We start from the raw sequence: 131,284 nt of genomic DNA on the forward strand, positions 1-131,284 counted from the left end.
AAAGCAGAAACATGGTAACTAAGCAAATATAATGAAGTGCTAAAAGTAAAAAGTACTGTATCAGAAATAAAGATTTCATGAGATGGGTTTAACAGAAAAGCATCAGGGAACTTGATGACAGCTAAAAACAAAAAGGGAAAAGAATGAGGGGAAACCACCTGAGATCTGCAAGATAAAAATCAAATAACCTAATATACATGTAACTGGACTCCCAGAAGGAGAGGATAGGTTGAGGGAGTATGGAACAAAAGAAATAACTGAAGAGCTAATAGCCACAAGAAATACCCATTATTAATGGAAGACATCAATACAGATTCAACAAGTTCAGTAAACCCCACATAAAGAAAAACATACCTAGACATATAACCAACCTGCTGAAAACCAAAGACAAAGAGCAGATAAAACCATCAAAGGGAAAAAACACAGTATACTCAGGCAAACACATAAAAATGATGGACAACTTCTCACCAGAAACAAATGAGAACTGAGGACAAATTTAAAGAACTGAAAATAGAAATAAAAGGTCAACATAGAATTCTGTATTCAACTAAAATAACCTTCAAAAATAAATGTAAAATATAATCTCTGACAGATAAAAGCCAAGAGAATTCATCTCTAGAAAAACTGCAATGGAACAAATGCTAAAACGAAGTTTTTCAGATTAAAGGGAATTTATACCTACTCAATGGACATGAGTTTGAGCAAACTCAAGGTGATAGTAAAGGACAGGGAAACCTGGCACACTGGAGGCCAGGGGGTCGCAGAGAGTCAGACGTGACTTAGTGACAGGACAACAGCAGCAATACCAGATGGAACGTTAGACTTGCTGGAAAATATGAAAAGCAGTATTAATGAAGTATTGTGAGGAATAAAGTATTCTGTGGGGAACAGAACAGAGAGTTGAGAAATAACTAACACACAGATGGTAAACTGATTTTCAACCAAGATGCTAAGTCAATCTAATGGGTGAAGGAAAATCTTTCTTAACAAATGTTGTTGGAACAACTGGATATCTATGTTGAGATAAACATGTTCTGTACAAATAATTGAGACACATCATATATACCTAAATGTAAAACTCCATACCATAAATGTAAAACCTGAAATCAGTGAGGTGGATTACAGGTAGATGTAACCCAAACCATAAAACTTCTAGAAGAAAATACATTCTCTGTGAGCTTGGGGGGTCATAAAATCACAAAAGAAAAACTTGATAAGGTAGACTTTATGAAAATAAAAACTTCTGCTCATCAAAAGATGCCAGTAAGAAAGTGAACAAACCATAATCTACAAAAAATAAAAAAATCACAGCACATATACCCATCAAAGAACGTGTATCCAGATTTCACAGAATAACCACAATAAAAAGACAATTCAATTCTAAAATGGGAAACACATGAAAGGTATTTCCTTAAAGAATGGAAGATATACAAATGTAAGTTAAGCATATGAAAAGTGCTCAATGTCACTAATTATCAGGGAAATGCAATGTAAATTAAAATCAGAGTTCTTTCACACCAAGATAATTAATATAAAAAAAAAAAAACAGACAACAGTAAATGCTGACAAACATGGGAAGCAACTGGAACTCATACATTACTGATGAGAGCCCCAAACGATAAACCACTCTGGAAAACAGGAAGGCACCTTCTTAAAAACTTCTCATATGACTCAGCAATTTTCTATGGTTAGGTATTTATCCAAGAGAATAAAAATGTATCCACAAAAAAATATAACTTAAGAATATACATAGCAGCCTTATTCATAATTGCCCCAAATGAAACAGCCTAAAAGCAGAATGGATAAACAAACTGGTACATTTTAGAATGAAATGCTACCCAGCAATAAAGAATAATTTAACAATACATACAATATGGAGAAGTCTTTAAAGCATTTTAAGTGAAAGAGCCAGATGCAAGAGTATATATGATTCACTTACATAAAGTTCAAAAGTGGCAAAATAAATCTATAGTTAGAAAAATCAGCAAATGATCACTGGAGTAAAGAGGAACAGGGATAATTTTAAAGATGCACAAGAGAACTTTCTGGGTTAATTCGAACATTCTGTATCTTCTTTGAGGAGGGTTATCTCACAGACATATACAACTGTTGAAACATTAATGTGAACACTTAACAGTACACATTTTATAATAAAGTCATTTCTACAGATCAACTTAAACTAAAGGTGGGTTAAAGATACCTACTCCAAGAGCATCTGTTCCCAACCCTTCCTTTACCAACCTATCTGATTTGTTCTCCTCAGTGCAACCTTTGGGCTCTAATCTGTTCAGGGCTAGGCCCTTGATTATAGCATTTATCTTAAAGGGCACACAATTCAGTGCACCTAAGAAGTAGCATTTGTAATCTGTGAAGCAATTTTGTGGAACCAACAATGTATTGCCATTGGTTAGTGAACAACCATTTGACTATTTTAAGGCACTGATGTGTAGTAAGGTGATTTTAACATGAATAGGTGCTGTAACACGTAACTTACCCTATTGCAAGGTAGTTAAAACGGAATAAAAATCTTTCAAAGGCATATAGAACACTATTACTCTTCATTAAACCCACTCTCTGATATTTGCTGTCATGACCTTTACAATACTCTAAATCAGTCACATAATTTGGGGATTCAAATTTATTTCCTATTCAAAGCAGGGGAAGATGCAGATGATGCTTCCTCCTTTGTTAGAGAACACTTTAGTATTTGCCCTAGTTATGGAGAAACAAACCACAAGTCAGGATCATACGGTAGGAATTTATTAACAAGCAAACAACTCTGTTCATATCAGGAAGACCAGTTGGTTAGGTTATAAATGACTCGAGAGCAGGTGCAAGAACTTACAATTTTCAAGCATTCTATTAGAATGTTAACTGCCAAGTAGATCCACAAGAGATGTTCCTAAATTCTGGTAATCATTTTATGTGGCACTCCCTGAGAAAAGGCCGTGACCTACACAGGTGGGAGTACACATACAAGTCTCCCTACAAGAGGAAGTTGGGGAACTCAGGAAGTAGTGATGTCTTCGGATAGGGTTCCTTAGAAAACTTGAGACTGTGTGTTCTCTTCCTCATTCCTTAGGAACCCCATTTGGCCAATTGATTACAGAGAATCAGATCCTGATTCACAATTCCAAGAAATTGTCATTGGACATGCACTGACGTAGTTTCTCGGGCACTGCTTTGGTGTTAAGCATACAGAAAACAATTTTAACCATCAGAAAGAAATCTAAACTCTATAGAAGCAAGTTTTCAGCCTAGATAGCTTTCCAGACAATTAACGATCTACCATAGAGAATTCTCTATAATCACCTTCCAAATTCCCACTCTGAAAGAAACTTGAATATTCCATGGCCAAAAGCAGGCAGCTTGAAAAGCAAATACCAAACTTTTAGATAGGTGGAACCCTGAGGAGGGATATACTGGAGCTAAATAAGACATCAAATCAGGAAATGGTACTTTGTGCATAAGAAGCCACATCATCAGCTCAAAATAGGTAAGACATGTGCTTTCTGGAGAAGGTTGGGAAATAAGAGGTTTGCTTTTAAACTCTCATTAAAATGTCAGGGTGGCTCTGAAACGAGAGAAAACGGCATACTTTGAGTCCTTCTTAGAGTATCTGAGGTTAACAACAAAAAGATATGTTTTGAATAGAGAGAAGTCAGAAAGAATTGGTCATTGAGTCTCCTGAGGATGGAAGTCCCTTAACTAGTCTGTATAAATTTAGCAATTACTTTTGGCAAAGTTGTTTGGGAAGCAGCTAGTGATGAAGTGAATTTGGTAGTCAAAATGTGCCTGCAGACCTGCCATTAACTGGCTAGGTGACTTTGAGCAACCCATGGAATCTCTACATAGAATCAGGATTAAGTGCTTCAGACAGACTGCTTTGTTTACTGTGGTAAAACAGTTCCCAACACTGCGGGTGCTGACTGAAGGAACTTAGGTTTCAATCTTCATTCGGCCACTTACAAACAGATGGCCTGAGAGAGAAAACCCACCTTCTTTGAGCTTCTATCTTCTTATTTATAAAATGGAGATGGTAACTATCTCATATGATTTGGAGTTTCAAAAACACGGACATAAAGCATTTAGTAAACACGAAATAAGTTAGACATGAGTATCTATCATATACAAACTCTTTACATTTATTTAAAAAGAAAACTTTCAGGGCATTTTGGTGTTGTTGAGGACACTTGTGATGGACAGCCAGCAAAACATTATCTCTAAGATCTGCTTCTTCATCCACAGGGGTAAGCCCCCGCAAAGTCACATTTGTACCAATCATAATGTCCCAAGGGTCTGTTGGGTTTTCTATACATGTGTCTGGGACAGTTAACATGTAAAACCTAGAGCTATGGTGGTAGTGGAGAGGAAAAGCAGAAGCCTTTAGGATGATGTAGACTATACAGACAATGCCAGTCTTAGGAGTCCAAAATGGCTTTCTAGTTCCTGGATCCAATCTCATCCTGCTTTGGGAGTCTATGAGACAATGTTGCATCCTTATTTTTTGCCTCAATTAGTACTAGTATGCTCATTAGTTGTAACTAGGCTTTGTTTTCCCATTGATTTTCTTTGATCCTCACAACATTCCTATAAAAAAATTACGAGGGAATGAACACATGGAATCAGACAAGCACGACACCACCATAAATGCTTAAAGTTTGAATTACTAATCTCGACACCTTTCTTCTCATAAAATAGGACAGCAGTGCCTACTTTGTTTTAGGGCTGCCTATAAAATACATCTGGCAAGAAGCACTCAAATTATAGCTCCTATTGAAAGCGAACGTGTTAGTTGCTCATGTCTGACTCTGCAACCCCATGGACTGTAGCCTGCCAGGCGCCTCTGTCCATGGGATTCTCCAGGCAAGATAGTGGAATGGGTTGCCATTCCCTTCTCCAGGAGATCTTCCCCACCCAGGGATCAAACTCAGGTCTCCTACATTGCAGGCAGATTCTTTACTGTCTGAGCCACCAGTATCCCCATCTTACAAAGGTAAAACTGTGGCTGAGAAATACAGATATTCTTTCTACTGCACCAACCACACTCAGAATAACAATAAGAGAAAATACACTGTCTTAAAACATACAAGTTGATCAAAAGAATGAAAAAGTAATGGCCAAGAAGAAGCCTGTGACTTTCAAGTGCTCTGAATTTAACTGATTAAATGAAATTGTGCACTGACTTGAAACAGATAGCTTAACCAACATCCTTTGCTCACTCTACTTCCAGACAGGGTTCTTTTTCTTACTAAGAAAACGTAGTGCCAGTTGATGTGAATATTCTATTCAGGTTGTCAGTTCTACAGTACTTTTGGTTTTGTGAATTTATTTTCTCCAAGGTGTACCACTTATCAAAAAACCAGTAACAACAAAAATAACAAATCAGGCACTTCACACTGGACACTTAGGAGGCAGCATTCCACAAAAGCCACTCAGCTAGGGCATACAGCATGGCCCTTTTCTGAGCCTGTGAATTTGCCACAAGCCCTATTGTCCCATCTAACTATAGAGTGCTCAGCTGTACTCCTCTTGGTATCTATGTAAGTATCTACATCAATGGACTCAACCTTGCCTATGAGTCTTAGACGGCACTGCACAAGCGTCAGAGTTGGGTGTGGCTTTAAAAATTAATACTGCTCAGGACACAACCCAAAGCAATTAAATCATAATTTCTATGGGGTGGGACTCAAGCGTAGTTTTTTTTTTTGGCTTGTCCTTTTGAAGCATCTCTGATTTCAATGTGTAAAATGAACAATGACTTCCAGTTGCAACACAAGTTGGAAAACGATAGGCCCATGTGCAGCTCTTCTCTGACCCACATTTAAGAATATTTTAATAACCAACATTTCAAAATTGAGAGGCTCCTCACAGAGCCCTCTTAGCCCAGGGCAGTCTATTAAAATATTTACCTGGTTCTTGTAGACATCTGAGTTTGACTCTTGTGTTGGTATCACTTGAGACCCATGGATTACTGTGGTAATAAGTTGTGCTTTTGGCATTGTTAGAGCTGCTACGTTATCAATGTGTGACTGATTCTTATTCTAATTGGCTTCCACTCTGAAAATGGCCCTAAACAAACATTATCTATAGTTTAATCATAGTCTAAAAATTGTTTTTCAAAAGAATCTCGTATTATTTTCACTACTCTAAAAGCTACTGCTAAAAGATCAACCACAGTTGCCTCTGCTCCTGCAGTAGGCATTATTTGATTATTTCTAGTTGAACATTTCCGAGTTAGCTATTTCATCTTGGGTAATTAAGTGGAGCAACAAATTCCTTAAAATGAACCAGAAACACACCAACTTTATCCCCAAAGAACTCTGAAAAAATATGAGGGGTTCACACTTTTTCCTGTTTCTAAATGAGTCAAGGTCTCCCCCCTAATTCTCACTACTTATTTTCTGAAAAGTTTCACAGGTTCCACAGGAGAAATGCTGAGAAACAAATGGAAATATGCTTTTCTGTGCATTTTCAGTTATAAAACAAATTCTCTAACAAGTTCCAATGGACAATGCAAAAAGTTTCACACTGGAAATTCATTTAACAAATAATTAGACCTACAACTGCAAATTACTTGGCCACTGTTTATCAAATCAAATGATGCTGAACTCTCTACTCTCAACTCTATGTGTGATAGTCTTCTCATGATGCCAGTCCCAGTCACCAAGATGGGAAGGGTTATTCTTCTATCCATGGCTGATTTTTGTGATGAGGCAAAACAGAGAGCCACATTAGTTGCAAATCCTGCAAGAGCAAATTAAAGATCAGATGTAGCATATAGCCTTCCTCTAACAGGAACAGTAACGGGTATTTATACAGTCTTTGATAGGTTCAGAACTACACTACAGATTAGATAAGAACCACCTTTCCGTATCAAATGCCATTCTGAAACCAGATTAACAAAATACGATACAAAGAGGTAGCATGATGCTGCTCAGAAAGAATAAAGCTTAAGTTTGAGATAGGAGAAACTGTGAAATCTTGGACAAGTTGCTTAATCTTGTTGAGTAATCTTATCTTTCTTTTAGACAATGATACAAGTTAAAGTGTTCTGAAGATATTAAGTGATAAATGAACTCTGGTAATTATAAGTCCAAATAAGACCAAATTAAACTGTCCTAAATATTAAACTGCCTTGAATATTAATGACAAAGATCTCAACTTGGGACCTTCTTTAAGACAACTCTCCCCTCATTTTGGCAGGAGATATCAGCTTCTAAAAGTGAACCAAGTGGAAGTAATGTGAAGGAGTTTCAAGTTTGAGAATGACTTTTAAATATTTTATCTCTATAAACTGACAAAGATCTACTGGGCATCTAATATCACTCTTATAAAACAAATAGCAACCTAAATTCAATGTTCAAGACACAGAACTTGGAAAGCTTCCAGAAAATGCTCTGAAGGCTTCATTAACCAAGTTTATTTTTGGGGAGAGTCTCATTCACAGTTCCCTGCAAAGAAACTGAACCAAATCTTGACATTTTATGTTAAGTAGGAACAGTGAATAAGGCACATAATATAGGTGACTCTTAGGCCACCAATGTCTTTTTCTTAATATAAAAATAAACATAAGTAACTAATGGAATAACAAAATAAAAGTTTATTTTATTAGAATTAGGAATGTTCTTTCCCTCTGGGCAACCTGAACAGTCCAGTTACAATGAAAATCTAAGAACAGTTATTTCCACAGCACAGTGTGCTCTACGCACAAAATTACAGGGTTAGGAGCATTTAATCAATTTACCGATCTGATTGTCTCACCAACCCGCCCCCTCCCATCCCCCAAGTGCTCTATACCGGGATTTTTGTACATCAAGTCCTTTTCTCTCTCATGCTAAATTTCAGTTCCTAATCATGGCTGATCCACATTTTACACTGCAGATTCAACCATTTCAAATCAAGTCAGTCAGTCTTGGATCTGCTATATTTGTGTGTATGTATACACATGTGTATTTAATGTATTTATTTAAACACACATAAAACACATACAATCTGGGTTGCAGTGGATTACATAGAATTTAAAGTCTGATGATATATGCTACTCAATTTTACCACTGTGGTTTGTAGTCCTGCGCTTTGGATCAACAATTTTATTGTAAATTATTTAAGTCCATCTACTGCTCAATGAATTGTTCAAATGATGCATGCAGTTTTCAGAAAACCTCAAAAAGACAAGGGAGACCCTGGTGCTGACCATGAATAGAGCCCTCTGACAGAAAGACTTAGACAGGTGAAACAGGGAAGCCATCATATCATTTGGCTTAAGACCTATCCCAGCTGAGTTCACTGAAGTTACTGACAATGAAAGTGATTAACTGATGGGAGTTCTGTCAGATATGGAGATAGTTGTTAAAAGCTTGAACTGGAAAAGGCCAATTCATCTTGATCCATACATATTAGGGAATGCACCCACAACTGCAGTACCCTCAGGTAATATGCCAACACTGAAACTAGAAAACGGCTCTAAAAAGCACTGTTCTTCCATGGGTGGGGGCTGTTATTATGAAGTGCACACACTGTTTCTGGATACCTCTTTTAAGGGGGAGCGTGTAAAAAGGATTTATGACACTCAAATCTAGATACTGTAGTTAACCATGTAAGATATTTCTTAAAACACCACATATACACAAAACATTTTAAGGGGGCCACATATATCTAGATAGCAACTCTGGCTGCTTTTCAAAGTTACCAAGGAAAGGAACTTATTCAAGCTTTCTTAAAAAAAAAAAATCCTTAGTTTTGATAAATGTCTTTTAAGATTGATGCAGTCATTTAAAATAAAATCAAATGTTTGACAGGGAAAAGGAAGGAGAAGAGAGAATAAGGAAGAAGCAGACACTGAGTTCAGATTTGCACCTGAGGTGGCAAGGGAGGGGAGAATCAAAGGTATAGATAAAGTTGATCCTAGACAAGTGGTTTAAGGAAGCAGCATAATATACTCAGCAAACATTCACTGATTTCTGATGGGAAAAGAACAGTTGCAAGTACATCTCATGTAACAACCTTTTCTAAAAGGAAAAGTAGGGTTGATTTAGCAAAGCCTAACTTAGGCAAAAGGCCAGAGGAAAGTGAAACTACTTCCCAATGGAGTAGTAAGATGTACGGTGCTAGAGCAGACAAAGCTGCCTCACAAAAGGTAAACACTCCCTAGGCACAAGACATTTAGAGGAAGACAAAGAGGTCCTTCAGCCAGAAGTGGTATTTAGTATTAAGACCTCATCTAGTTGCCTAGTTCACTCTGTACTCCTGTATAAAACTGACAGATTTAGGGATGAAAAATACCACAGCCAGAATGGCCTAAACAGATACATAGTTAATAAAACCACCACCATCCTTTACTTTTAACATAGCTCTTAGTAGAAATTTCATAAAAATGGACATCACAGCTAAAACGCCTTATTAATTCTCCTATCTGTTGACAAATAGAAAAGAAGCAAAGATTTCTATTTAAATGTACTAGATGGGAATATCAAGTTCTAGGATGTTTGCCTTCAAACTGAACCCACAGCAACACACACAAGCAATTTCAGTATCTGCCATTTTTAATTCACAATCTGAATCTAAGTGAATGGCTATTTATTTATATTTATATTTAAAGCAAAAACGTCCTATTTGACACCCTAACATAAAGAAGGGGTGAGAGAAGAGCCATAACTAAAATCTTAAAAGGCTCAAAGCAGCAATTAAAGGGACAAATTTTTGAAATGTGTCCTCTGGATGTGACAGGAAGCCTAGGAAGCCTTCAGCTGTGTGTATGACACGGGCCCACAAAGGCTTACGTAGATGTATGAGGCTGCGGAGAGGGATGAGGTTGGAGACTGGGTCATTCTTCAATGGCAGCAACAAAGTTCCCTGTTGCAGCCCTTATCAGGCCACGGCATTTAGTCAGAGCTTGACCTCTCTGTGCTCAACCAGGAGCTGGCAATTCTGGGCATGAGACCCAGGGCCAGCAACAAATACATCAAAACCAGAGAGGGCAAAGTAATTTCAGGAAAGGGAAATCAAAGAACTCTAGTTAGGTCTTCCAGAGGTGCTAAACCAACACACCTTTTATCCCAACCCTCAGCCCTGGAAAGATGAAGCAAACTGAAAGAAAATGCACAGCAAATAGACATAATCTTGAAGATTTTTAAAGAATAAATATTTTTTGTAATTAAACATTATGCAAACACGTGCCACGCTTGCTTTGTCCATGCATATGCACTATATACAATTTTGAAAAATACTGTGTTGTCCTCTTGTTTTAAAAGTCATATACAAAGTTTTTTTTGTTTTTTTTTTTTTAATTCCTCTTTCTGCCTACCCTCTTCCCCGCCCCAAGAATTTTCTTTACAAGGAACTAATCGTTATTCACTCATGACCTTGGTGTATGAGAGAGAGACAGTCTGTGTGTGTGGGTATATCTGTAGGTGTTGGGGAGAAACGGGAGAGGTCCTTTACCAAAGTACAACAAAATGGCTGGTTTGGACATGAAAAGCAGTGTCAAGGAGCAGTTTTAAATTTTAACTGTACTACACTCAGGAAAAAGAAAATGAAAAAAAGGAGTCAGCTTGGAGAATGAAGCTACGTTACAAGTTAAAGTTGGAGGGCTTTTAGTGTGTCTGTCACACTTTTGTTGGCGGCCTAGAATACTGTTGTACAATGGTTTATCTACCTTTTTTTTTATTACAATATAATTTACTTAAACTTTCCGTTAACAAAACAGAATTCTGGTACTACAGACCAGCGGTGTCAGAATAGGCTTAGTGCCTCCTTGTTTGTGTTTGTTTTGTTTGTTTTAATTGCATGAGCACTCTAGATGGTAAAGTTTTCAGAGTTCATTTTATGCAGGGCCATTCTCAGTCCTCAATGTACTCCCACAGATCTTTTTCATAGCCTTCATGCACATGCTGTAACAAAACCCTTCGTCGACTCTCACAGTATCTGTAATCAAAGAGAGAGAGAGAGAGAGAGAAAAAAAAAACACCTGTTGTCAGCCTCCAGTAAATTTTTTTTTTAAAAGAGGCATTTACTTGTTTTTTAGGGCTCCCTATAGTTTATCCAGACATAGAACTTGTTAAAAGGCATATTTTTAGGTCTAGATGTAAAGACATGACTATTTCTCATTTTCAAAAGGTATTTTTCGGAGTTTCTAGTTTGGGGAAATTAATTCCAGAGCAATAAACAGGCCTTAGAAATGATGTGATTCAATCTCATCATTCTACAGGTAAGTAAACCATTTTAGGAAGAAGTAATTTCAAGGGGTATTCACAACTGTAAAATCTTAAAGTACTAGCGGTAGCTATAATTGGCTAAGGGAAGTGAACATATTACTCAGGACTAAATTTTCAAGTCTTGCAAATTCCCAGAGATTTCCACTACTGTTAAAGAGAAAACAACTTTTGCCAGCAAACAACTTTTGAAGAAAGAGCTCTACGTGAGAAAGCAAACATTTTGCATCTTTTACTTAAGAGGTGACATCTCTTAAAGTATCATCTATCCCTAGGACAAAGTAAATCTCTCTTTGGAAAATCAAATCTTAGAAAAAAATCTTTAAAAAGTCTGGGTAGCTCACTTGCCAAGAGCCATGATCCACCAGGATCCCTAGGCCAGGGCCAGCATGTTATTCTCACCCCTCATCCTAATAGTCACTTGCCCTTTTTGGGCTCCTTCTTCCTGTCAGGGCAATAACTACATAGATAAAGCCACATGGAAGAAGCAGGATCAGCCAGCACTGGCTGACTTCCTCCCTATGCCCAAAGGACAGAAGCAATCTGTGAGAAACACAGCAGCAGTTCAGTTATTGAATATGCTAAACCCAAGTTTCACCATCATTTAACTTCACCACTACGGCATACCACACCATCAGTGGCAGACACTTTTGCTCAACAACTAAAAATAAACTTACCTGTACTTATCTTGTACTTTCTGCTTTATATCCTGCAGAGAGTCTTGGGAAATATCTCGTTCGAGGTAACCCGAGAGCACCTCTGTGGCATTCTCTAGATCTGCTTGGTTATTCTGCAATAGGAAGGAGAATATATAGTAAATTCTGCCTTCAAAAGAAAGCTAAGAGATAAACTATCTTAGCTACTTCCTTAATAGACTGTACTCAACACCAATTTTCACAGGTGGTCAATTGTACCTCTGAAGTCCTTCATTACTTCCACCTCTAACAACTTTTCTCTTTTTTTTCTCTTAGGAGAACTTTTTAACTATGAAAAGAACCAAAGATTTATCCATTACCTCTGGAAGAATACCAAGTATAATTTGAAAGTACTTAAGAAAATGTTTTTGGAAATCTAGCTCTGAAAACTATTATGTTAAAGCCTGAGGAACAGAAATGCATTATTCTTTATATCTAGCTAGATACCTAATCTTATCAGAAAACACTGTATGGAAGATTAAAATTTTGTTATCTGTTACTAGTATAGCTAGTTCTGTACATTTACCCATCTAAAATCCCATCTGCTAGTCACTGTTACTATCTAGCCATCTATCCACATCAATACTGCATGTATAAATTTTAAATGAGCATCTCTACTTGAAAAAACTTTACTGCTGAAAGCCCCCTTTTAGTCACTACTTCTCCACAAAAGACAAGCTCCATATTTACTTCTAATACCGTGTTATGAGTTTTACCTGAACAGACTTTTGAAAAGAACTTACGATGTTCCTGGTGTTACATAAGCATTATATATGGATTGTCTCACTTAAACATCTTAACATTTCTAGAAAAGTATTATCCCCATTCTAAAACAGAGATATAGAAGAGGTTAAATAACTTGCTTCAAGTCAACAGAGCTAAAAAGTGATGAAGTCAAGATTCAAATTCAGGACTAATTGCAGAGCCTGCACACTTAATCACTAGCTGGCTAAACCACATCAATTTGAATGTAGTTTACAGCAAGATATCTGAATTTTTTGTACCTTCCTAATAAACGATAAACTTTTGATCCACATTCAGGGGCAAAGAGTAACCTTTAAAACTCTTATCTATAAAAGATAAGTAGTCCTATGACACACAGGTGGTTTTTTTACCCACTCAGTAACTATTCCTACCTCAAAGATAATGGACTGGTTATTCTTTTTGAGGTAGAAAGCGAAGACATAAGTGTACATGAGTGTGGCACGACACTGGCAGAGGACATCAACTGCTTTCTTCAGGAACTGCACCTCAATCCAGGACATGTTGTGCTGTTGCATCTCTTCCATTTTCTGCTTCACCTGAGCATATAGTTTGTGCTCAAAGCGGAGACTCTGCATGTGGTTCATATAGCGATTACAGTAGAACAGGTACCTCTGCAGGGCTGCCCTAGATCTCTGTCCCATTAAGAAAAATTAAGGTCACATAATTATAACAAATTTATTATAGGCACACAAAACCTGATATCATATTTACTGATGAAACAGAATAGGAATTTAGGCTAAAATCAAGAACAAAGAGACATCTATTGCTACCTCTGTTACTTAATATTTTTTGACTGTCCTATAGCTGTACTTTTCAATATAGCAGCCAGCAGTCACATATGGCCATTAAAAGTAAAATTTCAGTTTCTTAGTATTGCAGTCAGTGTCTACCAAATCAGACGGTGGTATTAAGAACATTTCCATCATTATGAATATTCTACTGGATAGCTCTGTTCTGCAGTGTGCAATAAGGTGCATCAATATTATAAAGTAAAAAACAAAAGAGAGGCAACCAGACATGATATAACTCCTAATATAATGCAACAGAAACTACACAGTACATTTAACACCAGTTAAGTGTTCTGTGTTCTTTCCACATCCCTCACCAAATCGTCTGAATTTGAGTATCTAGAATTAGCCACCAGTTTCAGCAAGTTTAGGGATAGAAGAACCTAACCAGGGATTTGCAGTTGGGAAATTCAGAATAAGAAAAATGCTACAGCACAAAAATGATTTAAGTTTCCTCAACAAATAAATGGCAAAAGAAGAAGGAAAAAAAAAAGCCCCAAAACATGAAAGAACCTACAGATTATAACATCACATCCAACTTGTGGACCTATATGGATCCTCATTTGAACCAATTATAAAAGAAAGTTTATGAGATAAATGGGGACACTGGAACACATATTAACAAAATACTGCTTCAAAAATATATAATAAATATATAGCATAGTTATAAAATAACAAATATACAAATACTACTAAAGTTTTATGAAAAATCTTTTAAAGTACATGAAGTATTAAAAAATATGATGAAGTATTTAAAAATATGATACCAGGTCTAAATTTGTTTTATATTGTTTATCATACTGCAAAAATAATTCACATGGGTCTCTCAATATTATTATACTGTAGATGTTAAGGAGATACACTTTTAAAAAAGTAATCTTGGGATTTGTCCAGTGGTCAAGACTTTGAGCTCCCGCTGCAGGGGAGAATGGGTTTGATCCCTGGTCAGGGAACTAAGATTCCACAGTTCAGTTCAGTTCAGTCGCTCAGTCATGTCTGACTCTTTGCAACCCTTTGGACTGCAGCATGCCAGGCTTCACTGAAACTCCAATACTTTGGCCACCTGATGTGAAGAAGTGACTCATTGGAAAAGACCCTGATGCTGGGAAAGATCAAAGGCAGGAGGAGAAGGGGATGACAGAGCATGAGATGGTTGGATGGCATCACCAACTCAATGGACATGAGTTTGAGCAAGATTCCACAAGCAGCCAAAAATATCATTTTCTTCATATTAAATACTTGACATAACAAGATTAAAAAAAGCAATCTTGTCATAACTCTAGTACTTAATATCTAAAAAATGATTGTTGAATGTAACTACTATAGAAGGGTTTCTTACCACACACATGGATTTCTTTTCTTTAAACACCATTCTCCTCTTCCTCTCCTCATGCCTATGGCCTACAAACAGTACAGATACTAAGAGGCCTTCTGCTTGGTCTCTTGCTCAGAAACACTAACTCTGAACCACATAACTAGCCAATCACATGATCCTGTATCTTACAACATGGAAACACCTAAAAAAAGCTACACATGTCATATTATTTCAGCAGTCAGGTAGGTATTAAATCAATGCTTACACAGTGGAAAATTATGCCAATCTAAAAATACTATGAAAATTATATCTATTCATTATTAGATAAAAATAATAGTATTGCTATTAGATATGATTATACATAATAAAATTATGCCAATTGTTTCTAAAAATAGAATATGCAAAGAATAATCTACTTGGCATTTTACCTCCATACAAAGCACTAATATTTTCAAGAATTCCCAAGATGAAATGGAAAACCTAAATCATGAATTAAAATATATGTTATAGGACTTAATATGACTAAGAGTTCTCAAACAGCTTGCATCATTAAGATAATTTTAAAATTCAATATGAAAAAAACCAAAACACCCACACTACCACTGCAAATAATACCCATTTTTAAATCAAATCCCAGAATCTGGATTGAGAAATGCAATGTCCTGAAAACGCTTTGGAAAAACACACAATAACGTGACTGCTTAGAACACGGGTAGGCAATCCAGCTGCTGCCTATTTTTGTTTTCAAAGTTAACCTGAAATGCTGCCGCATCCACTCCTTTAAGTCTATGGCTGAGTCAGCAAGCGTCACAGGAGAAGGACGGAACTGAGCAACTCTAACAGGCTGGATAGTCTGCAAAGCTGAAAGCAGTTACCACCTGACCACTCACAGAAGTATACTGACTCTGGGTTAGTAGATAAGAAAATTTAGGGAATTCCCTGGCAATCCGGTGGTCAGGACTCTGCTCTGACAGCCAGGGACCCGGGTTCAATCCCTAGTTGGAAAACTAACTAACATTCCGCAAGCCGCACAGTGTGGTCACAGAAAAGAAAAAAGAAAAGAAAAAAGTACCATATATGTTCTTTCTGTACTGTGTGCCAACCTTACAGTACTTTTTTAAGAACTACAACTGCCTAAAAACAGAAAACAAACAAACGAACTACAACTGCTGAGAAGCAGGCAAGAGAGGGTGAGATGGTTGCGTAGTACCACCGACTCAACAGACATGAGTCTTAGCAAACACAGGGAATGGAATAGTGAAGGACAGGGAAGCCTTGCGCACTGCAGTCCATGGGGTCACAAAGAGTCGGACACAACTTAGCAACAACAATATAACATAAATAGAATCATGTGACAGAGATCACAGAATGCTATCTGTAGACACTGGCTTTTTCACTCAGCACGGTGCCTGTGACATCTAAATTGCTATGTGGATAAACAGTTCATTTTTTGTTATCACTCAATAATATTTCACAGTATGGATTACCATGGTTTGTTTAATCATTCACCAATTAAGTAAAGTTTTAGATGTTTTCAGTTTGGGACTATAACAAATAAAGCTGCTATGAACCACTGTTTAAAAAAAAAGAACTACAATTGACAGAAAACACTAGGCCAGAGTATGGAAGTAGAGGAAGTGAGGAAAGAATAAGCTAGGTGTGTGTGCCATGGTGTGCTCCATTCTGGGAGGTATGGCTCCTACTAAATAAACAAATACAGTCAACTCATACAAACCCCTTTCCCTGTACACTCACAGGATCAGAAGATTCTAGTTTAGTCCAATATATATATGACCTAGAAAAATAATGCAATCTAATGCCTACAATCTACACATTAAAAGGGCTAAGAAGCTATGTCCAATAATCCACCCTCCCTGCAGATCTCAGAAAGGAATGCTACCAGCACCCAAACACTTACCAGTTAAGGTCAAGGATAACCCATACACTTTCCATTGTCAGCAAATTCTGGTTAGATTTAGCTAGACTACTAAAGAACCTGCCTGCCAATGCAGAAGATGTAAGAGACCCAAATTCGATCTATGGGTCGGGAAGATCCCCTGGAGAAGGAATTGGCAACCCACTCCAGTATTCTTGCTTGGGGAACCCCATGAACAGAGGAGCCTGGCAGGCTACAGTCCATGGTTTAGCAAAGAGTTGGACACTACTGAAGCAACTTAGCACACAAAAACTAAAAGCCCACCATGGTAATTAGGAAAAATATAATGCTACATAAGAGAAAAACAGCATTTCTTTATGGATTGAAAAAAATATTATCATAATTAGAAGAAAACTTTAGGACAAAAGCAGAAAGCCAGAAAGGGAGGTGGGGGGAGCTAAGATTTAAAAACGAACCTGAAACAGAAGGAGATGCAATGACAAACTGAGCTGAATAAAAATGAAAGAGAGGAATCAATTCAAAATGGAGGGTGGGAAAGGCATCACTCTCATTGTAGAGTTTTTTATACAAAGGTTACATGGGGTGATGTTTCTCAAATTATAGTCTGAGGGAACTGGAGTAGGGGTGCCAAATGATCTCGTTTAAACAGATCATGGAAATTTTTAAATATTAAAAATCTGATAATAACCTGAAGAAAACACAAACACTCTGGACCACCTGAATAAACTTATGAGAATCAACGCTTTCAGGTCTTACATTTGTAAAATGGCTAAAAATGGCATCAAGCCATATTACTTTAACTGCACCAGAGTTGAGAATAAGTGACAGGAAATACATTAATAATAAATTCTGACCAAATCAAATTTTGATGCACTGTAGGGATGAAAAGGCAATAATTGATATATAGAAAACTGATGGGAGAACAAATTATCACGTGGTACTTATAGTAGTATAGTAATACTAAATTCAAAAATTCTGGGTCTTAGTCTGTCAACAGTAATTCAATTTCAACAAATAACTTATTTGTATAATTAGTTTTTTTGAGTTTCACTGGTTGTGGGTTTTTTCGTTTGGTTGTATATCTGCTTAAAATAGTCCAGCTGGTTTTACTTTCAACACAGTTAATATAGTAATATTATAATGAATATAATGTAAACCAACATTATAACCTGTGGGTTTTTTTCCCCCTTTAAAATGATAACAAATATTGTAAACATCTGAAATATGACAGCCTAGGTTATGTAAATATATTCTTTTGTGTTTACAGTAATTTAAATAAATTTTAAAGGAGCCTTTGAAAAGTGAAATAATAACAAACAGGTCGTGTTCTGGCTTGCATCTTGGCAAGACAAGTCATTTTAAAAGATTCTGGGAGGAGAAATGGGGAATTTCAATACAGAATGTATGAATGTAAGGGATGACTAAATTCTAGAATTCTACTATTAAGGCAGAATTACCAGCCTGAAAGGAACTCAAAGTGTTACTGAATCTAATCCACACCAAGGGTTTGAATCTCTTCTTCTATAAAAGTGGGTTATATCCTTATTCAGTAATAGGGAAATCCCTACCTCCTGAGACAGTTCATTCCAAGTTACCTAAAATCATTAGAGCTTCTTGAACAATGAAGTAATTAATTAAAGAGAAGTGAGGCTGAATATAAATAGCAGCAGTGCCATTTAACAAATACTGTCCTTTAGACTCTTTGCTGGGAAGGGAACACCTTGCTACGGAAGACTACTGAAACCTAGAGGTATGCTGTATGACTAGACTGTTTTTTTTTTTTTTTTTTTTAATGCAAACAAATCTATAAATAGGAATACTCCTAATATGTATTTTGCATAAGAGTCCCTTTCTACATGTACACAGATATACAGTATTTATTGGACTATCCTTTAACAAATCTTTCAGAATTGAACTCTTTTGCTAAATTATTCCCTAATCAACAGATAATGCACACTCCTGTTCAACCATTACCTGAAAATAAATGTACTCACCTCCTGTGCGTCTCTTGCTGCCTTTGCATCATCCTCATTATAGCGGTTACAGTTGTACCTGAAGTAAGTAAAGAGGATTCCATAAAGCCATAAATCAATGAAAAGGGAACAAATCACAGAATTTTAGCCTGGATTTAGCAATTATATAGAGCCAATATTCTCCTTTACAAAGATAAAATGAGGTGACGAAAAAAAAAAAAAAAGCCCCTAGGTGTTTGAATCCTTTCCAAGAGTGTGTCTGTTCTCTATTAGTAAAAAGCAGTTTCCCACCCCCCGAGGTAGTCCACTCATTAAGTTTACTGATAATCATTGGAAAACATTGTTATTTTTCCATTTACCAACTGTAGTTTGAACTTCTAATTCATTTTTTGAAGAAAGAGACTATCTCATCTCCTACACGGTCTGTTATTTAGCCAAATATATTCAATTTTTCCAGATTACTCACCTTGTTATCCTCACTTGTATACACCCAAGAGAACCAACTGCTGACAGACTGTTGTGTGACAAGTGCTGTGCTATATGCTTTATATGTTCTGAACAGTTTATGAGAATCCCTGAAAACTCAATATACAAAATGAGGAGCAAGGGGAAATCTGCCCAGAGAAGTCAGCTCAGAGTGGAGATGTGTACCATGATGGGCACTTGTCCTTCTTCTGATTACCTGTTTTATTTTATGGGAGCCTACATTTTGAGTACAACTGACATACACTATATTCCATCCACTTACTAAGGATTTTAACTGTACTATCACATTTAATCCCCTCAATTACCTTATGAAATATGTATCATTATCCTCACAGAGCATACGAAGAATCCAATTTTGAGAAGATAAGTAACATATTAAGATCACAAAAGAAGAGTTTCAGAGGTGGAAATTAATCTGATGCCCTTCTGCCAACTGAGACCCATGCTCTTAACTAGTGAATACATATCTTCAGAATCTTTTTAATGATGACCTTTTTAGAAGAATTTTGAATTTAATATAAATCTCGTTAAGCTGAATTTATTATTCCAGCCTGTCAAATCCTTTAAGATTAAAATGGTTTATATATTCAATATCTCCCTTTGATATAACCCCAAAATATTGTATACAAAATTTTTTATATTAATTCAAGAAAATCATCAATACAACTGAACAGAAAAGCAGTATATAGTTTATGTGAATAAAAAAGATGTGGACAAAGCCTTTCAGCAAACCTTAAAGCATTCCACTAGGAAGACACAAATCTATTACCTGTACTCCCAAACATCTCCATCTGTAGTTCACAGCCTAGGCTACAAACCTCTGTCCACAATGAAATACCTTGCTGAAATCTACCAAACATTCCATAATTCATCATCCTAACAATACCATTTGATTCTGGAATTTCACATAAGAGAAAAACTAAACAAACTAACAAACTATGGTTCATATGCAATTTGTGGAATGAGAAATTCTGAAAATTTGAATTTCACTGTCTGCTCCCAATCTTAGGTTCCTTTCTATTTTCCACAGTACTCAGAAACAACCAACAGTGGTCACTGATTTCATCTCAAAGTTTTTAAAGTAACCCAGACCACAATTCACCTGAGTCAAGAGACATTAACTGTCCCCCAGCTGGATTAATAATCCTCTCTTACCAATAATTATTCTACTCACAAATAAGCCTAAAGATGCCTCTTCTCGCTATCTACTGGTCAATGATTAACACATTTTCTCCCTAACTGATATATCCTCAAAAACTTTCCTTTTGATATTTGTTAGATATTTTTAAGCCTCAACTCACTCTGGGCTTTACTCTGTCAACATTAAGAATTTTAAGGCCAAGAAAGCAAGGAGGGCTCATCTATATTTCCAACTGAGATTACTGACAGTACTATCTGGAATGTTATTTTGAAGATTCTAAGATATTTTCAGATTTAAACAAGAAAGCACAGCAAGGATTCATCTGCAATATTAGCCACGGGAAAAGGCAAGATACAGGCAACATTTCTGATAACCCCCGGACTGGGCCATTCTTCATTCTTCTGGAGTCGTCATTTGTTTTGTATCCCTTTCATTTTTCAACCCAGTTCATTTAAAATTTGAGTTGTGATCAGAGACTTCCTTACATACACACAAAAGTCTCTTTAACACTTGTCCCCCATTCCCTCTCCTCTTCACTAAACTTGTATATATATACTCAAATGAATTTAGTTTCTGGGAACACTCTAATCCTCAGTTTGCATTCCTAAACCCCAAATATCTTTCCTTGGCTCTGACAGTAGTAAAATCACTTTTTTTTTTTCACCTAACCAATTAGTTTTTACCTAGTTTAGAATCAATTCCAGACAATCGCTCTTACTATTCCTCTAATTAATGAAATAAATGAAAATTCCAAAGAAACTAAAAGGGAAGGTTTGCCATTGTCTTAAGTTCAGATTCTCCTTGTCTTGTCTTGAGCTTGCAATTTTTCCCCTCCCACCCACTCTCTACAAAGTAGCCACAATGTCCAGATAAAGTATGGAAAACACCTAATACAGAGCATGTCATCTAAACTACAGACATAATGTTGTTACTCTCAGTACAAATACTTCTGATAACTGTCCAAACTACTTCAGGTCCCAGTCTACTTTCTCTTTTCCTATTCCCCACAATTTATGAGGGGCCACAAACTCAAACACCAACAGGAGACAAATGCAAATAACATAAACTAGTCAAAACGGCAATCTGCATTATTGTAACACCCAGAAATATTTTCACATTTACCAGGAGATGCGCTAGCTCCCATTTTTCTTGTTTTGAGAAAAATGCAACAAGACATCTTTAATCTAACTTGCATTTTCCCCGCATGCATGATAAGAAACATGCAGGCAACAAAGGTATGTATCACTACCAAATGTGCCATCGTAAGACATGCAAATGCCAATAAGCTTTGGTCTTAGGGAAAACATTAAACTGCAGTAAAGGCTCCATCTAAAAAGCAACCAACCAATTCTAGGTGATTTTTGCCAAAAAGAAATGCAGGCCTGTTCTTACGTTCTTCTGTTTCAATGAATGCTAAAACTCTGGATTGCATTGGGTAATTTTCCAGTTCTTAAAGTTTGGACAAATTTTTTTGTCTAATGGCATGCAGGATAACTAAAACACAACTGTGGACTGGGTTCTGCCAAGTGTCTTTATTGTCTAGAGAGACATATTAGACAACGCTGAGTAAGTCATGTACTATCACATTCTTCTACCTTTGTTCATGCTACTCCTTTCACCCTGAATGTTTTTCCTACCATTTTTTGAACAAATGGAACTCTTAGTCTTTCTTAAAGTTCAACTTAGTTGTTACCTGATCTGTGAAATAAACCTTATTAAAACTCTCTCTTTGGATATCTTGCATACACTTCTAATACTGATCACACCCTGTATTCATTTATCTAGTCCCAAGTTAGAGGGTGATTTTCATGAGGCAGAAACCTTATTCATAATATGCGGCAGATACATCACACAGTTATGTGAACATGTTCTTCCCTTCGTTTCCCCAACCTACCAGGCAGATCCATGTGGTTCCCAAGGGCCAAGACACACCCAGCAAAACTCTGCTTTACAGTTCTGGTTACGACAGACCATGTGATTACAACCGCCATCCTTCTCAATTGTGACATGGCATTTGGGACATTCCTATGAAGAGAAACTATAAAGTTGGTGTCAATGCTACACTGAGGAGAAGCCAGCTCTAGATTTGGTTTATTTTTAAATTGATTCTGTGATTTATTGTGATTGATACATGTAAAGCACTTAGAACAGTGTCAAACACTTAAGTACTATTGAAAATGAGTTATTATTACGGGTTTTTAAGATGCATGACAATTTAAGGATTTGTTTTAGTGGGGTTGGGGGACAAAAACATTTTAAGTACTTTTAACCATACACATAGTAATAATAATTTTATGAGAGGCTAAACATTTTGCTCCTGTAAACATACTGTTCCAGTGCTATCTGGAAATAATTATTGAATACTTCCTGTATCCCATACACTGTTCTCAGTGTTCTATATGCATTAACTCATAATCCTTATAGTGGTCTTACTCCTATTTCCATTCATCAGATGAATAAACTAAGAGAAAATTTTAAAGAAACGAATCCAAGGCTACACAAGTAGCAAACGATAGTTAGGATTCAAACCCAAGCAATTTGGCCTTAAGAGTCAGGCAAGCAAAACTGATCATTCTTTTTGTGGCTACTGAATTTCCCAACTTTCTTCTGCCAAATACCCTTGTTAAAATCTTTTCATTGTGGTTCCTTTACAACAGTGCTGCAGAGATTACATCCCCTTGCTCAAGTCTGTATCATTTTCTTGGTTGCTAATGAGCCAAAGTCATTACCCTTGTGGGCACATCTAATGTTCTTCCTCTTGAAAAATTTAGAGGATGAAACTTACTCATTATTTTTAATAAAACTATGAATAAGATGTAAAGGTTGGATTTTTGCTGTATGTTTTTGTGTTGATGTCTATTACTCCCATAATGGGAGGAAAGTATCACCCAACATAATATTTGTACAATTCAGCTAAAGTGAATAGATTTTACTGTCCACAAACTATAGTATTTCAAAAGAGGTCAATACCATCAGATTTTTGAAGTTACTCACATAAAAAATACTATCATCTTCCCAAAGAAGCAAATTTCAGGCCTAAAATATGTTTCATTTTTTATTTCTTGGCTATATTAACTAAACAGTATTGATTTCTTAATATAACAACAACCTGCAAATCTAAGGTGCTAGTAACAAAAATAAGCTTCTGAAATGTCTCCAGAGGGAAAAACCCTCAGTTTCATCTCAAAACTTCCAACTGATAAATCTATTATTACAAATTGTCATTCTTACTTAATAATCTACCCTCTAAACAAAGTCAAGCATATTCAAACCTATACTCCCTATTTTAAATATCTTGGGGATTTAGAGTATGTAGGGATTTTTCCAGATGCAGGAGAGGGGTAGTTTATAATCAACCTACTTAGGGAAAATACAACTGCTCTATTCTAAATACTAATCTGACAGCATATTTAAGAATCTAGGACGTTAATGAACATTTCTGGTGGAGAAATCTTTAATTTTTGAAGAAGAATGCTTAAATAACAGAAAAAAAATTTTTTTAATAAAAAAGCAACCACTTTCTGATATAACAGTAAGGTTTTCTTAAGTGCCGTAAGGTATGTTTATCATGCTGGTTTCAGAGACATAGAAATGCTAATTTCAAAACTACATTCCCCAAAGATGTGGTTATTTCTTTTATGCAACAGGACTGTTTTATTGCCAATGCTTTCTGGGAGACAGAAATGTACACGTTTTAATCTTTTAGGGTAGAGCCGGTATCAGTGTTATAGAATCACGTGCTGACTGTCATTTAAGCAATCCTTATTCTTATCATTATCCCATGACTGAGTGATGGAAGACTGCAAAGTTATAACTAACTCTGGTCAAACAACTCAATATTCTTCAAAGCATCATCATCATATGTGAAAGACAACAATAAAAATAAACAGCCCATGAATAACACTATTAGTCACCACTCAAAGCCACTTCCTATTCAGATAGGACATAAGATTGGATGTTTATACAATTTCCTACAAAAAATTGGCTGGGTACACAGTTTGGATTCAAATGCTTACCACTTAGGGACAGAAAAGAAGGGTGTTCAAGTTTATTTGCATTTGTAAGACATTCCTCTAGGGTTTAAGATGTGGTTTATGTCATAAAGATACTGAACTTTGAAACTAGTATCACGACCAATGAATTCAATAAATAAACCCCCCAAAACCAAGGATATTCATGTTATCCTTAAGCTTCCATTTCTCAGGAATCAAGTCTTTTAGTAAATCATATTTTGAAGTTTAACATGTTAAAAACGTTAAATTTGTTAAGCCCAGTTCAGTTACATAATAAAGTTACTCATTTACTCTGACTCAATACTGCCCTAAAGAATAACTCCTTAAAAGTTAAACCCTGGAGATTTTAAGGGGCAGAAATATAGCCTAGTTTAAAAAAAAAAAGGCTAGATGCAGTAAACTCTATATTGGTATACTAGAAGGCAGCCAAGAATTTACATGAAAAGGTATTATCAAACCCCAGGGTAGAAAACTGATTAAGCAACCACTACTTTTCTGATGGAAGAAAACTAAAGCAGAGTACTACACATACTACAGTCGAGTACTCAATAAAACAAACTCAAACAGTAAAACAAGGGAAAATTATTAATAGGCAATCATTCTGAAAACAAAAAGCAAACTAATCAAATGAAAGGGAAAACAAGGCCCTTTAGAAGGTAAACTTACTGCTTCTGAAGTTGATACACCTGTTCTTATCAGTTTCAATACCAAGGGTTTACTGAAGGAAGATACCAACCTTTGTGTTGGCTGCAATCCAATTAGAGGTTTCACTGTCATCATCACACTTTTTAATCCACTTCTTCAACCACTGTTTGAAAACAAGAACTGTTAGAGCACAACAGAAGACTTAAGGATAGCAAATTACATCAACATAATATAGTCAAGCTTAAATGTAAAAGCCAAAGGATAGGATTGTCACTGGATTTACTTTTAAACCAAGAAATCCTGTGATTCTCATTTACAGTCCAGGTACATTAAAAAAAAAGAAAAAATCAACCAAAGGAGGACTTTCTCTGGCTGCAGGGAAGTGAGGAACCTAGAATTCAACAAGCAGCCCAGCTGCAAGGTGTGTCCTTCCCCTGAGCTAATTATACAGCTTTCCAAGGGAAGGACCTTAACCCTCATTATCCTCATAATCAGGAGATAACTTTATTCCTAAGCAATGTTCCCTGAATATTTGCAAAAATCACCTGAAATAAAAAGGACAAAATACCATGTTCCAACTACTAATGAATAAATAACAAAATGTGGGCTGTGACTTAAAGTCATCAAGTCTTAGAAGTACTCTACTACCTTATTTAAAAATGAAAATGCCAGGCAAACTCACCTTACATTTAACAGGGTCATGCCAATTTTCTCCACAGTTAAAGCTGTTAAGTGACACAAGAGTTAAAAGAATTAAGTCCTACCTACTGTGAGTAAACAAACAAACAACTTCACGCTTTACAGTACCTCAGTACTTTCACCAGTTTCTAGTGACTGGCAAATACAAGGAAAGGAACCATGTCTATTTTACTCTGAAGTACTTTACTTAGCCTGTAGTACTAGGGCCAGCACATACTGAGTATTTGTGTGTGAAATGAAGAAATGACCTGAAGGATGAAGACATCTTATCATCAAAATTACAGAATAAATGACTATCTAAATAAGCTACCAAACTGTTGTGTGCTGTGTGCTTAGGCACTTAGTCGTGTCCGACTCTTTGTGACTCCATGGACTGTAGCCCACCAGGCTCCTCTGTCCATGGGGATTCTTCAGGCTAGAATACTGGAGTGGGTTGCCATGCCCTTCTCCAGACCAAACTGTTAAGACAGTACAATCAGTTTAGAGCTGTATTTTCTGATAGTTTTTAACATGTGTAATTCCTTGCTGCAACCACTGTCTAACTGAACTGAAATGAAATCATGTTCAAAATCTGAACTTACAATGCTTCATAGAAAGTGAAAGTGAAGTCGCTCAGTCGCGTCCGACTCTGCGACCTCATGGACTGTAGCCTACCAGGCTTCTCCGTCCAGGGAATTCTCCAGGCAAGAATACTGGAGTGGGTTACCATTTCCTTCTCCAGGGGATATTCCCGACCCAGGGATCAAACCCAGGTCTCCCGCATTGGAGGCAGATGCTTTAACCTCTGAGCCACCAGAGAAGCCCTTGCCTGGTGGGGTTTCCTATAAAGAATGCTTCATAGGCATATATTAAATATTTAACATTCCAAATGAAGAGTTAGTCTGACTTTGTATGGTAATTCTATACTTTAGTACTAATGCACAGTAAGCAATATGTGGGAAACAAGTCACATATTTTTGCAAGATAAAAACAAATGAACCTCAGCCTAGTAAAGTGTACCAAACAAGGTATAAAACAAAAGATGATGACTACATATTCTGCTACATTAACTGCTATAGTAACTGCTAATTCCTTTCTGCTTTCTAGGAGCATGGTTTAAAAAGTATAAATTAAGAATAAATACTCCCTCGTGGTTCAGATGGTAAAGAGTCTGCCTGCAATGCTGGAGACCCTGGTTCTATCCCTGAATCAGCAAGATCCTCTGGAGAAGGAAATGGCAACCCCCCCTCCAGTATTCTTGCCTTAAAATTCCATAGACAGAGGAGCATGGCAGGCTAAAGTACATGGGGTGGCAAAGAATCAGACACAACTGAGTGACTAACACTACTACTAAGAATAAAAACAAATGCTTGTGAAAAAAATAACCGTGGAATGGCTGATTAATTAATCAAGTACTTTGGGAATGCCAAAAATCCTTTGCAAATTAGAAGAATAAAGTGCTGTCAGTTTAAATGAAGCCAGGATAATGGTTACTTCAAGACGACGGGGAATGGAATAGAGAAAGGAACATCAAGAAGCTTCAAATATATCTTTCATGTTTTATTTCTTGACAAAAACAAACTGATTTTCATTAAGGTCGGTTGTAACTTTATAAGTGTTTAAGTACTGCTGTTATTCTCTATACTAAATCTGTATTTGAAATACTTCATACACAAAATATATTCGAAAGCAGGGAAGGAATCAGACTCCACACTATGTCTACAGAGTAAATTCTGAAATGATAATGTATAACCTTTACCAAAATAGCATGTACTTTACACAAACTTAATCTCTGTGAGTTTTACCTATTCTTTTGGGAAATATTTAGTATTAATGATGCTAAGACTAAATCTATTGCTGTTTGGAGGAAAAAAAGAATGATACAGAGCAATCTCCCTAGAGGGCCAGTGGTTAGGACTCCATCCTCTCACTGCCAAGGGCCTGGGTTCAAACCCTGGTCAGGGAACTACAATCCCACAAAATGCGTACCCATGACCAAAACAGAAACAAACAACAAAAAAAGAATGATATGGAAAACCAATAAATGTGTATTTGCTACCTATAGAGCCCCTTGGCTTGAACAGCTTCTCATTTCTAAAAGATCCATAAAGGAATGGTCTCTAATGTGTGGTAATGGAAATTCCCTGCTAAGTTGAACCTAGAATTCAAAGGCTATGCTACTTCAAGAATCCAGGTTACCAAGAAAGCTGGGGCCAGAAGCCCCAGAGAAAACTCTTAGTTAAAAAAGATTTAATCAACAACTAAAAGATTTAATCAACATCTAATCAACCAAGTTTTAGCTTTCCAAATTTATCTACATATTTTTAGGACCAAGATTAAACTCATCAGAACAAAGGAAATTAAAAACACCTAACTCTGTATTTCCTAAGAGATAATCTGAAAACAAATCATGAGCCATAAGGAAACAAAAAACAATGTGACAAAATAAGCTGTTAATCAGAAATGAGAACTAAGTTCTTGTCCCAGATCTTTAGGTTTGCTCCTATGTATGTGCCAATGGAGGATACAAGGAAAAGTGATTATAACTGCACTTTTTTTTCCCATAAGAAAATAAATCCAAAACTTACTGCAACATAGAAAGAGGAAAAATTATCTTAAGATTCGAGACTTTTTAAGCTAAGTTTTATTTTAAAGAAATATATGCTATTTAAAATCAGTTACCACCAACCTACCTGAGGTAAAGAAAATTTTCTATTTCACTACCAAAAATAAATAGAAAAGCTATGTGTACTACTCCGATTTAGGAAATCACCTGCTTACCAAAACTGGCGCCCACATTTGCAGCGAACAGGTTTAGCATCAGGATATTGAACTTTAACAACGTGGTGGCAGTCTGGGGCAGGACACCACTTTAACAGTCGATTGCACTGAAATACAAGTTAGAAAATTAAAAAATGACAGCAAATTAAATCATGATGCAAGATTTCCCAGCACACCATGCAATTATGTATACTACTTCCTCACTATCATAAAGTGTGGATGATGTCACAAGCATATAAAACCCTGCTATCAATAGTCTTTTACAGCAATGCTTCTGGATGTACTGTTTTTCTAAGATTATAGATCACTTGAATACCTGGAATTATAAACTATCTCCTGTTCTATCTTCAAAATCCCACTGAGAAACTTTAAAATAAATAATCACCATTATGTGATCATTAACACACATCAATTTGTGTATGGTTCTATTTCAGGGCAATTTTATAAGATGCAAAAAAATAAGATAATGCTTCTACTCAGGGAAGGAGTTCATATGCTATATGAAACAAGCTAAAGAATACACATGGAATTCCTCTCTTTGGCCATAAAAAGTTCTTCTAAAAACAAAAACCAGTTCCTAAGCCACAGCAATGGTTGCATTTTAGTTCTTCAAAAGAAATATAACTTTTGCTATATTTTTATTATGGGACAAAACATTGCTCAAGGAACATTCCATGAGAATTCAAGTTTATTGACCATTTTTAAAAATGTGTAATTCTTTAAAACTGCTATTTCTAGAAGACCTTCAGTTTAACTGCTAATAAAAATTAAAATTACTTTCTAGAAGTGAAATACCAAGTTACACTCATGCTCTTACACAGGGGCTGGCAAACTTCTTTCAAATGGAGCCCGATAGTAGATATATTTGGCTTCATGGGCCATTCTTTAGCAACTACTCAACTCTGCCACTGCAGCACAAAAGCAGTCACAGACTACATGGGCGTGTTCAAATAAACCTTTATTTACAAAAAGCAGGCTGGCCGTGGTTTGACAATTTCTTTTCTGTTAAGCCATACTTGATACAACAAACAAAAACCACTAAACAATTCATTTTTAACCAAGTTTACTCGTAATGCAAGGAAGGTAAAACAAGCAGAGATATAGCAGGGCCAATGTATCATACATGATGAAACATGACATCACTAAGAATCAGCTACAGTTCTCTGCTAAGGATAAAGACTATAAAAATAATTTTATCAAAGCTTAAGATCTATGAAAAGACATCTATTTATTGATTTGTCAGATTCTTTTGAGAATAAAGGTATTTTGGTATGCTTCATAAAAAGACAATAACTGAAGTTATCATAAAGGTGTTTCTTATGTAAGACAAACTGAGTACTTCTATTAATAAACAGAATCTCTTTTATTTAAAGAATGAAAACTTATGAGAATCACTTACCTCTACAAAGCTATTTGTTATTAAATGCTGATACTTTAATTTAACTTTTGAATCTGTGATCAGGCGCCTGAAAGTGAGAATAAAAATAGTTTATTAGGAGGTGTTCAGCTAAGGGTATTTTCCACATTCATAAAATAAAATTTCAATGCTCTGGTATGAAACTGCCTTAAACTGAAAGTACTAAAATATATATAAACTGTCAACATATATAACTCTAGGAATCAAAACAATAATCTCAAAGTTTCTATAATTTTATTTTGGTAGACGTTCCCCCCCTGGTTCTTATACTCTAAATATTCCATTTTTACCCAATTGGTATTTGTGTTGTAGTCTAATGACTTACCAACTATCACCAAATTTGGGCCCCTTTCAGAGTCTTCTGACTCTCATATCTTGCCTTATTCTTGCCCACCTTTCCTAAGATCTCCTCCCCTAAAATCAGTGTGTGAAATAAAACAATCTTGACAGGAATGTTCAGAGATCGATATAGATTTTGCCACATATAATTCTGATAGCCTCCTTCTTCTGAAATCTTCTGGTAATTTATTAGAAATGCTTACTAATTGCAATCTGGCTTTCCTTATTCACCTAGAATACTGTAATTCACAAGAATTTCTTAAACTCACAGGAACTCATGAAGTGAAGAAACTTCAAGTTTAATTTTCACTAGTTAAACACGCCGGTGGGTATTATAGGAAAACGGTATTAAAGCAGAGAAAGTAACCACCAAAGAAGCTATTAAGAACAGTACCAAAAAAATGTAAAGTCCAATATCATCTTGAGTTTCTTATACCTCTCACTTCTCTTATCACACTGCCCTTACAAAAGATCCCCACCCAGTCCTGTGCACTCCTCAGTGTACTCCTCTCGCATCCGTATTCTTTCAAAATAGTAAGCACCACCCTTCCTCAGGGCTTCCCTGGTGGCTGAGACAGTAAAGAAACTGCCTGCAATGCAGGAGACCTCAGTTTGATCCCTGGGTTGGGAAGATCCCATGGAGGAGGGCATGGCAACGCACTTCAGTATTCTTGACTGGAGAATCCCCATGGACAGAGGAGCCTGGCTGGCTACAGTCCAGGGGGTTGCAAAGAGACAGACACAGCAACTACTAAGCACAGCACACCGGAGGTCAGGGGAGGCAGCAGAGAAGAGCAACCCCATGTCCAAGGAGCGGCGGCTGCACTGGCATAGGAGGGCCGAGAGGAGCTACTCCATGTCCAAGGTCAGGAGGGGCAGCCGTGAGGAGGGACCCCTCGTCCAAGGTAAGGAGCAGTGGCTGCGCTTTGCTGGAGCAGCTGTGAAGAGATATCCCACGTCCAAGGTAAGATAAACCCCAGTAAAACAGCAGGTGTTACGAGAGGGGATCAGAGGGCAGACACACTGAAAGCATAATCACAGAAAACTAGCCAATCTGATCACACAGACCACAGCCTTGTCTAACTCAATGAAACTAAGCCATGCGGTGCAGGGCCACCAAAGACGGGAGGGTCATGGGGGAGAGGTCTGACAGAATATGGTCCACTGGAGAAGGGAATGGCAAGCCACTTCAGCATTCTTGCCTTGAGAACCCCATGAATAGTATGAAAAGGCAAAATGATAGGATACTGAAAGGGGAACTCCCCAGGTCGGCAGGTGCCCAATATGCTACTGGAGATCAGTGGAGAAATAACTCCAGAAAGAATGAAGGGATGGAGCCAAAGCAAAAACAATACCCAGTTGTGGACATGACTGGTGATAGAAGCAAGGTCCGATGCTGTAAAGAGCAATATTACATAGGAACCTGGAATGTCAAGTCCATGAATCAAGGCAAATTGGAAGTGGTCAAACAGGAGATGGCAAGAGTGAACGTCGACATTCTAGGAATCGGTGAACTAAAATGGACTGGAATGGGTGAATTAAACTCAGATGACCGTTATATCTATTACTGTGGGCAGGAATCCCTTAGAAGAAATGGAGTAGCCATCATGGTCAACAAAAGAGTCCGAAATGTAGTACTTGGATACAGTCTCAAAAACGAAAGATTGATCTCTCTTTGTATCCAAGGCAAACCATTCAATATCACGGTAATCCAAGCCTATGCCCCAACCAGTAATGCTGAAGAAGCTGAAATTGAAGGGTTCTATGAAGACCGACAAGACCTTTTAGAACTAACACGCTAAAAAGATGTCCTTTTCATTATAGGGGACTGGAATGCAAAAGTAGGAAGTCAAGAAACACCTGGAGTAACAGGCAAATTTGGCCTTGGAATACGGAATGAAGCAAGGCAAAGGCTAACAGAGTTTTGCGAAGAGAACACACTGGTCATAATAAACACCCTCTTCAAACAACACAAGAGAAGACTCTCTTCTTTGCAGCAAAAGATGGAGAAGCTCTATACAGTCAGCAAAAACAAGACTGGGAGCTCACTGTGGCTCAGATCATGAGCTCCTTATTGCCAAATTCAGACTTAAATTGAAGAAAGTGGAGAAAACCACTAGACCATTCAAACCACTAGACCGAAATCAAATCCCTTATGATTATATAGTGGAAGTGAGAAATATATCTAGTGGAAGGGACTAGATCTGATAGACAGAGTGCCTGATGAACTTTGGGCGGAGGTCCGTGACATTGTACAGGAGACAGGGATCAAGACCATCCCCATGGAAAAGAAATGCAAAAAAGCAAAATGGCTGTCTAGGGAGGCCTTACAAATAGCTGTGAAAAGAAGAGAAGCAAAAAGCAAAGGAGAAAGGGAAAGATATGAGCATCTGAATGCAGAGTTCCAAGAATAGCAAGGAGAGATAAGAAAGCCTTCAATGCAAAGAAGTAGAGGAAAACAACAGAATGGGAAAGACTAGGGATCTCTTCAAGAAAATCAGATACCAAAGGAACATTTCATGCAAAGATGGGCTCGATAAAGGACAGAAATGGTATGGACCTAACAGAAGCAGAAGATATTAAGAAGAGGTGGCAAGAATACACAGAAGAACTGTACAAAAAAGATCTTCACGACCAAGATAAGCATGATGGTGTGATCACTCACCTAGAGCCAGACATCCTGGAATGTGAAGTCAAGTGGGCCTTAGAAAGCATCACTACGAACAAAGCTAGTGGAGGTGATGGAATTCCAGTTGAGCTATTTCAAATCCTGAAAGATGATGCTGTGAAAGTGCTGCACTCATATGCCAGCAAATTTGGAAAACTCAGCAGTGGCCACAGGACTGGAAAAGGTCAGTTTTCATTCCAATCCCAAAGAAAGGCAATGCCAAAGAATGCGCAAACTACCGCACAATTGCGCTCATCTCACACGTTAGTCAAGTAATGCTCAAAATTCTCCAAGCCAGGCTTCAGCAATACGTGAACCGTGAAATTCCACATGTTCAAGCTGGTTTTAGAAACGGCAGAGGAACCAGAGATCAAATTGCCAACATCCGCCGGATCATGGAATAAGCAAGAGAGTTCCAGAAAAACATCTATTTCTGCTTTATTGACTATGCCAAAGCCTTTGACTGTGTGGATTACAATAAACTGTGGAAAATTCTGAAAGAGATGGGAATACCAGACCACCTGATCTGCCTCTTGAGAAACCTATATGCAGGTCAGGAAGCAACAGTTAGAACTGGACATGGAACAACAGACTGGTTCCAAATAGGAAAAGGAGTACGTCAAAGCTGTATACTGTCACCCTGCTTATTTAACTTATATGCAGAGTACATCATGAGAAATGCTGGGCTGGAAGAAGCACAAGCTGGAATCAAGATTGCCGGGAGAAATATTAATAACCTCGGATATGCACATGACACCACCCTTACGGCAGAAAGTGAAGAAGAACTAAAGAGCCTCTTGATGAAAGTGAAAGAGGAGAGTGAAAAAGTTGGCTCAAAACTCAAAATTCAGAAAACGAAGATCATGGCATCTGGTCCCAACACTTCACGGCAAATAGATGGGAAAACAGTAGAAACAGTGCCAGACTTTATTTTTTGGGGCTCCAAAATCACTGCAGATGGTGATTGCAGCCTTGTAATTAAAAGACGCTTACTCCTTGGAAGGAAAGTTATGACCAACCTAGACAGCATATTCAAAAGCAGAGACATTACTTTGCCAACAAAGGTCCATCTAAGTCAAGGCTATGGTTTTTCCAGTGGTCATGTATGGATGTAAGAGTTGGACTGTGAAGAAAGCTGAGTGCCAAAGAATTGATGCCTTTGAACTGTGGTGTTGGAGAAGACTCTTGAGAGTCCCCTTGGACTGCAAGGAGATCCAACCAGTCCATCCTAAAGGAGATCAGTCCTGGGTGTTCATTGGAAGGACTGATGCTGAAGCTGAAACTCCAGTACTTTGGCCACCTCATGCGAAGAGTTGACTCATTGGAAAAGACTCTGATGCTGGGAAGGATTGGGGGCAGGAGGAGAAGGGGACGACAGAGGATGAGATGGCTGGATGGCATCACCGACTCGATGGACATGAGTTTGAACTCCGAGAGTTGGTAATGGACAGGGAGGCCTGGCGTGCTGTGATTCATGGGGTCGCAAAGAGTCGGACACGACTGAGCAACTGAACTGAACTGAACTGAAGCACAGCACACCCTCCCTCAAAGGCTTCTGCTTGGGGCTACCTCCCTTGGAAAGCAAACAAAAGATTATCCTAGTGGGGCTCTGAAGTGGGACAGCCTAGGTTAGAATACTGGCTTCTCAACTTACGAAGTAAGGGTAAGTTCTTTGACTTCCACTCCATTTTAGTTGCTAAGTCATGTCCAACCCTTTGATACCCCATGGACTATAGCCTGCCAGGCTCCTCTGACCATGGGATTATCCAGGCAAGAATACTGGAGTGGGCTCCCATTTTCTTCTCCAGAGGATCTTCCCAACCCAGGGATCGAATCCGAATCTCCTGCTTGACAGGTGGACTTTTACCCCTGAGCTACCTGGGAAGCCCATTTTTCAGTTTACTAATCTATAAAATGGATAGCAGAAATAGAGCTGGGAGACTAGCATAGTGCCTGGCAAATAGTAAGCACTCAATAAATATTAGATGAAGCTGAATTCGTCACCATCATTATTATTTCACTCAGTTAAGATGTACTGTTACTCACTCAAGGAGGCCCTTCCTGACAATTCATACCAGTCTAGATGTAGATCACTCCCCTTCAGTTCTCATGGCAAATTATACACTTCTTTACAGAATGTGTCATAATTTTCATCAGCCAGCTATCAGATAATCATTCTTTAATATCTGCCTCCCTAATTCCCTATTCTCAACCAAACAATAAGCTCCATGAAAGGATCTCTTATGTCCAATACACTGCCTGGCCTGTGGAAAGTATTTAGTAAGTACTTTTCAAATGAGTAAACCTTCAGATTTTGCACATGTTGAAACTGAGGGATAAAAATAATTAGTGCACAAGGCTGTTTCTCAAAAAGCCAAACACAAAATTACCATATGACTCAACAATTAATTCCACTCCAAGGTATATACATTCAAGAGAATTAAAAACAGGTGTTCAATAAAAACCTTGCACACAAATATTCAAATAGTAACAAAGATTTCTACAAAAAGCAAAAATAACTCAAATGTCTAAGAACTCATGGAGAAATAAAATATGGAATATCCGTATAATCGAACATTAGTTAGCCATAAAAAGGAATGATGTCCTTATACAAGCTACAGCATGAATGAACTTTGAACACATTATGTTAAGTGAAGGAAGCCATTCACAAAAGGTCATATACTGTATGACTCCATTTAAATGAAATGTCCAGAGTAAGCAAATCCATGCAGACAGCAAAGGTGAGTGGTTGTCAGAGTCTAGGGAAAGGAGGGAGTCAAGAGTAACTGTTTAGTGGATATGGGATTTCTTTTGGGGGTGATGAAAATGTTCTGGAATTAGATAGTGGTGATGGTTACACAACATCACATAAGTATTCAAAAAGCCACAGAACTGCGTACTTCAGTTAAAAAGGTGAATGTTATGTTATGAGAAGTTTACATCATTTAAAAACCAATGGGACGTCCCCAGTGGTCCAGTGGCTAAGACTCCGTGTTTCCAATGGAGGTGACATAGGTTTGACTCCTGGTTAGGGAACTAGACCCCACGTGCTGCAACTAAGACCCAGCACAGCCAAATAACTAAATAAATATTTTTTAAAAAATGAAAAAATAATTAAGGGGCTTCCCTGGTGGTCCAGTGGTTAAGAATCAGCCTTCAACACAGGGGACGATCCCTGGTAAGGGAACTAAGATCTCACATGCCATGGAGCAACTAAGCCTGTGCCACACACAACTAGGGAGTCCAAGTGCCACAGCGAAAGATCCCGCATCACGCAACGAAGATCCCACGTGCCACAACTAAGGTGCAGCCAACTAAACAAACACAAAAAGATGTTTAATGTCAGAATATCTAACGTTGATTTACATTTATTTATTTAACCAGGCATGATAAACAATAATCTTCTAACCACATCTCACTGCCCAAATGCCTCCCCACTCTACACTATCCTCCTTTGCATTTGATGAGAAAATGCAAATCTCATCAGTCCTAATAACCTTTTATGACAAAACTCAAAACTGTCAAACTCTTTTCATCCTCATCTCTAGTACTCTGCTACTTTGTGCTTTAGCCATGACAGAATACATAAGAGAAGTTCATGGACTATTATTCTCCACACAAATTTTTAATCCTTGATATCTCTCCCTAAGATGCCCTAATTCTTTAGGTAATGTGTTTCCCTGTAACTGTACTTTATACATACATTTACACATAAAATGGGCTTCCCAGGTGGCAGTGGTGGTAAAGAACCTGCCTGCTAATGCAGGAGACACAACAGACAGGGGTTCAATTCCTGGGTTGGGAAGATCCCCTGGAGAAGGGGATGGCAACCTATTCCAGTATTCTTGCCTGGGGAAACCCTATGCACAGAGGAGCCTGGAGGGGTACAGTCCATAGGGTCATAAAAAGTCAGACACAACTGAAAGGATTTGGCAAACATGCATGCATCAAATGTAAACTACGTATTTATTATTAGGAACCTCTTGGGGAAAGGAAATGTATCTTAATTTGTTCTCCTGTGTTTATGTGCTAATAAAACAGGCTCCCAGTAAATGTTTGTGGAAGAAATGAAAAGATACAGTGACCTGTACTGATGAAAGAATACAAAGAATTAAAAGTATCAGAGGACAAGATAAAGACACCTGGAAGGCTGGTGGTATTTTAAGACCATACATGGTTAATGGAAATAAGATTTACTGAAAGACAAGCTGACAAGAGTAAAGGTATTTTAGTAAACCAAAGTAGGTTGGGATTAATAAAGTGGAATCAGTGGCTTTATAAACTGTGCTGGTTAAGTCAATTTATGGCTTCATTAGGTTAAGAATTTGCTCACTAAAACCCATGGCTGCTTTTACTCTTATTACTCTCAAATCCCAGTGCTTAAATGCAGACATACCTTTCTATACAGGCAATTATCCAGGACTAATTATAAAATCTGTCTGTGGATCATTCAGGCCTTCAATCTATTTATCTTCCTAGACTAAAATCAATTAGGCTGCCTGAGGTTATAAAAACAGCACTGACTCAGGAATTAAGCATCCAGATTTTATCCCATGTACAGGAGCTAATTATACCTCTTTCTTCAAGTTTCTTTCTCTCCTTCAAAAGGGAACCTTTCACAAGGCCAGTAGTTAGCCAACAGCCTCCAGTTGCAGTGCCTCTGAGATTCGTAGCAGTGTTCCAGATGAGGCCACACCCGCCCTGCTTAGCTCCCAGTGAAAGACTAAGCGTGACACTGGGGCCCGGGCCTGGCCATTTCCGCTGCCTGAAGCATCCTCTGTGGGAAACCTATGCACTGGGGTTCCCAATAGGGCTGACAGAGACTCTCACAGCTGCACACAGTTTTAGTCTCTTCCTACTGAATTCTTCTTCATTCTTTCTCAACAGGTGTCAGAATTGTATCATGCCCGTCTACTCCTCCTATTCCTATTTATCCTACATAGATGCTATCCGTAATAAAGCGCCTTCTAACTATGTCCTGGCTCTGCTTCTCAGAAGATCAACTGACACACTGCCATAACCTATTCTCCAACTGCAAAGTTCGCTGAAATCTAGCTATCACACATTGCCAACTTAACAAAATACTGACTGGGCATTTAACCAGGCTACAAACAGGCTTGTGCACTACAAAGGAATGTAGGTTAGAAAGTCTCTCCAGACTTTAAATGTTCACCTCCAGTGTGGTGTTGAGCAAAAATTAATTTGGCTTAATCAACTAATATATATTCAACATGCAGAATCTATCAAAAGTACTTACATAACTGTGTTGTCATCCACTAAGATATCACAACCATGAGCAGGACACGAAATAGTCTGGAAAAGATCGAAATTTAAACTATGTCTTCATTCAACAAATATTTACTAAATGTTTACCACTGCCAGGAATTTGCTAGGTTCTGAGGATACCTTAACATTTATAGGACCCTAATCATTTCCTTTCTTTTAAAAGAAACCTGTATGTGAGTATCTGTCACTATAAAGCAACTAAAATTGCTAACCCAAACAACTGGTTTTTCAATATTAAACTTAACTGGCAAAGGCAAGAGATACACAACAAAAATTCTCAACAAGTTTAGCCTGATAAATACAAATGTTAATGCCTGCTAAGAAAACATTACCTGCACTGGATTTTTAACTGGAATATCACATTGTAAATAGGAAAAAAAAAAAATCTCAATTATCTTTTAGTTGTTTTAACCTAGAAAAAAGAGCCAAATGTAATTCACAACCCAGAATGCTTTACCTGTTTATATTTGTGTAACAGTCTAAACACTTAAATTCAACAAAAACTCAAGAACAAATTGGCATCTTTACCTGTCCCATGCCTTCTTCCATTATTTTGGTAGTTAAATATTCACTCCAGCACTGCATACAAAACTTATGTCCACATTCAAGGCCAGTGAAATACTGCAACAAAAATAACATGGACTTTCAAAAGAAATTATCAGAAGAATCACTATAGTGACTCAATAAGAATCAATCAGATCATGTTTCTCATAGTGGCTAAAATGTCCAATTTGACAGGACTAAATGGGCTCCTAAAACGAATTTCTATGGGGCAAAATCTATACACACAAATTCACTGAACAGAAAACAACGAGAGATGATTCTACATTAGATATTTATAATTTTTAGGAAAGGCACACAAGTGTGTACCAATAAGCAAATGAAAAGATGCTCAATATCCTTAATCATCAGGGAAAGGTAAATCAAAGTCACAATGAAACACCACTTTACACCCACTAGGACAGTTATAATCAAAAAGACACAATAAAAGTGCTGACAAGGATATGGAGAAATCAGAACCCTCAAACACTGCTAGTGGGAATGTACAGGAATTTTGGAAAACATTGGCAGTTTCTCAAGAAATTAAAAGTTATTAACAAATGATTCAGCAACTCCACTGCTAGGTATATACCCACATAAAAACTTGTACACAAATGTTCACAGCAGCATTAGCCACAATAACTCCAAACTGGAAACAAATCCAATGTCCATCAACTGATAAATAAGCAAAATGTGGAATATCCATGTAACAGAAAATTACTCAGCCATCAAAGCAGTAAAGCACACACTATAATGTGGACAAACCTTGCAAACATGCTAGTAAAATAAACCAGTCACCAAACACCACATGTTGTTTGCTTTCACTTGTAGATTCGTGGTTGCCTAAGGCTAACAAGCTTGAGGGGAATGGGAAGTGACTACACAAGGTCCTTGGGGGATTATTAAAATGTTTGAAAATGAAATGTGGTGATGGCTACACAACTCTGTGACTATGCTTAAGACCATTGTAAATAAGCAAGTTGTATGGTATGTGAATCACATCTCAATAAAGCTGCTACTTTATTATTATTTTTTGGCCATACTGCTTGCTTGGTTTGCAGGATCTTAGTTCCCCGACCAGGAATTGAACGCAGCCCCACAGCAATGAAAGCACCAAGTCTTAACCACTGGACTACCAGGGGGCTCCCAATGGTGTTATTTCTAAAATGTCACACAGATACCACAGTTCTCGGAGCTGCACTGGAATATACCTAACCTAGAAAATAAAACCTTATGGAAACCAAAATACTTCTTCAGAATAGTAGTAATACTTTAATAATAAGAATAATAATAGTAACATTTTGGCCTAATGTTATACTACTTATATGATTTGAAATACTTTCAATTTGATGGCTGGTTAAATGAACCTTATTATATTCTATAATGGGATATTAAAAGCAGGTACTTTAAGTAATATTAAGAGTGTAGAAGACTACACTTCAAAAGACAAACATGGTTATCATATTTTACTTTAAAAATATTTTACTATACTTACTACCTAATTCTTTTTAAATTAATATAATATAGGCTATAGTTAAAGACAATTATTTAACAATATGAGTTTATGTTAAAAAAAAAAAAAAGTCTTATCTCCATCTTTCTCTACCTTGTCCTCTATTTCTCTACCCAGAAGTAATCACTATTTCCAATATATGGTAGAAGTACCACAAACTTTCTTCTGTATCTTGGTTTTCTTTTTATTATCTGTGCGATCAAATGAATGTATATCAGGAAAAATTTGTACAAGTGAAATTCTAACAGTATACATTTTGATTATTGCAAAGAGGTTGTTGCAATTTACACTACTGAAGAAAACCTTCTCACACCCATGCCCAAACACTTAAACTCCTTGATTTTTGCCAGTAACAGGTGAAACTGAACTAACTACCAAGAGTTTTGATTTTAATTTCTCCTTTTGAGTGAAGCTTAAAAATCTGAAACAAGATTTAAGGCTGTATATTTATTTTTCTGTGTATTTTCTTCACCTATTTTGCCAAATTTTCCTCTGGGCATTTTTTCTAAATGTTTTACTGTTTTGTTTTGTTTTTACTTATTTAGAAAATTGACTGTTTATAAGTGTGGAAAATATTTTCTCCCAGTTTCAATACATTTTGCTGCTGTGCAGAAGCTCTTTATTCATATACAGCAAAATGTATCATCTTTAGAATCCATGGCCTCTAAATTAGTTTCTTCTTAAGTTGAAAAAAGTTATGACAGACTTATGGACATGGGGAGAGGGGAGCAGCGGGAGAGATGTATGGCAAGAGTAACATGGAAACTTACATTACCATATGTAAAATAGACAGCTAACAGGAATCTGCTGTAAGGCTCACGAAACTCAAACCGGGGCTCTGTATCAATCTAGAGGAGGGAGATGGGGCAGGAGATGGGAGGGAGATTCAAATGCAAGGGGATATATGTATATCTGTGGCTGATTCATGTTGAGGTTTGACAGAAAACAACAAAATTCTGTAAAGCAATCATCCTTCAATAAAAAAAATAAAAACAAGACATACAAAGGAAAAACTAGTTAAAAGATTATTTTGTTTCAATATGTGCAAATAAATTTTTAAACCTGGAAAAAAAAAAGCTGTGTTTTTTTTGGGGGGAGCTGCACTGGGTCTTCGTCGCTGAGCACAGGCATCTCTAAACTAGAGAGTTGCAGCAAGACAGAGCTACTCTTTAGTTGCAGTATATGGACTTTTCAACGCAGTGGCTTCTCTTGTTTGGAGCACAGGTTCTAGGGTGCAAGAGCTCCAGTAGTTACAGTTCATAGGCTTAGTTGTCTATGCCAGTTCCCTGTGGCATGTGGAATCTTACTAGACCAGGGATCAAATCCGTGTCCCCTAAACTGGCAGGCAGATTCTTAACTACTGGACCACCAGAAGAGTCCTAAATTAATTTTTATATAAGGAGTAAGGCAGAAATCTAAGTTTTCAGATGGTTACAGAGTTGTTCCAATACCATTTATTAAATAACCCTCCTTAAAGGAAATGCCCTCTCTGTTGTGTACTAAATTCTCCACAAATATACTTGACTCTGGTTTCTCTGGTGGCTCATTGATAAAGAATCCACCTGCCAATTCAAGAGATCCAAGTTTGATCCCTGGGTCACAAAGATTCCCTGGAGAAAGAAATGGTAACCCACTCCAGTTCTTGCCTGGGAAATCCCATGGACAGAAGAGCTTGGCAGGCTACAGTCCATGGAGTGGCAAAGAGTCGGACACAACTGAGCAACTAAACAATACTCGACTCTATTCTGCTTTATTGCACTGCCTATTTCTGAATTTGGTAAGACTAGCTTCCTCTCTACCCTCATCAATCTACTCTTTGCTTCATTTAACTAATATTCTATCTTTCCAAATACTTGTCATTTATTTATCTCCCCTTTCCTTCATACAGGTCTTTCATATTTCTTGCCAAGTTTATTCTTAGCTCTTTTATTCATTTTGTGGCTCTTATTAAAGTGGCATTTTAAATTCTATAACATTTTCTAATTAGCTGTTATTTGAAATATGCTTACAAAATTTCTGATGTTGCTTATGAGCTATAAATGCAAATAAGATACAATATTATAGCATACTAACTATGCAAAATATACTTGGAAAGTAACTGGGAAAGAAAAAGTTCAGAGTCCTGATACTGGTTTTACAGACCAAATAATATGGAAAATATCAAGGTTAAAATGTTACTATTCAGAGAGTGACAATGATTCTACCTGAGTCACAAAATAAGTGAAGATAAATATTTGGGAAATCAATATTCTAATCCAAAAACAAAAGATCTGAGAAATAAAAAGAATCTATTCTTAATACTACTTGCAACAGTGAAGGAGATCTGGCACTAACCTATTGTCGGATTACTAAAGGAGAGTATTTGATTTTTGATATTTGAGGGGGCATTCTATGAAGAACAAATATAATAAAATCGTATCAGTAATTCTAAAATGTTTTGTTCATAACCTAAAAACACAAACACACCCTCATGTGCTTTCCTCTTTTTTACAAAGACTGACAGGTTAAAGGTCACAATGGTTACTCAGTGATCTCTATAGGTAACACCTCTACTTTGGGGGACTTTTACACCAGGGCTCTTTTAAGATAACATAAAAAGACAAAAACAAAGGTGTTTTTTTTTTCCCTTTCCAATAACTTTTTAAATTAAACAGGTAACAAGACTAAACAACATAAATTAGAAAAATAAATCACACATACATGTCCAAAGGTAAAGCAAAAAGAGGGTGGCAACTCTCACAATCTTCAATTTTGCTTTTAACTATACCTTATTCTTAGAAAGTATAAAATGATTTACTTCATAAAAAAGATGATAGCTCAAGCTATATTTTCTAATAGAGCTAAATCTTAAGCTTTGATTGAAAATAATATTATTATATGAAGTAACTGTTGCCAAGGCTAAGAAATTCCTGAACTGGACATAACACAAGGGGGTAGGGGGACAGAGGAGGAATCTCTGAACTTAAAAAGAGTGTTCCAAAATCTCAGGAAATTGTTTTTAAAGAAGAGACCACCCAAAATAGCCCCAAAGTATCAATTTTATAAACTAAACTGTCAGAAACATTTACTTAAAAACCTGTTTTCATGTGGCACTATATAAAGCAAAGTTGGTTTCTAGAAGGATAAAGGTAATGAAGATAAACAATAATAAAACACAAGTTTCAGTGTTTGAAGAATAGTGGAAATTGATACATGGGAGTTAGGTAAATAATGTAAGTAAAGAAAGCATTCATCCAATTAATAAAGCCTGAATAAAGAATCTCAGGTGACATTCACTTGCAAAATTGAAAAGGTTAAAATTATCCTTTATTAGCCCAAAAACTGTGAGAAAAGAAGTCCTAGTTTCACTGTGATTACTTTTTCCTAACACCTGGTACAGTTTCCATAACACTTTTAACTTACTTTCCAACCAATGCTGCTGTTTACTTTCTTGTCCTGTCACTTACATAGCCAAACTTCCTTTGAAAGAGTAATTTATGTTTATTGCCTCCACTTCCTTTCCCACCTTCAAGTCAATGACTCTTTAGCTCATGTAGTTTGGTTTCCCATCTTACCCTAATACTTAAAATTACTTTTCAGGATCATCAGTCAACTTCTTGTTGCTAATTCCAAACTCACCTTTCAATTACTCTCTCTGAAGCTAGCACTGTTTACCACTCTTGGTATTGCATTTTCTTCCTTTGGTTTCTGTATTGCTATACCCCTGTTGCCCTACCTACCACACCTTCAGAGGTTAATTCAAATGTCAATGTCAGTGGGAAGTTTCCCTGATCCAAAACTGGGTTAGGTGTCTCTTCAATATGTTCCCTCAGTACCACGCCCTACCAAAGCTCTTACCACTTTTTCTATGTCATTTTACTTATTTGCCCAGATAACCTGTAAATTATGCCTTTATTCTCCATTGTTTCTAACATTTAGAATAGTGTCAAGTCTGCTGAATAAATGAAGACTGTTTCCTCCACTATCAGTTATAAGTACAGCACAATCCACACTGCAAATATTTACTTATGATTTTCAATTCTAATTTGTTCAAGGGCATTGAGAAAGTTATAGCGGTTATTTGTGAGCAGCTAGCTTCAGTACTTACATTTAAGGTTTATACTAAAGAGGAGCTGGCTGTAAGAGAGCAGGAAGGGAAATGCCAAGGAATAAGGAAACCGTATATAATCCAGAACAAACTTTTTGAGTCTTAGTATTACCTCATAGAACCATTTATAAACTACATACACTATACAAGTGTCAACTGGCAAAGAGAAACTGTTAAAGAAAGATAATAAAATGGTCAAAACACAAAACTAATGTATTTTTAATAGCAGTGCTGATTGTTCTTTTTAAATACTTAAGTTAGGACTGTGATTTAAGTAGAGGGAAATGAATATAGTTTCAGGCTGACAGAGATCTGAAACAATATCTTATTCAATTTATTTGAAAGATTAAAAAAAAAAAGAGACTCAGCCAGATTAAATCATTTATTACCCAAAGCCAAAAAGCTAGTGTTACAGCTGTGACTGAGAATATGGGGTACTTCCCCTGGCACTCCCGAGGTTAAAATTCCATGTTTCCACTGTAGGGGACAAGGATTTGATCCCTGGTCAGGAAACTAAGATCCTGCACGCTGCATGGCAAGGCCAAAAAAAAAATTTTAATTCGAAAATAAAATAAGAATGACTTAAGAATCTGGAAATTCAATTTAGTATTTTAGCTACTAAATTTTTTTGACTGAAAATTTTAATCAGTTGATTTACTTTTTAGGCCACACCATGTGGCATATGGAAACTTAGTTCCCTGACCAGGGATCAAACCTGTGCCCCCTGCACTGGGAATGAGGAGTCTTAAGCACTGGACCACCAGGGAAATGCTCCTACTAAATTATTTTAACTCTGATTTTCCACTTCTCTAAGAGCATATAATTAACTTTCTTTTAATACTCTTCTAAGTGCTTTTATGTGCGAACAAATTAATTTCCTTCAAATGAGAATGTTTAAAGGTACACAAGTCAAATTCTAAGATTAATAACAAAAAACCTTCAATATGTTAAAATATATAATACTGGTGACAAAGTTCTGGTATATACTTATTACTATAAAAACCTGCTTAACTATTAAAATAGAGAATATAAACAAGATGGTTATAATTGTTGTAAAATTAAATTAGCCTTAGATATCTTTAAACATCTTAAGAGGTGAATTCTGAGTAATTAAATACATTTTTTTGGCCATAAATGTAATTTTCCTGTGGTTACTAATAAAGTGCTTTCATAAGAAGAAGATTGTGTTTATTTAAGCATAACATTTCTTCACTAGATAAGTCAAAGTAAATCCTCTAAATACAATAGGTTTTAGGAGGGATGTACGTACTAAAGAATAGCTGTTGGAATGGCTCTGTATGTGTGAAAATCTTTTGTTAAGAAGAGTCCTGAAAGCTCCCTAGTGAAATAGCATTAAAGACATTTTGTTAAGTGTTTTGGATATTCTAAAAACTTAAGTTTTAAATCTACTTTAATTTGGATAAAAATAATTCTATTTGCTGCCTACCTATTACACAATTTTCCCATAGAGGTAAAGCAAAAAGATTTAGGTGTATAGTGACAACTTGGACAAGTTGCAGCTTTAAAAAGCAAATGAGGATGGGGAGGGACTGAGAGACAAGCTCTTACTCTTCTTTATTCTTAATATATGGATAGGTTACTGCTTTGCTACAATCCCAGACTCCCAGAACTGCCTTTGTTGAAATAACGACAAGTCCATTTATCCTCTGAAGTAGAGAGTCAGCAGTGCTGGCCTTAAACTACCAGATACTCACCGAGTTAGGGTAGTTCAAGTAGCAGATCTGACAAGGCATATCCTGTGCTGATGACCTTGTATTCATCTGGCGTGTTCGAGACTTTTTACTTGGATTAATTACATGACACTCAGCAAAGAGCTTCTCCAGGTTTCCATCAAAGTACCTGCATTATTTAAACAGAAAGGATGAGAGCCCTGCAACAGCACACTGTTAGAGCTCTCAAAACCCTGATTTTCTATAGGGAAAAGCAATGAAGTGAATTAAACCAAGACCATATTCCTTCTTGCTCAGAGAAAATGTGTTGTATGGCTACAAACTGTAGCAAACAGAAGTATATGTACAGGTAAGCAGATTGAATTTTTGCTATTTTAACATTTTTTACTTTGTTTTTATCCTGAGAAGTTAAGATATTAGGTATATTAACAGAACTACAACTAAAATCTATGAATAAAAGTTGTATTATCTCTAACAGTACCTTATGAAAAGTGTGTTTTAATAGGCTAGGCTATATTTTATACCAATGAATTAATTTTATTAATAATTTTAGTTCTACCAGTTTAATTAGCGAGTAAACTACCTACAAAGCATACTTTATCCCACAACTCATTTAAAAATGAAACTACTACATGTGTCTCTTTCTACAAAAGACTTGCTTTCTAAATATTCTTTGAAAATAATTTTTAATTTATTAGGGTAGGGGAAGAAGGAGGAAATAAAAAAGTATATCTTTACAAGTTTTTATATCAAATAATCTATATATTGATTTTTTCATATAAAGTATGTATCTATATTTACAGAAGTAGTTCACTAAGATATCAACAGCATAGTATGGCAAGTACTAGCTAGAGAGTTACAACTAAACTGTAAACTTCTTGACAGAAGATAGGGGTAAATACTTAGCACCATGTTTCCCATTAATCCAATTAAGACATGCTCTTTGGTCTCCTGAAATATCTTAATATTCTAAATGGAAAAGCAACAGATTAAAGAAAAAACTTTCAATTTAATCAGCAAAAATGTTAACATGGAATCTGATCAATTTACTTTTTAACTTAAGTACAGGCTTAAATAACTTCAATGTTCTTTATATATAAACAAGAGGTTCTCCAGTTAAAAAATTATCGATACTCAAAAGAGTTCCCAATAGTTTTCATGAAAGTCTTGTTCAGGCATTGTGTCAAAGCATTTACTGCATCTCCAGAACATCACTCATGAGAACCACCACCACTCTCTAAAGACAAATAAATATCCCTTTATAAATGCTTTGACTACAATTATGTTTCAATGAAATGGTCATGTCATCAATCAAAATGTCAACATATTATTAATATAAAAGGGGAACGCATATGAAGTTGTCTCTGATGATTCAGCTAATCAAAATATATAGAGCAGAAAAATCAAATGTTTTTCTACACAAGTTATCTTTGAAAAACACCTAAGATATAATTTTTATCTGAAAAGTTGAAACATATGAAGAAAACACTAAATATGAATAAGTATTCCAAATAACCCCTTGTTTTTTAATTTAAAAAAAAAAAAATTTGTGGACACAAGAAAACACAAACTCCAGTTATCCAAAACTTGAAAATTAACAACTAACTAATACTTCGGTGAACAGTCTAGGTAGCATTCTATGCAAATACAAAGAGACGTGCACATCTGATATCATCTCATATTCCAGGCTTATTACCTGCTTTCTTCACTAAACAATATGTAACAACACCTTTGTCCACAAGTATGGGGTTACATTATTTTTCACTGTTGCATAATATTTCTCTGTAGGTATATACTATAATATACTTAACCAACCTTATACTGAAAGATATTTAGAGATGTTCCACATACAGACACTCCTAGATTAAAATACTGCCCCATCTGATGGGGGAATATATCTAGACTTGTATTTCTTTATTAGTGAAACTGAATGTATTTTTCTGTGAAGATACTGCAATTAGTTTATGAGTTCAGCGAGTAAATGAAGAGTAATCCTTTGTTTTATGGACAGCTTTCTTCCCAGTTTCTAACTTGCCTCTGAATATTGTTGAATGGTGTTTAACTGCCACTTTTAATTTTTCTGTGGGCAAATTTACCATGCAACACTGTTGTGATTTATGGATTTCATAAACTTCTTAAAAATTATCTCTATATGCAAAGACTATAGAAGTTCATTCATGATTTAGGCCTTTCCTTTAAACTGTTTCCATTAAAACTGTTGATTTACGTGGAAATTATTTTCGTGCAGTAAGAAGAAAGCAGGGGTTCCATTTAATTTTAAGCCAAATGGCTAGCCACTACTGAAGGGTGTTTCAACTACTGAAATACTTCCTTCTACCTTAAAGGTATCAATGTAAACCTCATCTCCTTAAACAAATCTTCTTTGACAGTTCCTCCTCTTCAAATTAGGTAAGGCTCCCTTGTATTACATCCTCACAGTATTTTGCACTCCTGTGTAACAAATCATATTATTAACCCTGTAATCACTATTTATGTTTTTCCTGCGAAAGATAAAGTGAAAGTAGCTTAGTTGTGTCCAACTTTTTGTGACTCTGTGAGCTATAGCTCACCAGGCTCCTCTGTCCATGGAATTCTCCAGGCAAGAATACTGGAGTGGATTGCCATTCCTGTAATCTCTATTTTATGTTTTTCCTACTAGAATGTAAACCCCATGAGGACTATTTTATTACTGTAGTAGCCCTATTATCTGTAAGAGTTCAATTTCTTTTTAGAGAACAAAGAGATAATTAATAATAAATCTGAATTTCTCTATTTAGGAATATTTCTTAAAGATAGCAATGTATTATAGTTTATAGTTTTTGGCCCATCCTAGAAGGCAAATAACCTTCAAATACAGCCCAGGTAAACAGAATGGAGAACTGAAAAATCAGCTCACATTGCTGGTCATAGCAGGCAGGCCAAGAAATTTTGTTCATTTAATTAAGTTCCATTTTACAGACATGTAACATTTTAAAATTTGTTTTTATTTTTATTCATCACATGCTCTGTCCACCAAAGACTTTGCTATGGTTATTTGGAAAGATATTGAAGTCTAATTTATTGTTATAGAACATACCTTAAAATGGGTATTTAAACCAATTTTGCCAATTGTACATAATACATTGATTGTCCTTATATAATACCCTACACTTAACTCTAGGTTGGAACTTCCCGGAACTCTTCCCAGTTGTTTACCATTTTACATAATTTTTCCACTAATTACACTGTTTTCACATTATATAGCTTTTCTTTCAAGAATAGTAAAAACTGCTTTCTATTTACTAAGCCTGACAGCCCTAATTACTTAGACATAATTAAAATGTTGTGTTTTAAAAAATTTATTGGCCTGCCTCAGGCCTTAGTTTTGGCACGTGGATCTTTTGTCGTGTCATGCAGGATCTTTCACCGTGGTGCAAGAGGTCAGAAGTTGCAGCACAAGGGCTTAGTTCTCTGTGGCATGTAACCAGGGATCAAATCCATGTCCCCTGCGTTACAAGCTGGATTCTTAACCACTGAACCACCAGGGAAGTCCCTAAAATGTTTAATTGTATTCAAATGCTCATTTCAGCCAAAATCCTACTCATGACAACCTCCATTTCTTCTGGTACCTGTTGTTACTGAAGTCTTTAGTAAAAATAATTCTCATTTTATAATTCAAATCATTTTTCAACTGACATGTATTCAAGGTTTCTTCATTCTTGAAGTATAGTTCTATAGGGTTGATCTTAGCATTTAACGTTCTCTTCCAAAATGCCAATTCAGGTAATAATTATTTCAAGAGCTTTTAGCTATTAAGACCTGCTGGATTTACACCCAATCTTTGTTCATCTGTCCTCCTTGCCTACCATCTACTAATTCCTTCTTTGTCCTTTTCTTCTCTTACATGTCTTCATTTTCCATAGTACCTGCTCTATTTCTGGCTATTGCCAACATGCTTTCAATACATTATTGACCAGGGGATTTTTGCAGAAACACCCGTGGCCTGCAAGTTGTTATGCAAGTGAATACCTGAAGGTCTCCCGTCAGTAACGTTCAGGTAACAAAAGACATATTAATATGTCTCTGGTCAATAACGAGTTAACTTCTGCAAGATTACTGCTTGTCCCTTTTTACCCCCCTTAGTTCTGTCAGCTTCCTTTTATCTTGTTCTGTTATTTCATCAGTTTATCTTTGATCCCTTATCTCAAAGTCTACTGCTTACTTTAATCTTCTTAAAAAGAACAAAGAAGCTTTTTTTCAACCTACTAATTATGACAGTTTTATAAGGACTACTAGAGAGTAAAGCGTCTGCTACAACGCAGGAGACTCGGGTTCGATCCTGGGTCCGGAAGATCCCCTGAAGAGGAAATGACAACCCACTCCAGTACTCTTGCCTGGAAAATTCCATGGACTGAGAAGCCTGGTAGGCTACAGTTCATGGGGTCGCAAAGAGTCGGACACGACTGAGCGACTTCACTTTCATGCTCAAGAATACATGTGGATTCTTAACTTCTCCGACTTTGTATACCTGGGTCACTACATATTTGAAAGTTTCTTCAGTTTGCTGGCTTTTACGTACATCCTTGCTGGTCAAAACAGACCAAGATGAAGAGAGACTAATTCAATGTAGGGCAATTTAGTTCAAGTACCTTGCTTAATGAGTTAACACACATATTTCTCTCTGCTTCACTGACTCCAGTACACAGCTGCAAAGATTATCATAAAACAATACTATCTTCCTTTCCTACAAAATCTAACTATCCTTTTGACAAAATCATATTGATGAAAAGAAAAACAGAATGGCAGTATTGCTCTTTTCCTTCAGTCCAGATTTTCTTCAGTGGGGCAAGGGCATGATGATTACAGTATCCCCACTCCATCTCTCACAAGGCCTAGATTTTTCTAGATTAAGATTGTTAGAAGGGCTGGGGATTCCCTGATGGTCTAGGGGTTAGGACATCATGCTCTCAATGCTGGAGCATCATTAGATCCCTGGTTGGGAAAGTAGGATTCTGCAAGCTGTGCAGTGCAGCAAAATAAGTTAGAAGAGCAACATGACAGGGTCTTCAGTAGAGATTTATGTGTGTGGTGTGTGGGATCTGAGTTCCCCAATCAGGCATCAAACCTGTGCCCTCTTGCACTCGAAGCAGGGATTCTTAGCCACTGGACCACCAGGGAAGTCATTCAGTATGTTTTCAGAAATATAGTTAAGCAAACTGGCACTTAATCAGTCAACTCTCCAGAATATTTGTATCTTAATTTTTCATGTCCCTTGAATATGAGAAATATACCAAGTAATATGAATTAAATTTCAAGGCAGGAACAATTAATTACAGCTTAAAAACTAAGTCTGGTTATAGAAGTATATATATAGCTGGCTAGTATGTCTTGAATTCCAAATGACTGGCATCATTGTTTGCCATATCAATAATTTTGTCATTATGAGTTTTTCTTAAAAGCCACTTATCACAGTAAATGTGATAAGAATTCAGGGAATAAGGCGATAGGGGTGGGGGGCGGTGGGGGAATCATACAACCCAGATCAGGAGCTAGAACACTGCTAGTACTTTAGAAACCCTCCAAACACCTCTTTTTCAGTAACAAGCTCTCCCCCGAAGAGATAATCACTACTCCATTTTACCACCTAAATATCCACCCTCAAACAATGTAACTTATTTTTGCCTGTTTTTGAATTTCATATAAACAGAACCATATTGAGGCTAGGTATTCTGTTGAATTTGTTTTCCTTTCACTAAATATGTTTTTAAGATTCATCTATGTAGTCAGTTGTTGAACTATTTTACTTTTCATTCCTGAATTATATAAATATACCACAGTTACCTATCTATAGACACCTGAGTTGTTTATAGCTTGTGCTCGTATGGGTAACAATGCTATGAACACACTTATATATAACTTTCAATTTAGACATGCTTATTTTTCTCTGTATACCTGGGAGTGGAATTATTGGGTCAAAGATATGCAATTGTATTGCTGCTAATTGAAAAATAAATTTTTATAATTCTAAAATCATTTAACAACTTATCTGTAGATTCCTTTGGATTTACAATATACACCATTCATATCAGTGATTAACTGTCTAGTATCTGCCTTATAACCATTATACTTTATTATTATTGGTATACTACTGGCTAGGATCTCCTTCAGTATATGTTGAATATGAGCAAAGATAACAGACCCCATGTCTTGAACTCCATATAAAAGGGAAATATTTTCAACATTTCATCATGAACTATATCTCCTACAGATGCTTTTATAGATTTTTAGATTAAGAAAGTTTCCTTTTGTGCCTACTTTGCTAATGGTGTTTCTTTTTTAAAATTATGAATAATTGGTAATTTTCAGCAACTGCTCCTCTGCATCTACTGAAATATTATTCTCATTTATTTGTTCAAGTGACCATATTTAACTGTTTCAAGTTAAACCAACCTAGCATTTCTGGGATAAATCTTGGCCATGCTGGATTATTAATTCTTTTTATGTACTGCTGGATTCAATTTACAAATATTTGGGGTTTTTGTTTCCCTTGGCATCTACGTATATGATAGAAACTGACGTGTAATTTTCCTTTGAGCTTTAGTATCAACGTTGTGATAGCTTCGAGAAGGTGGAGCAAACTCTTTTTCTGTTTTCTAAAAGAATATAAAGTTATGTATTATAAGGTTAGAATTTCTCTGCTCACTTCGGCAGCGCATATACTAAATTTGGAACGATACAGAGAAGATTAGCATGGCCCCTGCACAAGGATGACACGCAAGTTCGTGAAGCGTTCCATATTTTAAAAAAAAAAAGAATTTCTGTCATTAAATGTTGGTCCAAGTTCCCAGGGTATTCAATCTGGACTTGGACTTTATTGAAAGTTTCACTTCACAGTTATAACCCCATAAGAGTTTTCTCTTTCTTATGTAAATTTTTGTAAACTGCAAATTCATAAGAATTTATCCATTTCATATAAAATTTCAACCTAGTTATTAACAGTATCTTTTTTTTTTTAAAGTATCTTAGGATTCAAAGGGACATTCATTACTGATATTGGTTATTTGTGCTTTCGTTTCTTGACTAATCTCATCTTTTGTCTTCTTGATCCCTTTTACTGTATGTTTCTTTTCCATTTCATTAAAGTCTCCCCTAGTATTTCTTCTTGTACATATTCTCTCTGAATTTATTTTGTTCTTTTTCTATTTGACATATCTAGCTCATCAACTTGAGACTTAAAATGAATGCTTAGCTCATTACTATTCTTATACATGCACTTTACATATATTTATACATGTTTTAGCACAAATTAGGCAGCAGTCTACAATTATTTTCCCTTAACATTCTAATAGTTGCTTAAATAGCACTTATGAATATTTGAAACTTTAATAAACATGGATAGAATCTGAAATGTTGGCTTAAAAAATACAAATACTAGGTACAACACAGAGCCACTTTAATATTAATTTTAAAAGATAGCACTGTTTCTGAACACATTTCCATGATTATAGTATTCTAAATAGTATTCTAGATTAGCAGTTATTTTCTTTCATCTACTGAGGGATCATCCTAACATCACTTTCACTTTTAGTATTGGGAAGTCAGCTATCCTCTGGAAGAATATATACTTTCAATTTCTATTTTTCCCTCTACATACATTATATATATACACACATAGTTTCACTTTTTGTAAGTAATCTTTCTTGTATCTTATTGCTTTTATGATTGTCTGTTTATGTTTATAGGTTTACTACGATGTTTTAAAATGTAGATTTCTTTTTACCATATTTAATAAAATGCTTTGGCACCAAAATTAATGATCTTACCAGAAAGTGAAATGGGAAATTTTTCACGTAAGTCAAATTATCAATCTTGTTGGACTGTAAGGTGCCATCAACTGAAAGATGCATTTAGATTTCAGACAAGTATCTAAGGTGTGAAAAACTACATCTTACAATCAATAAAACAGCACTGTATTATGCATCAGTCAGTTCAATTAAGTCGCTCAGTTGTGTCCGACTCTTTGCAGCCCCATGAACTGCAGCACGCCATGCCTCCCTGTCCATCACCAACTCCCAGAGTTTACTCAAACTCGTGTCCATTGAGTCGGTGATGCCATCCAACCATCTCATCCTCTGTTGTCCCCTTCTCCTCCCGCCTTGAACCTTTCCCAGCATCACGGTCTTTTCCAATGAGTCAGCTCTTCGCATCAGGTGGCCAAAGTACTGGAGTTTCAGCTTCAACATCAGTCCTTCCAATGAATATTATTTTGCATGGGAACAGTTAAAATCTCTTACCAATCTATAAAAATTGGTCATTAAACCTTCAAATATCACCTCTGCCCCATTTTCTCCTCTTTTCCTAAACTCAATGGAGACCTTCTTGTTGTATCTTTTATGTTTCTTCTCTTGTGTATTTTCCATCAATCAGTGTGTGTGCATAATTCTGAACAGTGTTTTGACTTCCTATTAGGTTGGTGCAAAAGTAACTGCATTTTGCACTGCTGAAATCTGCAATTTGATACTGGAATACATTCTTAAATAAATGTGGTTATGTTATACACCATTTTAATGCACAGTTCTTGCTTTATGTTTTTTGCTAATGACTTATTGCTTGCTATTTATATGTATTTTACACTGTAGAAATGATGTTAGACAAAAAGAAATTTCGAGTGATTTTATCCAAGTTCAAATTTGGTCATAAAGCAGTAGAAACAACTCACAATATCAACAACGCATCTGGCCCAGGAACTGCTAAGGAATGTACAGTGCTGTGGTGGTTCAAGTAGTTATGCAAAGGAAACGAAAGCCTTGAAGATAAGGAGTACAGTGGCTGGCCATCAGAAGGTGACAATGACCAACTGAGAGAGCCATCAATGCTGATCCTCTTAAAACTACGGGATAAGTTGCCAAAGAACTCATCATCAATCATTTTATGGTCATTTGGCATTTGAAGCAAACTGGAAAGGTGAAAAAGTATGGTAAGTGGGTGCCTCATAAGCTGACTATAAATCATCATTTTGCAGTGCCTTCTCTTTTTCTACACAACAACAAACCATTTCTTGATCTGACTGCAAAGTGTGATGAAAAGTGGATTTTATACAACAGGTGACAAGCAGATCACTGGCTGAACAGTGAAGAAGACGCAAAACACTTCCCAAAGCCAAACTTGAACCAAAAATAGATCATGGTCACTGCTCAATGGTTTGCTGCCAGTCTGATCCACTACAGCTTTCTGAATCCCGGTGAAACCATTACATCTGAGATGTATGCTCAGCAAATCAATGAGATGCACTTAAAACTGCAATGCCTGCAGCCAGCACTGGTCAACAGAAGGGGCCCAACTCTTCTCCATGGGAATGCCTGACCGCACGCCGTACAGCCAAGGCTTCAAAACAGAACGAACTGCGCCACAAGTTTTGCCTCAGCCATATTTACGTGACCTCTTACCAACCAACCACCACTTCCTCAAGCACCTCAACAAGTTTTTGCAGGGAAAATGTTCCATAACCAGCAGGAGGCAGAAAACGCTTTCCAAGAGTTCGTCAACTCCTAACACATGGAGTTTTATGCTACAGGAATAAACAAACTTATTTCTCATTGGCAAAAACGTGTTGATTATAACAGTTCCTATTTTGATTAATAAATACGAACATGTGTTTGAGCCTAGTTACAATGATTTAAAATTCAGGATCTAAAACTTCAATTACTTTTGCACCAATCTAATAGTACACTAAACCTGTTCAGCTGTTAAACTAATTCACTGAATTAATTTTGCTTATTTTAATAAGCTTTTTTTTTAACCTTCCGAATCTGTATGACAGCTCATACATTCTAATTCCCTGATGAAAGCATACCTATTTTAGTTTACTAATTTAGTGTGACTAATTCTAATACCTAGAATCTCAAGTTAGTATACTTTAATTATAAAAAATAATTTGAGGAAGTAGTTTGAGGCCTTGCTGCTTTTCCCTAGAAAAAATTTATACTAGGTTCTGTCAGGTGTCTGGGTACATTAACAGTTTGGAACCATCTTAATTCAACTTCAAGGCTTGAGGTTTTCTGGGCCACTCAGATGACCTGAATACTATCTTCAGTCTTTAGGAGAGCTAGTTTACCTAATCCTCATTCTTGGTGAGATGAGAACTCCAACTTTTTTCTCACTAACCAAAGGCCAACAAAAACCATAGCTCAGTCTCCTGGCTACCTCTTCTGGATCAGCATATGCCTCTAGGGCACAGCAGACTGGGGTACTTGGCTCATTTGTCTAGATTTCCATGTTCTCTTGGGTTTTAACCCTCTAATTCTTATTTTACTAATTATCAGATGTTCTTTGTTATTATATTTAGTGGATGGAATGAGTCCCAGAAGTTTTCCAGTCTCCTTTATTTTCTGTTAAACTCCGTCACATCTCTTCCATCAATACTCTGCTTTCAATTAACTGTCACCAACCCAAGTCAAGCCAACATTTTTCTTTTATCTGTATTATTGAAATAGTCTTCCACTTGGTCTTCTTGCCTTCAATCAGCTCATACTGTTAGTTTTTTTTCTATAATAATGTTCTTATATTACATTTCTCCATAAAACTTTTAAGGGCTTTCCACTAAACAGTGGAAAAGTCAAATTTTATTTGCTAAGCATTCAAGGTCTTCCAAAATGTACTTTCCACTAAACACATCCAATCATTTCCTCTCTATTCTTCATGTAAATCTCAATTACCATTCAACACATGTTCCTTAAACACCCCCCATACCAAAACTATTTTCTGAACCTATAATACCCAGGTTTTCACATTCCCCTGACCTTCTAAGTCCAGTCAAATGCTATCTCATCAATAAATTCTTAACCACAATAGCAATAATAAGATAATATATTTGCTGCTTTCTATACACTGCTCTCCACTAACACCTAAGTTGTTTGAAGAGGAAAAACTGCTATACTGTAGAACAGTGATGAATGCTATCACAAAAGTCTGCCATCTGACAAACCAACTTTACTTTCACATTCTAGCAGTTATCTGTGAAGCAATATACTATTATTAATGTGGTTAAGGAAAGCTACATATTATCACAATAACGTACAAGGGCTAACCCCCATGCTTAATTACTGAATGGGTGTTAATGCTTCAGAATGAAAAGTGGAAAGCTATTTGCAACATAGGGTGGAAAAGACTGATATCCATTTTTATTAAGATTCTTTGATCACACCTGTCCATTAAAAGTAGTCATCAGCCACCTGTACTGCTCCTCACTTCAGACAGGCCAGTTAACTTATTAACTAACATTCACCTTATATATTACTGACTACAATGAGTATTAAAATTAAACAAAACATAACTATAAGAAAAGAAATCTGAGCTGCAGAAAGGAAGATACCAACTTGTTACTTGCTACTAACTGTAAAGGAGTTTAATCTGGCACAGGGTGGTGGTGGTAGGTGGATTTGTCTCAAACTCCTGACAAACTGAAATCTGATTTATATGCATATCATACATTAAATAAAAGTTTTACTGTAGAAAAACAAAAGCTAGAAAGGGCTGAATTTAAAGTATTTACTAAACACTATATATGTCAGGACTTGTGTTAAGTGCTAGGAATGAAAAATTAGTGAGGTATTTTCTACACAAGGAACTCTAGCTCGATCCATGGGTTGGGAAGATATTCTCAAGTAGGAAATGACAAACCACTCCAGTATACCATGGACAGAGGAGCTTGGTGGACTGTAGTACATGGGTCGTGAAGAGTCGGACACAAGTGTTCTTCAACGAGAAATTCACTCTATCAGAGGTAAGGAGAGACTCAATTTTCAAAGACTGCAAAGCAGAATTACTAGTTGTGGTGTCACACGCTCAATATTTGATGCTACAAGCTGTGATGCCTGTGCCCAATAGCACCAGCAACAGCTCTTCCATTAAAATAGTTCGGCATTTTCCTGAACTCAGACTTCACGGCTGATTCTCAATATGTAATGTCTTTTCCACTTAACTTCTCAGTTTGCTTACAAATAAAAACCCTAACTGATATACCAGAAAAGGAGACAGTTCAAGATAACAAATGAAATAATGAAAGCAACATCCCACAAAAATTATGATAGAATCGAAGCCCAATTGGAAAGGTTGGCCTTAAAGAAAGACAGACTTGTTATTGCTGTACTTCTGATTCTCTGATTTGTTTACCTGGAGGATCATGGGAAGAAGCCTAGTGAATAGAGAAAATTCTATTTAATTTGTAAAACAGAAAATAAAGAAATCTGCAGAGTTAAAAAGCAGAATGCTGGGTAAAAAAGACAATGGCAAAAGTCTGGAAAGCTGCTGTAAGAGACAAAAGAGACCAGAAAGTTAAAATGGTCCCTTGTCTACCAGCCCCTCCCCACCTTCACCAAAATTTATTTTTCAAAAGAATAAATCACTCATGTTTAGGGTCAGGACAGATCTGTTTAAGCTGTGGACTAGAAGTCCAGGAGGCAAGTAAGAAGAATTATTGTTAAGAATCTATTTATACCTATATTGCTGTTGCTGGACTATGGATTCCCTCCTCCAGGACAGGGACTATGGCTCACTAATAAACACAAGAAATATTGATATGCTTAGTATACGGAAAAGAGAGAGAAAGAAATTTAAAACTTCACAATTTTTACTAAGGTAAGAATCATCTTTAAGTATGTCAAAATGAATAGAAATAATACTTGAATTAGTTTTGTGTCACCAACTGGAAAACAAGATTTTTTTTTTTAATGCTATGTAACAAAATTTACTGGCCATATTATCTATCTTTGCTTGCAATTCCTGGGATCCTAAATATTATAAGATTATCATACAAGTAACTTTCACTTTTATACTTAAGAACTGGGAGACACACAGTGTCACTGAAGCTAAGCCTCCTTATAATTCCGTGTTTCTTTTCATTCTTCAAGGGTATTAATGGGGTGAGAGGAGAGGTAAGAATGGAAAAGGGCCCAGGCATTGGCATTTACAAAAATTCTTAGGTAATTTCTATGTACTTTAATAGCTTACCAACTAACTGTCTTCAGTCTCCTGGGTAACAATTATATTGTCTTCACCGAATTTCTCTTATATGAATTTCTTTTTTAAAAGAATTATTTTTAATGTTTTATTTTCTTTGGGTCATGCTGTGCAGCACATGTGATCTTAGGTCCTCGATCAGAGATCAAATTCACGCCTCTAGCACTGGAAGCACAGAGTCTTAACCACTGGACCACCAGAGAAGTCTTTCTTTTTTTTTTTTTTTACAGAAAAGTGCTTTCATTACAAGTCAAGTGCTTTCATTACAAGTAATTGTTTATTTTCTGAATTAAGTAATTATTTTGTTATAAAGTTTTTCTGCAATTATGAGGGAAATTCACAGAATACAAAAAAGCATAAAGAATTTTTAAAAATCCATAATCCTCCCATCCCCAAAACAATCTTCATGCCACTTATTTAATTTTCCATGTATTATTTTATATATTAGAACTCCTAATACATATAAATGGTGGTGACCGTCAATAACCTTGTTTGATTTTAACTGGCACATTTCTAATATTTCAAAATTATGTATAGCTTTGCTATAGGTTATTAGTTGATATCCTTTATTAATCTAAGCAATTACCTTCTTAGTTTGCAAAAAATTATTTTTTTTCTGACTCAGGGGTAAATACACAATATTATTAATACATTGCTGACATTTATAATTACCTTCTGGCTTCTCTTCATCAACCTTTTAAAAGTAGTAAATGCTACAGACAAGTTTTTTCCTAAAGGTGAACCATTCTTGCATTCTTAGGAGGAATCCTACTAGACCATTATTATTTCAATTATTTTTTATTCATGAAATCAAAAGCTATGTTCATAACAGAGGTAGTTTTCTTATGCTGTCTTTGTCAAATATCATAACCAGATTTATTCTGATTTGGCTAACATGAAATAATGATGCCTTATCTTTTTTTACATTCTAAAATAATTTTCATTAGGAACCAGTAGCTCCTTAAAGGTTTAAGATAGAACTTGAACATAAAATCATCTGGTGCTCTTTGGGAAAGGAGAAGGATCTTCTAGTGTATTTACATTTTCCTGCAGTTGTCTTCCTACTTTTTTCTTTGGAAGATGGGTAATTTCCTTTCTGAGCTTTCAAATGTAATGGTATAAGTGGTTTAAGTGTGTAGTCGCTCAGTTGTGTCCGACTCTTTGAGACTACATGGACTGTAATGCACCAGGCTCCTCAATCCATTGGATTTTCCAGGTAAGAATACTGGAGTGGGTGGCCATTCCCTTCTCCAGGGATCTTCCCGACACAGGGATGGAACATGGGTCTCCGGCGTTGCAGGCAGATTCTTTACCAACTGAGACCAGGGAAGCCCCGTGGTGGTATACACAGTATTAATTAAAACTTTTCAAATAGGTTTTCCTAACCATAATTATACATTATTTCCAATGTTGTTTATTTGTGCCTCTTCCTCTTACCCCAATCACATTTGCCAATGATTTACAATGATTTATTTCCCTCTTTTTCAAAATAAACTTTACCTTTCAAAGAGCAATTTTAAGCTCAAAGTTGAAAGTACAGAGGTTTCCTATATAACCCCTGCCACTACACACACACACAACCTCCCCCTCCATCAATATCTCACATAAGAGTGGTACATGTGATGCAATGAACTTACACTGACACATCACTGTCACCCACAGTTTACATTAGGTGTCAGGTTTGGTGTTGTACATTCAATGCATTTAGATAAGTGTATAGTTGACATATACTTATCCTAACAGTTTCATAAAGAACATTTTCACTGCCCAAAAGATTTTTTTGTATCCCTCTACCCTCTGGCAACATCTTTTCATTATTTACGTAATTTTGCCTTTTCCAGAATGTCATACACTTGGGATTAAACAGTATGCAACTTTTTCAGACTGATTTCTTTCACTTACCAATACTCATTTAAGGTTCCTTCATGTCTTTTCATGGCTTGATAGCTCACTTCGTTTTAGCAATGATATATTCCATTGCCTGGATGTGCCACAGTTTGTTCATCCATTCACCGACTGCAGAACATCTCGGTTGCTTCCAAGTTTTAGTAATTATGAATACAGATGCTATGAATACCCATGTGCAGGTTTTGGTGGGCACAAGTTTTCAACTCATTTGGGTAACTATTAAGATGCGTGACTGGATTATATGATAAGAAACTTCCAAACTGGAGGCAAGATGGCTGGACCATTTTGCATTCCCAACAGCAATGAATGAGAATTTCTGTTGCTCCACATCCTCATCAGTACTTGGTGGTGTTTTCTGGATTTTGGTCATGCTAACCAAGGTGTGTGGTGGTAATTTCGACAATCCCATTTTAATGAGCAGTACCCTAATGATGATATGTGATGTTAAATATCTCTTCATATGCTTACTTGACGTCTGTATATCTTCTCTGATAAGGTAAGTATTAAGATTTTTGCCCACTTAAAAATTGGGTCTTTATCCTACTACTGAGTTCCAAGAATTCTTTATGTATTTCAGGTAACAGGTATCTAGGTCTTGTTTTCTCATTCTCTTATTTCCCTTTATCCATTTCAAAGATCTGTTTATTTCTGTTCCTTAGTTCATTAATGCTGTTTCTATCTTAAATAACTATTCTACTCTCTGAGTTTATTTTATATACTTTTCTAACTTCCTGTTTCAAAGGTTCAGTTTGTTTTCTCCCTATTTATCTTTTTTAATAGATACTGACTATAAATTTCACTGTACCTCTTCAGCCACATTCCACATCTGACCTGCCATTATAACTTTTAATAATTTCAATTTTGGATTCTGAGTTTTTTTTTGCAAGTGTGAAAATAGAAGCGACGTATCAATTTTTCTTGGAATGTATTATAGCCCAGAATGTGACCAATTTGAAAATAATATACTCTGAAGGATACACAAAATACCAATACATATTTTAAACTCTAAGTTTATTTATTGACACCAGCCTAGAGAGACAGCACCCACAAAACAAGAATAAAGTTATTTAAATGAATAAGTTGGATACTGTTAAACAATTCAAGATGGCTAAACAGCTGATGCAGTAAGAAAAGCAAGTTAGTGAATTAAAGGTAAACCTGAAGAATTTTCACAGACCTAAGTAAAGAGACAAGTACAGAAGAAGCATTTTTTAAAAAGGTGGAAAAGAGATTCAGAAGTTTCAACATATAACCAACAGGAATTCTAGAAAGCAACAAGAGAATGGAGAAAAGGTAATATTAAACAAATAATAGCTAAGAATTTCCCAAACTAAAAACATGAGTCCCCAGACTTAAAGTGTGCAATTAGCTATATTTTCCAAACTTACTCCACAATTTCAAACTATTAAGAATTTCTCTTGAGGAAGGGGACACATGTATGCCTACATCCTATTCATGTTGATGTATGGCAGAGGCCATCACCATATTGTAAAGTAATTATCTTCCAATTAAAATTAAAAAAAAAAAAAAAAGAATTTCTCATAAAGCACTAAAGAATGTATTATTCTCGAGGGAGGAAAAAAAAGTAAATATGGAGTAAACAGTGGGATGCCAAAAAAAAAAAAAATTTAGCCAAAAAACAAAAAAAGTTAAATATACTAATAGTAAAAACGCTTAACATTAAATGAAAACTTCAAATATATCAACTTATCCAACTGAGAGAAGAAGAGAGGAGGACAGAGAAGAAAATTATGCTACAGTTTTTGTCTTATGTAGGACATGAATATAAATAGTATACTGTTATAAACTTATAGTTAAGTATACATATACAAACTATAAGGGTGATCACTTAAAAAACTGAAATAAAATATATAACTCTGAAATTATTAGGGGGGGACAAAGGGAAAGGAAACTTGATCAAGCCAAATAACCCAACAGAAAACAGAGTAAATATAAAACAGAAATCAAGGAAATCAGTAACTAAATCTAAACTTATTAGTAATTACAAAATAAAGTATAGCAGTGCTACCATCAGACAACATAGAATATAATGTGAAACATTATGTGAGACAAAAGGTATTGCACACTGATTTAAAAACACGAAAGATTTACAAGCACCCAGTAATATATCTCCAGAATATACAAAACAAAAACTGGAATTACAGGAGAAACTGAAATGTTCACACAATCTAGAAGTTTCCAGAAGTCACCTATTTCAATTCATACTCCTCACACTTAAGTATAGTATTTAATTGAAGAATGCTTTCAACAGTGTCAGCAATGCTGCAGGGCAAATTTGAGAATGCCTTTAGGATACACTGATAAGAAACAAACTATAAATAAGTCTACTTCAGCAGAGGAGTATCAGATGTAAACAGTGAAGCCTACCTTTTTCCTAACAGGTGTCATAAAGTAAGTCTGAAAACAAACTTGACCAAAATTAAAAGTACCACTGATTTTTTTCAAAAAAGGTCAGATCCATACAAAAATAGGGGGGGAAAAACCCACCACACTAGTCAAGGAGCATTTTATTCTTCAAGCACCTAGGAAAGTTCTACAGTATGTGTCTAAGAACATAAGCTTTGGAGTCCAACAAATCTGAGTTTAAGTGCTAACTCCTTGTGTTACAAAACTCATATAAATATATCAAGCTCCAAGTCTTAGGTTCTACAACTATTAAGTGGGGATAATAATTTGTAGCTCCATAAAGCTATCACCAAGATAAAATGAAATAATGCCTGGCACAGAGGGCTCAATAATTAACAATTATTGTTGTTACTATTAAATTATATTTGGGTGCAAGATGTGAGAAACTTCATAATATTCTTGGTATTAATTAACATCCGTTTTGCAAAGCGTTTTTGATTTTAAAGTCACACAGGAAATATTTTCCATTTATTTCTCATAATACTTGGATTCTCAGGTTGTAACAAAAACTGTATGTAATTTTAAAATTAAAATTAGAACTGCTAATTTTAGACTGATAGAATAAATAATGGCTCTCATCCTATTACCAAGTGCTTCAAATTTCTAATCTAAAAAAGACAAAAAGATAAAGAAGGCAGTATTACTACCATTCTCCAGTCCTTGTAATTTCTTGCCTTTAGAACCAGAAACATTTCCAGCGAGAAAACGCCCAATGGGATTTAGTCCTGCACTGAAACCATAGAACCACTCCAAACAGCTGTTTTGGTGGTAAGGATATCCTGAGCGACTTCTTTATATTTACTGAAGAAATGTCATTATTATGCCTACAGTAGATTTAAAAGTTTATGGGGAAGAAAGTTTTAAGTAATTAAAGGAAGATATTATTCATGTGTTCTAAGGCTATATCAAGTCCTTAAAAAACAAACAAACAAAAAAACACCTACTTTTAGTTCTCAGTACTCAAGGGGATGTATTATAGAAGATATTGAGGCAGTCACCACACCTCACCTCCAAAGTAAAAGAAGAAACAAGCCTGAGTTCCCTTAACACTAGGTTTATTGCAAAACTTACAGATGGAGAATATATCAAAGCAAATACTACTCATACACGGGTTTGTTCACTAAGTATATAAATCAATCCCTTACTTGTGTCTCATAAATTCAGTTCAACAAGCTTTCCATAATTACTTCTAAGTATAAAGCTCACAATATAGTTCCTTACCTTTCCATTAGCTTCTCTTTATCCCAATTGAAGTGGCTAAGGAGTATTCTTGTGATAGTTGCTGGATTCTAAAGAAGGGGGGAAAAAAAGTCATTTTAAGGGAATAGCACTTATTGACATTTAGTGAATTTTTTAGGTTGAATTTACTCTTCTATAACACCCCACCCAAATTACCTTTCCTAAGGTATGTCTTTATTCCCCTAAGAAAATACAAAATTTTAAGATCAAGACTATTTACAAATAGTTTGTCACACTAATGTCACGTTTCTATGAGATTCTAAAGCAGAATTCACAATAAGCCAAGAAGAAATTAAATGAAAAACTACTGTATTAAATCAAGCACTAATAAAGTGAACTTTTTTGCAATTAGATTTAACAGACTGCCAGATCAACACATTGTAAATCAATAAAGTTTCTAATATTTTATGTACTGAATAGCTCTAATCAGTCCAAACCATTTTTAATTCAAAAGGCCCATACTTAATGAAAAAGACAAAATACATGTACTATGAAATAATTTATAGAGCATCATCTGTAACCACCATTTCATTTCTCACAGGAAACCAGAGTCCAAAGTTTAGTGCCCCATCATCACGCAGTGATGTCACAGAGCCTCCCATTTGCCATGAAACTAGTGAACAGAGTTTTACCTCAGTAAGATGATGGGGCCCAGGAGATGAAGGAAGTCCAACTTATTCAAAGACACTAGAGCTAGTTACAATGTCAAAAGGGAAATTCAAACCTGAGTCTGCTCATCTGTACTTTATGCATGATTTTATTATATCAAGTAACATTTCAAAAATGGTCTCTGCATATAAACCATAGTTAGAAAGCAGTGTTCCGGCACAGTAAGTGTTTGGGCTTCCCTGGTGGCTCAGACGGCAAAGAATCCACCTGCAGTGCAGGAGACCTGGGTTTGATCCCTGGATCTGGAAGATGCCCTGGAGAAGGGAATGGCAACCCACTTCAGTATTCTTGCCTGGAGAATTCCATGAACAGAGGAGCATGGCGAGCTGCAGTCCATGGGGTCGCAAAGAGTTGGAGACGGCTCAATTAATAACACACATCTACTGATTTAGTTTAAAAGCAATCCTGTATAAAAATGTCATGAAAGAAATCCCTATCAATTATTCTTAGTAATACCATTTGTCACAAAAATTCATAGACATCCACATTGCTGCTGTTGTTTAGTTGCTAAGTTGTGTCCGACTCACCTTTGGCAAAAAAGCCAAAGATGCCGATATGGTAAGTCCCAACCCTCTGCTCCAAGCACATTTTGCTAATCCATCTAGGTATTCCTTACTTCTTAGACTCAGACTTCCTTAAGAATCTTTCTTCAATACACCATTTGAGAAAAACACTGTCAGTCTATAAGAATAGGTGAAAAGAAACCTATTAGCTCACCCTAAATTATAATATTTGTACAGAATACAGATATTATCACATATCCAGCTCTTTTACAATAGGATTGTGGGCTTCCCTTGTGACTCAGCTGGTAAAGAATCCACTTGCAATGCGGGAGGATCTGGGTTCAATCCCTGGGTTGGGAAGATCCCTTGGGGAAGGGAACAGCTACTCACTCCAGTATTCTAGCCTGGAGAATTCCATGGACTGTATAGTCCATGGCATCACAAAGAGTCGGACACAACCGAGTGACTTTCACTTTTTCTTAATGGAAATCACAATTCTGATTTCCATTAGAAAGGACTGAGCAACTTTCACTTGCCTATAACTGAAACAGTAATTCAGTCATATTTAAAATAAGGGCAATAATCCCATCAATTGGGAAAATTTAGTAGTACTCATTGCGATTTTGCAACTATAACTTTGGGACATCCAAAACACTATACATTCTCTGCCACTGGGGAAAATTTTTCAGGAACTGTTAAGTCTCAACTTGCAAACAGAAATATGGGAGAGATGGGGAAATGCCCTCTTTGACCTAATGTTGCTAAGCGCCTTTTCTGTGTTTGAGATCCCACATCATAAACTGGTCTTGTCCAGAGTTTCCAAACCTGTTTTATTGATTCTTCAAAAATAACTATGGGATGTTCTGTTAAAATACAGATTCCTAGGTTCCACCCCCAAATGTGCTTGTTGCCAAAGGGATTCAGAACATTAGACCAGTAGTCCTTCAGGATGAAGAAAACATGGCAATCTTTCTGGTTTTGGCCGTTCAAAAATTTCTGTGTAGGTGTAAGTGTGTGTTTAGTAGTGTACACAGGGACCTCCCTGGCAGTCCAGTGGTTAAGACTTCACCTTCCAATGCTGGGGAAGCAAGTTCAATTCCTGGTTGGGGAGCTAAGATACCACAGGCCTCAGGGCCAACAAACCAAATTATAGGGAATTCCCTGGCTGTACAATGGTTAAGACTTTGCTTTCCAATGCAGTGGATGTAGGTTCAATCTTAAGATTCCACATGCCTCTTGGCCAAAAAACCAAAAAACAAAACAGAAGCAATACTGTAACAAATTCAATAAAAACCTAAAAAAATACTACTACTTTATTGAGGTACATGCCAGAAAATTTTCCCCAGAAGGACATTACTGGAAAATTTGGCTAAACCACATCATAATGCCAAAATAGCTATATTCTACCAGTGATCTACACTTCAGGGAAGAGAATATTTCACAATACTAAATAAATATATTTGGATCACTATCTCAGTGCAGCTGGCTCAAGTCATTTATGTGCACTGAATATAAGGAAAGGTGATGGAAAAATAACGTTTATTGTACATCTACTATATTCCAGACCCTGTGTGAGAACTTCCCAGTTGGTGCCAGTGGTAAAGAATCTGCCTGCCAATGCAGGAGACATAAGAGATGTGGGTTCGATTCCTGGGTAGGGAAGAACCCCTGGAGAGGAAATGGCAACCCATTCCAGTATTCTTGCCTAGAAAATCTCAGGGACAGAGAAGCCTGGTGGGCTACAGTCCACAGGGTCAAAAACAGTCAGATATGACTTAAGAGACTGAGCACACATATACAACACAGTACTTTATATGCCCCATTTAATCCTCAAAGCTCTCTGTAAGGGAAATATTCCTACTTCCCATTTTAAATATGAGAGAACTAAGACTAGGCTCCAGGCGTATACAAAAACTACCCAATATCATACCTCTGCTGCTGCTAAGCCGCTTCAGTCGTGTCCGACTCTGTGCGACCCCACAGCCGGCAGCCCACCAGGCTCCCCCGTCCCTGGGATTCTCCAGGCAAGAACACTGGAGTGGGTTGCCATTTCCTTCTCCAATGCATGAAAGTGAAAAGTGAAAGGGAAGTCGATCAGTCGTGCCTGACTTTTTGCAACCCCATGGACTGCAGCCCACCAGGCTCCTCCGTCCATGGGATTTTCCAGGCAAGAGTACTGGAGTGGGGTGCCATTGCCTTCTCCATCATACCTCTAATTAAGTACAATAGTTGGAAATTCTAGCCTAGGACAATCTGGATCTAATATTCCTTCATTTATTCTATGTGGGAGAATGCAAAGGAATATTAAAAATATTACTTACATATGTTTAAATATCTTTTATATCCTCCACAACAGGGTAATTCAAGGCAGGATGAGGAGGGGATGACAGAAAGCTATAAGGCACAAGGGCATTTGAGGGACTGAAAAATGTGATGGTTGGTAATGATGAGGGAAAATCTTTATCAAAACTCAAACTATACACTTAAAAATGGGTACCTTTAGTCAAATAAAAGTTATACATTAATCATGTTTGTTTTTATTTAAAAACGGAACAATCTGACTTTTGGTCCTGGCATCTCCCTCCCACCAATTACAACTAAAAACTCTGCACAAAATACAACCAACAAGAGTCCTCTGACAAATAACAGCAGGTAGATTGGGGAGAACAGGGAAGAACAACAAATAAGATGGTAATGAGTATCCTGTTTGTTTTATCTCCTTTATTTCCTGGCTTGGACACAAGGGTGGGCCAAATAGGCATAACTGTGTAATAGGCATGCTCGGCAAAAACTGATCCAAGTGCACCTTCTTGGTCAGAGTACTAGGGCAAATGCCCCTGAAGAAGTCAGAGAGAATACTTTTCATTTTCCTTTATTTATTTCTCCCAGCCTTGGCCTGAGACCAGTCCCAGCCATGAAACTACACTACTGCAGACCACAGAAAACTACCAGGGAAAACCCACTGCTCTGAACAGAGGAACAAGGAAGAACTCTGTTGCGAATAGTGTGAGAGAATACTTATTATTTTCTTTTTATCTCTTGCCACTTCACCTCAAGGCATGACAGGCAGAAAACTGAAACTGAGAGAACTCCATACATTCAGCTAGAGGAATAAAGAAAAGGTCCCTTGGGAGACAAGAGGAACTCACTGTAAGGAGAGAGATGCAGAAGCAGATTCCTAATTCTATGATGAACCAAGTTCTATGATGAACCAAGTCCTAGGCTCAAATGCAAGCAATACATGTGTGGAACAGCCAAAGAAGAATAGGAAGTTTCCAGAAGAGAACTATGATATAAACCACTGCCCAAATCCTAGATCAACCTAGTGGGAATGGGAGGGGCAAAGTGAACATAGCAAAGATTTAGAAAACTGAACAGCTAATGGAATCAACCTGTACATAAGGTGAGAAAGAACTCCAGGTAGAACCTAACTGGGTTGACTTGTTTACTAAAACAAATAAAAAATCCTTAGCATTTTTGAATTGGAAAAGGAAATGGCAACCCACTCCAGTGTTCTTGCCTGGAGAATCCCAGGAATGGGGGAATCTGGTGGGCTTCCATCTACAGGGTCGCACAGAGTCAGACACAACTGAAGCGACTTAGCAGCAGCAGCAGCATTTTTGAAAGGATTTTAAGAAGACACAGAATCTCACATAACATACCACACATGCAGGAGAGAATACAGAACTACAGAAACAAAGTAAGAACAATAACAAAAATCTGATCAACTATCAAGGGAGAAGACAATTACTTGAGTCTGACCCCAAGATGACCCAGATATTAGAATTATCAAAGACTTTTGAAGCAGCTGTTAAAAATATGACACATTAGGTAAGGGTGAACACCTTAAAGTGAATGAAAGAAATTCTTAGGACAGAAGCTCAAATTATTTAAAAAAAAAAAAAAGGAAAGAAGAAGAACCAAATGGAAAATTTTAGGACTAAAAAACTCTAAGATCACTGGATGGGCTCAAGAGCAGACAGAGGAGATGAGAGAGCAGTCAGTGAACTCAAAGATATGTCAATAACAAGAGTGAGTGAGTGAGTGAGTGAGTGTGTGTATCGGTGTGTATGAAGTGTTGGGGCCCTGTGGGATAATATCAAAAGCTACCAGCCTAAAATTCTATATTCAATGAAAAGTATAGTTCAGGATTAAAGCAAAGGATATTCTCAGACAGAAGAAAACCAATAGAACTCATTGCCAGCAGACCTGTTCTAAAGGAACTGCTAAAGAAGTTCTCCAAATAGAAAGGGAATGGCAGCAGAGGGTAACCTAGAATTTCAGGAAAAGAAGGAAGAGCAACAGAAATGGTAAATGAGTAAATATCATAGTCTATTTTTCTCCTCTTATGTTTCTGAAAATATGCAGAACTGCTGAAACCAAAATTTATAACATGTTATGGTGAGGGGAAAGGTTAAATGTATACCGATGTAACATGTGTGGCAACTACAATACAAAGGGACAGATACAAACATTATCTATATAGCTATAAGGTTTCTGTGTTTCACTTGGAGTGGGAAAATATTAACTCTAAGTAGACTGTGAAGTGAAATATTTGTATATAACGCCTAGAGCAACAACTTAAAAAGAGAGAAATAAAAGCACCAATACATATATAAAGTCGAATATTTTTAAAATTTCAATCCAAAAGAAAGCAGAAAAGGAGGACAAAAGAGAAAAATAATTTAAAACACCAAAGTTCAACCACATCAATAATTACATTAAATGTTAAAAATGGGGAAAAAACAAAAACAAAAAAACAACACTTAAAAGACAGAGAGTTGAGAGAGAGTGAAGTCGCTCAGTCGTGTCCAACTCTTTGCGACCCCATGGGCTGTAGGAGTCTACTATGCTCCTCTGTCCATGGGATTCTCCAGGCAAGAGTTCTGGAGTGGGTTGCCATTTCCTTCTCCAGAGAATCTTCCTGACCCAGGGATTGAACCCAGGTCTCCCACATTGTAGGCAGACACTTTACCGTCTATCCACAAAAGACAGAGGTAACTATACAAATACCAAATTATTATGTTATATACCTGAAACTGATGTCATATGTCAATTATGCTTTAATTAAAAAAAGAAATCTTTGTGCTGCTAAATGAAAATAAAAGACAAGAAAGAGAAAGTTCAATTTTTTTTAAGGCAAAACTATATATTGTTTATATAACAACCCATTTTCCAATATAATGATATACAGAGACTAAAAGTAAAAATTTTTTTAAAAGATGTATTATGCAAAACACAAATCAAGCACAAGCTTCAGCAGCTGTTTTTCTCAGACAAAGTAAACTTCAAAACAAGAAAGTTTACCAGTGATAAAGAGAAATCTCAGTGGGAAGGTCAAGTTACCAAGAAAACATGCACCTAACAATAAAGTCCCACAATAAATGAGGGAAAAACTGACAGAGATGAAAGCAAAACAGACAAATCCACAATTATACTTAGAGATTTCAAAACTCCACTCTCAGTAATCCACTGAACAGACGATTCAGAAAATAACCATCTTCTATTAAGTAATCCAAGGGTCAACGAGGAAGTCTTCAAGAAAATTAGAAAACATCTTGAACTGAGGAATACGAAAATACAAAACATCAAAATTTGTGAAATGTAGCTAATGCTGTTTAGGAAGAAATTCATTGTGTTAAATGCTTACATTAGAAATGAAGAAAGATAAAACTTTTTTTTAAAGCACAAACTACACCTAACACAAGCAGAAGAATTAATAAAAAGAAGTCAGTAAAACTGAAGACAGAAAAACAAGAGAAAATAAATGAAACCAAAAGCTGTACTAAACATGAACAGAATGCAAGCAAGGGCTAAACAAGGTACTGCTCTGCTGGTCCAGTGGCTAAGACTCTGCACTTCTAATGCAGGGGACCCAGGTCCAATCCCTGATGAGGGAACTAGATCCCACATGCAACAACTAGAGTTCATTCACATGCCGCAACTAGAAAATCCTGCATGCTGCAACTAAGACCCAGCAGAGCCAAAAATACAGCCCACCAGAAAAAGTTTCAAAGTTTCTTATAAAGCTAAACATAATGTTTAACCCCAAAATCTGACTATTAGTGAATTTACCCAGCACAGCCAAAAATATAGCCCACCAGAAAAAGTTTCAAAGTTTCTTATAGAGCTAAACATAATATTTAACCCCAAAATCTGACTATTAGGAATTTACCCAAGTGAAACCAAAAACGTGTGTTCACCCAAAAACCTGTATGAAGATGTCTGTGTGTGTGTGTGTGTCAGTCGCTCAGTCGTGTCCAACCCTATGCAACCCACAGTCTATAGCCTGCGAGGCTCCTCTGTCCATGGGATTTTCCAGGCAAGTACCGGAGTGGGTTGCCATTTCCTCGCCAGATTTATATATATACATACAAACACACACACACACACACACACGTAACAGCTTTATTCATACCTGGTAAAAACTGAGAACACCCTAAACGTTTTACAACTAGGGAATGTATAAACAAATGGTGGTACATCCACTGGATGGAATACTACTCACCAACAAAGAACTATTGTTACAACAGTACAGATGAAGCTCAAATGCAAATTCTAAGTGAAAGAAGCTATACTCAAATGGCTACACATTACTGGAAGATTCCATGACAAGGTAGAAAAGGCAAAATACAGAGATGGTATACAAATCTTCTAGTTGCCAGAGGTTGGGGGGGTGGTATGATTTGGACAAACAGGATATAAGAATGGAGCCTTTTAGAGGGTGATAATGGAACTGTTCTATAAGCTGGCTGAGATGGAATTTATATTCTCTAGGCATTTGTCAAAACTCATGGAATTATATATCTAAAAGTGACTATGCTAAAGCCTTTGACTGTGTGGATCACAACAAACTGGAAATTTCTTCAAGAGATGGGAATACCAGACCACTCTACTTGCCTCCTGAAAAATCTGTATGCAGCTCAAGAAGCAAGAATTAGAACTGGACACGGAACAATGGACTGGTTCCAAACTGATAAAGGAGTACGTCAAGGATGTACATTGTCTTATAGCAATAACCTCAGATATCCAGATGATACCACCCTTATGGCAGAAAGCTAAGAGAAACTAAGAGCCTCTTGCTGAAAGTGAAAGATGAGAGTGAAAAAGCTGGCTTAAAACTCAACATTCAAAAAAACTAAGACCATGGCATCTGGTCCCATCACTTTCTGGCAAATTGATGGGAAACAATGCCAACAGTGAGACTTTATTTTCTTGGGCTCCAAAATCACTGCAGTTGGTGACTGCAGCCATGAAATTAAAAGAAGCTTGCTCCTTGGAAGAAAAGCTATGACCAACCTGGACAGCATATTAAAAAGCAGAGACATTACTTTACCAACAAATGTCCCTCTAGTCAAAGCTATGGTTTTTCTGGTAGTCATGTACAGATGTGAGAGTTGGACCATAAAGAAAGCTGAGTGCCTAAGAATTGATGCTTTTGAACTGTGGTGTTGGTGAAGACTCTTGAGAGTCCTTTGGACTTCAAGGAGAACAAATCAGTCAATCCTAAAGGAAATCAGTCCTGAATATTCATTGGAAGGACTGAAGCTAAAGCTCCAGTACTTTGGCCACCTGTTGTGAAGAACTGACTCATTGGAAAAGACCCTGATGCTGGGAAAGATTGAGGGCAGGAGGAGAAGGGAATGACAGAGGATGAGACAGCTGGATGGCATCACCAACTTGATGGTGATGGACAGGGAAGCCAGGACTGCTACAATCCACGGGGTCCCAAAGAGTCGGACAGGACTGAGAGACTGAACTGAAAAGTATAAATTTAGTGTATGCAAACTGAAATATAAATTTAAAATATAAATAAATTATAAAAGTAATTAACTTGTACTAGAGTACCCATAATGGAATTCTGACTATTAAAAGTGCAATGATACCTTACAACCCATCAATCACACTCCTGGGTATTTTTATACCCACTAATTCAAAACCATACATGCACTGCAATGGTCACAGCAGCAGTACGTGAAATTGGCAAGATATGGAAGCAACCTAAGCATCCATCAACAGAAGAATGGATGCAGATGTGGTGTATATACATGCAATGGAATATTACTCAGGCACAAAAGGAATGAATTTTTGACATTTGCAGCAACGTGGATAGACTTGGAGGTCACTCAGTTCAGTTCACTCCCTCAGTCGAGTCCAACTCTTTGCGACCCCATGGACTGCAACACACCAGGCCTCCCTGTCCCTCACCAACTCCCGGAGTTTACCCAAGCTCATGTCCATTGAGTCGGTGATGCCACCCAACCATCTCATCCTCTGTCGTCCCCCTCTCCTCCTGCCTTCAATCTTTCCCAGCATCAGGGTCTTTTCAAATGAGTCAGCTCTTCACATCAGGTGGCCAAAGTATTGGAGTTTCAGCTTCAACATCAGTCCTGCCAATGAATACTCAGGACTGATCTCTTTTAGGGTGGACTGGTTGGACCTCCTTGCAGTCCAAGGGACTCTCAAGAGTCTTCTCCAACACCACAGTTCAAAAGCACCAATTTTTATTGGTGTTTCTTAAAAAAAATAAGAAGAAGATACAAACAAGCCAAACAAAATCAGTTAATGAGCAAAATCACCATAATTAGAAAATTAATACTTGCAGCAATATACTTAACCTTTAGGACAATAAGGCAATCTAAAATTTCACATGATCTCTAGTTACAAGCTCTAAAACAATGGTTTTCCCATTCTGGCTACATATTAGGATCTCCTCTGGAAATGTAAAAATATCAATACATGACTTCAGCACCAGCAATGTGGTCTCAACTGTCTGGAATGGGAAATGGATATGTGTACTTTTCATCCAACTATAACCTGCAGTTCCCCCAGACAAGAGTAGTATGCAGCCAGAATTAGGGACTAATACTCTGAACAGTTTCCCACTATGAGGGCTCTGAAGCGTATGAACTTATGAACACTGTGTCCCATATGAACACAGTGGCTTAATGTTTCAGTAATTTGAAGAAATTTACATTCTACGGTTATAGCAGTAGCGCTTGCTTTAAAAGTATGTCCAAAGTTCCATTTCTGGATCTTTAAAAAGTGGGTCTCATATGACAACTGTCCCAGCTGACTTTATGCACTATCATCCTCTATTCTTTGATCAAATGGTCCTCAACTATGGTAGTCCATTAGAATCATATGAAGCACTTTAAAAAACTGATGTGCAAGCCACATCCAAAGCTAAATACATCAGAAGCAAAGTAAGGGAGGAGAGATGGAGGAGGGGACTGGGTGCAAAAGGGAAAAATCTTGGCATTACCATTTACTGAAAGCTTCCTGGCATTCCAACATGCAGCCAAGGTGGAGAACCACAGTTCTAGATGTATGCATACATGCAGACATGCCCACACTCTATAGAGTATGACAGAATCTCCTGGCAGATCAACCAAGCTATTGAATGACATTCCTAGGATTAGTACTATGGAGAAGCAACTATTTTTTAAAAGTCTCAATAGATAATCCTTATTTTAGGGGAAAGCTAAATATTAGATGAAAGGGTTTTATAGTATAAAACAGCAGTCTAAGATGAAACAGCAAAAAAATTAAAAAAAAAAAAATAATAACCCAATTATCATATATAGAAAAGACCCCACAAAGGCTAGCTTTCTCTCAAAGTTTGATCTAAAATAGAACAGGTTGTAGATTCCATTTCAAAACTCAGTCTGACAATTTTCCTACACAAGAATGGGCTCATGCTTCTATGTTTCTATTCACCTTAATCTGACCTCCTTAAGAGGGCTTCCCGGGTGGCTCAAACGGTGAAGCCTCTGCCTGCGATGCAGTAGACCTGGGTTCAATCCCTGGGTCGGGAAGATCCCCTGGAGTAAGAAATGGCAACCCACTCCAGTACTCTTGACTGAAAAATCCCATGGACTGAGGAGCCTGGTAGGCTACAGTCCATGGGGTCGCAAAGAGTCAGATGTCCTTAAGACAGCTACTGCCAATTTAAATTTTTACAGGCTATTAATGTGCCTTTTAAAGCAATATAGGAACCCAAAAGCCATAAAGTACAAAAACTTCTGTATAGAAATATTTGCAACATCTACAATAAAAGGTAAACAAACATGTATGTCCATAAAAGACAAATAATCCAACAAAAATAGGCACTTTATGAATTCAAAGAATATAACTGGCCAAAAAGGAAATATTCGATCTCCTTAATATACGTACTGCTGCTGCTGCTGCTGCTGCTGCTAAGTTGCTTCAGTCGTGTCCGACTCCGTGCGACCCCACAGATGGCAGCCCACCAGGCTCCCCCGTCCCTGGGATTCTCCAGGCAAGAACACTGGAGTGGGTTTGCCATTTCCTTCTACAATGCATGAAAGTGGAAAGTGAAAGTGAAGTCGCTCAGTCGTGCCCGACTCTTTGCGACCCCATAGACTGCAGCCCACCAGGCTCCTCCGTCTGTGGGATTTTCCAGGCAAGAGTACTGGAGTGGGGTGCCATCTCCTTCTCCATAATATAGGTACAGACTGTTTTTAATCTAGCACAATGGCCAAGATCTTAAAAAAAAAATTATAATATTTGGAAACAAAGATGTGGGGAAACGGCCCACAACATGTTAGTGAGATGACAACTCTCTTAAAACCTCTGTAACAACAGTTTAGCAGAACTGATCAAAACTTAAAATGCATCTAGAAATTTTACTTTTAGGAACCTACCCAAAAGAAATCTTCAAGTGTAAAAGGGTAAGAATAAGAAAGTAGACATGCATGTTATTTGTAACAGCAATAAAGCAAAGATAACCTACATTCTCCCAAAAGACTGCCTATAAATTATGCTATATCCATACTTAAAATATTATGCAGCAATTTAAAAAACAAAATAGACCTGTGAACACTATAATGGAAGGATATTACTGAGATACCACTGACTGAAAAAAGCAAGTTTCTGAGCAATGCACAATATTCCATTTTTGTGGGGTTTTTTTTTTTAAGTAAATTTCTATGACATATTGAATGTGCAATTTTAAAAGTGTAGAAAACTATCCCTAAGAATTATATCCCCAGGGACTTGTTTAGGAGTAGGGTGATAAAATGTCCCTTAATTTACAGTAGTACAGGCCTTACTACTGGCTTGGCCAAAAAATTCGTTCTGGTTAGGAACCAATCCAAATTTTTTGGCCAACCCAATACTTCAAAAATGCGTCCCACAAAATCATAATCACCCAAGAGTTAGTTAGGAATGCAGAATCCTAAATCCCAATCCACATCTACTAACTTGTATGCACATTAAAATTTGAGAAGCACTGGTACAAACTATGTAAGGAAGCAACATTCTGAGCTGGTCACACTAACTGTAAAAAGTTTCATTTCCAAATTCTCAGATTTAATTAAATACCTGATTTCCTTCTAAGAAATTATCATGTATAATTCAGGTATAAACGTCTTCCCTTTAAAAGTATATAAGAATGCTGAGAACTTTATACCAAGAGTCAATAAAAGACTGCAATACAATTAACAGTTAATGACATACAATAAATACATACAATAAATTCTCTAGGTATCAAAAGCTCACACTGTACGATATACAAAATTAAAGAGTAGGATCCTGTCACCAAAAGACACTCCTGACTTTGATCAATCAGGGTTAGGTGCCAGAAGAGAAAGCACTAGATATTTTGAGGAAAGGGAGAGTTAATAAGAGCAATTGGGTACTTAATAGTTGCAAGGACTGGAAGAATGGGGCTGTAAGGCTATGACTGTCTACAAGAATGACACCAGAACACAAGACAACTGAAGAACAAGGGACTCTCTGCCCTTAAGCCAGCAATGTGCACGTGTGTGCTCAGTTGCTTCACTGCTGTCTGACTCTTTGGGACCCTACAGACTGTAGCCCACCAGGCTCCTCAGTCCACAAGATTCTCCAAGCAAGGATACTGGAGTGGCTTGCCATGTCCTTCTCCAAGGGATCTTCCTAACCCAGGGATTGAAGCTGGGTTTCCAGCATTGCAGGCAGATTCTTTATTGACTGAGCTACCAATAGAGCTACTAAACTCAAGAATGGCAGCTAACTGTGATCCAAGGGATCAAAGAGTCACCACAGACACTGCCAACAACTGCCTCCAGATAACCATGAAACAAGGGGATGTACACAAGAGCCTACCTATCACCTCTGCTACAAATGCCTCTTGATAACATAGAAAGGTGAAGAATGGATAATGTGATGCTGCATTTCTGCTACTGCAGAAAAATATCACATTTTCACAACCCAGAAAAAAGCAGCAGGGAGGAATGGGGGGCAGAAAAGGGAAGAAAGATGAACTTCCTTCACACCTCTCACACATGTATCTATTAAATAACTGGCAGCAACTATTTCACATCTAAAAAACCCTAAATGCAAAACAGTCTTAGAAATAAAGTTTTTGGCTTTCTACTCCATCCTCCTAATTACGGAGAAGATTAGGAGGATGAGGAAGACCATCACAGAATTCTCAGATGGCTTAAACACTATATAAATAGAAAAAAATTTACAACACTAATCCTCAAAGTTTCCAGTTTTGAATATTTACTTCTAAGCAACTATCAGGAGAAGGAAGGTTAAAAAAAAAAGGCGGGGGGGGGGGGGGGGGGGGGGGCGGCGCGGGTGGTGGTGGTGCCTGCGGGAATGTTGAGGGTAATGTTCTTGAGATACTTTTCCACTGAAGTGCTTCCTGGAGATTATTTCAGTAAGAAGTTCATACTCTACTCATTACCCTTTGATATTATTTTTAAAAAATTTAACACTGACAAGTTTTGCTATTTTAATTCTGTAGATCCATGATACTTTACTTGAAAGTTTTCTGAGGTAAGCATCTGAACTATAAACTTAATCCTGATGTACCAAAAGTTGTTACTGAATGCACCCAGCCACCCACCCATCAATAACATTTCAAATTTGACTTTGCTCTTCTTCACTTGCCCTTGTATAGGCATTTTATGAAGGGAATTACTTCTATGTCATCTCAAATTTGAAGAGTCAAAGATTTCACCTCTAGAGAATGTCAAGAGTTTAGTCAGAATAAGACAAATGTTTCTATAAATGGAAGAATACTAAACTGTGTATAATCACTTAAATTTTTCTGTAAAAATTCAAATGCAAACCAAACGGGTTGGGTGGAAGGGATATTATTTACATGAACAGTAGAAACAATATGTAAAACTTCTTTTTTACAACAGAAAAACAAATTCATGACTTTAAATAACACTATCTAGTTTCACATCTAGCTGAACAATAGCCAAGTTACACAACAATCTTTTAAATCTTTTTAAACTTTTTAGATCTTTTAACCCTTTTAAATCTTCACCACTACATGAGGCCCCATTCAAGCAAGATTTTGGTGGACCTCAGTCTCCTAACTGCCATTAGGAGCAGGGAAAAAACTAGGATTTCCCTGGTGGTACAGTGGATAAGAATCCATCTGGCAGTGCAGGGGACATGAATTCAATCCCTGGTCCAGGAAGATTCCACATGCAGCAGAGCAACTAAGCCCAGGAGCCACAACTTCTGAGCCTGCTCACCCCAACTAGAGGAAGCTTGCACACAGTTACGAAGATCCATCAATACCAAAAATAAAAGAATGAAGTTTTCAAAAAATGAAATAAATCACAGGGATATAATGTACAACATAATGACTGCAGTTAATTTCATATTGTATATCTGAAAGCTGCTAGGAGAACAGATCTTAAAAATTCTCATTACAAGGGGGGGGAAAAATCTAAAAGGCAAGGCCAAGAACCAGGTAACTCCAATTCCAAACTATCTTGGCATAATGGAGCTAATCTAAACCACAAATGAAGATTATATATAAACCACCTTATCCTATTTTACTATTTTTTTCATAGCTCTGAAACTGTGAGAAATAATTAAGATTATTTAGCAACCCTGAGTCATCTACTCATATTCTCTCCTCTGGATTCCAATGGTCAAGCCCAAAGTATTAGCATTCCACATACCTATGTGGCATATACTAAAAGTGTTCCACCAAACACAGAAAGAAAACATCTGAGTGACTTCAATGTACTGTCACTTCTCACACTAACAGCCATCTTCAAACTGTCTAAAGATGGCACACAAAAATTAGTTCTACAACGCAAACTGACTATTGTTAAGTCTTTGGTTTTTCAAATTGCTGTATAGTTGCTTTACTCTGCTGTGTCAATTTCTGCTATACAGCAAAGTGGATCAGCCATACATATACACCTATCCCTCCTCTTTTGGATTTTCTTCTCATTTAGATCACTACAGAGCACTGGGTGGAGTTCTCTGTGCTACACAGTAGGTTCTCATTAAGCAGTCTTGTATGTAGTTATTTGTCCATGTGGAGGCACTTAGAAAAAGACACACATGCACATTCCCGGCTACTACTGTTTTGTTTTTTTAAAACAGTATCTGACCTAGTGCTTTAAGCGATTTCTTTTAACCAATATCCTTCTGTTCCCAGCACAGCAACTCAAAACAGCTATTGATAAGTGGTGGGATTTTGATTAGCAACTGACTGATTACTTCTTATTCATAACCTATACATGTATATATGGTACACAAAATTTTGTAGAATATTTTAGATGTGAGATTATTTGAAAATCATAGGGCTTATACTTTGAGTTGTGAAAGTTTTAAGTTAATTTTTAAAGCATCTTACAAATGCTTTTTTATGAAAAACTTTACTTGAAAATAGATTGTAAATGTCTTTTAAGATCATAAATGCAAATGATCCTGAAATAGACAAAAATATGTAATATATACTCTTGTATCATTTAAAGGAAGTTTTACAAGTAAGCTGTAACAGGTCATGCACATTTCCAGTACATTCTCTTGCTAATTATCCTCAAAATACACAGCTCAATGGTTAAGAATTAAATAAGAACCATGTGATACATACAACTGGAATCTTCCTTCATGAAGGCTTGGACTAAGAACATTTTTACATATATCTGCAGAGAGGATTTTAAAGAATTAAGTATCACTAAATGTGGACCTTTAATGATGGGACTGCATTGAATCACTTAATTTTTTTTAAATTTTAGAGTATGTACATAGTTTTAGAAGCTAATGGTAACCTCAAAGCTTAACAACCATCTTGGCCATATCCCAGGTGCTACTGATTTCCAATCCTTTGAGGCAACCATTTAAAATTCTTTTAGCTGTTTCTCCTTGTTTTTAAATTTATCCTAAATAATATGCTTATGCTCATATAGTTACTATCTCTCCATTTTAGATATTACCACATTCCTTGTGAAAGTTGAAGATTCAGCACTCTTACAGGCACCGTCTCTGAAATCATTTTTATATAATTTTATCTTAGTTTTTTAAGAAAAGTCACTACTCACTATTTTTAACAATCAACTAACAGGAACTCCAAGAGGAGAGAACTGCCAAAGCGATATTAAAAATTTCTTAAAGTTTTAAAAGGACACAAGCATTTCAGTTTAAAGAGTCCAATAAGGGCCCAACACACTTAATCAGAAGATTCACATTTATATGTCTCTTCTGAACAAAAGGATAAAGAGAAAATGCTGAAACTTTTTAAAAAAGTCATCAAGAAATAGGAAGCAGACTGGTATTAGATTAGCAACCATGAATGGAGAAGGCAGTATCTTTCATAAACATCCCAATCTAGAAGTTTCCTGACGAGCCAATCTAGCAACCAAGTTTAAAGACAAACTGAAAACATTATAAGAGTCAGTGTAGAAAAGGTATACGGGAGTTAAATTAAGGATATAGTCCAATAAAGTGAGATTGTATTAAGGAAAAAAGACAGATCCAATAAACAGGGACAGAATAGTAATGTAAAAGTTCGTGGCTGATGGCTATTACAAGAGGCCTAGTGGGAAGGGCATCCTGGGAAGAGCAAAATGGACAGCTCCCAGAGAAGTGTAAATATGACCCAGGTATAAATTGAACTACTTGGACTGTCAGTGATATAACCATAAAAACAAACATTCAGTGGTGTCACTTTAAAAATCAAGCTATGAGCAAACCAAGACTTGGTTATGATCACAAGACAAAAGAACTTTGATAACATCCACAAAGGTAAGAAAAGGAAGAGGAAAAAGATAATGTCAAAGAGTGATGAAAAGAAACAGGTGTATAAATGTAATCATTTGAAGACACAATAGCTCTTTACTTTCTTATCTGTCATCATATGTGAGTATTACTTTAAACCACAAATTACAGATGGGAGAAAAGAACTACAAAAACTATCCTATTAAGAACTCAATAAGAAAAGGCACAAAGGATATGAAATGGCAATTCAAAAAAATGTTAAAACAACCAAATAATATTTTATCAGACTAATGGAAATTTTAGGATTCTTAATAGTGTCAGTTGTAGATTAAAGTTTATTGACAAAAGCATAAACAAGCACAACTTTAAAAAAATCAAATCTTAGCAATGATTTAGATACAGTTCAACAGTTTCCTCTTCACCCCCTTACTAAGAATTCCTTTTCATAAGACATAGATTAACTAGATTTTGTAAAGGTGCTACCAACATGCATTTTTTAAAAAGCGAAAACCAAAAAGCAGAAGTTACTTTTGAAATGGCAATAGTGGCAGTCAACATTAGAACATACTTAGGTCTCTGAAATTCAGAACTATTACTAGGTCTGACAATTCTGAAGAAACTATAGATTCATGGCTAATATTCATGCCACACAAAAAGATAATAATGTGTGATTTATTTTACACCACGAAATACCTAAAAAATATTTGAAAGAAGGTATGAAAGTTTTAAAAAGTTAACCAAAAAGGTTTCTAAGATCAAAAAATCCTGGTGTGTGGGGAAGATCTTAAAATACACCAAAACACCTCAACACTACTGACTGAAGATGTCTCTCTACTACCGTATACTATGAAACGGCACTTCAAGATACATTTTCACATTCAAGTGACAGTATGCTAGATCTCTTCAATACAGCATAGAGAGTTTATTATAACTATTAACTTTTGGGGCCAGAATTTACGCTACCGATATCTAAGATCTTCATTTTAAAGTCATTTTGAACATCTCGTAATCTTCACTGAAATCCAAATGCCAACTTTTATCTGCCTTTTCACTCAGGAAGCCTTGAGAAGCACTATAATTACCTGCTAGAAAAACCACCCCTGTCTTTTGGAAGCACAACAGCAAAGAAAATGATGCAAATATCTGTATCATTCAGTTATCCCTATAAAATCTCACTTTACAACCAATACTAGAGTAATAAATAAGCAATCCAACACTTTACCATATTACACAATATATAAGCTTTTCACATCTTTTTCTTCAAATGTTTGCACTGTACTGCCTAAGTTCTTATAACTTGGCTGTGATTTACCTCTTAGGATTCAGTATAAAAGTGCTGTTGCTCTCTCATTTTAATCCAACACTTACCCAAAAAAAGCCAGGAACAGCTATTACAAATGTGATCATTTAGCAAGTAAATGGATACAAATATGAGTAAATGGTACAAATATTTAAGTAAAAATCCTTAAGGTTCCTTACATAAATTAAAAGAACCACCAGGATTTAATTATTTTCATCAAAATAGGATCAGATATATAACATTAATACATAAATATATATGCGTGGCCAAATCAATCTATCTTTCCTGCTTCTTCTCCCAGTTTTACAAATGGGATTTTCTGTTGTCATAGCTTCTGAAAATCAACCAGGTTCATGAATCAAGCAAGCATTATAAATATCTTCCATTTAATCATTTCTATTATTCATCATTTTTTAAAAAGATAGTGGCAAATATCAATTTACATTGTTGCCTGAATACCAAGTAAACTTCTGGCTTAAAAAACAGTAAAACTGTGCCCTTTATAAACAGATATGTCAAATTCGTCATGTCAGAACAGGCTTTCCATATCGATTTATAGGATAAATGGCATGCCCTTAAATAACTAGATGCTGCTATCAATATGTGCTCACATATACATATGTTAATAATCCTTTAATAACTTGTCTTTGGAATGATTCTGTCCTACCTTTGCTGCTGCAGCCCTCCTGTCCTTTGCATCACTGAATTCATACGTCTGGAAGTACCCAATATGCACTGTAACAGACAGATGGACAGATCAATGGGCCACAGCGGCAAAGGCCAGATAGACAGACTTGATAAAAATTAAAATCAAAGTATATACAGGAGAGGGAGGAACCAGAAAACATACCTACATTCTATAGTAAAATACCTAAACTTCATGTCTGCAACTCTCCCATACACATACTAAATAAACTATTCTTGACTTCCATATTATTCCCTTTCAAGTAGAAATAGTACCATTGCCAAAGGCAAAATAATCAGTATTTTTAATACCGTCAGCAGTTACCGATACAGCAGGTATTTCTGTAACCACACCACACAATTTCTTCAAATAGAGGTTGCTCTTTAACACACAAGAAGCTATCACATCCAAAGACTTTCTATGAAATATTAAAATGGCAATTATTACACACAAAAATTTCTACTGCAGTGCCAAGGCCTGTGTGATTCAAGTTTATTAGTGGGAATCAATGAATGAAAGTCATATTTCAGCATTTTATTATTGTGTACTTTCGTGACTATGTAAAAATGTTTGCTCACACCACATCTAGATTACTTGGGTGGCTTAAAACAATGTGTTAGTGCCATTTAGGCCAATTTCTAAGATACAGTAAAACACTTACACACAAAACTATCAACAGTATTTTTTAAAGCGATGTGGAGTTTTCATGTTACCTCGAATCCATACACCATAAAATTCAAAGTATGTGATTCAGTGGTTTTTGATTACATTCAGAGTTGTGACACATAGATGTGTTAACCATCAATTTTAGAACATTTCATCACCCCCAAAACAAACCCCATACTCACTAGCAGTCACTCCCTGTTCTCCTCTTTCCCCATCCAGCCTGTTTTTTGTCTCCAAGGACTTGCCTATTCTGGACACTGCATATAAATGGCATCATATAGTATGATGAGTCCTATGCAACTGGTTAATTTCCTCATTTAGTTTTACTTATCTAGAAGATTAACAAGCTGAGAGCTTGCCATGAACATCAAATAAGCCTGCTTTACTGGGAGAATGGAAAGGAACTATTAATTCAGAAAGTTAAATGCAGACTGCTTAAAGCTTCAACTACATTATAATAGATGAGCAAAGGAAATTGATTAAAATTATATAATGATATAAAGTCACACAGCTGATAAAAGGTTAAAAAAAAATAGCTGGAACTAAGTTCTATACAATGTCAAAGTCTTAATCACTCAACTATTTTGTCTCCTAATAAAATAATTCAATTCTCACTGATGCTACCTCCTAATACCTGAATACCTCTCCTACCTCTCCATTCCTGCTTTCATAACCTCATCATGTATTTCTTGCCCAGATTATAATACATTTCTCATTACTCGCCCTGCTTCCTAATGTCACCCTGTTCTCATTTACTCCCTATACTGCCAACAAAGTGGTACTTCTCAACACTAATCCTATATTAAGAGTTTACAGTTGTTTCAACTGGCCCCATCTCATTTAGCACTATGCTAAAACCTTTCACAAAATGCATAACCTGTCTAGGTCCAGCTCTCACTACACTACTTCCCAATCCTTATTGTTCATTCAACAATCTAGACCATTAACAGCTTCTACCTTTTGTACATTCTATTGCTCTTCCTCCTCTGTCTGGAATTCCATCTCCAATCCCATCTGCCTAACTAAGTTACTATTCATTTTTCAAAACCCAGCTTCAGACCCACTTCTACCTGTCGGTACTTTCCAGAAAATAGCACTAAACATTTCTTTTTGATTCCTGTAATTCTACTGCTGGACATGTCACTGTATTATAATTTATTTACACAAACCACCTTAAACAACTGTCCAGTATCTGTAGTCCCCCAGAACAGTGTAGCTAAGAAAATATTAGGTAAAAATCAATCAAGTACTCAACTTATATACTGTTCTCAATTAAACCAAAGCATTATTTTTGGAATCCATAAAATAATCATATTTAGGATCTTAATAGGAGGATAAAAATCAGGTTAGGAGAACTGTGGAGGTTCTACTTTTAAAAGAAAAGTACTAAGAATAAAGATAATAATAGTAGTGATTAGCTCTGAGGGAGGGAATCAGGTAGTTAAGATATTAAGGCCGGAAATTTTCTTTTTTATCTTTTGTACTTTTTGAATTTTGAGCCAAGAAAATATATGCACAGTCAAACAAAAAGATGACAGTCTAATCCTTAAAAAATATATCAACAGTCTTAGAATACTAAAGCTGTTTAAAAAAAATTTTTTTTAATCAGAGGCTATACAGTTTAGTCATATTGGCCCCAGTATGCAACTTATTTCTGTATTTTGCTTTGGTTACACAGAATGAAGAAAACCCTGATTAACAAAGATAAGAAATTTCCATCACAATTTCGTAATAGTCTTCACTTAAACTGATTCAGAAGCGTAAAAAAAGGCAGTAGAAAACATTTTAATCAGAGTCAACCAGTTAATACTGTCCAACAACTGCTTTTATTTATATAAATGCAGAGTCAGAGGAAATATCATAGTAGTTGTTGTTTAGTTGCTCAGTCATGTCTGACTCTTTTGTGACCCCATGGACTGTAGCCCACCAGACTCCTCTGTCCATGGGATTTTCCAAGCAAGAATGTTGGAGTGGGTTGCCATTTCCTTCTCCAGGAGATCTTCCTGACTCAGGGATCAAACCCACGTCTCCTGCATTGGCAAGAGGATTCTTTACCACTGAGCCACCAGGGAAGGCCACATTCTGTTTAAACAAGAGTTGAAATATCCAGACACACTTTCCCCAAAATACCTGATGCTAGTTGAAAATGAATGGCAGTGAGATTCTCCAAGAGATTTCTAATTAGCAAAATGTGTATAATTTTGAAGAACTGTCTATTCTTTGCTGGAAGACAGTCACTGAACAGGTCAAAATGAAAACTGATGTCTCTGTTCTAAACCTAAGTATGGCTGCTTCATTTTTCTGAATGAGATTTTGCTTCTTTTCCCTTAAAGGCAAGAATAAAAAAAAAGAATATATAACATCAACAGTGACTATCAATAAAAGAGTAACAGCAGGATGAGTTAGCTATTCACTTGTTATGCAAAACTTGCCAATGTCTGCAATGAGGGTATGAAGAAACATCTGCTTCTGCTTTGCCTGGCATTTATTTAACAGAACAGGATGCGTAAGTGCTGCATCAGTATCCTACTTTCTGTAACTTTGAGCAGACACTGACAGATCTGAATCCAAAATACCAGTTCATAACAATCCTTAACAATCCATAAAAAGTGAGACACAGCAAAGGAAACTATAAGCAAGGTGAAAAGACAATCCTCAGAATGGGAGAAAATAACTGCAAATGAAACAACTGACAAAGGATTAATTCCCAAAATATATAAGCAGCTCATACAACTCAATACCAGAAAAACAAACAACCCAATTAAAAAGGGGGAAAAAGACCTAAACAGACATTTCTCCAAAGAAGACATACAGATGGCTAACAAACACATGAAAAGATGCTCAACATCGCTCATTATCAGAGAAATGCAAATCAAAACTACAATGAGATATCACCTCACACTGGTCAGAAGGGCCTCATCAAAGTCTACAAACAATACATGCTGGAGAGGGTGTGGAGAAAAAGGAATGCTCTTGCACTGTTGGTGGGAATGTAAACTGATACAGCCACTATGGAAGATGATATGGAGATTCCTTAAAAAACTAGGAATAAAACCACCATATGACCCAGCAATCCCTCTCCTAGGCATATACCCCCAGGAAACCAAAATTGAAAAAGACCCATGCATCCCACTGTTCACTGCAGTACTCTTTACAACAGCTAGAACATGGAAGCAACCTAGATGTCCACTGACAGATGAATGGATAAAGAAGTTGTGGTACATATATGCAATGGAATATTACTCAGTCATAAAAAGGAACACAGCTGAATCAGTTCTAATGAGGTGGATGAACCTAGAATCTATTATACAGAGTGAAGTCAGCAAGAGAAAGATAAATATCATACTCTAAGGCATATATATGGAATCTAGAAAAATGGTACTGAACAATCTGTTTACAGGGTAGCAAAGGAGAAACAGACATAGAGAACAGATTACAGACATGGGGAGAGGAGAGGAGAGGGTGAGATATATGCAAAGAGTAATATGGAAACTTACATTACCATCTGTAAAATAGACAGCCAATAGCAATTTGCTGTATGGCTCAGGAAACTCAAGCAGGGGCTCTGTATCAACCTAGAGGAGTGGGATGGGGAGGGAGATGGGAGGGGGTTCAAAAGGGAGGGGATACATGTATACCTATGGCTGATTCATGCTGAGGTTCGACAGAAAACAACAAAATTCTGTAAAGCATTTATCCTTCAATTAAAACATAAATAAATTTTTTTAAAAAAGTGAAGTAGAAGCTTTATTCTAGATTCTGCACACACACACAAATATTAGCCTAGATATAGTTTACTGCATTGGTAATCTCCAATACGTTAAATAACTCTTTAAAAATTACAGAAAGGCTATCATGAGGAAGGGTTAGAATCAGGTAGGTTCAAGAAAAAAGCTACAAAGAAACAGATATTAACATATGGACAAATTCAAAATCAGAGCTGTTCAAATATGAACTGCGCTTACTTCTAGAACAGCTGTGGGGGTTTAAGTCATGGTAGACATTTAAGAACAGGCTCAGGGACCACTCAACAGGGAGACAGTACACTTGGGAAGTTGCTGGCCAGCATAGCCTTTAAGATCTTCATTCTTATTAATCTTACTCTACATGAATCAAAAATTGTGTTGACTTTGATATCAAATAGTTGACAAGTTTACTATCATCCTTCATTCTTTCACTACTGTTTATTTATTACACTTTCATTCCTAAGGATGACTACAGGATTTTTGTAAATTTTAAAGTGCTATTCTCACCCTTTCGGCTTTATAGTTGAGTGGAATACAACATTATAAATCAAGCTACAAGATACTCATATATTCTGAGGACCCAGGATAACTATATTAATGCAATGTGAGTTGAGATGATTATATTAATACAAAACAAACAAAATGTTTAGGGCCAATGAAATGTAATGATTATATTTAAAAAGTCAGACCGGTAAGTAAAATTATATCTACATACACATACATATTTTCTTTTCAAAGGAGTATTACTTTCATATTAAATAACAATGCGGAGAAGGTAATGGCACCCCACTCCAGTACTCTTGCCTGGAAAATCCCATGGACAGAGGAGCCTGGTAGGCTGCAGTCCAGGGGGTCTCTACGAGTCAGAAAAGACTGAGCGACTTCACTTTCACTTTTCACTTTCATGCATTGGGGAAGGAAATGGCACCGCACTCCAGTGTTCTTGCCTGGAGAATCCCAGGGACGGGGGAGCCTGGTGGGCTGCCGTCTGTGGGGTTGCACAGAGTCGGGCACAACTGAAGCGACTTAGCAGCAGCAGCAGCAAATAACAATAAGGCTCACTCTAAGTTTTTGTTTTATAAGAACAGAAGGTTGAAAGATATAGATTTGACTTTAAATGGTGTGTTATCAGTAATACGGTCCTCTAAGAACTTCACAAAAGAAACATTTTCTCATTATTGAACAAAATAAGTCAAATCAGCTAATATCCCTTTAAATATATGAAGCATTTGTTATCTAGTGCACTGATAACAATTTCACGCTATTCACCTAGAACCTCTTTAATGTGTCTGTCAGGAGAATGCAGACTTTGAGGACTACTGGCCTCAGTTTGTAATTTCATATATAAATCACAAATTTTACATTATACATGTGTGCATTCTATAACATACATCAATTTTTAATGTTAAAACTTTGTTTTTAATGCTTAAATCGGAATGGAAAGTAGTAAATGTTATAAACACCAATTTTGGCTTGAAATTTTCTTGAAGATATAGTACATATGTAGGATGCAAAGTTTAAATGGGGTACATAGTAGACTTCTGCCTCTATCCCCACACTGGTTTATTATTTATTTGGATTCATAAGCAACAGCACTAAAGTCATAAAACAGTCCACTGACTATACAGGTTAGTCTCCTGGGGCATACAGAGTTGGAAAAAGAAAAGTAGAGCAGACCTGGAGAGACAAACAGAAAATACCCAGCACATAAGACAAGAGCAGTCATATATGTTTTATTTCTATTTAATGATCTAAAATACTGAGTTTCGACCCCAACCATGAAAGCCTGGGCAAGCTACTTAATTCCTCTAAGTCTCAGTTTCCTTATCCATAAAATAGTAAAAATACCATCTACTTCAGAGAACTGTTGTGATGACTAATATTCCCTTAACAACTGGTTCAAAACAAAAAAAATGGAAAATATATTAGAGAATGAGAGAAGATTTAATTTGATGAAGTCAACAGAAGAGGAATGTGAACCATTCATAAAGGAAAAACATAGGGGTAATACCAAGACTTATTTTTTTATCAATAATAAAACTGATTCACATTTAATTTTGACTCTTCAAATCCATGTTTATTAGCCATGTTGCAGGAAATGTGGGAGTCAATGAGAATACCAAAGGTAACACTGATCAAGGATTTTCAAAATCCATTAGCAAGAGAATAACAAATTATTTTTTAAATAATAGTATTATACATACAAAATTCTGAGACCCACTCAAAGGGAAAGATTCAAAGATGAAATGATGTTTAAGGTGAGTCCTGAAGTATTAGTGAGTTTATTAGGGGAAAATCATCTGAAAGGAAAAAAGACAAAGTCACAAAGGAGAATTTCACAGGGACTATCATTTCACAGGGACTATTATTTTGTTGTGTCAAGATGAGTGTGAAGAAATGGTGGATAAAGTAGATAAAGGTCAAATTATGAGAAGTCTGATCTATCAGGCTAAGAATCTTTTATCCTAATCTGCATCCTCTGGTAACCTAGTTAATGGAACCCTCTAGGCTCAAGAAGCCCTAGGCTTAGTAGGCTCCTCATAAGCACCATTTCCTGTCCCATTCCTATTGCCTATCAAGATTGGTAAAGATACGGTGTACTTTCTCAGGCCATAAACAGACCAAGTATGAACACTTTTGACACTGTCATAAAATTGAACAGGATGACCACTCAGAAAAAAAGGAGACATTCAGCATTTCCTAAAAAAATTTGTGGTAATCACACCACACTGATAAGGCCCCATTTTCCATCAGTATCACCCTTTTCATTCTTTTAATTTTTCTGATGTTGCCAATGAGAACCTTCTAATAACTTCTAATATCTTCTAGCAAGACTTATCCAAAGGACTACTTTCCTTCTTTCCTAAAAACCAGCTAGTGTCTTCGGAAGGCAAGGCTTTCCTTAACCAAGCAGCAAAGAGTGGTCTAACTACAACAAAAGTGAAAACACATCAGGGTTGACCTGGTGTAAAAATAACATCTCAAAAGACAAACTGGTAGGTGTGGGATTTCTGGGTAATGGCAATAAACCAAGATACTCAACTACAAAAAACCAGGCCAGAGCAAATCAAGAAACAGGATATAACTGAGATTAAGCTACATGTGGATAAAAGCAGGCATTATAGGTCCTAGTTACTGCCTTTACAGTCAAGGATTGATTTATGTGTTTGCCCTTCCTAGACTAGGAGCCCTGGAAAGGAAAGTGTTCTCCAATCATCTTTGTACACCTACTGCCAAAGCACACCAAGGGGAACCACATGAACATAAAAGTTCAGCACAGATTTGGCAGAACATGATGACAGGAAGATGTATAATGTTTTTAGGAACAGTGTTATAAAATCCAAGAGGACCAATTTCAAGATAGACAGGGCCATTAGATCAGATGGAAAGGAAGCTTTGGTCTTTCAGCTTCCTACCTGGAAAGCATTCACACCAATTACCTTTTGTCACCTGAATTTTATACCCAGAAAGGAGCTTTAGAAATCATGTCCAAACCTTTCCTTCTGCAAGGGCAGGTTCAAACTATAAACCAAGTTAGTCTAAGGTCACACAGTAATGTAGATGGGTCAGACTCTAGTCTTAGATAAGGTATGAGTTTTATAAGATAAGAAATATGAATTAAATAGACAAAGTAATTATTATGTACTTAAGAGCTTTATATATACACCCAGTTTGGGGAGCTTTCAAGTTCCCTTTTTGTTATTTATTAAGCATAATGTAAAAAAAAAAATTTTAATCTCATGATCCTGGAACTAATAAAGTATCATAACCACAGTCCTGTATCTTTCCCTTCCTTTTCATAGTCTGTGTGGTAGGCCAGCGTCCAAGATGGCCCCCAGCGATCTCTGCCCTCTGGGATATGTGCAGTTCCCTCCCACAGTGAACAGGTTTGACTGTGTAACCAGCTGCTGTTGTTTAGTCACTAAGTCATGTCGTGACTGGAGAAGGAAATGGCAACCCACTCCAGTCTTCTTGCCTGGAGAATCCCAGGGACTGGGGAGCCTGGTGGGCTGCCATTTCTGGGGTCGCACAGAGTCGGACACGACTGAAGCGACTTAGCAGCAGCAGCATGTCGTGACACTTCTGTAACCCCATGGACTGCAGCCCACCAGGCTCCTATGTCCATGGGATTTCCAAGGCAGAAACATTGGAGTGAGCTGCCATTTCTTTCTCTGGGAGATCTTTTGGACCCAGGGATTGAACCCAGGTCTCTTGCTTGGTAGGCAGATTCTTTACTACTAAGTCACCAGGGAAGCCCTGTATAACCAATAGGACAATGCAGAAATCACAAAATAAGGCTAAACCATGAAAACATTTACTGTATCTGTCTAGGTTCCTTGGACTACTTGGTCTAGTTGGAAGTCAGCTAACTTGTAGCGAGGACACTAAAGTAGCCCAGTGAAGAGGCCCATGTGATAAAGCACTAGTCTTCTAACAAACAACTACGTGAGTCCTCTTGAAAGCAGTTCTTCAACACAAACCAAGCTTTCAGATAAAGGCATCCTAGGCTGACAGGACGACTACAACCTAATCAGAGACCCTGACCCAGAATCACCCTGCTAAGCAACCCGCTGCTGCTGCTGCTAAGTCGCTTCAGTCGTGTCCGACTCTGTGCGACCCCATAGACGGCAGCACACCAGGCTCCCCTGCCCCTGGGATTCTCCAGGCAAGAACACTGGAGTGGGTTGCCATTTCCTTCTCCAATGCATGAAAGTGAAAGTGAAGTCGCTCAGTCGTGTCTGACTCTTCGCGACCCCATGGACTGCAGCCCACCAGGCTCCTCCATCCATGGGATTTTCCAGGCAAGAGTACTGGAGTGGGGTGCCATTGCCTTCTCTGGCTAAGCAACCTAAAACTATAATAAATGTTTGCTGTTTTAAACCCCTAGTGCTAGGTAATGTGTTATGCAGCAATAGATAACTAATACAAGAGACATTTAAAATTAGTCAATTAGCTAAAATGAAAGATTCTTTTAGTGCTATAAAGTTTTCAGCATACCAAAAAAAAAAAGTATGAGGATTTGACTCAGTCATAAAGTCCAACTAAGGTCTGAAAAAGTTTGATATAGCAGAAAGAATTTTTATCTTAAGTCAAAAAGACCCACCAGTCCTCCACCAGTCTGTAACAGAGAAACTCTGAGATTCCCTGAGAAAATAATTTCTCAGCTTCTCTACCTTCAATTTACTCATCTATATAACAGAGATAATGCTACTTTCTTGGGACTTTGTAATAAACTAATAAACATGAATGAAAACACCTAGCATAGTTCATAAATATCAGTGATTATTACCACTTCTATGTTTACAAATCTTTCCTTACATAAAAATGAGTAAATTAGATCTTTTTTTCCCTCTATCCTGTTATTTTCCCAAATCTCAGACATTCCCTTACTCCAATCTTTAAATTGTCATACTTGCTAGCTGGAATTGAAGTTCAAAAGCCCACAGTGTAGCTGTATGCACCCATGGAAAGCATGCCTCAAAAATCTCCAAGACAGATCTGATAGACTAAGGATACTGACTGATTTTTAAAAATATTTAGTATTCCATTTTCAGGTAGAACATAGTTAAGATGTAAACAAGCATCCCCATCCAGAACCAGAAAAGCTGGATAATGTCCCAAAATCATGTCTGAAAACAGCAGAGAGCTGTGAAGGCAACAAAAACTAGAGAAGGTGGTGATTTTACAACTTCAGTGGTTTCCCTGGAGGCACTTGAGAATTCTGGGAGCAAAGCAAAATACTGATACCCTACCACAGAGGGGTGCTACTGACAGGCAGAAAAGTGGTTCCCCCCACCCTGAGATGTTCATATCCTAATATTTGGAACCCATGAATTTATAATATGCGGCAGAGAGGAATTACTGTTGCAGAGGTACTAAAGCTGCTAATTAGCTGCCTTAGAGATTTTCCAGGTCAACCCAATGTAATCAAAGGGTCTTTCTAAAAGAAGGAGGCGGCAAAAGTGGAGAAAAGAACTGAAGATGCTATGCTTTTCTGACTTTGAAGGTTAGAGTTAGGAAGCCGTAAGTAAAGGAATGTAGGCAGGCTCTAAAAGTGAAACAGTCAAGGGAATAGATTCTCCCCTAGACCTCCAGAAGGAACACAGCCTGCCAACTCCTTGATTTTAGCCCAGTGAGATTCACTTTGAACTTCCGACTTTCTCAACTGTAAAATAATGAATTTTTGTTGTTCAGAGTCACTAACTTTGCATTAACTTATTACAACAAAATGAAACTAATACTGAGAATTGAAGGGGTATCTCAATGAGTAGAGGAATGGCTGGTCTTCCACCCAGAACTTTTACTGAATCCTGGGATCACACATGGCCAAGACTAAAAATCTAGAGCCTCTGAAACATAGATTGGTGCTTCCAGCAGTCTGGAAAGGAAATAAAGTTTGGGAGCCCTTAGGAGAGGGACTGCTGAAAAACATCAGTTCTTAGTTGAAGAAAAACAAAAGCCAATGGCAGCTAAGAGAGACTAGAACTGAACAGGGCTAGAACTCAACCTTACTGGATTAAGACAACCACTCACCACTCTCACTGTCAAGCAGAAGGAAAAATAAAAATCCTCTCTGGAGGAATCCATCATCATTCAGAATCTCTAAATACTTTATACAGAGGCACTGGCATGTAATCAAAATATGTCAAATGACAAGAACACGTGACTAAAAACAAAATAGTATGGTAGAGACTAACATACTTCAGATGTTGGGAGTTAGCTGACAAAACTTTTAGTAATAAATTCTTAATATGCTGGAGAATATAATGCAGAAGATGTAACACAAATGAAAAAGAAAAATATCACTAGAAAATCAGCATCAGTAAAAAAAGAATTAAATGGAAACTCCAGAATATAGTACCTGAAATAATTGAGGGGTGTTTAATAGCAAATCAGACAAAGGAGAAGACAGATGTAGAGACTCAGACAACAGATCAATAGAAATCAATCAAACTGAAGCACAGAGAAAAAAGGATATAAGATACACAAAAGAGCATCGAACACATATGGAACATAATAAAAAGCTCTAATATATGTGCAACTTGAGGAAACGGGATAAAGGCAAAACTGAGAATTTCCAAAACCCGTAAGACATCATCCCAAAGATTCAAAAGGATCTGAAAACACAAAGCAAAATAAACAAAGTGAAAGAAAGTGAAGTTGCTCAGTCGTGTCCAACTCTTCGCGACCCCATGGACTGTAGCCTACCAAGCTTCTCCGTCCATGGAGTCTTCCAGACAAGAATACTGGAGTGGGTTGCCATTTCCTTCTCCAAAACATAGAGAAAACCACAACTAGACACAAAGTCAGAAATATTACAAACACCCAGATTAAGCGCAGGCAGCTGCGACGGCGTACAAGTGCAACCGAGAGGAACTACCCCACGTCCAAGGTCAGGGGCAGAAGCCGGGAGGACCCCATGCCCGAGGGGTGGCGGCCAAGAGGAGCTACCCCACGTCCGAGGTCAGGGGCGGCAGCCGGGAGGAGCTACCCCCAACCCAACCTTCGAGCGAGGCCAGGGGCGGCGGCCGGGAGGAGCAACCCCAAGTCCAAGGAGCGGTAGCTGCTCGGGTGCAGGAGGGCCTAGAGGAGCTACTCCACGTTCAAGGTCAGGAGGGGCGGTGGTGAGGAGATACCCCTCATCCAAGGTAAGGAGCAGCAGCTGCACTTTGCTGGAGCAGCTGTGAAGAGATACCCCACATCCAAGGTAAGAGAAACCCAAGGAAGACGGTAGGTGTTGCAAGAGGGCATCAGAGGGCAGACACACTGAAACCATAATCACAGAAAACTAGCCAATCTAATCACACTAGGACCACAGCCTTGTCTAACTCAATGAAACTAAGCCATGCCCTGTGGAGCCACCCAAGATGGGTGGGTCATGGGGGAGAGGTGTGACAGAATGTGGTCCACTGGAGAAGGGAATGGCAAACCACTTCAGCATTCTTGCCTTGAGAACCCCATGAACAGTATGAAAAGGCAAAATGATAGGATACTGAAAGGGGAACTCCCCAGGTCGGCAGGTGCCCAATATGCTACTGGAGATCAGTGGAGAAATAACTGCAGAAAGAATGAAGGGATGGAGCCAAAGCAAAAACAATACCCAGTTGTGGATGTGACTGGTGATAGAAGCAAGGTCCGATGCTGTAAAGAGCAATATTACATAGGAACCTGGAATGTCAGGTCCATGAATCAAGGCAAATTGGAAGTGGTCAAACAGGAGATGGCAAGAGTGAACGTCGACATTCTAGGAATCAGCAAACTAAAATGGACTGGAATGGGTGAATTTAACTCAGATGACCATTATATCTACTACTGCGGGCAGGAATACCTTAGAAGAAATGGAGTAGCCATTATGGTCAACAAAAGAGTCTGAAATGCAGTACTTGGATGCAATCTCAAAAAACAACAGAATGATCTCTCTTCATTTCCAAGGCAAACCATTCAATATCACAGTAATCCAAGTCTATGCCCCAACCAGTAACGCTGAAGAAGCTGAAGTTGAACGGTTCTATGAAGACCGACAAGACCTTTTAGAACTAACACGCAAAAAAGATGTCCTTTTCATTATAGGGGACTGGAATGCAAAAGTAGGAAGTCAAGAAACACCTGGAGTAACAGGCAAATTTGGCCTTGGAACACGGAATGAAGCAAGGCAAAGGCTAACAGAGTTTTGCCAAGAGAACGCACTGGTCATAGCAAACACCCTCTTCCAACAACACAAGAGAAGACTCTACACATGGACATCACCAGATGGTCAACACCGAAATCAGACTGATTATACTCTTTGCAGCCAAAGATGGAGAAGCTCTATACAGTCAGCAAAAACAAGACGAGGAGCTGACTGTGGCTCAGATCATGAGCTCCTTATCCCAAATTCAGACTTAAATTGAAGAAAGTGGAGAAAACCACTAGACCATTCAGGTATGACCCAAATCAAATCCCTTATGATTATACAGTGGAAGTGAGAAATAGATTAAAGGGACTACATCTGATAGAGTGCCTGATGAACTATGGGCGGAGGTTCGTGACATTGTACAGGAGACAGGGATCAAGACCATCTCCATGGAAAAGAAATGCAAAAAAGCAAAATGGCTGTCTAGGGAGGCCTTACAAATAGCTGTGAAAAGAAGAGAAGCAAAAAGCAAAGGAGAAAAGGAAAGATATAAGCATCTGAATGCAGAGTTCCAAAGAATAGCAAGGAGAGATAAGAAAGCCTTCCTCAGCGATCAATGCAAAGAAATAGAGGAAAACACCAGAATGGGAAAGACTAGAGATCTCTTCAAGAAAATTAAGAGATACCAAGGTAACATTTCATGCCAAGATGGGCTCGATAAAGGACAGAAATGGTATGGACCTAACAGAAGCAGAAGATATTAAGAAGAGGTGGCAAGAATACACAGAAGAACCGTACAAAAAAGATCTTCACGACCCAGATAATCACGATGGTGTGATCACTCACCTAGAGCCAGAGATCCTGGAATGTGAAGTCAAGTGGGCCTTAGAAAGCATCACTACGAACAAAGCTAGTGGACGTGATGGAATTCCAGTTGAGCTATTCCAAATCCTGAAAGATGATGCTGTGAAAGTGCTGCACTCAATAAGCCAGCACATTTGGAAAACTCAGCAGTGGCTACAGGACTGGAAGAGGTCAGTTTTCATTCCAATCCCAAAGAAAGGCAATGCCAAAGAATGTTCAAACTACCGCACAATTGCACTCATCTCACACGCTAGTAAAGTAATGCTCAAAATTCTCCAAGCCAGGCTTCAGCAATACGTGAACCGTGAAATTCCACATGTTCAAGCTGGTTTTAGAAACGGCACTGGTTTTAGAAAAGGCAGAAGAACCAGAGATCAAATTGCCAACATCCGCCGGATCATGGAATAAGCAAGAGAGTTCCAGAAAAACATCTATTTCTGCTTTATTAACTATGCCAAAGGCTTTGACTGTGTGGATCACAATAAACTGTGGAAAATTCTGAAAGAGATGGGAATACCAGACTACCTGACCTGCCTCTTGAGAAACCTATACGCAGGTCAGGAAGCAACAGTTAGAACTGGACATGGAACAACAGACTGGTTCCAAATAGGAAAAGGAGTACGCAAGTCTGTATATTTTCACCCTGCTTATTTAACTTATATGCAGAGTACGTCATGAGAAATGCTGGGCTGGAAGAAGCACAAGCTGGAATCAAGATTGCTGGGAGAAATATCAATAACCTCAGATAGACAGATGACACCACCCTTATGGCAGAAAGTGAAGAGGAACTAAAAAGCCTCTTGATGAAAGTGAAAGAGGTTAAAGTGAAAGAGCTTAAAGCTCAACATTCAGAAAACGAAGATCATGGCATCTGGTCCCATCACTTCATGGGAAATAGATGGGGAAACAGTGGAAACAGTGTTGGACTTTATTTTTCTGGGCTCCAAAATCACTGCAGATGGTGACTGCAGCCATGAAATTAAAAGACGCTTACTCCTTGGATGGAAAGTTATGACCAACCTAGATAGCATATTCAAAAGCAGAGACATTACTTTGGCAACAAAGGTCCATCTAGTCAAGGCTATGGTTTTTCCAGCGGTCATGTATGGATGTGAGAGTTGGACTGTGAAGAAAGCTGAGCACCGAAGAATTGATGCTTTTGAACTGTGGTGTTGGAGAAGACTCTTGAGAGTCCCTTGGACTGCAAGGAGATCCAACCAGTCCATTCTGAAGGAGATCAGCCCTGGGATTTCTTTGGAAGGAATGATGCTAAAGCTGAAACTCCAGTACTTTGGCCACCTCATGCGAAGAGTTGACTCATTGGAAAAGACTCTGTTGCTGGGAGGGATTGGGGGCAAGAGGAGAAGGGGACGACAGAGGATGAGATGGCTGGATGGCATCACCGACTCGACGGATGTGAGTTTGAGCAAGGTCCGGGAGTTGGTGATGGACAGGGAGGCCTGGCGTGCTGCGATTCATGGGGTCGCAAAGAGTCGGACACGACCTAGCGACTGAACTGAACTGAACTAGCTTCCTCCTGGGCTTCCCTGGTGGCTCAGAGGTTAAAGCATCTTCCTCCAACGTGGGAGACCTGGGTTCGATCCCTGGATCAGGAAGATGCCCTGGAGAAGGAAATGGTAACCCACTCCAGTATTTTTGCCTGGAGAATCCCATGGACGGAGAAGCCTGGTAGGCTACAGTCCATGGGGTCTCAAAGAGTCGGACAAGACTGAGCAACTTCACTTTCACTTTCGCTTCATCCTACCACAAACCATAGAAGCCAGAAAACAATGGAATCTTTAAAGTGCTGAAAGAAAACTAACAACCTAGAATTATATACATAGCAAAATATTAAAGAACGTGGGGGTAAAATAAAAATGTTTACAGAAAAAATGTTTACTAAGAACTACTATGTGTCAGGTGGGCTTCTCAGGTGGCAGAGGGGTAAAGAACCCGCCTACCAATGCAAGAGATATAAGCAATGCAAGTTCGATCTCTGGGTTGGGAGGATCCCCTGGAGAAAGGCATGCCAATCCACTCCCAGTATTCTTGCCTGGAAAATCCCATGGACAGAGGAGCCTGGCAAGCTACAATCCACTGGGTCACACAGAGTCGGACACGACTGAAGCAACATAGCACTCAGTGTGTCAGGTACTGTTCTGGGCACCGGGACTACAGCAATGAATAAAACAAAGCCACTGCTCGCACAGAGCTTTCATTTCAGTGTAAGAAGTCAGAACGTAAACAAATTAATGGAATATGTCCAGTGATATCTCTACTAGCTATTCCTTGAAAAAATTGAGCATCCCATTCCATTTCCAAACATCTTTACAGAACTAGTCATATTTTATGATTCACGTTTCTAATATTTGTTACATATTAGCACAGCATCTAACATAGCTTATGTATGTTTCTGATTAATCAGCAGTAATTCCTAACCTGTCACATATAACCCATTACTAATTTAAAGTAAACACATAGCGGGGTTAGTCATATCTTGGTTAGTCGTATCTCCTGTTTGCAAGCCAATACTATGTTTCCTTAGTGATTCAGAAATATTTCACAATATCAAAGCAGCAACTCTCAATCTGTTTGGCCTCAGAACCCTTTTTAAACTTTAACATTACTGAAGGCGCCAAAGAGTTTTGTTCATGTCAATCATAACTATCAGCATTTATGTTAGCTATCAAAACAGAATTTTTTAAATAACTATTAATTCATTAAAAATAACAGTAATAAAACCCATTATGTTAATATAAAGCCCATTTTTATTAAAATAAATTGTATGTTCTAAAACAACAGAGAGAAAAACTGCACTGCTTAAGTCTCTTTAATATCTGGGTAAATAGAGAACAGTTGGATTCTCATATGTGCTTTTGTATTCAATCCTCAAATATGTTGTTTTGTTTAAAAAAAAGAGTCTCACAAAGATATATAGAGTTGGAAAAAGCAGGAGAACTTTTATAGCCTTTTCAGATAACTATGGTTATCTTTTTATATTACACCAATACTCAAAAGGTGGTAGTTTGTTAAAGGCTAGCTGTAAAATAGAATCTGAAATCATATCAAACAACTTTTCTTACTCTTGTCATATTAAAATCCAATGGTCTATCTTGTACTTTGAATGGATCATTCACCAATGTATGATTGTGAAATATCACAACTGGTCACTGGAAAATTAGTCATTTGAAAAATACTGGTTCATTATGTTAAAAAGCAGATCTTCCAAATGTTGATATATTATACAGGATATCATCACCAGGATATTGTCAGTCTCAGTCTCACAGTGGCAGATATGTTTTCCAAAATTCTAATTTGCACTGAAAAACTTTAAATATTTATCACTGGCAACAAATACTATAAGCAGTTTTTTTTTTAATAACAGGTGTATTTGGAGAAATAGTTACCATATGTTTATTTGCTATGTGTCTGAATAATCAGTTTGTCATTTTTTTCCAAGTAAAATTGGTGTTCCATCAAGCAGCCTGTTCAGCTCAGAAACCAATCAAACGCACAAATGTTTTTCTTTGAGACAACCTATGTACTTGAGTATGCAGAAGTGCCATTTAAGACATGTGTACTTAAGAAACTGTGTACTTAAGGGATAAGATATAGTAATACTAATAATTTTTACTGCTTCACCCAGGACAATAAGTGAAATCAACATTTTTTAATGAATGTGTGGCAGTGAAAAATAAAATGACTGGCACTAGTATAATTAGGGCCTCTGACTTGATCTGTGCTAAGGTTCCCACGGTTTTACGTAACCAAATCCATTGCTTCTGCACTATCAGTACAAATCCCAGCATGTTAACAGACAAATAACGTCCTAAAAAGTTTTCCTCTCATGGACCATACTTTGAGAGCTACTGCATTCAGTTCAGTTCAGTCGCTCAGTCATGTCTGACTCTTTGCGACCCCATGAATCACAGCACGCCAGGCCTCCCTGTCCATCACCAACTCCTGGAGTTCACTCAGACTCATGTCCATCGAGTCAGTGATGCCATCCAGCCATCTCATCCTCTGTTGTCCCCTTCTCCTCCTGCCCCCAATCCCTCCCAGCATCAGAGGCTTTTCCAATGAGTCAACTCTTCGCATGAGGTGGCCAAAGTACTGGAGTTTCAGCTTTAGCATCATTTCTTCCTAAGAAATCCCAGGGCTGATCTCCTTCAGAATGGACTGGTTGGATCTCCTTGCAGTCCAAGGGACTCTCAAGAGTCTTCTCCAACACCACAGTTCAAAAGCATCAGTTCTTTGGCGCTCAGCCTTCTTCACAGTCCAACTCTCACATCCATACATGACCACAGGAAAAACCATAGCCTTGACTAGACGGATCTTTGTTGGCAAAGTAATGTCTCTGCTTTTGAATATGCTATCTAGGTTGGTCATAACTTTCTATCCAAGGAGTAAGCGTCTTTTAATTTCATGGCTGCAGTCACCATCTACAGTGATTTTGGAGCCCAAAAAAACAAAGTCTGACACTGTTTCCACTGTTTCCCCATCTATTTCCCATGAAGTGATGGGACCAGATGCCATGATCTTCGTTTTCTGAATGTTGAGCTTTAAGCTAACTTTTTCACTCTCCACTTTCACTTTCATCAAGAGTGACTCAGTTATTTTTAACGTAACTCTCAGTTCATATAAAGTGCCAGAGAACTACATGCAAATAAAGTTAAATCTAAAAGAGTCGCTGTATATTCAGAGATTTTAAAAAGCTTGCATTCTTGGAATTCAAACACTTTTTTCTTGTCACCTTACACTACTACTGAGGTATTATCTGGAAATTATAAAATAATTTATTAGTGCCAGAAGAAAATTGTGTCCGGCTCTCTTTGGTTTACAGGTAAGGAAACCAAGGAAACAAGGGACAAACTTCAAAGAACATGTATTCACTGAGTTTCTACTACGTCAAAGACTATTAGTGTGACATACGCTATGGATGAAGACTGGGCTCTTACCTTCAAAACCCTCATAGCCAGCTAGTGACTTAGGTATTGTGATGGCCATATTACAGGCTCCTGTATTATCCATATAAAGGGCTATGCAAACACAGGTAAAAGAGCAGTGATGGTAGGGAAGAGGGACCTGGTAAGAGATATGTAATATCTGACCAGGGTATGAGCAGAAGGGTATCAGGCAGTTAAAAAGAGAATGAAGACTTCCCTGGTGGTACAGTGGATAAGAATCTGCCTGCCAATGCAATATAGGAGACCCAGGTTCGATCCCCGGGTTGGGAAAATCCCCTGAAGGAGGGCATGGCAACCCACCCCAGTATTCTTGCCTGAAGAATTCCGTGGACAAAGAGCCTGGTGGGCTACAGTCCACAGGGTCACAAAGAGCTGGACACGACTGAGCAACTGAACAGCAACAGCAGCCAATACAGGGGACGTGGGTTCTATATCCAGTCCGGGAAGATTTCTCATGCCTTGGAGCAACTAAGCCCCTGTGCCATAACTACCGAGTCATCGCTCTACAGCCCTCAAGCCGCAACTACTGAAGGCCCTGCACCTAGAGCCTGTGAAACAAGAGAAGCCACTGCAATGACAAGCCCATGCATGGCAACGAACAGGAGCCCCTACTTATCGCGACTACTGAGAGCGACGAAGACCCAGAGCAACCAAACCCAGCCCAACCAAAAATAAAACATAATTAAAAAAAAAAAGAGAGAGAGAGAGAAAGAGCAGCCACAAAAAGAGGGATCAGCATGAACAAAAACAGGAAAACACAAATGTGCATTTATATAGTAAGAAATTACAAGTAGTGCAGTTGGGAATGATGGGAAAATTAGAAACAACAGCAAATAAGAATGAAAAAATTACCAGAAATCAAGGTGAGGAAGCCACGAACACTTTATTAAAGCATCTAGGCTAGACATATAATAGAAAATGTGTTTCCTATTTAGTTAAAAGGAGAGGAATAACAAATTTCAGAGTAATTTGATCAGGGCTAATTGGATACGGGAAATGCTGGGGCAAAAAAGAATCACTGACTTTCAAATTCCAAGAATGGCTGATTAGTAAATCAATCAAAGGAAGAACAGCTGAAGGAGAAAAGGCAATAAATTTGTTTTTAAATGGGTTTCAGAGACCTGTCCAAAATGTCACAAATTTCAATGAGTCCACATAAGAGGTTTTTACTTATACTTGCTAAGAAAATCAGAAAATACTTCTCAATCTCTAGCATATACTTAATCCCTAAAAAACTAACAATTGTGACTGAGAAAGGATATAATATATAATTGTAATCAGTTAATATTTGAATTAGAAGTATGACAGTCTCAAAGCAGATAGCAAAGCAAGTCTGGGAAGAAGTGTCTGGGATTATAGCTATTCTTAGCATTGTCTAAACAAATATCTTAGTAATAAGGAAATGTTACCTAATACTTCATCATCTTCTGTACTTTTTGCTAAAATGTATTAAGTGTACAAGGTCACTTGTGACACTTCTTTTAAATGGAACATAAGGAGAAAGGAAAAATGCTATCCAGCAAGTTTACATTAAGGAAAAAAAATTACATGAAAAAGCTCCCAATACAGTATTTGACCTTAATACTAGTATTCTCATTTTTAAAAATAAGAAAAAGTAGGGCCTCTAAAAAGTTAATCTGCCAGAGCAGATGCCAGCTCAATAAGACCCTTTAAAACTGCCTTCTAAGATACCAAACTACCCATTAATTTAATTCAAACTCCAACTGACATCTACCACAGAGCAAGATTAAGAAATGAAGTATTATTCAAGATGGTTGGATGGCATCTCTGAGTCAATGGACATGAGTTTGAGCAAGCTCCAGGAGATGGTGAAGGACAGGGAAGCCTGCCGTGCTGCAGTCCATGCGCTTGCAAAGAATCTGAGTAACTGAACAGTTTCATTGGACTGTTTTCCTTTGTTTTTGTATCTTCTCACTTATCTGATTAAACCTATTCTTCGGCTCAAGTTTTTCCAGACAAAACAATGTGGGTGGGGAAGGACCACAGTAGGGTCCAGCTCCATTTCAGAAACTTAAAATACATGATTGTAGAAATCTACTGAGGCTATAAAACATGCCCATTCTTTTGGAACTGAAGATCCAAAACCGGCCCACATTTTAATTAGCTTGGGCAGTTGTTTTAAACACAGTAGGCTTTTTTAAACACTGAAAATAAAATAAGGCAACGACTGCCACTACCATCTCATGGGTCCCAAAAGATTCAGTGATCCCAGGTTAGAAGCAGCCTCAGATTACAGATTATTCTCTCACCTAGTAAGTGATCATCAAATGTCAGTCTAACCACTCATTCTTCTATTTATCCCATCAGTTAAAGGGAATAATTAATCTATTTGTAAGGTTACATAGTAACCAAAGGTTACTGATATCAGTTTCAACCTGATATTGATATAGTATCAATATTAAAAGATGAACTGTATAAATAGCCAAGATCTTAACAGGGTTATGGGCCTGTGATATTATACCTAATAAAGACAATGTATAATTGAAAATTAAGAGAAGTAGGCAACATGCATAATCAAAGATACCAGTTCACTGTCATAGAAAAGACAAAGAGGATTGATTAACGTCAAGAAAAAGTTTTTCCTTCATGCTTCCAAACCAAAACTGTTAAGAAAACAACAGGACTTCCCTGGTGGTCCAGTGGTTTAAGAATCTGCTTGCCAATGCAGGGCAGATTCCATATGCCACCTGGCAACTAAGTGCTTGTACCCTCGAGTCTGAGCTCTGCAACAAGAGATGCCACCGCAATGAGAAGCTCCTGTACTGCAACTAGAGAAAGTCTGAGAGCAGCAATGAAGACCCAGTGCAGCCAATAAATAAATTAAAAAAAAAAAAAAAAAAAAACTAAAAATATCAAAGGGCCACCCTAGGAACAATGGACCAAAGTTAAAGTGTAAACAGTTTAATTCCATTTTTTTTTCCCCCAAAAATCACGAGTTAGAATGAGCTATATCACAAACTAGTTTATTGTCATTTATTCATAATTAAGCAGACTGGAGGAGAAGGCAATGGCACCCCACGCCAGTACTCTTGCCTGGCAAATCCCGTGGACGGAGGAACCTGGTAGGCTGCAGTCCATGGGGTCCCTAAGAGTCAGACACGACTGAGTGACTTCACTTTCACTTTCCACTTCCATGCATTGGAGAAGGAAATGGCAACCCACTCCAGTGTTCTTGTCTGGAGAACCCCATGGACGGAGAAGCCTGGTAGGCTGCAGTCCGTGGGGTCGCACAGAGTTGGACACGACTGAAGCAACTTGGCAGCAGCAAGCAGACTGGAATGTTACAAAGAGAGGATTATTAAAGATACTGGACAACAACAATAACTTTGCTTTCAACCCTGGCTGTACATTAAAATAAACCAGGGAAAACTTCTGTTTAATGATAATGCCTGGTCCAAACTCCTAGAAATTCATTTGCTTAGCCTTGGGTTATGAGTCCCAATATATTTTTTTAAATCCTCAAGTAAAGAAGTCTGAATGAGTAAACTGCGTCAGTATCAATATACTGATTATGATACTATATATTAGTTCTGCAAGATGTTATCATCATAGAAAAATCGGTAAAGGGTACAGGGGATCTCTCTGCATTGTTTCTTGCAACAGCATTTGACTCTACAATTATCTCAAAATTTAAAATGTGATGAAAAAATTCCCAGGTGATTCCACTATGTCGTTAACAGTTTAAAAAAAAAAAAACACCCAACAGACTGGAGAATCTCAGATTCCTGCCACTTATTAATAATTCCAAGAAGCTGCAAACTATTATTTCAATCTCTGCCACTGAAGGTAATTAAGAATACTTATCATTTAAAGATATAATATTTTGCAAAGCCAAACACAAATAATTCATGGTTATTCTAAAATAAAAAATCCAAATTACTATACACTGACATTGTATAGTTGGACTGGATAGATAAGCATTATACTACAGTTCTCATTCGCCTCTTAACTGAGCCAGATTCTATTTATCATGGTAAGCAGGCTCTCAATTGGCCCCCAGGATCTACCTCCTCATCTTCACACTTTTATGTAATCCCTTCCTCTTTAGCTCCTCACTTAAAACAGGTAGAGTATGGCAAAGTGATAGGATGTCATTTCTGAGATGATGTTACAAAAGAGCGTGGCTTCCATCTGGGGGGTTCTCTATCAGAAACCCCCTACGCCAAAGGAAAGAAGCTACTGTGTTGTAAGCCACCTTTCAGTGAAGCCCACATGGCAGGCAACTGGCCAAAAAACAGCCAGTGAAAACTCCTGAGGCTTGGCAAGAGTTACATGAGTGAGCTCGCAAGGGGATCCTCCTCTAGTCAAACCTTGATAACTGCAATCTAGCCAGTATGTTGAGTTGCAGCCTTATAAGAGACCCTGAAACAGAGGCACCCAACTAAGCTGAAGTCAGAATCGTGACCCATAGAAAGTGTGAGATAATAAATGTTTGCTGTTTTTAAGCCACTACGTTTTGAGGAAAATACAGAGCTAAAAATAATACATATAGCTGCCACAGGACAAACCCACAAGAAAGTAATCTGATCTGATGACTTCTGCCTATCTTTGTTCAGAGTATCAAACCTCCCAGCTTTTACAATATTATCACTTATAATTAACAAACTGTTTTACCTGAGGTGACCTCACCATCACTGGGGACACAGCTTCCTCATTCTTATTTCAATTTCTTAGAATGGCTTCCTATCCGTCTCTTCTATCCACCTAAATCCTAGACATCTTCCAGATAAAACGCACAGATCTCTTCCATGAATACCTATTACAATCCATTTAGCACTGATCTAACAGCTTTAAGAGTAGAAATTCAGAGACCATGAGCTCCTTAAGAGTAAGTCTCACATTTTCTTCAACATTCTGTACAGTACTGAGCAACTGCATTTACAATATTCAATTCCTTATATCCCTTTCCGTGTATCAAATAAAGAAACTCTCAACTATTTTTATTTTTAAAAAATAAAAATAAAAAAGCCGGGGGGTGAGAAAGGGTGAAGAAAACCCAACTGTTCCAACCTAGAATATGAGAGTGTCACTGGTTTGGCTTGCATGTTTGAAATAACTGAGTATAGACCACTCTAATCTGAAGAATAACAGTAATGATAACAAATCCCCTCCATGAGTAGCCTAGTATTGTTATTTGTAGGCTCTCTCTCTCTAGCTAGCTCTCTCTCCTAGTAATTGTTCAGGCTCTCGAAATTTTCCTTTTATTAGTTTCTTAAACAATTTGCCTTCCATCATTAACCCACTCTATAATAATTCATCATTAGTCATTACACATGGAGAAACACTGCTGTTAAATCTCAACTAGACTAGTAGCTCTCAAACTTTAGCTAGCATCAGCCATCACCTGGAATGCTTGTTAAAACAGACTGCTGGATTCCACCCCCACAGTTCCTGATTCATGACTAATGCCATAAGTGATTCAAAAAGAACATAACTTAAAGCTTGTAACTCAAGGAGATCAGCTGTGGGCGGAGGGGGGGAGTTCAAGAAGAATAAACTACACCAAACACCGCAATGGCTTACACACACACACACACACACACACACACACACAATCCCCCCCAACCCAGTTAACCAAGCTAAATTTATCTTGATATGCCCACTTGAGTTCAATTTCATTGAAACAAGGAGGACCTCGAATTCACTGAGGTTTTTTAAAAAGGATATTAGAAAAATTAAGCATTAATGTAAAAAAGACCAATCTAGTAGTTCAACAGTTCTAAGTTCCCAGATAAAAAAAAAAGGGAGGGGGAGAAACAGACAAAAACTGAAGGTTCTATGACATAAAATTTAACTTGCCAGGTAGGAAAAGCAGTGGCTAGAACTGATTCCTGAACAAATTACACAATACACTGGACTATGCTACTGCTATGTCGCTTCAGTTGTGTCTGACTCTGTGCGACCCCATAGACGGCAGCCCACCAGGCTCCACCGTCCCTGGGATTCTCCAGGCAAAAACACTGGAGTGGGTTGCCATTTCCTTCTCCAATGCATGAAAGTGAAAAGTGAAAGTGAAGTCGCTCAGTCGTGTCCGACTCTTCGAGACCCCATGGACTGCAGCCTACCAGGCTCCTCCGTCCATGGGATTTTCCAGGCAAGAGTAATGGAGTGGGGTGCCATTGATACTGCCTCTAATTTATGCATGAAACCTCAGTTTAGAAGTACCTCAAATATTTTAAATAAAAAATGGGCAAAATATTAAAGATTTCATATCAACAGCCAACAGGAAATTTGTTGCCTTTTAAAACAGGTTATTAAGAATAATAAATCTAACAGCAAGAAGCCCACCCACTTCTCTTTTGCTTCCTCTCTGATCACTCACATCCAACAGTTCCATGTGCCTCTTCCTCAGCATATCCTTTAAATGTGGTAGTCCTAAGGGTTACTTGCCCTTCTTACACATTCTCCCTGAGTGAGTCAAAATCATGACACTGGGTGAACTATGAACATACCAGTCGTTCAGAACTATCACTGGACTCGCTAAAAATATAAGATGCTTAGGCTCCAATTTAGACTTGACTAATGGATAACAATCTCTGGGAATTGAGCCCAAGAATCTCTGTTTCCCACCCCTATATGCTTCTTAGGCAAGAACCATGTCCTCTATAGTGACCAGCACACACACAAGGCACAATCAACTTTTGCTAAAGAATGCTGTGGAAACAAAAAACAGTAAATTTAAACATCTTTGAATTCCACAGTTATGTAGTTTAATAAATTACTTAGATACTTAGACAACTATATTAGATAACCATTGTAATATTATTAACCATCTTAATATTAACAATGTGAGTTAAATATAGCTGGGTAAATAAAGGACTTTAAGCACTACTCTACCCTTAAGATATGTTACAGAAAACCCCTGATCTTAAAGTTCAAAAGGTAAGTAGCCACAAAGAATTTAAATAAAAGAAAATCAAATTAAACAAACAAAAGTTACAGAGAGCCAGAAAACCAAGAGCTTTCTAAAAGAAAAAGTGTTAACTTGATTGAAGACTAGAACTAACCAGCAGATATCTACAAATAATTATTTGTATTAATCTGTTGTTGCCCAGAAAAAGTAATCAAATTCCCCCAGGGAAGACTCAATTAACTTGGCAAACTTTTTTACATTCAATCTTTTTCTCCTGCACATTTATTTTCAAATTCACTAACATACGTGATTCATATTGAAAACTAATACCAGAAAGAAGAGAATTTAAATTTTTTAGAATTAACAGCAAGCTCCCCAATGTGAACTAGGTTAATAAAACAACGGTTTTTAATTTACTTAAAACTTACTATATATTAAACCAACATTAGATTTAATTGAAAAACCTGTACGACTGATGTTTCAAGGTTTTATGAATATAAACTGGTCTCACAAATCAATAAAAAGATAAACATCCCAAAAGGGGGTAAAATGAGCAAACGCAAAGGGCAATTTACTAAAGAAATACCACTGCCCAAAAAACTCTTTAAAAATTCAACCTCAGTAGTTTAAAAAAAAAAAAAACAAGTTTAAAAAATGATGACCAATCAAGTACCATGGAGGGAAAACTAGTATAACCTTGCTGAAAGCAGTGTGCTAATATTTATTAAATGGTTAAAAATAAGCAAATGTTTGGCTCAGCCATTTATCCTAACAAAATAAAACATCCAGACATTTATCTGTAAGACTATTCCTAGTCAGGTTTATAAAAGATGAAAACTAGACAATAAAAAGGAAGACCAATAATAACAGATTGACTAAATTAGTTTAGATCTGTAATTGTGTAAGCACTTGAAAAATAGTTACTTATTGACAGGAGAAAGTTGTTGACCTTCCCTCTGTTTTTGCAACCTGCTTTTTTCCTACTGAAAACATAAAAAGAACTTAGTTTTATTCTGTAATTATCATTTTTTTAAAACATGTATAGCTCATCCACACATCTGGAACAATTATTACAGTTCAGATTCTGGTATATCTCTCTCAGTAGCAGGCAAAATAATTATCTTTTTTTTCCCCTCACCTCATCAGTTTTTTTCTTACAATGTAATGTGTTACCTGTATAACTTAAGTCTAAATCTATTAACATAAATAATCTATAACATAACCAAACCCTAGTTTAGTGCATCATTTGCCCAGTGTATATACCATTTCGAGAAAGAAGATCTGGGGTAAATCCTATCCTTTGATCTACTGATCTTTCTAAATATGAACTTTTAACAAAGGAAAAGATACTCATTTCAGCAGTCCTGCTTCAGAGCACCCTTGACAAGTAGTAACTAGGGAAAAAAGGGTTGTTTCCAAAATCCAGCATGAAAACATGGTTAAAGTAAGACACCTAAAAAATTCTCTAGTATTTTGTAGTTCTTAGCTCAGTTTATCCATGTTTATTCCTCTTCCTCTCAACTAACAAAGAAAAAATGATGTCACGTGCATTAGCTACATCTCTGTTCCAGAAGTGACATAAAGAATCTGTAGGGTCTGGCCTCAGAGATTGAGGACACACCTAAGAGCTGAAAAGGCTGAATGTGATTTACATGAAAACACACTACAAGAAGCTAAATAATAAACATCCATGAATTTTAAAAGGTAACTAAACAGGCAAATAAGCCAGGTGATGGGTGTGAAAGCATCAGATTCAATACAGATTTACTATATACTTTATATAATAAATAAACGAAAAGGGAATTCAAGATTTCACTGTAAACTCAACTTTCCTCAAAAAAAAAAAAAAATTCTCCATTTAGTGACCTAAGAACTTAAATATTGTATCTGTAGATCAGAAAGAGCTACAAAACTTATCTTCCTTTCACAACCCTTCAATTTCCTCTTCAGACTACATTATCTATACAAAAGTTTGAGATTTCCACTGTTTAGCAATAGCACTAAGTATCACAGTTTTTTTTTTAAACTATTATTTAAAACACTGTCTTCAAACAGGCCTAAATATATGGTTTCATTTTCAAAAGAAAGTGTCTTTTTTACTAAATACTGTAAAAAATTTATTAATAAAAAGCATCTATTAATCATGCACTCAGCAAGCACGCAGTGACATACTGCTTATTTACCAGTGAATATTAGTCAACTAATTTTAAGAGGGAGAAAAAAAAAAATCACATACCAGAAGGCAATCGTAACCTGCTGCTCACCTATACAGTTTTCTTCCATGAAACTAGTGTTTTCTAAGGGTTATATTGAATCAAGACTCCATTTTTATTCTGCAGTCGTACCCCTGACCCCCTCATTTTTCTCCAAATAAACTGAAACTTGTGATTTTCTAAAGCTCAAAACGCAAAATATGACCCACAAGAAGATTAGATGAGATGCGGTTATCAGTTTAAACCGAGTCCTACTTACCAACAATGAAATACAAATTATCAGAGAAAGGACTCCAGAAGCAGAAAATCTCTAACTTGCTAACTCACAATAAGAGTCTTGTTCAATATTACACAATAACACTGCGCTTTGCTGTTGTTTGAGCTGCAAAGGCTGGGTATGCAAGTTGCAGCAACTATGCCAACAGCTTCAAGTATGCTACAACTGAGAAGAGTAGCAGTTAGAACCCAAACGAACAGCAAACATTTTAAAAAGATACAAGCAGAAGCCTCAACATTAGAAAAGAAGATCCATCAGCACCTCTCCCAAGAAACAGTTCCCTTCCCCCACTTTTAAGTAGGCACTTAAGACTGCCAAGCAGATCCATTTCTTTATTAACTGGTGCCCACTTGGGGCAACTGTACACCAAGCAAGCCCTCAGGCCTACTCTAACCCCTTCCAAAAGTGCTCAAGAGCGACTGAAAGCCGGGAAAGCCGTCTTAGGGGCCCAGATCTTCTCCACCTCCCATTCCGCCCCGCCCCTGTAAGCTCTCCTGAGACCAGAAGAAGGACACCGGGCCCAGGGACCCGCAGCAATTGCCCGCAAGAGAAGTCTGAGGCGGCCGGAGGCCTCCGCCATAGCAGGACCTGGAAAGCACCGCCCCTAGCGCACCTCCCCACACCCGGCGAATGTCTGCTCTATCCCCAGCAGAAGAGAAGACAGGGCCGGGAGGCATCAGGCTAGGCTGCGCACCAGGCCCTGGCCTGCCCCTCGGGGCCGCGCCGACCGCCCGAATCCGCTCCCGGGTCCGGCTCGGTCAAGCTGGCGCGGGGGCCACACTCACCTGGATGACCTCGTTGACCTCCCGGATACATTCCACCATGTGTTGCAGAATCTGCTCGGCCGTGAGCACCTCGTAGCGGTAATCCTCCTCCTGCTCATGCCCCGGCCCGCCGCCGCCGCCACCGCCGCCGCCGCCACCTCCGGGCCCCAGAGCGCTGCCGCCGCCGCCGCCCGTCTCCCCGCACAGCAGTCCGTCCCGCTCCCCGCCGACGCCCAGCCCCGGCTCCACCAGCTCCACCTCGCCCAGATCCAGGTTATCATCGTCCGGCTCATCGTCGTCCTCGTCCTCCTCCTCCTCGGCGCCGCTGTCCTCCTCGCTGCACTCTTCGTCCTCGTCGAACTCGTAGTTGTAGCCCTCGTCCGAGTCCATGGCGCGACGCGCGGAGGCCCGGCGGACGCTGGCCCTGAGGCGGGGAGAGGGCGGGGACGCTGAGGCCCCGGCTCTCGCTCCGGCTCCGGCTGATGTCCGGACGCAGGCCTGGCTCCGGCCCCGCGGGCCGCGGCTCCTCCCCGGGCGCGGCGGTTGGCGGTTGGCGGCTAGCGGCGGCGGGGAGGGCGCGGAGGAGGGAGGGAGGGAGCGAGGGGGCCGCTTGCCGCCCGCCTCAGTCAGACGCGGCTCCGCTCAGGCCTCCGAGAGAAAACAGTCCCCAGCGCCACCTCCACGGCCGCTGCTACCGCTACTGAGCCAACAAAGGGGCGTGCGTCACCGCGTCGCGCTGCGTCGTCGCGTCACTGCTCTTGACGTCATCGCGCCCCGCCCCGCCGCCCCTGCGTGGAGTTCGGGGAGACCCCACGGCCTCGGTAGCCCTGGGAGCGCGGCGCCGCGGGAATCGCATGTTGGGTTCCGGCTGCGGTCGCTGTTTGGGCCCTCAGCAGCGAACAGAGAACTGGAGGAGCCTATGGCTGTTGGTCGCCGAGAGCGAGAGGGGGCCTGGTCCGCCCAGGTGGTGGATTTTCCCGCAGGCCATGAAGATCCAGCCCCTCGTGCAATCCTTTGGGGAAGGCGGCCTTCCCCCAGGACCAGAGAGACCCTTCCCGCCGGCCCGGGAGTGATTCCAGGAATACCTTGGCTGTTGAGCTACTGTTCCTGTAGCCTGGGCTACTCAGTGGAGTCTGTTTTATGCAGAACCTCTAAGCTGTGTTGCTGGTGAACCCCGTTTTAAGTAATTAGATTGTGTACTCTCCGGACGTGCTGTGATTTTTAAGTCGCCTAGAGTGACGTCATTTAAAAGAAGCGTTTCCTGAACTCAGGTTATCAAGCACTTTATTCAAGGCACTAAACTGTTAAAAGTCATGGCTTGTCTTAATTGAGTACTGTGTAAGATTTTTACATACATATTTCTTTTCTTCATGGAGCCACTGCACCCATTTTATACCTGAGACTGAAAGGGAAAGAGACTTGAGGAAGACCACGGAACATTTGTCCTATGTTGTAGCACCTGGGTGACCTTAAATAGCAATCATAAAAATAATTTAAAATGCATAATATGTATTATATGCTTCATTATATATAAAATGGGTTGTAAGATAATACAATGGAGACAATACTAGAAATATATACAGGGACCAAATAAAGCAGAGAGAGAATGCCTGTCTCCTATCTGGAAATGTGTTGTGTGAGCTGAGTGTTGATAGATGGCCAGGAGTTTAACAGAGAAAGTAGGGAAGATGATCTAGCCTGAGAAAAGAACAAAAGCGAGAGCACAGTAGGCATAAGATAGTTTAGTTTGGGGAGCTTAAAATGCAAGGAGGGTAAATGACAAAATATCAAGCAAGTTGTGAACAAGAGATGAAGAGTATTTTATGCCATTCTAGTAGACGTAAATCTTTGTAAATAGGACAGAAAAGCCGGAGAAATATTCTGAAGGAAGAAGAGGCACGAGAAAACTTCCTCTTGGGATAACTTGAAGGATTGGCCCAGATTGGAAAATTTTTAAAGTCTGAATCCCTAATTTACTGATAAATCTTACCTTTCAACATACAGTTTCCCATTGGAATCTGATTTTGAAAAGTGAAAAATACCTTTATAATGGAAATAAGTCTTATTAATTTGTACATTTTGTAAAGTTTTTAATAATAAGATTTCCTAAAATAATCCAAGGATTTGCAAATTAAAACTTACATTTTGTGTCTTGGTCCTTTCTTGTTTTTATTTTAGCAGTTCTAGGTAGTTGCCACACCTGGAGCAACCTAAGAGTACTAGCAACCCTTCTCTCCACCCCATCCCTATTCTTACACACCTAGAGAAAATTCAGCAAGGCTTGACAGTACCCTAAACTCCTTTACCCCATCTTTTTTTCATCCACTCCTATCTTGACTGAACCCTACCATCCATATCCTCCCCTTTGATATGGAGCAGCTGACCACTACTGGAGAAAGTTCCATGATCACATGCATTCTGTTATTAAATTCCAATCACCTACCACACCTGATGCCTCAACACCACCCAGCAGCCCTGTTAAATTTTTCTAAATTGTTCTGCCACTCTAGGCAATTCTTTGAAACCTTCACCAGTTTTTTTCAAATCCCCAACCCTGCCCTTCCAAATCTGCTCAAAGTACATGACTTTACATCACAGAAATTTGAAATCATAAGGACCTCTGTGACTGAAGCATACTGAGCAAAAATCGAATGTTAAAGGATGAAGTCAGGACAAATCAAGGTAGAGGGCCAGCAGGACCTCGTAGGGCATCTTAAGAAGTTTACATTATTACAATGGAAATCATTAAAGGATTTTAAACAGAAGAATTAAATAATATGCTCTTTTTTAAAAAAATAACGGTGCTTTTTGGAGAATAGACTATGAAAGCAGAGACCAATTAGGAGGTCATCTCAGAAGTCGAGGTAAATAATGCTAACAGCTTAGGCTAGCGTTGTGACAGTGGGGCTGATAAATGTGGTCAAAGTCATGTGTAATTTGAAAGTGGAGCCAACAGATTTGCTGATGGCCTGACTGTGAGGTTGATAAAGGATAAGGATGCCTCCTAAATTTGGGGTTTGAGCAACCGGGTGAATGGTGGTGTTTACTGCAACGAGTTAAAAATGATTTGCTTGTTAGACATTGATGTAGAGATACTGAGAAGGCAGTTTCACATACTAATATACAAGACTGAAGGTTAAGAGAAGGTAGGGCTAGATAGAATTTCACCAGTGTTTATGTCAACAATGTTGAGAAGCAGCATAGGAAGGAATAGAGCAGAATTTACCTCTGCCCCTCCAGTTGCTGTCTGTAACTTTGAACAAATTACTGAACCTCTCTAAGCTTCACTTTGAAGTGAAGTTAGTCGCTCAGCCCTGTCCTGCTCTGCAATCCCAAGGTCTGTAGCCTGCCAAGCTCCTCTGTCCGTGGAATTCTCCAGGCGAGAATACTGGAGTGGGTTGCCATTTCCTTTATTCCCAACCCAGGGATTGAACTCACGTCTTCTACATTGTAGGCAGAGTCTTTACCATCTGAGCCTCCAGGGAAGCCCAACTTTCACTTTGGAGGATAATTCCCTATTCTTTTTTTTTTTTAATTTTATTTTATTTTTAAACTTTACAATATTGTATTAGTTTTGCCAAATATCGAAATGAATCCGCCACAGGTATCCCTATTCTTATAGAATTATTTGTGAGTATAAAATGGAATAATGTATTTAGAACACTTGACAGTGCCTGGCACATAGTTATATGTTTACAAAATTAGAACTTTTAAAAGTGTTGTAAGTCACCTTGCATCTTTGGGGGAAAAAAACTATAAATTGGATTTATAACCTTGTAGTTAGTTTTATTTTGATTTTACATAAATGCATATGGCCTATGTCATCCTTGTTTTCCAAGGAAGAAAATTGGCATGCTTTTTTCTCAGAAACTGTTTCCACAGTTTGATGACTCCTTTTTGATCAAAATCATAGTGCTTCTGAATTTTGGGGTCTCCTATTCATGGGTATAATGAGATTTTCATCAATACTCCATAGACATTTTAAAAAATATCTTAGAATCAGGTTATTGTATAGGGATATTAAAGGAAACCAGTATAACAACTTCTCTCTGGCCCCAAATTGGCCAAGGGATGACCCACATACAATGTTTTTTTAAGTGACTTGATCTTAAAGGTATTGCCTGGGTCATTTATTTCTCAGGTATGGTGATTACTGGGTAGAAGTACAAGAGTCTGTAAACAAGAGGTTAAAACAAGTTCCTTGAAAAAAAAAAAGGCAAGTTAATATTTCCTTGGTGCCAAAAGAATAATTGTTTTATAATTAGGTATTCACATTGTCCCCATGTCCTTTTTTTTTAGTATATATTTATTAAATACCTACTCATGGTGTAAAACTCCATAAATATATATATGCATACCAAATAGTTATGAACTAAATTCCAGCAGGAAAAATATGCAAGTGCTTTTCAGATAAATAGAAATTAAAATAGCACTGGACTTTTTCAAAGGGCAGATAATAGAGCTGTAAGCTATGGAAAAACGTCTAGCAATGGCAGGGCACTAGAGTGACCAACTGTCCCTGTTGGCACAAAATGGGAGTTTCCTGGGATGTGGAATTTTCAGTGCTAAAACTGGGAAATCTCACACAAATTGGGACGTGGTCACCTCCCCCAAAATTCTTATATGATTTAATCAAAACACTGTTTCCAAAACTAAATGGAAATAACAATTTATCATGCACCACTTTATGCTTTTTTTTTTTTATGTTTTAATTGTTTCTGTGCTTTACCAGGCAGGAGGTAAAAAAATGAAATTTTAATATAAATTTAATTTAAAATTCAATTTTAGCAAAAGTGCAAAGAGATTCTAATAAGCTAATTGAATACTTCGCATTTCTTTAACACCATCTGTGTACTTTGTATTTTATTACAAGCAACAATTAAATGTTACACCATTGTTGAGAGGTAGATCTTATCATACCAGTTCTATGTGGTAAATAATATAAGGCAGCTTAGAGAAATTGAGGTTGTATGCCTCATTAGAAGTCTGGAAGAAATAGGGATAACCAAAATTGGAACCTGATATTTTTGACTGCAACACCCTAAGATACACTCTCTACCTTATCTTGTTCTTCTAGCATACAGAATTGGAGATTTTATTATTGAACCAGAGATTTTATGCAAGTAATTATCTACAATGTGGTAAGATAATGCTGGATCTAGGAGGAGAATTCATGCACGCCCTCCTGCAATTAGACAAATTTACAATGTACAAATGTCTGTGTTTCCCATGATTGCAAGACACATGTATTTCGCCTAATTGTGTACTTATTACAGCAAAAAAATAGCAAATGATCACCATCACCCCAGAAGTGAACATGTTTGTCCTAATGATTTAATCATTTGATGAAAAAACTTTTTATAACAAACTTTGCAAAAGATGGCTTCTCTGATTTACTGTATCTATTGTGTTGCCTTGTGGATGCATTTGAATGAATGGGCAAACAGTGAGCAAATATATTATTGTCTACTATATGCCAGAGTGAGTGCATGTATATTTTAAATTTATTCCTTATGATCTCATGAAGTTGGGATTCTTTTTTTTTTATTGAAGCATAGTTGATTTACAATGTTATGCCAATCTCTGCTGTACAGCAAAGTGATTCAGTTTTACACACATATACATTCTTTTTTAACAATATTTTCCATATGGTTCATCCCAGGAGACTGAATATAGTTCCCTGTGTTATACAATAGACTATGCTGTTTATCCATTCTAAATGAAATAGTTTGCATCTGGAAGTTGAGATTCTTAATTTTATAGGTAAGGAAAAAGACAAAAAGTAATTTGCCAAGTTTCACCAGCGCTTTCACATCCAAAATTTCAGAGTTCAAGTCCTCTGTTTTTTCCACACAATTCTCAGTAATTGTAATAAGATCTTATTCCTTTTTCTAAAATACGTCTTTGTATTTGTTGTACTGGAGTAATTGCTATCAAGCCTACTTGTCCAGACTGGCAGCATAAACATTGACAGTATGCAATGTTTTTTCCCCCTGGAAACAGTTAATAAAAATAGAATAGTGAATAAACAGATGTGTTATCCTCAATTAAAATAGTCTCTCTTTAATCTTGCAGATACAGTCTTACTGTTTTTAATAAAATATGTTTTAAAATACATGGCACTTTTTTTGGTCAAACAATAGTTATTAGTGATTATTCAGTGCAAAGCACCTAATCATTCTACAGAGCTTGGAAAGGAAGAACCCTGAGAACACCTAAGAAATCATTGTTTAAGGGAAAGAGACAAATTTAAAGGAAAGTTTAATGATAAAAATGTAACTATGACAAAACAAGAAGAATGGCACAAATGTTAAGTGCTAAGGAGTTTACAAAGGCAGAAGACACTAAACGGAGTTGTTCTAAGGCAGCAGTGGCTTCCCAGATGGTACATGGTAAAGAATTTGCCTGCTCTGCATGAGATGCAAGAGTCGTGTGTTTGATCTGTGGGTCAGGAAGATAACCCCCGCCCCCACTCCCCCTCCCCGACCCTGGAGGAGGGCATGACAACTCCAGTAATCTTGCCTAGAGAATCCCATGGAGGAGACTGGCAGGCTACATTCCATAGGGCAGAGTCAGACACAACTAGAGCAACTTAGCATGCTTATTTCCTCTGCATGACATCCTTTCCAATCACTCTACCCCCAACTAACCCATATACTTCAAGACTACTATGTATCACCCGTGACGGACACACTTCCAAGCTTTTGATCATGTTGGAATGAATTAATTTAAACCTAAGTTGGGAAGATCCCCTGGAGAAGGATATGGCAACCCACTCCAGCATTCTTGCCTGAGAATTCCCATGAACAGACGAGCCTGGTGGGCTACAGTCCATGAGGTCGCAAAAGAGTTGGACACCACTCAGCAACAAAACAACAAAGCTAAAAACCAATAGATATTGCCTTCTTACTTCAAAATGTGTTGATTGAATCTTGCTGACATTATATCAAGATTAGTGTTCAGTTCAGTTCAGTCCCTCAGTTGTGTCCAACTCTTTGTGACCTCATGAAGTGCAGCATGCCAGGCCTCCCCGTCCATCACCAACTCCAGAGTCCACCCAAACCCATGTCCATTGTGTCAGTGATGCCAGCCAACCATCTCATCCTCTGTTTTCCCCTTCTCCTCTTGCCCTCAATCTTTCCCAGGATCAGGATCTTTTCAAATGAGTCAGCTCTTCGCATCAGGTGGCCAAAGTATTGGAGTTTCAGCTTCAACATCAGTCCTTCCAATGAACACCCAGGACTGGTCTCCTTTAGAATGGACTGGTTGGATCTCCTTGCAGTCCAAGGGACTCTCAAAGTCTTCTCCAACACCACAGTTCGAAAGCATCAATTCTTCTGCACTCAGCTTTCTTTATGGTCCAACTCTCATATCCATACATGACCACTGGAAAAACCATAGCCTTAACTAGATGGACCTTTGTTAACAAAGTAATGTCTCTGCTTTTTAATATGCTGTCTAGTCATAACTTTCATTCCAAGGGGTTACCTGTTAATTCTTCTAGGTCTCCATGAAAACTTGAAGGTTGTGTCCAAGAGGAGGAGGGGACTTGATGTGCATGTTCTCCATGGCATCCCTCATCTAGGGTGCCTCTAGTGCAAATGCCCAACCCACTTCTCACATCCCCAGGGGGACCTCAGCTTTTAATAGTTCATGGCAAGACAGGATTGATGTTGGAATTCAGTACATTGGACACAACTGATACAATGCTGCCTATTTATGAGTGAGTGAAGGACTGTAGCAAGGAACAAAGGGAAAAGCCTTAAGGGGCTGAAGATTGGAGTAACTGAGGGAACCTGAAATAGTAGCATCTGACAGGCCCACCTGGCTCCAAAGCATTCACGAATAAACACTTTTCTTTTGTCTCTTCTTTACTTTTTTGTTTCTCTCTTGGGTTTTGTTGTTGTTTGTTTGTTTTTCATTTGTTTTGTCTGAAACAATACCATGACTTAAAAGACATAGTCACCTCTTCCAGCTCCAGGAACCAGATGCCACTCCTTAGAGTTATGTTGCAATGTGCCAAGAACCGGTTTTTCAATTCTGTCTTCCTGGCTGTACCCTCACAGACATCATCAGTAAAATAATAATGGAGGGCTTGTGATACATGACTTTATGTCCAGAATTCTTTATGAGCTGCTTCACATTTTGCTTTCATGAGAAGACAGTTTAGTATGTTGGTTGCGTGTTTTGACACACTCAAATGCTGAAGCACTGAACAAGTTCTCATTTTAAAGAGTTTGAAAGGTCAATAAAAATAAATAAAATTATAACATTGTCTCTGCTGCTGCTGCTAAGTCGCTTCAGTCATGTCTGACTCTTTGCGACCCCATAGACGGCAGCCCATCAGGCTCCCCCATCCCTGGGATTCTCCAGGCAAGAACACTGGAGTGGGTTGCCATTTCCTTCTCCAATGCATGAAAGTGAAAAGTGAAAGTGAAGTCGCTCAGTCGCGTCCGACTCTTAACAACCCCATGGACTGCAGCCCACCAGGCTCCTCCAATTGTCTCTAAATGTTATTAAAATAGTATAGTCCCAAAGGGTTACCCCATGTTAATGATTAGTACATTTTTTCATAAAGCAAAACTGAGTATATACAGACAATTTTCTGTGAACGACAAACAACTGCATATATGAACTATGAGTCTATTTTCTTCTAGATGATTGTATGTGGGAGGTTGCAGGTAAAGAGGGTCAAACAGATGTTTTACAAGAGTAAATTTTATTCAGCTAACTTTAAGATGCACTATTGTGTGACAGCCCCATAAGCTCCACATGTGGATGCCCCATTTATTAAGTATATGACCTTAGGCAAGTTACTTAACCACTTAAGAGCCTGTTTTCCCATTTAAAAAAAAAAAAGGAAGAATAATAGTATTTTCCTCCTTGCATTATAAGGATTACCCAACTTAACTGTGAAGGACTCTTTACAATATCATCATTGGACATAGGAGATGTACAATGTTTTGTTTTAGACCTGAGAATATACAAAGAAAATTAGTCAGTCAATTTTAAAGCAGTTGTCCTTTGAAAAGTATAGATCATTATTCATTTGTCAAATTATTGAAAAATGTTGCTATACTCTTCTATGCTTGTATTTTTATTAGTTACTTCAACAAGACAATTGTTCACTAACAGTATCTCAGGCAATGTGCTAGATGTCGAGAATAAGAAGATAAAGCTGGACTAGTGAGGGAAACGTGTAAACCATTAATTACATTATAACATGATAAGTACTGTAATGATGTATGATCTGAATGTCAGGGTAGCGAGAAGATAAGACATATTAGTGTGGGAAGCAGACAAAGTGTCAAAGAAGGCTTCCTAGGGGAGGTGTGGCCTGAGCTAAGAATTGGAGAAAAAATAAATGATGCTCTGTAAAGAAGGAGTGTTGTATGTACATATAAATATGAAATAATATGGCATATTTGAATCATGGCCTGTTTGGACAATGTTCTTGTCCTTTCTCTGTACCCTTCTTGTATTGTTTTCCCTTTTCTCATTCTTTTTCTTCCTCTTTTCCCTTCCTCCACAGGTAACATGTCTAAAATCCATAGCTTGCAAATGGTAGAGCTAGAAATCAAAGCCTCAATTCCTCCATTTCCAGAGCTTATGCTACTCCTGCTATGGTACTTTGAAGATATTTCACTCTTTTAACAAAGCTTGTCATTATTTTCCTAGCATTTTTGTGAGACTATGTCAGGTTGCTTATTTTACTAAACTCATTTTGATCATCACATTTGGATTCTATTGGGCAATACGCTGGGTTCAAGGAGGGGAAGACGTGTTCCATGCTAGTTCAATTAAATATACATTTACTGAATGCCACTGGATATAAAGCATTGTGCTAGACATTATTGAAAATACAAATCAGGTTACATTTCTTATCCCTAAGAAGCTTACAGTCTAATACGGGAAATGATACTTATTGGAAAACTTCATACATGGCAGCTTATCTGTTAAGCTTAGCACTGGGGTAGTGTTTCTCAACTATCTTTCTTCATTATCATCCCTTAAAGAAACTTTTCAGACCTTTTAATCCTAAACATTTCCCTCATGAAATTTTAATACCACAGAAATACTATATATCTATTTATGTAATGTATTAGACCTATACTTCATACTTAAAAAGAATACTTTTTTTCACACACACATACACCAAAGAACCAATTTCGGCCCCCTTGGAGGCAATATTGCCCATGATGAAAATATATGCACTTAGCTAAGGCTATCACTTTCAAAGTCTAATATTGACAGTCAAATTCCAGTTTCAGATTTTTGGTATCTGCCAAAGATTAAATATAATTTAAAAATTGAATTTCCTGAGTTACAAAATAAAGCCCACAACATTAGATTTTAAAAATAAGATGATTGTGTGTATTCGTGTGTGAGTACTTGTGTGGCTAAGTTCAGAGCTACCACATTGTCTGACTCCTCAAAGAGTATATTCACAATATACTATGTGTGATGGGAAGGGAATAAGAAAATGGAAAACAATTTGAAGCTATAACCATGATGTGTTTGAAACAGAAACTCAAGTTTATAAATTATTTCAACTTCAGCCCACCCTAATCATCTTCAACTTTTCCTGTGCAAAATGTAATTATCTGTGAATAATTAAATCAAAATAATATTAATTTATATATAGGCAGGAAGTATATACCAACCAGAAAATTCATAGTTTATCAGTTCAATTCAGTTCATTTGCTCAATCGTATTTGACTCTTTGTGACCCCATGAACTGCAGCACACTAGGCCTCCCTGTCCATCACCAACTCCCAGAGTCTACCCAAACCATTGAGTTGGTAATGCCATCCAATCATCTCATCCTCTGTCGTCCCCTTCTCCTCCTGCCCTCAATCCCTCCCAGCATCAGGGTCTTTTCAAATGAGTCAGCTCTTCGCATCAGGTGGCCAAAGTATTGGAGTTTTAGCTGCAGCATCAGTCCTTCCAATGAATATTCAGGACGGATTTCCTTTAGGATGGACTGGTTGGATCTCCTTGCAGTCCAAGGGACTCTCAAGAGTCTTCTCCAACACCACAGTTCAAAAGTATCAATTCTTCTGTGCTCAGCTTTCTTTATAGTCCAACTCTCACATCCATACATGACTATTGGAAAAACAATAGCTTTGAAGAGACAGATTTTGTTGGCAAAGTAATGTCTCTGCTTTTTAATATGCTGTCTAGGTTGGTCACAACTTTCCTTCCAAGAAACAAACGTCTTTTAATTTCATGGCTGCAGTCACCATCTGCAGTGATTTTGGAGCCCAAAATATAAAGTCTGTCACTGTTTCCACTGTTTCCCCATCTATTTCCCATGAAGTGATGGGACCGGATGCCATGATCTTCGTTTTCTGAATGTTGAGCCTTAAGCCAATTCTTTCGCTCTCCACTTTCACTTTCATCAAGAGGCTTTTTAGTTCCTCTTCACTTTCTGCCATAAGGGTGGTGTCATCTGTATATCTGAGGTTATTGATATTTCTCCCAGCAATCTTCATTCCAGCTTGTGTTTCTTCCAGCCCAGCATTTCTCATGATGTACTCTGCATATAAGTCAAATAAGCAGGGTGACAATATACAGCCTTGACGTGCTCCTTTTCGTATTTGGAATCAGTCTGTTGTTCCATGTCCAGTTCTGACTGTTGCTTCCTGACCTGCATACAAATTTCTCAAGAGGCAGATCAGGTGGTCTGGTATTCCCATCTCTTTCAGTCACTCAGTCATGTCCAATCTTTTGGGACCCCATGGACTGTAGCCCACCAGACTCCTCTGCCCATGGAATTCTCTAGGCAAGAATACTGGAGTGGGTAGCTGTCCCTTCTCCAGCGGATCTTCAAACCCAGGGATCAAACCTGAGTCTCCTCCACTGCAGGCAGATTCTTTACCAACTGAGCTACCAGGGAAGGCCCAAATTAGACGGTTGGGCAGAGACTAATTTTGTCATGTTTATTACTGTAAAAGTTGAAAGTTAAGTTGCTCAGTCGCGTCCGACTCTTTGCGACCTGGTGGACTGTAGCCCACCAGGCCTCTCCGTCCATGTGATTCTCCAGGCAAAAATACTGGAGTGAGTTGCCATTTCCTTCTCCAGGGGATCTTCCCGACCCAGGGATTGAACCCAGGTCTCCCACATTGCAGGCAGAAGCTTTAACCTCTGAGCCACCAGGGAAGCCCTTATTACTATAAACTACATATTTAATACCTGGAGAAGGCTGTAGCCCTCCAGGCTCCTCCGTCCAAGGGATTTTCCAGTCAAGGATACCAGAATAGGTTGCCATGCCCTCCTCCAGGGGATCTTCCCCACGCAGGGATCAAACCCGCATCTCCTGCAGGTAATTATTTACCGCTGAGCCACTGGGAGAGCCTTTTTTTAAAAAGCCATGCTACCATTTAAAATTATATGATAGGAAACTATGAACTGATCTGGAAAGATGGTCATACTATGCAGCTGAACTGGGAAGAAAAGGCAGCTGCAAAGCATGGTTAAAGGATGGTCCTGTGTCCTGTATGCAGATTTATATGAGTGACTCAGGGGAATTTCTAAAACTTTACTAAGTGTTCATTTACTAATCATAAGATCCACACATTTTAAGTGTACAATTAAAGGATTTTAAATACATGTACAGAGTTTGTACAACCATCCCATTTCAGGTAAAGAGATTTTTTCTTTTCAAATTTACGTATATTTTCTTATACTTCTACAATAGGTATGTATAACTGGTAATTTTTTTAAATTTAATTTCCCCTTTTTACCACTGATGTTTCAAAAAAAAATAAAAGATACAAAACGCCAAAATAACCGTAATGGTAGTTAAAAATTTTTTCCAAAGACCAAAAAAGGTAGAAAGCAAATACAGTTTAATTCTTATAGAAGGATTAAAGACTCATGGAGATTAAAGGACCTGCTCTCAGTCTGTGTAAGTAGGAAAGTGAAGGTGAGCTGCCTTATACACAAGGTGCAAAACGGCACATAGGCATGCTTTTATCCCCACCTGCTCGCCCTCTCTGTGTCTCTTACTTTTTCTCTCTCTCTTCCCACCCCTACCCTTGCTGATCCTCTTACCATATTTCAGCTTAAAGGAATAAGAACTTTTATTTTTGGAGTTATCCAAATTCCTAATTCAACTTTAACTCTTAAAAGGAAATGTAATCAGGGTGATAAGTATAAGGAAAAACAAATTCCAGAAATAAACAGGAACGTGGAATCAGCAAAAAATGATAATGGAATAGATTGCTCTTTCAAAGATCAATACGTAATTAACAATTATGATAGCTATGGAAACTATATGGTATATACCAAATAAACATTTGATTTCCCGGGCAAAACTGCAATCATTTTCCATGTTTAAATATCTTATGCCATCATGGAGAAATCAGATTGAAAAATAGGAATGAGATGTGAAATTTTCTGAAGTTTTCTTAATTTTGTTTTATAGAACTAGAACATAAACCTGTATTTCACTGTTAGTATGTAAGCCAGTGTTAGGATAAATATGAAAATATGGGGGAGGAGGATGAAACTCCAAAGCCTATTCATGTCAGAAAAAAAACTAAAAATACATTTTTCACACAATAGGATCACAGAATGTTGTAAAATGAGATACAAGTTATCTCTACATCGATCTCTTTATGAATAAGAAAATCAGAAAAACTATGATTGGCCCATAGTGACATTACTGGTTTTGTTGTTGTTCAGTTGCTAAATCATGTCCATCTCCTCGCAACCCCATGGACTACAGCACCCAGGCTTCCCTGTTCTTCACTATCTCCCAAAGTTTGCTCTTGTCCTTTAAGTCGGTGATACCATCCAACCATCCAACTGATGTCTCTGCTTTTTAATACACTGTCCAGGTTTGTCATAACTTTTCTTCCAAGGAGCAAGCATCTTTTAATTTCATGGCTGCAGTCACCATCCACAGTGATTTTGGAGCCCAAGAAAATAAAATCTGTCACTGTTTCCGTTTTTTTCCCCATCTACTTACCATGAAGTTATGGGAGCAGATGCCATGATCTTAGTTTTTTAAGTGTTGAGTTTTAAGCCAGCTTTTTCACTCTCTTCACCTTCATCAAGAGGCTCTCTAGTTCCTCTTCGCTTTCTCCCATTAAACTGGTATCATCCTCATGTCTAACGTTGTTGACATTTCTCCCGGCAATCTTGATTCCAGCTTGTGTGTCACTGAGCCTGGCATTTCACATTATGAACTCTGCATACAAGTCAAATAAATAAGCAGGGTGACAATATATAGCCTTGACGTACTCCTGTCCCAATTTTGAACCAGTCCATTGTTCCATGTCTGGTTCTAATTTATCTAATACTACTACTAATAGTATTATTCCGTGTAAATAACGTTTTTAAATGATCACATGATCATCAGGAGTGTAACTGAGAAATTGTACAATAAGGGGTCAAAGAAGTTGAATTTGTGTGTCGAGGCTGGAAAAAGAGAAGAGGGCATGGGCTAGAGAGGGAAACAAACTCATATGAGTGAGTTAGAGCAAGATAAGCAGAAGGCAATGGGGTCATAGGAGAATTTTAAGTAAATGATGGACCCAAATCTCTTTCGAGAGCTGGGCTAGGTTGGAATTGTGAGCCTTAAAGTCTTAGTGAACAGTTGGAGGCCAAAAGTTTGTCTTGCAGTCAGAGCCAAAACAACCTCAGGATGGTAGGTAGCTTCAGGCGTGCTTCTTTACCACTGGCAAACGAAGAGGCTTTTCTCCAAGAGTTCATAGCATTTTGTCACCATTCTTTCCAGAGATTTGTTCAAAGTTACCATAACAATAACAGCGCTCCCAAGAGCTCTACAGACCTCATCTAGATAGAACTTTTCTTCTACAATGGGGTTATACATAATCTTCATAGGCATAATCTCTCTTAAACAGCAGAGAGCATTGGGAATTAGAATCTTTACAATATGCTTTTGGTTCCTCAGAATATCCAGACAAGTAGAACTGACTGGATGTAGAGCTAGAAGGGATTTTAGAAGTCCTGATTTTACAGAAGGAAAAACAGAGGCTCAACAGAATAAACTGACCTGCCCAGTACCAAAGTGACCAACAGCAGAACTGGCACTAGAACTGCAATTGCCTAATTTCTAGTGCAATGCTCTGTCCACTCTGTTGTCCACTTGGAAATTTAAACTGTCTTAAAAAAAATCTGATGCAGGGATTCCTAAATACTTGGCCAGGAAATTGTGCTAGGTTGGCTATAAAAAATTATAAGTAGTGGGGGCGAGTGGAGGGATAAATTGGAAGATTGGGACTGACATATGCTATGCTATGCTATGCTAAGTCACTTCAGTCATGTCCGACTCTGTGTGACCCCATAGACGGCAGCCCACCAGGCTCCCCTGTCCCTGAGATTCTCCAGGCAAGAACACTGGAGTGGGTTGCCATTTCCTTCTCCAATGCATGAAATTGAAAAGTGAAAGTGAAGTTGCTCAGTCGTGTCCAACTCTTCACGACCCCATGGACTGCAGCCTACCAGGCTCCTCTGTCCATGGGATTTTCCAGGCAAGAGTACTGGAGTGGGGTGCCATTGCCTTCTCCAGGGACTGACATATACACACTACCAAATATATATGAAATAGACAACTAATAAGGATCTACAGTATAGCACAAGGAACTATACTCAATACTCTGTTATGGACTACATGGGAAAAGAATCCTTTAAAAAAAATATATATATATATACACATAGATAAAGGACAGAAATGGTATCGACCTAACAGAAGCAGAAGGTATTAAGAAGAGGTGGCAAGAATACACAGAAGAACTGTACAAAAAAGATCTTCACAACCCAGACAATCACGATGGTGTGATCACTCATCTAGAGCCAGACATCCTGGAATGTGAAGTCAAGTGGGCCTTAGAAAGCATCACTACGAACAAAGCTAGTGGAGGTGATGGAATTCCAGTTGAGCTATTTCAAATCCTCAAAGATGATGCTGTGAAAGTGCTGCACTCATATGCCAGCAAATTTGGAAAACTCAGCAGTGGCCACAGGACTGGAAAAGGTCAGTGTTCATTCCAATCCCAAAGAAAGGCAATGCCAAAGAATGCTCAAACTACTGCACAATTGCACTCATCTCACACGCTAGTAGAGTAATGCTTAAAATTCTCCAAGCCAGGCTTCAGCAATACGTGAACCATGAAATTCCACATGTTCAAGCTGGTTTTAGAAAAGGCAGAGGACTCAGAGATCAAATTGCCAACATCCGCTGGGTCATGGAAAAAGCAAGAGAGTTCCAGAAAAACACCTATTTCTGCTTTATTGACTATGCCAAAGCCTTTGACTGTGTGGATCACAATAAACTGTGGAAAATTCTTCAAGGGATGGGAATACCAGACCACCTGACCTGCCTCTTGAGAAACCTATATGCAGGTCAGGAAGCAACAGTTAGAACTGGACATGGAACAACAGACTGGTTCCAAATAGGAAAAGGAGCACGTCAAGGCTGTATATTATCACCCTGCTTATTTAATTTATATGCAGAGTACATCATGAGAAACGCTGGACTGGAAGAAACACAAGCTGGAATCAAGATTGCCGGGAGAAATATCAATAACCTCAGATATACAGAGGACACCACCCTTATGGCAGAAAGTGAAGAGGAACTCAAAAGCCTCTTGATGAAAGTGCAAGAGGAGAGTGAAAAAGGTTGGCTTAAAGCTCAACATTCAGAAAACAAAGAAAATGGCATCCGGTCCCATCACTTCATGGGAAATAGATGGGGAAACAGTGGAAACAGTGTCAGACTTTATTTTTGGGGGCTCCAAAATCACTGCAGATGGTGACTGCAGCCATGAAATTAAAAGACGTTTACTCCTTGGAAGGAAAGTTATGTCCAACCTATATAGCATATTCAAAAGCAGAGACATCAGTTTGCCAACAAAGGTCCATCTAGTCAAGCCTATAGTTTTTCCTGTGGTCACGTATGGATGTGAGAGTTGGACTGTGAAGAAGGCTCAGCACCGAAGAATTGATGCTTTTGAACTGTGGTGTTGGAGAAGACTCTTGAGAGTCCCTTGGACTGCAAGGAGATCCAACCAGTCCTCTCTGAAGGAGATCAGCCCTGGGATTTCTTTGGAGGGAATGATGCTGAAGCTGAAACTCCAGTACTTTGGCCACCTCATATGAAGAGCTGACTCATTGGAAAAGACTCTGATGCTGGGAGGGATTGGGGGCAGGAGGAGAAAGGGACGACAGAGAATGAGATGGCTGGATGGCATCACTGATTCAATGGACGTGAGTCTGAGTGAACTCCAGGAGATGGTGACGGACAGGGAGGCCTGGCGTGCTGCGATTCATGGGGTCACAAAAAGTCGGACACGACTGAGCGACTGAACTGAACTGAACTGAACTGAGTTTTATATATATATATATAAACCTCACTTTGCGGTATACCTAAAACTAACACAACATTATAAATCAACCATCAGTCACTCAGTCATGTCCAACTCTTTGTGACCCCATGGACTGTGGCATACCAGGCTTCCCTGTCCTTCACCATCTCCCATAACTTGCTCAAACTCATGTCCATTGAGTTGGTAAAGCCATCCAACCATCTTATCCTCTGTTGTGCCCTTCCCCTGCCTTCAATCTTTCCCAAAAAGACGCATCAAGGTCTTTTTCAAAGAGTCAGCTCTTTGCATCAGGTGGCCAAAGTATTGGAGCTTCAGCTTCAGCATCAGTCCGTCCAGTGAATATTCAGGACTGATTTCCTTTAGGATTGACTGGTTGGATCTCCTTGCAGTCCAAGGGACTCTCAAGAGTCTTCTCCAACAGCACAGTTCAAAAGCATCAATTCTTCTGCACTCAGCTTTCTTTATAGTCCAACTCTCACATCCATATACGACTATTGGAAAAACCATAGCTTTGACGAGACAGACCTTTGTTGGCAAAGTAATGTCTCTGCTTTTTAATATGCTGTTTAGGTTGGTCACAACTTTCCTTCCAAGGAGCAAGTGTCTTTTAATTTCATGGCTGTACTCACCACCTACAGTAATTTTGGAGCCCAAGAAAATAAAGTCTGTCACTGTTTCCACTGTTTCCCTATCTATTTGCCATGAAGTGATGGGACCAGATGCCATGATCTTAGTTTTCTGAATGTTGAGTTTTAAGCCAGCTTTTTCACTCTCCTCTTTCACTTTCATCAAGCGACTTTTTAGTTCTTCTTTGCTTTCTGCATAAGGGTGGTATCATTTGCATATCTGAAGTTATTGACATTTCTACCGGCAATCTTGATTCCAGCTTCTGCTTCATCCAGCCCGGCATTTCGCATAAGGTACTCTGCATATAAGTTAAATAAGCAGAGTGACAATATAAAGCCTTGATGTACTCCTTTCCAATTTGGAACCAGTCCATTTTTCAATGTCTAGTTTTAACTGCTGCTTCTTGACCTGCATACAAATTTCTCAGGAGGCAGGTAAGGTGGTCTGGTTTTCCCATCTCTTTAAGAATTTTCCAGTTTGTGTGATCCACACTGTCAAAGGCTTTGGCATAGTCAATAATGCAGAAGTAGATGTTTTTCTGGAATTCTCTTGCTTTATCTATGATCCAATGGATGTTGGCGATTTGATCTCTGGTTCCTCTGCCTTTTCTACATCCAACTTGAACATCCATCTGGAAGTTTACGTACTGTTGAAGCCTGGCTTGGAA

The 131,284-nt window shown here is 37.7% G+C and overlaps 1 protein-coding gene and 1 non-coding gene across 3 annotated transcripts; one reads left to right on the forward strand and one right to left on the reverse strand.

The window, feature by feature from the left end:
* Positions 1-2,738: 2,738 nt before the first annotated feature.
* On the reverse strand, positions 2,739-113,774 carry ARIH1 (ariadne RBR E3 ubiquitin protein ligase 1). Of its 2 annotated transcripts, XM_025296200.3 has the most exons (15): positions 112,655-112,824; positions 83,631-83,698; positions 64,484-64,551; positions 45,956-46,100; positions 38,629-38,721; positions 38,072-38,127; positions 29,790-29,856; positions 28,391-28,497; positions 25,614-25,656; positions 25,023-25,094; positions 22,168-22,298; positions 18,668-18,725; positions 13,045-13,305; positions 11,891-12,003; positions 2,739-10,926 (listed from the first exon to the last, which is right to left on the reverse strand). In XM_025296200.3, the coding sequence occupies exons 1-15, from the start codon at positions 112,683-112,685 to the stop codon at positions 10,842-10,844; spliced, it is 1,398 nt and encodes a 465-aa protein (XP_025151985.1). In that variant the 5' UTR covers positions 112,686-112,824; the 3' UTR covers positions 2,739-10,841. The 2 variants fall into 2 exon arrangements, with proteins under 2 accessions (XP_025151985.1, XP_025151984.1); XM_025296199.3 differs by lacking the exon at positions 83,631-83,698 and having other exon boundaries at positions 112,655-113,774.
* LOC112577901 lies at positions 52,608-52,712 on the forward strand. The gene has a single exon (XR_003102100.2). It is a non-coding gene; the product is annotated as a U6 spliceosomal RNA (small nuclear RNA).
* Positions 113,775-131,284: the final 17,510 nt, after the last annotated feature.

This window comes from Bubalus bubalis, chromosome 11 (genome assembly GCF_019923935.1).
Source record: "Bubalus bubalis isolate 160015118507 breed Murrah chromosome 11, NDDB_SH_1, whole genome shotgun sequence".
NCBI lineage: Eukaryota > Metazoa > Chordata > Mammalia > Artiodactyla > Bovidae > Bubalus > Bubalus bubalis.

Coding starts and splice junctions, on each gene's coding strand:
- ARIH1 (XM_025296199.3), bottom strand. CDS start 113,023: ATGGACTCGGACGAGGGCTACAACTACGAGTTCGACGAGGACGAAGAG. Junction 22,299..25,022: donor GGATTGCAGCCAACACAAAG/GTTGGTATCTTC, acceptor TTCTCTTCATAG/GAATGTCCCAAATGCCATGT. Junction 12,004..13,044: donor ACCAGTCCATTATCTTTGAG/GTAGGAATAGTT, acceptor TTCCTATTGCAG/AATAACCAAGCAGATCTAGA.